This window comes from Pseudochaenichthys georgianus, chromosome 1 (genome assembly GCF_902827115.2).
Source record: "Pseudochaenichthys georgianus chromosome 1, fPseGeo1.2, whole genome shotgun sequence".
Taxonomy (NCBI): Eukaryota; Metazoa; Chordata; class Actinopteri; order Perciformes; family Channichthyidae; genus Pseudochaenichthys; species Pseudochaenichthys georgianus.
In genome coordinates, this window is record NC_047503.1 from 33749526 (window position 1) to 33879816 (window position 130291).

At 41.1% G+C, this 130291-nt stretch overlaps 9 protein-coding genes and 1 pseudogene across 10 annotated transcripts; 6 read left to right on the forward strand and 4 right to left on the reverse strand.

Moving 5' to 3' along the window:
* Positions 1-14180: 14180 nt before the first annotated feature.
* hapstr1b (HUWE1 associated protein modifying stress responses b) lies at positions 14181-17082 on the reverse strand. Its single transcript, XM_034084578.2, has 4 exons — positions 16630-17082; positions 15100-15180; positions 14693-14968; positions 14181-14566 (listed from the first exon to the last, which is right to left on the reverse strand). Exons 1-4 carry the CDS (start codon positions 16826-16828, stop codon positions 14328-14330), a joined length of 795 nt encoding a protein of 264 aa, XP_033940469.1. The 5' UTR covers positions 16829-17082; the 3' UTR covers positions 14181-14327.
* A 1181-nt stretch (positions 17083-18263) lies between these two features.
* Positions 18264-26381, forward strand: abcg2b (ATP-binding cassette, sub-family G (WHITE), member 2b). The gene is made up of 15 exons (XM_034084563.1): positions 18264-18415; positions 19039-19098; positions 19194-19311; positions 19408-19563; positions 19947-20104; positions 20674-20825; positions 21099-21191; positions 22252-22403; positions 22883-23034; positions 23451-23540; positions 24114-24238; positions 25118-25272; positions 25383-25472; positions 25607-25659; positions 26234-26381. The coding sequence occupies exons 1-15, from the start codon at positions 18264-18266 to the stop codon at positions 26379-26381; spliced, it is 1854 nt and encodes a 617-aa protein (XP_033940454.1).
* Positions 26382-29564: 3183 nt separating this feature from the next.
* LOC117455257 (cell death-inducing p53-target protein 1-like) lies at positions 29565-31075 on the reverse strand. Its single transcript, XM_034094690.2, has 4 exons — positions 30907-31075; positions 30695-30823; positions 29984-30158; positions 29565-29883 (listed from the first exon to the last, which is right to left on the reverse strand). The coding sequence occupies exons 1-4, from the start codon at positions 30965-30967 to the stop codon at positions 29766-29768; spliced, it is 483 nt and encodes a 160-aa protein (XP_033950581.1). The 5' UTR covers positions 30968-31075; the 3' UTR covers positions 29565-29765.
* Positions 31076-32347: 1272 nt separating this feature from the next.
* Positions 32348-40752, forward strand: arpc1a (actin related protein 2/3 complex, subunit 1A). The gene is made up of 11 exons (XM_034084592.2): positions 32348-32653; positions 33276-33369; positions 34014-34118; positions 34309-34531; positions 35145-35252; positions 35403-35506; positions 35614-35722; positions 38253-38328; positions 38417-38610; positions 39786-39876; positions 39966-40752. Exons 2-11 carry the CDS (start codon positions 33306-33308, stop codon positions 40002-40004), a joined length of 1113 nt encoding a protein of 370 aa, XP_033940483.1. The 5' UTR covers positions 32348-32653; positions 33276-33305; the 3' UTR covers positions 40005-40752.
* Positions 40753-41757: 1005 nt separating this feature from the next.
* arpc1b (actin related protein 2/3 complex, subunit 1B) lies at positions 41758-47348 on the forward strand. Its single transcript, XM_034084604.2, has 10 exons — positions 41758-41933; positions 42550-42684; positions 43487-43591; positions 44081-44303; positions 44397-44504; positions 44846-45082; positions 45188-45263; positions 46105-46304; positions 46708-46798; positions 46939-47348. Exons 2-10 carry the CDS (start codon positions 42621-42623, stop codon positions 46975-46977), a joined length of 1143 nt encoding a protein of 380 aa, XP_033940495.1. The 5' UTR covers positions 41758-41933; positions 42550-42620; the 3' UTR covers positions 46978-47348.
* A 1099-nt stretch (positions 47349-48447) lies between these two features.
* On the forward strand, positions 48448-59440 carry LOC117454674 (monocyte to macrophage differentiation factor 2-like). Its single transcript, XM_034093799.2, has 7 exons — positions 48448-48933; positions 52527-52608; positions 53019-53179; positions 53625-53699; positions 53784-53885; positions 55557-55626; positions 55719-59440. The coding sequence occupies exons 1-7, from the start codon at positions 48920-48922 to the stop codon at positions 55920-55922; spliced, it is 708 nt and encodes a 235-aa protein (XP_033949690.1). The 5' UTR covers positions 48448-48919; the 3' UTR covers positions 55923-59440.
* Positions 59441-60715: 1275 nt separating this feature from the next.
* Positions 60716-86747, forward strand: radil (Ras association and DIL domains). The gene is given in 23 exon segments (XM_034084615.2): positions 60716-60797; positions 63171-63267; positions 63458-63476; positions 63617-63731; positions 64630-65134; positions 68029-68136; positions 68615-68730; positions 68820-68990; positions 69330-70083; positions 70471-70601; positions 72004-72041; positions 72686-72837; positions 73004-73116; positions 73482-73598; positions 74926-75049; positions 77323-77495; positions 77843-77993; positions 79685-79911; positions 80727-80942; positions 80944-81085; positions 82535-82674; positions 83136-83275; positions 83515-86747. Coding segments are annotated over 21 exon segments (3744 nt in total). The 5' UTR covers positions 60716-60797; positions 63171-63267; positions 63458-63465; the 3' UTR covers positions 83615-86747.
* On the reverse strand, positions 81012-102099 carry foxk1 (forkhead box K1). 2 transcript variants are annotated; one of them, XM_034084638.2, is made up of 10 exons: positions 100986-102099; positions 96066-96281; positions 92795-92999; positions 92527-92673; positions 91810-92003; positions 91173-91345; positions 90844-91089; positions 89723-89896; positions 88198-88452; positions 81012-81090 (listed from the first exon to the last, which is right to left on the reverse strand). In XM_034084638.2, exons 1-9 carry the CDS (start codon positions 101426-101428, stop codon positions 88217-88219), a joined length of 2034 nt encoding a protein of 677 aa, XP_033940529.1. In that variant the 5' UTR covers positions 101429-102099; the 3' UTR covers positions 81012-81090; positions 88198-88216. The 2 variants fall into 2 exon arrangements, with proteins under 2 accessions (XP_033940529.1, XP_033940519.1); XM_034084628.2 differs by lacking the exon at positions 81012-81090 and having other exon boundaries at positions 86364-88452.
* Positions 102100-103507: 1408 nt separating this feature from the next.
* Positions 103508-118236, reverse strand: LOC117447762 (cytochrome P450 3A40-like). Its single transcript, XM_034084650.2, has 13 exons — positions 118081-118236; positions 117907-118000; positions 117128-117180; positions 116697-116796; positions 116496-116609; positions 116075-116163; positions 115819-115967; positions 115581-115708; positions 115417-115492; positions 115172-115332; positions 114149-114375; positions 113567-113729; positions 103508-103842 (listed from the first exon to the last, which is right to left on the reverse strand). Exons 1-13 carry the CDS (start codon positions 118143-118145, stop codon positions 103765-103767), a joined length of 1497 nt encoding a protein of 498 aa, XP_033940541.1. The 5' UTR covers positions 118146-118236; the 3' UTR covers positions 103508-103764.
* Positions 118237-126438: 8202 nt separating this feature from the next.
* The window catches only part of LOC117447769 (cytochrome P450 3A30-like), a 12977-nt pseudogene continuing 9124 nt past the window's right edge, over positions 126439-130291 (forward strand).

A 130291-nucleotide genomic window follows, 5' to 3' on the forward strand; every position in this document is an offset into this window, starting at 1 on the left:
CACAAACACACTCTCCTGCAGACTGGCTTTAACTTAAGCTGACAGTCAGAACCTGCACTTGTCACATGTGAAAGAAACGTTAGGTGGTTTCAATGTGAGAACACACCTATGTCTTTGAATTCTCTCATGAAAGACGATCTCAAAAAGAAGACGATAACCTAACACTAGAATATGAATCACTGTTCAGCACAGTGGTAACCCAAACAGACACTCATGGAGACACTTTGTATTAAAGTACATAGAGGCTATCTTGCGTTCGGATCACACTAGCTAGACACTAAAGCAAGACCACTTTCCCCACTTTGTATCCCCCAAATTGTGGTAAACTAGCAGCCATCTTCAAATCTGCCTTCATTTAAACTCGACTATACCCCTAGGAAAGTATTATTACTGCATCTTGTACTTTTTTTTAAAACTTCTGCAGTAACAAAATCTGTCCACAGAAATTAGGATACAGAAATGAACGGCTTCTGTAGTAGTTTCTAGGGCTGAACGATTAATCGATTTTAAATCGAAATCGCGATTTTAAATGATGCGATTATCAAATCGCAAAGCCTGCGATATTTTTTTTACATTTTTTTTTTTTATATATATAGAAATGTTATTCATTGGGATAAACCCCTTGAGATGCACCATCTCGTTTCCAAGGGGGTTTCGTTTGTTCTTCTTGTGTGTCAGTCATCCACACCAATCAGAAGTGCTGTGCTCCACATGTACCAGCCATTGTTAACTAATCAGAAGTGGCCCATGATAGAAGGTGGTAGACAGATTGATCCAATCACCTGCCAAGTATTTTTGAAAGTGCCTGCCCTTTCCAAATGGCTTCCAATGGAGCTTTAGATAGTTTGGTGAAACAAACCATCTGAGTCAGGTTAGTAATGCTCCATCACATCTTTCTATTACAGGGTGAATCTTAAACTGAAGCTTGACTTTAAAGCAACCCAACGGAAGTTTCATGTAAGTTTAGTTCTTTCACTCGTAGCTCGGGCTGCGGGGGTGCTAGAGACAGGAGCATGTTGATGCGACCTTCCTAGCCGGAGATATGGCCGCATTTTAAAAGAAACTTCCGTTGGGTCGCTTAAAAACGAATATCGCAAATCTAATCGCAATCGCAATATTTGTCAGAAAAATCGCAATTAGATTTTTTCCCAAAATTGTGTAGCCCTAGTAGTTTCCACGACAGAAGGTGTCACCCGGAGCACATTTGGATTTAATGACACACTTATACTGAGATCATGTTGTGTGTTTGCACATCTAGTGCCACAACAGTCATTGTGATTGTGAATCATTTTTGATTTCACACAAAAATATTTTATCGACCACATCTAAAATTCATGAACTCTTTTATTACCAGTAAAACTTACCTGATGCTGATGCAGTTAATGCACACAAAAATGTATCCCTTCTAAATACATTCATGGTCAATACACAACAAAAAGTTGTGGGGGAGAAATCTTACCAACGCAAATATATTTTTCTTAATCTTATTACATTCGCCCAGGGCTGCATTAAAGTTCCATGAGCCCTGGAGTTAGAATACTTCAACGCCCCTTCTCAACTCCCACACTCCCCCAAGCACCATGATGACTCAACTATTGCCCTGTCCATGCTGCACAAACATCAGCCGCACTGAATTAACATAAAGAATCACCAATCTCTCAGGACTGCAGTTTAATTTTATGACTTTTCCAGCACCAATGCAAGTCGTTCAATCATTATAAGCCAACAGTGAAGAATGTGTTTATAATGCATTAGTTGTGTAACCAAAGAACAGAGTCCTGCTCACTGTAGTACAAAGTCTCTCACTAGTGAAACTTTATACAAGCATTTTACGTTTGTCAGCAGGATTACAGAAAACTACTGGCTCAGTTTTCATGATCTCTAGATTAAGACACATGTAGTGCTTTAGTGTTTCCAGCAGCAGAACTGTGTTTTAAGAATAGACTCAAAAATAATCTAGAGTACCCATGATAATCAAAAAGAAGGAACACTCATATGTGTGTTTTTGGTTGTATTTTACATCAGTGTAGCTCATCAGCACAGAGAAGTAACAAGGCTTTCCCCTTTATAGTAAATTCTGTATTTTTGGTTGCACATAATTGATCAATTAATTTCAAAACAGTAATTAGTTGATTGCAGCCCTATTATTATTTCATTACCATAATTACATACATGTCCATCTTTGAAATGATCTTTAAATAACAGTGGATCAAGAGATGGAGAGGTGTTTGACAGAAGAAGACTGATGAGGAAACGCTGCAGTCTCAGAGGAGAATCGAGCGGCTGTAATTATGTACATATCCATATCAATCAGCACTTATATAAGACTTAAATAACTTGAGTCAAACTCCACAAAATGATTTATTAATGTCCTCACTTGGACTCTCACTTATTTGACACAACAGGTTAATTATTGTGTCAGTTACATATGATCTTAACTTAGATTTGTAGGTGCCGAAATGAAGTCAACACAGACGCCTTAATTAGCATGGACCCTCATGAGTTCATTCATAATGCATTGATTCATACAATAGTTCATGCTGAGTCTTGCACTTATAAATACATGAATTAGGTCACGTACACACACATTCAAGTTTAACATTATTTCACGGGTCATCTTCATCAGAGCGTGAGAGTCAGGGAGCAGCTGTCCTTTTCCAGGGAGGTCTGACTTTGAAAGGTGGACGGGCTTTTAAGTCGGCTATAAATAAAGAGATCATTACTAACACAATGTGATACTCACCTATGCATTATGAATTCATAATTCAAACAGCGGCAGAGCACAAAAAGCTTTGTTTCACCATTAAAGACGCACCCCGCTGAACAAAGATGGACTCCCACAAACAGCAGAGTTCACACATTGTTTAGAGCTGATTTTAAAGCATTTCAGTAAGTATGAACTAAAGAAGTCTGTTGTAGCTGAGTAGATAGCTGAGAGAATTGAGAACACGTCTTTATGTGGCTCCACCCATCCAATTTATCAGGGTCACACGACATAACCTGTTACCTTTATTTCCTCCTGGAGACTTCCCAAACTTCTAGTCAGTTAGACTGACTTTGTGAACACGGCTCTTTCTCTCCGAGGGTAAAACGTCTAAAGGCTCAGAGCAGTGACCCTGGCACCTCACTCTCTAATGTAGACCTTGGGGAAAACAGGGATAAGCTGTTTCTAAATCCACCAAACACATGTACACAGGATTATACAATTCCCTGTTCTTCTCTATTATCTGAGGATAAACTGTTGGTCCAATGCCCTGTGGTCAGTACAGATTCACATAGCTCCTCCTGAGTCTAAAGATCAACAGATGAGTGTGAGTCATCTTTACAGCAACACAGTGTAAGGCCTTCCCCTGGGAGGCTGAAGGGCAACATATACGAAGGAGTGTATTTGGGCGGTCTGAAATGGAAAGGTCTGCATCACCTAATTATTGTAACCCTCCGATATAATGCCACAATCTCACTGTGACAGTCACAGCTGCTTCTGCAGTGATTATCCAGGTGTGAAGATAGGAAGTGCTTCACAAACTCACGCTTCCTCCCTGGTCCCTGTTCACTGCACTAATATCCTCCTAAAAATACTTGGTTGGTAGTGATGGAGAAGAATACATCACATAATACATACATTCAGAAAAGGGAAATGTAATGTGCCCAATTTTGGAAAGTCAATGCACACTTTTCTTACAAATGTAGTTCATTTATTTGATTAAGGTCGCACAAGTATTGTACACACAGGGGAAAGTCTACTACTTGTACTAACATCTTGGTTGTCCATACACACCAATGAGTCTTGTTCTTGCGCTTGTTCTCCTATGTTTTTTGTTTGGACTTGACGTGGCGTATTACTGATTAAAAGGGAAAAAAAAGTGATGTTCAACCTAGCTTTGTCCATTGGGTGGGTGACTTGTAAGCTTTTCTTTTCCGTTGACAACATTGTTTCAGCCTTTAGCTGGGAATCCTTCATAGATGGATTCGGGTCTAATTTTAGAAGACGGGTCCACCATTCACGTCGTCCAGACCAAAGGCAATGTTTCTGAAATCCATTCAACATTGAGGAAATATACATTACATTACATGTTACTTGTTAGACGCTTTTATCCAAAGCGACTTACTCACTACTGTGGGCAGTCCCCACAGGAGCAATTTGGGGTGAAGTGTCTTGCCTAGGGACACAACGACATGCTGACTGCAGTGGGGTTTGAACCTATGCTTCCTTGATCCGAACACCAAGGCTCTATACTGCGCCACACGCCTCCATATAAAACAATTGTTCACATCTTTAGTCAAATAGTCCTATGGCCAAATCCATTTTTAAAGAATTATTGGTCAATGTAATCATTACTCCTCTCCATACCCATTTAAAAAGAGATTGAAACCTAATGTGACTCGAGACGAAGTGCACAGTCCTCTCTCTTTCCCTGCTGTTAGTCAGTAGATGGCATTTTTATTATTCAACTGATGGCTGCAAATTCGGATTATATGGACGCTGTAGAAGAGTTTAAATTAGTTTTGAGTGTGTGGCCAGATATAACACATTGCACCTTGAAGCACAACAGGATGTCAAAATAAATCTCATCCTCCCCCGCACCTTCCATTTACCAGGTGTAATTTTATGAGGAGACAAGGAGACTTGTCATCCTTAATATTTCATATAAATCATTTATCGCCCTCAATTAACTCTATAGAGTGTCCATGGCAATCTCACCTCTCCTCTAACGTATGAGAGAAAGAGAAACAGACAGACGGAGACTCGGCAGCCGCTGGTTCATACATTATGGCCGTTGACAGCATAGCAGTGAGTTCATAAGGGAGAGCGTTTCACTTTGTCATTCAGTTATCACAGTTGAGTAGAACTAGAAGATAACAGTGGATATCTTTCACAACTGATAAGCAAGCTGACACTTTCTAAATATAGCTACTTGCAGTTGATGTCAGTTGTTGTTAGCCCTAACACACTCCAACTTGGATACTAAGTTAGTAACTTTAGAAAAGATTGATTTCTGGGGGCTGGCTAATATATATACTATTTTACTATTTTAGCACTTCCTGTTCCAAAGTGCCAGTGTAAATCGTTTTGTTTTTTAATGGGTTTTCTTGTTAGATGGCTTGTGTTTTGGGGGAACACAAGATTGACAGATTCTATAGACACATAATGCATAGTATTTTATGAACAAACAAACAAAAAGTGTTGTTCTGTGGTCCTGTTGGTTTGCGCTGTAGCGTTAGCCGTTTACTTCTTGCTGTCGCATTTATGCATTCTATTCTATCTAAATGTGGTTTTTTTTTGGCCACCTGAGGGCAGGGGAAACTAGTTGTGAACAGTGACACATCAATACCTTTTACCTTCTTGTTAGCAGTTGCCTATTTAACTCTCCAGCAGTTTTGGAGCAACATTAATTTGGAGCTGGCCTGTGTTTTTGGCCACCTGAAGAATGTAAGTCTCTCTTTAAGCTTTATTTTAGTTCCTTAAGTCTCTCCCGAGGGAAATATCACGTTCACCAGCTTCGCTAACACTGGCTGTCTGATGCTTTGTGCTGGGCAGGTACTGTGGGTTTTAGAGCTGAAAATAGTTAAACATTGAGTTGAATCACACTATAAGGCTCCTTTAAGCAGAGGAAAGCTGCATTTTCAAGTGATACCTTTCTGTAGTATCATGCCTAAAAGCCTTTATTACATTGTTTTCACATTTGTTATGATGAGCCCTAGAGTTAACAGGCACCTCCCTTTCTCAGTTCTCTGTTGAGGTCAATATGTCATATTAAGTGCCAGCGAATAGTATATGCAGTGTATTAAGCACATGAATAGTACCCATTAACGGCATAGTGCTCTCGTCGCAGAAGAATATAATTGTAGGGCACAGCTTGAGCAGTTCCCAGTAGAATGAAATGAAAATTATGCCTTTTCTACTAACAAGCTTTCTTCCTGACCTCCACTGAGGAAATGGACTCATACCCTTTTGAATCTTCGAGCACTACCTTCCAAATTATATGTCTCTCGGGTTTAGGAGTTATCTCCCCACCTTCAGGCTGCAACCTTTCAAGATCAGTGTGTCGCTTTACCCGCTAAGCACAGGCAGGTCAATGATCTGCCTCCTCATCCTGAGTCACTTTCAGACACGCCAAGCTCCTCCTGCACAGACTGGACCTTTACAGATCACACCTTTCTGTTGAGTTTTCTTAATCTCCGTGGGCTTAAAAAGACCACATTTCACAGCTGGACAGCTTCACTCGGCTTTCACGTCCACCAGCAGATTCTTTGGTCTTTTTGGGCCACTTTGAAACAGCGGAAAGGGACAAATTGCAACACTAACATATCTAACATTTAAAATGACGGCAAACAGGTGAATAAAACACAGCCTAACAACTGTCACGTCTCGCCCTTCCCAGGATTTCCTTATTCAGCTGTGGCGGTTCAAAACTGCTTTAAAAACGTTTGAATTAGATTAAGTCGGACCAAGCATTGTACAAATTAGTTTATTGCGTACATACTGACATATTTAGCTTGTCGTGTTATTTCTAACATGGGTTTTCTTCATACAAATAAATCAAACCAAAAGGGGGCTTGAAGCACATCTATTCTTATCCTTTGTTGAAACTCAGAGCGATGGGTTTCAGCCATACATATTTGCCTCAGATGTTGTCTGTTGGGGACCAAAATTGGCAACTAGCAGCAGACATATTAGCATGGTTAGTGTAGTTAAAATATTTAATTGTTGTATGTTTGCTGGTTTATTACCTGGAGTGGTTATCACAGTGTAACTGGTTGTGAAACATACCGTGGTAGTTGGATTGTTCAGTAGACAGTCAAAGGAAGCTCCAGTGTCCGGTTTAGGCTACATCTAAAAAACGGCCACCTCACGTGTGCTCTTTAAACTTTCACTATGCTAGCTCTCGCCTTTGTCGGCTTTGCACTGGATGTTTCAAGTTTCTTTGACAGTGTTTTTTGACAGTGTTTCGGAGACTGTTTCCCTCAAGAAATGTGAAGTCATCCGTGTATCATGCAGTGATTGTTGGTTTTACATTTGTGATGTAAAACCAACAAGCTTGCTCGGGGTCAGTTTGAATGTCAGCTTTGAGGAAAACCCACATCTCCAAGTCAGTGTACTCAAGGGAAGAAATGTATTGGACATTAGCTAAGTAAAGTGGATCTTAATGTCAAATTCAATTTTTGTCCATTTTATTTGATTTGATTACAAGATTCAATTCTAAAGACAAGCACTCACCATCAGCTGCCTAATCTACAAATCCCCATGTTCTTGACCTTCAAGAGCTAAAGCACAACAAGGTGTTGGTTAAAACCAATCGCTTGAAAACAACTTTGTAGGTGTTGCAGGCTCCCCTTTTCACGTTAAAGGGGACCTATCCTGCAAAATGCACTTTTTTATGTCTTTTATACATAGGTATGTGTCCCCGGTGTGTCAGGGAACTCACGCAGCGTCAGAAAATAAAACCCTCTCTCTTTTCCTCCGTTCCCAAATCTCTATAAACGGGGCTACAACGGAGCTGATCCAGATTTGCGTCTGATATGACGTAATATCGGAAATGTGCATCAGAAACGTTGCTATCAGAAACAATGCCCGACTGTTTTGGACGTAATATGGTCGGTGTTTACATTAGCATCGCTAACACTCAGAGCTAACCTGTACTGGAGAGCATGTGTGTGAAGAAGCAGGAAGTAGAAAGGAACTCACCTTGTGGTATAACCGGCAAGAGAGAAAGCCTTTGAGCTCCAGACTGTTTCAGAGAGAATCCTTGATAATCCATGATATGGCGTTTCATCACGGCAGTATTTAGTTTAGACAGTAGCTGCCGGGTCCCGCATGAGCTCAGCCCCATCCTTTTTTATTTTTTATCAAACATTTATTTTTTTAAAGCTTCTACCCAAAATCAGCGCTTTTGAAACAGGAAGTTAAATAGAGGGATATGAGGCATGGCTAGAATGGGTGATCTGTTTGAGCAAAACACTTCATAGACATGTTTTTAATATATATCTGAGACCTATTGCCTAAAGATGATAGGTGCACTTTAATGTTGAGGAGAGTCCAGTCAGGGCATGAATGTGAGCGGTCAAACCACAGAGGTACAGTACAGGTCGGGAACTGTCAAAGGCTAATGGCACACAAAGTCACACCAGGTAAAGCCTGCTGAAAAATGTGAAATGTACCAAAACGAAATATCACTCCAAGCACAGAATATTTGAAAAATGGAGCGATGCTGAGGGGAGGGCAAGTGGGACTGTGAGTGTGTGTGAGGGCAAGTGTGTAGGTGTGTATGAGTGAGTGAACACATAGAGGAGCTGATCCTATCAGACTCTTGTCAGGTCCTGTTGGGTTTTCTATATAAACCTGTGAGCAGGGAGACATTTGCTACACTTTTTTTTAACTCCCTTCTTGTCTATATGTCTCTCGCTCACACACACACACACACACACACACACACACACACACACACACACACACACACACACACACACACACACACACACACACACACACACACACACTGTCAGTCTCTTCCTGTTTTCCTCTGTCTTCCAACATTTCCCCTTTTCTTACATCATTAGTCTTCCCATGTCTCTTCTTGCTCTTTCCCTGGAGCTCAGTGAGGATTTAGGCCTCCTCTCCTCCTAGGCTCACCTACATCCTTTCATCCTGTTCCCTCCTCCTCTCCTCCTCCTCCTCCTCCTCTCTTCCTCATTTTCTTCTCTCTTCTCTCCCTCCCTCCCTCCTTGCTTAACCTGCTTCCTGAGCCCAAAAAAATGAACCCACACACACAAGCAAACACACGCTGACACATTACACACTGCACATGCACACAGAATCAAGCCCCAACCGATCTGCAGCCAGCAGCACATCATCTAATCCTTATGCTTGGGGCGGAGGGGGACCTTGCAATCATTCCTGCTCTCTTTCTGCCCAACCTTTCATTTTATTTTTTCTTCTTCAATCATTTCCTCCATCCTTTAGTGCACCCCTCTGGTGTTGCTTTTTGAGGACGCACTTTCCTCTTTTTGAACCTTTCTTGTTTAGTCCAGTGGTTGTCACTCATGTCATGTGCCTCGAAGACACAGGCACACTGACATTCAAAGCACGAAAGCCAATTTCACTCATCGGCACACCTTCTGTTATAAAAAAGAAAAAGTGAAATAAGCTGGTGTAGTATTTGGTTGGGATGAAAACCTGAAGCCTGTTAGCTGAGTGTGACACAGTATGATGACTGAAAAGCCACTGGTGTTGATCTGCGCTGGACGCTGCTGCCGCCCTGTGGCCGCCCGCCTGAACCGCACCCCCTCCTCTGTAATGACTGTTTGATTTGTTTTAAAGGGTTTGCATCACGACCCTCCCTCACACACACACACACACACACACACACACACACACACACACACACACACACACACACACACACACACACACACACACACCACAACCACCACCTCTACACCCCCTCTTCATCCATCCAACCCCCCAACCACAACCCCTCCTCTTTAGGTTGGATAAATATTGCTGGAAGATATATAACGTGTTGCTATGGTGATCAGCTCATGGTTTTTTTTCATGGCATTTGTGGAAGACAGGGACATGCTGGAGCGCAGGGATCGTGTGTGTGTGTGTGTGTGTGTGTGTGTGTGTGTGTGTGTGTGTGTGTGTGTGTGTGTGTGTGTGTGTGTGTGTGTGTGTGTGTGTGCGTGCGTGCGTGCGTGCGTGCGTGCGTGCGTGCGTGCGTGCGTGTGTGTGTGTGTGAGAATATGGGGTCTCCTTTTGAAGAGGAGAAACATTCACAAAAACATAGCAGACCCAAAAATAGGAGACAATCTCTCAGACCTTGTGTTTTCACCGCACCGTAGCCTGTGTGCACGAAACTAAGAGCCCTGACTAGCAGCCGTCTCTGGGGGGTGTTTAACCTCTTCTCCTCCTCCCCCCCCCCCCCCCCCCCCTCTCCATCTCCCACCTCCACCCCTGCTCTCCGGCTGCTATCTCTCTGGGGACTCATACTCAGTCTGCCTGATTGGCTTCTGTTTATGTGCATGTGCTAATGTGTTTGTGTGTATGTGAGTGTATAAGCATGCTATCCTCCATCAATTAGCGCAAGCTGGTGCAGCAATTAACATTACCCATTGTTTTTAGGCTGTGTACGTCGTCGCACATCCACACATGCACACATGCACACGAGGGATAACTAGTGCTTCATTGATCGCAAGCTGTCTGCCATTGAAGGCTCCCTAATGATCAAGCCCACACAGACACACAATTGCTATGACGGAATGGACGTGTGTGTGTGTGTGTGTGTGTGTGTGTGTGTGTGTGTGTGTGTGTGTGTGTGTGTGTGTGTGTGTGTGTGTGTGTGTGTGTGTGTGTGTGTGTGTGTGTGTGTGCGTGCGTGCGTGCGTGCGTGCGTGCGTGCGTGCGTGCGTGCCAGTAATGGTTCACAAGACACACCATCAACTCTCTCTTTCAGACCAGACGGCATCCTAGAAGGCACCTATATGTGTGTGTTTAGGAGTGCGTGTGAGCTGATATACCAGTGCAGCCCAGATGGCCATCTTCGAGGGGTTTTCTGGAACATTCAGACACTTGTTGCTTCTTGTCATGTCTCTCTCTCTCTCTCTCTCTCTCTCTCTCTCTCTCTTCCTCACACACACACACAGACACACACACATACATGCACAGTGCTTCTTTTGAAGTGTGAAACAGCTTGCGGTCAGCTCTGCTCCTCTTCCATGGTTCCATCAAATAGCAGCCTTTGGAGCCTTCAGATACATGATGAAACAAAAACAACCATGCAGTGTTAGCAGAGGAAAGCAGGAACAGATATTCATGCTGGATGTGACGGAGAGGTGGTGCAGATATATGTCCTTCTCTGCTGTGATGGATTGGAAGATTGAGGAAATCAAAAAGTGGCGTTTACCCTAAAAGTTTCACCAAACATGCTGTTGACCTACAGTAGTAGCTTTCAAAACGGTGTCACCTCCTTTGTAACTGTATTTAGATGTGGAGGTTCTTTGAGCGATTCTGAGAAAAAAGAGAGCAGTGCATCCCACTGAGGTCAAACCAGAGATACACATGCAGCCTGCAAAGACTTCTGCTTGAAAAGGAAAACATAATTTGTGACTTTTTTTTTGGGACTGTACGAAAGCTAATTGAGGGCGAGTGGGGGTCACAAAACATGGAGGCTTTTATAATTGTTATTTTGGCTGAGGACTGCCTCCATTTTTTGCAGAGCAGGATACGGTGTTATTATTTCTTTTCACTATGCTCAGTTCATGTGCCAATTTCCTAATATAATTTCTTCTTTGCACATTGTTGGCTGAATTTCGGTTCCATTCAGATATTGAGGTTTTAAGTTGAGTTTAAAAATGTAAATGATTTGCCTCTTTTAGAAAAGAATAGTTTAAAGATACAGTAATATTATTTTTATATTGAAGAGCACATTGTAAGGGCCTAGAGAGACAATGTTCAGCCCCACTCCCAACTCCAATAATCGTTTTCAGTCCAACATAAATCAGAAAGTTGCTTTTCATCAAGGAACAAAACTTGATTACTGTTTCTGCCAAAGGCCTTGAAAAATAGTTTCTGGTTAAATGTGTTATTTTCATATGAAATGCATGTAATGACAGACAGCTGGTTGATTTGTTAAAAACATTTTTGAATGAGAGGATACATTTCGCAAATGTTCAAATGAGTCAGACCCATGACTGTTGCCATTGTGAATCTTCAAAATAAAATGCTAACATATTTTGCAGGAATTCTGTGAGTTTGGATGTGCATGCATTGTATACAATTTGAGATTTGGACTGTCTTATTAACACAGTGAAAACGGCATTGGGTTATCAAAAAAAAAATTATATATTGACATAACAATCCTGTTCCAAATCTGGTAAACTATTAAATAAAATGTGCTGTAAAAAACAGTGTGATACGATCTGTGTAGGTGGAAACTGCCTATTTGGACAGATAGGTGAGGAAAGTGAAAAATGAATTGCTTAGGCCTGGTGAAAAGAATGGTGGTGCTAACCCATACACAATAGCATGTCCCTCCTGGGCTCTGTTGAGTACTTTTTGACATGCTACTCACTAAACAGGAGTGAAAGCACAGAGGTCGTATGCTGATATCCATGTCGCTCAAGGTCTGTTATAATCATATTCATTCAAAGAGGTCTCTAATTAATCCACAGTGTGACAACAAAAGCACACTAATGCATTGAGTCACCTCAAATGACAACTCACTCTTTTATCATTTGCTATGTGTCTTAGCATCCTTTATCTGTTGCAACAGTTTCTATTTGTATTGCCTCCTAATTTGCTATAAAACATTTTTTGAGCAAAGTGTTGTAATGGAATTGAAATTATTATCTTGTTTGCATGTTCAATATTGTATTGTCAATTAATGTGGCTTTTCAGGTTCCAGTTAATTTGTCTAACATCACAAGCTTCTTTTCAAAAGGAAAAGAGAAGCAGAACAAAGTAGTCTGTCGCCCCCATGTGTTGGCAAAGCTGAACTGCACAATGATCTCAAAATGTTTTTGAAGATGTTGAAAGCCTGCTTCACAGAACTCTGCCATACAGCAATAACAAACTGATATACAGCCACTGTGCTCTCCTCCGGCACATCCTTTATTGTGCTGCCTTTGGCAATTGATAACGGAATAACTGAATATGAAGTGATTTCAAGGGAAGAAAGAAATGATTAAGGAACAGAGAATAAACAAGGCAAGGCAATAGATAATAGATGAACAGGTTATTATGTTATTCCATTTCATTGCACCTTTTTATCCTTTTCTTTAACCGATTAAAGATTATAGTGCACTGAAAAAACCTTATCTAGCAGATGGTGCTAAGAGTCAGAAAAACACTATTTAACAGTAAAAATCTCAAACATAGGCAAATGCTTGTATTTTCTTTAATGTCAGAATTGTTATTGTACATGGACAACCCAATGGATTTGCACTTCTTTTTACAATATGTACCACATATAACAGCACCTACATGTTATTTACACAGTACACAAGATTGTATCACAAAGCAGTTTGTGGAGTAAGCTAACCAAGTATCCCAAGCCTTTGCTGAACCATCACACCCAATAGTCCATGAATAAGCTAAATTAAAATAGCACAGCCATCGACCCAAACTAGTTCACAGGCCTCTGCCCCCTGTCGGTTTATAAGTTTAAAGCTGAAATCACGAGTGTGGACTCTCTTGAATACAAGAGACAAAATGACAAAGCACAAGTTTATGTTCCTACATGTTAACATAAAAAAGGTAAACTACAAGCTTTGAATCACTCTAAAGGCTCTTAATTTAAAATGCTTGAAGTGATTTGTATTTTGATGCTAAAATGGAAACAGCATATATTTGTAAACATGACAATACCTTTTAGCAACAGTGTGATTGAAAACTTGAAAATAAGAACGCAGGACATGGGTACTTGAGCAAACCTTTGTTAAAAATACACATTCCAAATGTGGGCTAACTCTTGACAGTAAGGAGTCACAATCATCTGTGTAAATAGGACTAACCTGCTTTGTGATAAAACCCTGGTAGGGGCTGCAAAGAGCAACTAAAAAGGGGAAAAGGGGTGAATTTACGCAAAACAGGATATTTCGGTCGAGTGGGTGCAGGATTTGCCAGAGCCCTGCATCCACAAGCACACATACTTGTCTCTCACTCTCTCACACACACTGTTGCACAACAACCAGAGATACTGTAGCAGCTTTCTCAAAGGCAAAGACAAGTACAACACAGTAAGTGGCAGTTCGGCTGTCAGATACGCAAACACACAAAGCAGCAGCAGAATGAGATACACACGCTGACAAGCATTTTGAAACCCCACAGCAAGGAGGTGGTTCAGCACCCCGAGGAGCCCGGGATTAAGTCCAGTCAAGTGTGGCCAGCACTCCACAGAGGAGGAGGAAGTATGCTTGAAGAACGAGGGGAATAGAACTACAAACAGCAGGCAATAGCCCGGTCCATCTGATTATAGGATACGAAGAACGAAGGAGCCCGGCCAAATAAACAATTTCTAAATGCAACATTCTGCAATTTAAGGATTTCAAGTGTGATGTGTGCTCGCTTCTCTATCAGATCTACTGTGGGCAACCAATCAAACAGTAAAGAAAACAGAAAACTTCTATGGAGAGGATGTGACACGAGGGGTGAAAGAAAAGGGAAAAAATGTGAGGATTGGTAATAGGTAAGGTTCTTTATTTGTAGCATTGCAACTTAGATGAAAAGGAAGAAGATTTCAAAGGTTGGCCAAGGCATCAGTCCTCATCAGCTGTCCAATCGGCCACCAAGGAGAGGACAGAGGAGGGATTAGTGGTGTAGGAAAAGTTCAGAGCATCCTGTTACGTTTATGAGTAGGTGAGTCTGTGATGACATCACTACAGGGGGCAGGGCCTCGTTTGCGATTGGCTGTGGAATCCAAATGGAGCGCCATCTCCTCAGCGATGAAGGTGTTAAGGTCCACGTCGTGAAGACCATTCCTACGACGACTGAGTGACTGGGCAGGGTGAGTTGGAGATCCAGGAGGACCGGAACGCACAGAAATGCTTGCCATGGCACCACTAAGGCCTAGAATTAAAGAAATAAAAAAAGGGAAGAAAATATTAATATCAACGAATTGCATGAACTTGAGTCTCATTCTAGTAACTTAAAACGTAGTAACTTAAAAGCTTTCTGCTGAACTTGTTGACCTACCATGCAATGCTATGGCCTCTCTGAAAGGCTGCAGGTCTGTCTCCACAGAACTGCCCGTCTCTGGGGGCGACGGTCTGCTTGAAGACACCATCGCAACTCTCGGCGGGGCGCGAGCTGTCCGTGGAGGTGGAACTTTGCCACACAGGAAGCTGATGAGGTCTTCACGTCTGATAGTTCTTCTGCGTTTCTTAACCCATGCAATCACATCCTTATTCCTGCGCTGGTGGCCCAAGTGGATGCCCAGGTCATAGCTCCGTTGGCGGGCCTCCATACTCTCTGATGACACAAAAGCACACATTTCTTTAGTAAATATGGAAATCACAAACAAAGTTCATCTGGATGCCACCCAAAGTGCAATAAATCAGAAAAAGAACCAGAAGTTGAGTAATAGTCAGCGAGATACTTGCCTTTATACAGGTTAGTGACAGCTGTGGCTGCATTCTGGAAGGGCACCCAGAGGGAGAGGCCTTGCTGCTGGCATACTCTATCTGTAAATTAAATTAAAAAGTTACAGTCAGATTGTCATAACTTTCCAGTGACATTAATATTGTCATTCTTGCTTCATTAGCCTGAACTCCCTTCTCAAGCTCAAATGTCTTCTTTAGAAACAGTCTATAGTGGGGTTTAATAATACAACTGTGCTGTGCATACTAAAAGAGGAAACCAACCAGCCATATTTGTAATTAAAAGTCTATCTAAAGGCTGCAAAACACCGCCAAATTCCTGTTATACATAGAAAACCATTATCAAGACGAGTATTGATACAGAAATAGGGTCGTTAAGAAAAGCTAGTCAAAAACCAAAAACAAGAGTTTAGGTCTGGGCAGTTCTCCACATGCATTATCTATGTCTATTGGGTTTACTCTACAAATGACTCACTGGTAATACTTTTAAAGAAATAGAGCTCTGTTGCAGTTTGAACATGCAGGGGTATATCACTTGTAAGCTGGGTGGGGGAACATTGGACAGACTTGACAAGCAAGTTGTCAAAAGCCTTGTCTGGAGAACCAGGTAATCTTGATTATGTTCATACTAACAACTTACAGATCAAATATAATTAACCATGATGTAACCATTTTATATATAGACGTTTATTTCCCGTTTATTTTTGAGCATATAGCAGAAGCTGATAGAAGCCGTAGTTCATTTACAAGGGTGTTTTGTTTATTAAACTCAGCAGCAGGTCAAAACGAGACGTAAAAAGAAAGTGTTTGCATAAATAATATCGCCATTTTGTTCTGGATATTTACAACAATGCACTCATCAGCAAAAGTCCATGGAAACGCGTGTTAGAATAAAATGTCGTTGTGCCTTCCCTTATCAAATCACACACCAACATTGCGACAATTAACCACCACTGCGTTTTTAGATCAACAAACGAATTGTTTTCACTCTGCAAACTCCTCCCTGGATATCGCCATTTTGACGAGCTAGGTAACTGTAAACGGGTGGACAAAAACATTTTAGTGTGACTGAGCCATGTTTTTTCCAAACCGGACGAATAAGTGTGCATAAAGACATTAAAAACACACTGCTGAGTGAGCAGGGGAGCCACTTAGCCCGAGTACTTATAAATGCGTTTATCCCCGGAGGACCTCTGACAGCTCGGGCCACAGAGCAGATGCAGCCCGTTGTCCCGCACACTGACCGGCTGTTAGCAGCTGTTAGCGTTAGCAGCGGGCTAGCTCCATCGACAGGCAACGTAGCTGAGTCAACATATCGGAAAGTGAATCGCACAACCGTCGAGATTAAAATACATTTGAAAGAACACACATTCTAGTTTCACCTCACACACCCATGGAAACTCCTTTTGTCGATAAACAACTAGTAACAGCTAACACTGTTAGCCTCGCTAGTGCCCTTTGTGTCTCTCACTGGTAGCAGGATTAGCTTGCATTAGCTCTGACAGTTAGCTTAACTGGAACTTCGGTACAGACCTTTGTAGAGCTGTGCTACCGCGGTAGCCGAGTTCTGGAAGAGGTGCCACAGTTTCTGTTGGCCTTGTTCCGTCTCCTCCTCGTTTGGATCATCCCTCCGCTCGGCCTCCGCTAGACACTGTCGTTCCCATTTGGAGAACCAGTGCTCCGGGCCGTGTTCTTGGATCTCCGCTTCTCCCTCCTCCTTCTTCTCCTCCATAGCTAGCGTCAGGCGTTAGCTAGTAGCTTATAAGCTAGCCTTCGTATGAAGTATACGATTGTTGGTTTCCGTAGATACTTAAATGTCTTTTTTTTCCTGTGTACTATAAGAGAAAAACGTGAACCGACCCTAACCATCTATAGAAAAAGAAAACAAATCTGCCGTTAAAGTCGCATTGTGAACGTCTTAAATTCTGCCCGTACGCCCAGTGTAAAACACACCAAACTAAGGAACACGATGACAACACCTAAGAATTTCTGGGGCAAACCACGCCTATTTTCAAACTGGGCTTAAAAACTATTGGTCCTAGGGATTTTTGTGGGCGGGTCTCTGTGCTGAACACGAAGCCTGATTGGACAACGGCAAAAAAAGAGAAAAGGTCAGAGAAAAACAAAGTTGATCCCACCCAGTAGCCTGCCGTACAGCATTCATTACAGAAGGGGGCAGCCTGGCCCTGGAAAAGTGGGCCATGACTAATGTGCTCAAAAGCATTTGGACACCCTATCCACACTATTGGCCAATGCTGAAGAATTGTAATCTTTTTATGTGTGTGCTTTTAGTATTGATAAAAAACGTATGTGTTCATGATTAATCACATGATTATTGTATAACTATATAAATTCCATACCCATTCATTTAAATCCAAAGGTAAGAAACGATGCTTTATTGCATTTAGCAATGAGTTTAAATTATACATTCATTTAATTCAATACTCTAAAACAAAAAAGAGACATACAGGGATCCCTCCTCTGCTGCTCTCCCTGAGGTTTCTCCCATGTTCCCCTTTAAACTGTGGGGTTTTTCCTTTTTTGGAAGTTTTTCCTTGTACGATGTGAGGGTCTAAGGACAGAGGGTGTCGTATTGTCATACTGATATTCTGTACAAACTGTGAAATCCACTGAGACAAATGTAACATTTGTGATATTGGGCTATATACATAAATATTGATTGATTGATTGATTGATTGATTGATTGATTGATTGATTGATTGATTGATTGATTGATTGATTGATTGATTGATAACATATGTTGCCCCTCACCCCTTTACAATAGCAAATATGAAAAAATGTAAAAAATGTATCTATTTTTAAAGTGGAAGAGTCATTTAATACAGAGATAAGCATCTCGTGTGGCGAAAAACGTAATAAAATTAGTAAAGTCTACAATGAGCTACTGGTCATATAATATTATAACTTTTCAATTACATGCAGATACGGCTAAGTCTTCAATGTCACGCCATCTTTTTTTGAGTCCATAGGCTAAGGATTGGGTCCAAAGATCAGATGAGGGTATAACAGAAACGCACTGATAGCACACTCTCACACCTGTCCCTCGGTCCCACTGCACAGGTCTCTCTGTCAGACTGTGCCGATTTGTCTTTCTCCATCTTTAAACCACAGTTTCTTCTTTTCTGGAAACACTGCTGTTTTTGAATATGTCTATGGAGAAGCAGGCTGTTGGGGATGTTGAGGAGTATTTTCAGGAACCAGGTCCAACTGTCACATTCAGCAACTTGCTCTACTGTGTTCAGGACAAGAGGTTGTGTTTTAAGAGAGGTCCTGAAAAATACATCCTCAACGATGTAAGGTAGGACATGTTACTCCACTGTACATTTGTACATATTCACACACAGAATATGTAACTGACTGCATTTAACTTCTGATCTCGTCATACCAGGGTCAACTTTTTGCTAATCTACATGCTTCCTATTCACTTTTTTTAAAACAGTTTTTATACTAATACCATATGCTGTAATTCTGAGTAAGTTATGATATCAAGCTTTGTTTAGTTTGTAGCTCATTTCATCTAACCTGTATATTTATTATTTTATAGGAACTTATCCCATCTGTGTATGTTTTATTATAGAAAGCTGAGACAATAAAACATTTGGAAGTCAAACATGTCCTGATATCAAATCCATAACCAGGGGGAGAAGTATTTCTTTTAATCAATGAGTTTAATAAATGAGTGGTGAAAGATAATCTGTTTCTTGATAATGATATGCTAATACTAAAGCTGAGAGGCACGTTTTATGTTACCTCTGATTTTGTGTGAGTACAACATTTTAGAGCTTAAATATGACTGTTGCAGTTTAAAGTTTGATATTTTGCTTTTAACTCTTCAATATATCATGGTATTTTGTTTTATTGTTTTAAAGTGTGCTCTATAAACAAAATAACTTGACTTGATTTTCTGATTGGTTCCTGTAGTGGCATCCTGAGACCTGGAATGAATGCCATTATGGGTGCCACCGGAAGTGGTAAAACATCGTAAGAAACATGTTTATGTACGTGCAAACACACAGGCACTGTCTCACAGAGATCTAAAACCCCAACAAATTAATACATTTTTATTTTTTCTTCAGACTTCTGGATGTAATCGCAGGAAGGAAGGACCCGGCTGGACTGAGGCAAGGACAAGTGTTGGTGGCTGGAAAAGCCGTCACATCTGACCTCAGGCTCAGTTCTGCCTATGTGGTCCAGGTATACAAATACAAACATACACACAAATGTTTTAACATTATTGTACTTCAGATTCCACTAAGTCATTTTTTTCCTAAATCCTCCATGTGCTTCCAGGATGATATCCTGATGGGCACTTTGTCTGTGAGGGAGAACCTTCTGTTCAGTGCCAACCTGCGCCTAAACCCTCGGCAGCACACCAGCGCTGATAAAAACAGCAGAGTAGATGCCATCATTCAAGACCTGGGCCTGACAGACTGTGCAGGTACAAAGGTACAGTGACACGCTATTAGCTTCACATCCCTCACTAAACAAAAGTGTTTGATAAAGTCCTGTCAGTCTTATTCAACCTTAAAAACTGTTATTTTACTAACCTCTTACTCAGCAGCACTTATTTAAAACGCTGGAGTACCTGCGCAAATATAGAAAGTATATCAGAGAGAATAGTGTTCAAATGATATATAAAGAGCACAAAATGTATCTAATTCCTATAAATTCTTTAAATCTGTAAAAATGTACCGACTTTTAAACATAGCAAAGGCTTATGCATTGACATTAAAATGTGCAAAACAACTTCCTCAGTAACATTAACAGGAGTATTTAGTATGTTTCCCCTTTGCTGGTCAGCTTTGCAGTTCAGTGTTTTCTGTGTGCAGATAGGAACAGAGTTTCTGCGTGGGGTATCTGGAGGTGAGAGGAAGAGGTGCAGCATCGGGATGGAGCTCATCACCTCGCCCTCTCTGCTGTTCCTGGATGAACCGACCACTGGACTGGATTCTAACACTGCAAACTGTATCATTAATCTACTGTACAGGTACAGCACAATTACTCATCAAGGTGAGACACTACAGACACAAATATTATTTATAATTTTTCCTGTTAAATTTTGCTTCCTTAACATTTCATCTTTTACACTAGTGGAAAGAAAAAATATATACCATTTATTTTACTGCACTTTGTCTTTTTGTATTGCTCCAGTGTCCTCTAGTGAGAATTGCTTTTCTCATTTGCACATTAAATGTGTAAAACGTAGTAAATATTTAATGAGATCATGCCACATTTTCATAATTAAACATAACAGAAAATGTGTTATATAAAAAACAGTTGTCCTGATGTACTTTGACATTTAATGGCAATAACTATTAGTAAAAACATTGTACCTTCTTCACCTTCCTTAATTCTTCTTTGTGCATTAAAATGGCCTACTACAAAGGAAGAAATGAAAACTAACACATACAATGCTGCTATTTATGGCAATGTCATACAGTGAGCAATATACTATTAGCTGTTGGCTTTATTACTGCTGTGTCTGCCCATCCGCTGCTTTCTTTGTGTTTTCTGTAACAATATGGACGTAAACACATTTCTCTTATACATGTACAGACTGTCAAGAAGAGGTAAGACTGTGATCTTCTCCATCCACCAGCCACGCTACTCCATCTTCAGAAAGTTTGACCATCTGACTCTGATGCATAAAGGCGAAGTGGTGTACGCAGGAGCATCAGACCAAGCACTGGATTACTTCACAAACCTTGGTCTGTGTGTGTTTGTGTATGAAAGGTGGAGGACCTTGACAATAAGTGTGTTGGAATGTAATTTAATAAATCCCTGTAAATAGAAGGAGAATATATCGCATTACCATATGAAGTCCTTTGCTTGACAGTGAGCTACCTCAATGCTTTTTTATTTAAATTGCTTCATACTCTATCAGGATATTGTTTGCTATTATAGAGGTCATTGTTAAAGTTTTGCACGTGTTTTGAATATGATATATTTACATTCGTTTTTTGCTTGTTGTTTTTTCACAGGCTTCCAAATTGAGTCCTTTGACAACCCTGCGGATTTCTTCATGGACATCACAAACGGAGAGGCAAAATCAACACTAGGAACCCTTACTACAGGTATAACTTCAAACACATTGCTTAGATACTGTATGGTATACACCAACAGAGGCTAACTAAGGCGCTCGAGACATTTTCTATAGCTTCAAGTCAAATTGGGCTGTAGGTTGTAATGCTAAAGTTTGAAATGACATTTAAATACTAGTTTACTCAGCAAAAATCCATCTAGGGTCAGGGTTAGGAGGCGATAAGCTTAGCTTATATACCTGGAAAGAGTAGCTGCTTTTATTTTTATCCTGATTGTCTAACAATTACGCAAAAATGATAATACTGACAGAAACTCACTGTGGCGATTACCTTTAGTGACAGCCGTAGAAATAAAACAACAAAATAACGGACTTTGGACTGTTTGTTGTGGTCATAATAGTGAAATCAGTACTGTGCACTGACCATAAAAATAGAATGAGTTAGTTAAATGGTAGCCACTCTGACCTTTCTGCTGTATTGATTTGACTTATTCTATTTACATGGCCTCAGCACTTTATATTTATAGCAAAAAAAAGGCGAACCAGGCCCTCCAAAACAAAAGAGCTAAAGACGAGAATTTACATATTAAAATAACTTTATTGTAGTGGCTGAATCATTGAAAAGCCAATGTGTTCTGACCGCTGTAGGTCTTTGTCATGGCTCTAAACACTAACTCAATCACACCCACCTATATAGTAGCAATAACCAATGGGAGTGAATCACATGACCCATATAATCTCATAACAGGGGAGAAAATACATAAATAATGAGAACAGGACCTTTAATGATAGGAGATTTTAAAGAGAATATATTTTCTTGTACATCATAAATGGATGAAAGGTATCCATAGGTTTAAACATAGAGTGTGAGAAAAACAGAAAGCCAATAACAACAATTATTTACAGAAACATATAAAGTCTATATCCTTATTGAGACCAGGATGACACTTTACTCCTTTACCCAGATGTTATCCAAGATACCAAAGTAATGACTGGAAATCACCAAACCCTGAGAGGAATATATAAAAAAGAAGGTTATAATGCTGCTATCCTTATCTATGGTGATGTATAATGATAACTACCTTTCTTTACAGCAGAGTGTAAAAACCCATTGGCAATCAAGTACCGCCAGTCCGAACTGTGCCAGAAAGTAGTTGAGGAGTTGAACCATGTGGACAAGAGCATTGCTGAAGGGGTCAAAGGTCACGACGAGCCCGCAGACTACGTTACGTCTTTCTGCTATCAGGTCAGCCAACTCTGCAAGTCAGAAATGTATTAAAACGATGGACAAAACGTGTTTAATACATTAAAAAGGACATACAACTATTATAAGAGGAAATTAAGATCACAGTTGTTATTTATTTTATAATAAACTGAAATTGAATTAAGCTTATGATGTATCGTCACAGTTTAATGACTGTGCCAGCCAGCTGTGTGCTTGTTTGCCCGCTGAATGAACCCTGTTGATAACTGTCATTATGCCCATAAAAATGTTACCGTGTGTGTCTCTCTGTGTGTGTGTGTGTGTGTGTGTGTGTGTGTGTGTGTGTGTGTGTGTGTGTGTGTGTGTGTGTGTGTGTGTGTGTGTGTGTGTGTGTGTGTGTGTGTGTGTGTGTGTGTGTGTGTGTGTGTGTGTGTGTGTGTGTGTGTGTGTGTGTGTGTGTGTGTGTGTGTGTGTGTGTGTGTGTGTGTGTGTGTGTGTGTGTGTGTTTGTTTGTGATACAGATGCGTGTGGTGTGTGGCAGGACAGTGCTGAACAGTCTGAGGAACCCCCAGACGTCTTACGCTCAGTTGGCTCTCAACATCTTCTTTGCGATTCTGGTGGGACTAATCTATTACCAAATTCCCTTAACACTGCCCGAGGCTATACAGAACAGGTACAGCACACACAACCTGCATTGTGTATCTGCTCTAAATGCACCTTTGCACACTTAAAGGTGTCACCTTTCCCCAGCCCACCTCAAGGCCAAACTACAACAGTACTACATAATGAAAATAGAAGATCACATGAAAAGATTTTTCTCAATAATGTCGATGGTTTTCATTTTACATTATTGCATGTAGACAGGAATATATGATAACATATAGTGTGTCCATATCAGAAATAAAACCATTGCTGTCATTAAAACTGAAAAGATGTCCAAAGTAAGTAAGTGCTCTGGTATGATAGGTCAATTCAATTTAAGATATAGTAAATGGGTCTTATTGATAAACCCAAGGTCAGGCTGATGTAGCTTATGTAACTATCCATCAGATGAAATGATAAACAGATCTCTTTCTCTCTGTGTGACAGGGGTGGAGCGTTCTTCTTCCTTATCATCAACATGGTGTTTGGGAATCTCTCTGCCGTTGAACTCTTTATCAATGAAAGGGCGATCTTCATGTGAGTGAAAGATAAGAGTTGTGTGTGCGTGTTGAAGTGCACATATGCCGAAGGTTCATAATCAATGATTGGATAGATCCATGTAGATAACATTTCTCTTTTTAATACTATTTAAAGGATTAGACTGGTGTAATTCTATATTTTTCTTATTGTTAATAAATCCTATGAAAAAAACTAAACCAACTATACGTTAGTATGTCTAAAAATGAATCGGCTAGCCTTTTCTGTCTGTGGCACTGAGCCCTGGGTCTTTAGAATCATTCTTTTACAGGCTATATCGTTTTGTTTGAAGTAAAGGGGACTAATTCAGCTATGGATTAATAAACCTTTGCTAACCCAGAAAGAAATTACTGCAGCAGGACGGTGTATGTGAGATTGAGTTCAAATTAAACTACAGTGTGTGTGTATTTGAGAAAATGATAGAATACAGTAACAACAGTGTGCCTAATTTATATGTTTTAAGTGTTATACTTTAATATAAAGTGTAGACATTACTTGTTTCTGTTAAGTCATAACAATCCCATGTTTCTAAATGCGATACAAAGTGTGTATCTTTTCTTGTAATTGTTTCAGTCACGAGAACTCCAGTGGCTATTACCGTACTTCTGTCTACTTCCTGTCCAAGATCTTCGCTGATCTCATCCCCAACCGCATCATCCCCATCTTAGTTTTTTCAGCCATCGCCTACTATATGATGGGTAATTCTCACACATACAAGCACATACACACCATGAATACACACACTGGCGGAGACTTTCCTAAAGCAGAGAAAAACCGGTGTTGTTTTATGTATGTCTTTGAGATTACTTTGTAACGTACGCGATCTGCCATCTTCAGGACTGTAGGGATCTCAAGAATTGTATACATAGCAAGTGAAAGCAGAAATATGTGTTTAAGGGAACGGTCTATATTTCTCTCTGCACAGACTTGGTTTATCCCCAAGGTGGTTCAAGTTTTAGAAATGAAATGAGGATGACAGGGAGTCGCCTGGTTCCAGTTGTATTCGTCATATAGTTTATGCTCTAGCTGTTGATATGTTTTTGTCTGAAACCTTTCATTTAACCCTTCTGCCATGTCAGGACCCACCGGGGGAAATCTGCTAAAAGCAATACTCAGGATGTTATTCAAATGTCTCCTGTCATACTATTTTCTGTCTTCTTCAGATCTCAGGTAATCATCACAACGTAATGAAATGTGAAAAGTGTTCCAAGAGCAAATCAGAAACAGCAGCTACAAAAAGCATAAATGAATCAGCATCCCATATATTGTTGAGTACTCACAGTACATTTGTAATTTGTGCCAACAGGGTTTAAATTCAAATTGTATTTGACCAACAGTAGGTGCCGAATATACAAAATGCTTTAGTTTGCATTGAAAATATTCTCCGTCAAATTCAAGCAGCTTTTTAGGATAAAGTTGAATATTCCCAATGTTTGATTTTAAAGTAATCCAAACGTATTCAGATTAGATTGCATTTTATAATCCAATGTGTTACAAATGCTTGAAAAATGCCATTTAATTTATATTCAGTAACTGACTACATTTAAAATGAATCTGAACTGCATTGTCTGCCCCAGGATTGAAGCCTTCCTTTGTGGCCTTCCTGTGTTTCGCGCTGACCATGTCTCTGGTCAGTCTGGCGGGAGTTGGTCTGGCCTTCCTCGTCTCAGCGAGCGTATCTTCCTTTGCCATGGCTAACATCCTCATTGCTCTACCCTTCGTCTTCATGATGGTGAGAAACACACAAAATGAGGTCATAATGTGTATTGCTGCATATATAAAGCAGAAATATGTTTTTAAGTATACTTTTCCCTCTTTTCCTTCGTCATCCACACATTTTAGGTCTTTGGTGGTTATCTTGTCAATCTCAACAGCATGCTGATCTGGCTCTCCTGGCTGAAATGGATCAGTATTTTCAGATATGGACTGAATGTAAGACATGAAAAATAGGCAGAGCAAGAGCAGAAGGGTGTGGTTGTGAGAGCAAGATCAGTGGGTTCAAATGTAATCTTGTCTTTTTTCTGTTGAGAGAAAGCTGTTCAGCCCAACCTCTTTGTCTCTCTCAGGCTGCATTCATCAACGAGATGTCAGGACAGTTTTTCTACAGCAACACCACCAAGTGAGTGCTGAGCAATGATGAACACTCCTTAAAAAACACAATAACCCTCACGCACGTGCCAACACACACACAAACCCACACTCCTGTGTTTCAAAGAATAGATTTCAAAATACTGCTGCTGGTTTATAAAGCACTGAATGGTTTAGGCCCAAAATACATTTCTGACCTCCTGCTAAATTAAGAACCATCCAGATCTCTCAGGTCTTCAGGGACTGGTCAGCTTTCTGTCCCCAGAGTCAGAACTAAACATGATAAAGCAGCGTTCAGTTATTATGCTCCAAATATCTGGAACAAACTCCCAGAAACCTGCAGGTCCGCTGCAACTCTGACTACTTTTAAATCCAGGCTGAAGACTTTTCTTTTTGTCGCTGCTTTTAATTTAACCATTCATATCTTAAACTGCACTGTAACTTTTACCCATGTATTTTTGCTTTTAATGTTTATTTTATTAGCTTTTCTTTTTTAATGCTTAATGTCTTTCATTATTACTTTGAATTGCCTTGTGTTGAAAAGTGCTATATAAATAAACTTGCCTTGCCTTGCCTTGACTAAGCCTGTCTTGTCTGTGCTGCAGGATCCCAGGGGAGGTGTTCCTGGAAATCCAGGGCCTTGACTACTCTGCGTGGGGCTTCTGGCAGAACCAGGTGGCTCTGCTGGGAATCGTCCTGGTCTGCATGGTCCTGGCCTACGTACAGCTGCGACGAATCAACCGCTGGAAATAATAATCGTCTGTTTATGTATCCCTCAAACACACACTTTCTCTTATTTATTTAACAAGCCTCAAATGAAATGCATAAGGGAAATTCATTTCGGGGGGGGAAAGAACATACTCGAATATTTAATATGAAATAACCTTTTTGATGGTATTATTTAAATTATTATTTAAAATATTTGTTGAAGATCATACATGGAATCTGTGTCTCTCACTCATGCTCGATTAGACAAACAAACTCACGTGTTGTAACATTTGTCACAGAGGAAGATAAGCTACCACTAAGCACACTCTAATTCCCTACAAAGCTACTTACAGTGAGTGAGACAACTTTGGGCACAACTTATTTTTAAGTTCTACAGTAAAAAATGGTAAGTCAAGTTTTATTTATGTCTTGCAGAGTAAGTGAAAGAACTCTATTTTATTTTTTGTCTAATACACCACATATGTTGTATTGTTCCAGTTAGAAAAATAAATATTGATATCTTATCAACATTAAATATGGACAAAAACATGGGATCCTTGCTGTAAATCTTGATCACAGTGCATGAAAAAATAGTTGCATTACAGAAGAGCATTCAAAAACCACATTTCCCTGGCATTAAGTTATATTACCACAGTATGTAGTAGCTCTTCATTAAAGCTACTATATATGTACATTAAGTGAAATATTCAAACCCAAGACTCCATGATTGTTCATGGCTGCATGATTGCATTTAAGGGGAAATATTTTAGATAGTCTGTGCATCATCGTCCTGTTTTTTCCATTAATTATTAGAGCATATATGGCATTTTTTAAACGTGCAGATCTCCACTAGATTTTAAAAAGCTCAGTTTCAGGTATTGATAATGTTGGCTGTACAACATGAGTTTGAACTCAACTATCCATCTTTAAAACAGTCAGTGTAGTTGTGTCTTCCCCAGTGTATTACATGTTGTCCTTTTAAAATAGAACCACATGTAACACTCATTGTAAACTCACAGGAAGCCAAATATGAATCAAGAATTATTTTGTATCTTACAAAATCACTTATGAGACATTTCAGTGCAGTGCATTGTGTGCCTTATGACAATGAGTAAAACAAGCTAAAATGTTCTTTGTCTTTATCAGGTTTTCAAACGTGTAGACCTAATTTTAATTCCTTAAGTTTTACTTCCAGGAAAAGAAAATGTTAAGAAAATGTCAATTGTCTCTACATTTCATATAAAACGTTAACACTGTCACAATGGTTTAATTTCTTTGCAGGGCTAGGCCCATATAATACAAAAACAGAGCACCAGGGGATACAGAACACAAGCTGTACAAAACAAGGGCAGAAACTGCAGTTCATTCTCATGTTGTAAGATGACACTAAGCAGCAGTTCTCATTCCACCTTTAAAAACTGTTCACCTTGCTTTTACTCTTATCCGATCTGTTTCCCACTGTCACAGGTGTGTTTTCCAACCCTTGCAGCCACTCTGTACATTTAAGCACCACACGCTCATCCACACAATGGTCCTCCTCTTCATACTCCACATCATCATACTTATGTTTCTCGTTTAGAAGAGAGATTTTCACAATTGAGCTTAAGTCTACCAGATGAGCGTCATTATAGTTTTTAGCACCGACTCTGCTATTGGAAGTGCTGTGTTTCTCTGATGCTGCTTGGTGCATTTTAGTGATGTTTTCCCTCCTGCACCTGGTATCAAATGTGCTTCCATAAACACCTCCTCCACTTCCGGCATTTCTGCACGCTGATTGTTGACGTCTGTCACTGTTCCTCCTATGCAGCAGCAGGACAGCGTCAGGTGTGAGAGTCAGTGTGAGGCCAACCTTCTCCTGATGCCTGGGCCTCGTCTTCACCTCTGGTTCACTCTTCAAAGAACTCTGGCTCACATGTTTGTGCTGCTGTTTCTTAAACAGGAACTCACCCGAGCTGGAAGCTGGGAAGCTGTCGGTTTGTGATGAAGGCAGCATTCTCTCCTTTCTCTTTGCATGCAGCTCGGCCACCGACACTGCTTTAGCGATTGGCAGGTGACTCCTGGGTTGACTCTTCTTCCCCAGCTGCTTGAGGTTCAAAGCCATTCGCTCCTTTACTGAGCCGTCTTTGTCTTCTCTTGCAACTTTGGTCAAAGTAGTTCCTTTTTGGATCTTTGTGAAAGTAGTTGAAGTGTTGCTGATAAGTCTCTCCTTCACAGACAGTCCTGACAAAGAGCCGGAAATCGATACAGGTGGTATGAAGGGCATTTTGGCTACACACAGGACCAAATAGGAGAGGAGTTCAGTTTTACGGTTGAAGTGCTGAAACAAAAAAAGGGAGGACACTAAGGAGGAAACTAATTGATTGAAGGAGGGGAGAAACTGATGCATCCTCTGCCATGCAGGGGTCAGCTGTGAGTGTGTTACTGCTGGGTCCCAGGAGACATCCTGACAGTGTCTTATACCCAAGCAGCAGGAGGGCGTGGCGAAAGGCATGTTTGACCTCAGGCGAGTAGAATTAAGGTGTCGTTGCTTCTCACATGCTCATTAACCTGAGGCTCAAAGATCTAAAATAAACCCACACTTCTAATCCTCTTGGGTCATGTCAATAAGGGCACGTTCACTACTCACAGTGCAAGTACACAAGCAGGCTTAATCCAATCAATGTGGATGTATTGATGACAAGAGTGAAAGTTAGGTGAACATCTATGCAATGTAGCTGCGATGAAAAATCTGTGGAAACAAGGTCTAAATGGAGCATGAAAGTTCATTCATGTCCTTGGTTATAGTAATTGGCTCCTTACTTTCTGTAACAATGTACATTTCCTCTGAGACGGATAAAGGTATTCTGATTGCGTAAGAAAAAAAGAACTCAAGGTAAACTTTCTAGCTTTTCTCACAGCGTTAAACAAGCAGTTCATCAGCAGATTAAAAAAAAAAACTTCTTATTTTGTCAAATGTGGAATTGAATTTAAAGGCATCATTTATATACACAACCTACGATTGGATTGCTCAGCATTTTCCTCTTATGGCTGCACTTTAAAAAAGGACACTTGTAAATGTCTATAACTATGTATCCTGTAAATATAATGTATAATGTCCTTTATTGTTTTATGTTTCATGTGGAACCTATATGCTGCAGGTCTCCCTTGAAAAAGAGATCTATGATCTCAATGGGACCAATCTGGATAAATAAAGGTTTGAAATGAAATGAAATGACAAGAAACATGGAAAACGATTGACAGAAAATATTTATTTAATATGATTTTGTTACAAAAGGTAAAATATAAAGATGTCTAAATTATACATGACAGAAAGCAATGTATTCTTCTTACAATTTACACATTAATATATTCATTTTAGGTTATACTGACAGATAAAAAAAAACACATCAGCAATCAGTTTAACTTCTTAGTAGTCAATCGTGTGTGTTTTCATTCACAGCAGGACCTCCTGTGTACATGGAGGACCCTGTAACAGAGAGGGCAAGTGTGATAGGCATCCTTGAAATGGTTCACGAAAAAAGGAATCAGACAGCATCCAAGCACCAAGCTGTAAGACAGAAATCACACATCAGTCTTTGCATTTTCAATGTGTGAATGATGCTGGGTAATTAGATAACCAGATTAAGGTATTTGATCGAGTCCCTTACAAGCATAATACAAACACCAGACACATGAGCCACGCATGCCTCCCGACTTTGAAGATGACTTGCGTGGTGACCCGCGTCTGACAGGAAGTACATGTCGTCAGACCCGGAGAGCAACACAGCTCCGTCTCATAGCTCACAAACTTCAGCTTGGGTGTAAATATAGGAGCAGGGGAAGCTGGAGAGAAGACATGTGGGGAGGAAAAAGAAAGCTTATTTTCAAATGTAACATTAGGATATTACCTTAACTTCAAATTATAGTTTAAGTCCTCAACATTCTCTGATCAATGCTGTAGGAGGTTTAACTACCATAGTGTCATCCAAAAGCAGAAATGTCTTAACTTCAATTATTTCTGAATGACAAATTGTTGCATTTCCTCCCATTCCATGCATGGACAAATTAGTAAACAGAAATACTGGACACAGGACCAAGGTCCCAAAGTGTCAGTCCTCCATGGCTTTCACCTCCAAAATGTAACTCAAAGAGACTTGTATCAACTAGGAAGATATGCAAAATTACCCTAAAGATATATATAAAAAAAACTATAAACTACTACAAATACATGCAGAACAGCTGCAAAGTAACACAAAGTTTTACAACGATTATGACAAGGAGAAAAACAGCCATGAAATGAAATGTGAACGAGACACAAAATGACATTTAGGCCTGCTCTACATATTCAAAATGGAGGCAGATGTTAGGTGAGCATGTACCAGTAAGAGATGGGTATGTTTCAGTGGAGCAGCCAATTCCAGGAGAGAAAGAGAAGCAAGGAGGTGGTGGAGGGCTGAAAGGCGAGTTAATATGGTAAATCCTCGGAGCTCGTACCGTTTGACTTTCATCTGGAAGAACAATTTACAAACTTTATTTAACTGTGTACTGTTAAAACCTATGATTTCTGGCTCTGTAAGTGAGAGTTTTTTACCTGGTAAGAAGTACGGCGGAGGAGTTGGAAACGGCTCATCTGCTTTTGATAATGACTCCATTTAAAAATATATGCTAAACATGTGTGAACAAGAATCTGATGTGTTTTCAGTCAGCTGCAGTTCATCTGAATGTGTACCAGGTGCAAATAAGAGGTGCTGATTGAGATCTCCTCTGATTGGTTGATGAACCTATTACCCAAAAGGCAATAGCAAAATGACCTTTAAAATGAGGCAAATGTGATTTTTTTTGTTTGACAGAAGAGCCAATTTGTGTAAGGTTTAATGCAGAATGAATGGAGATTGATTGACTGTAATTTGGAAGCATCTTAATTTATTTCACTCCATTGGTTGAACAATTGGATTAAAAGGTTTAGATGTATACTGTTGCTAAATAAATGAATGATAGGTGTGTTTGAAGTACATTGAACAAGACCTGTATAACATTATTTATGTAAATAAAATCCTTACCACTCCCAGCTTGTTTATTAGTGGGAGACTTTGGTCAGTGCAATGGTAACTATAAAGTACAAATACAGGCATCACTTAAATTATGAGCTATGTTATGTGGTATATAATAAAAGCGTTAATCAAATGTTTCCAGGTTTTTTTTACCACCATGGCATACTTGGTGAAAACACTGGTCATAATAAACTCTCAGAAATAGTATATTGACAGAATAATGATAATATTCTTTGCATGAAATTAAAAAAAAGTACAGACCAATGTCGTCTTTGAATATGTGGTGAGCCATGAAAGCCTCAGCACATAATGAATGGGTGAAGAACATGCCAAATAAGTCTTCTTTAGAAACCATACTTCAAAAATGTGCTTATTGGCCCCCCTGTAAATTGAAATGTGAATTCAGTGTGGTGCGATTGGGAAGTGGCCTGGAGTGGGTTTAAAGTGGAGAAGCTAAGGAAACAAATAGCTCAAGCAGCTGAAATTCTCATCACTCACCTCCACCCATGTGAACGAACCAATACACACCTACATTGTTACCAATGTAGGCTACATATGGTCATGTATATTCCCAAACTTTTTTGCTTTGTCCTCCTTGTTCGTAGCTGTTCATGTCCATTTATGTGTAAGTAGGCTACAGTACATTAAGAACAATCTGTCAGACCTCCTTGGTTGTGCATAAATGCTGATGAAATGCTGATGAAAATGAAAGTAGATTTCAACAAAGGGACCTTGTCCATGACAGGTACTCAAGATCAGGTAACCTTAACCATCTCAAGGCCCTTGTGATCATGGTATTGTTTATGGCGCTTTCAGGACCCATGGGAATTAATCATGTATCTCAGTTTATAAATCCTGACACTGTGGTCATTCATAGCTGAGTTTTAATGGGGGATTAGTCAACACGATGCACTAGATGGTGGTGTTTTCTAACCGGTTTGGCCACTTTGGGTGTTTCTATTTGAACCACTAGAGGAGCTCTTACGCGTTCGTCAGAGATTGTGTGGGGACGTCGATGTGAACGAGCCGAGGTTTTTCCACTTGAATGTAACAGCTAGCGTGATGAGGCTAAGCTAGCTGTCAGCCAGGCATCCACGGGTTTTGCTGCCGAGTTAGCTTCCGGATGCTCCCGGTCGTATCCTACTGGCCGTCTTGACATTCCCTCAACATTGCTGGACGAATTCGTGTCGACTGACCAGAGTCCGCGAATTCAGGTCCATCCCCGATCTAACCTTTCCCCGCTTGCGTCACTTAGCTTGCCGGCTAACCGAGAACCGGACTGACGAGGTGAGTTAGCAAGCGGGCTAGCGGAATGTACGGCTAACAGTGTAGCAGCTATCATTGGCAGTAAAGGCATCTCCTCCGAGGAAAAACCGGGGTCTGACATAGTAAAGAGGGGCCGTCTGGGCACAGTGTGGATAGTAACACGTCTATATATTTCTCAAAATGACCAATATGGCTGAAAGGCCTGTTTAACACCGGTGAACTGTAAGCTAGCAATGTTGATTAACTAGTTATGTGTTGCTGTTAACGATTTCTAATAAGACAATTGTAAAACGATATTAACTTGGCTAGTCAACCCAATTCCACTAAAGTGTTTCACTGTGGTGAACGCAAGCTGTCCAACTTTAGCTTAGTAATATTATTTTGGCTAACATTGGCTAGTTCAAGCAGCCTTTTAATGTTTGCCTTTTATCAGTGGGTTTAGCTAACGTCAGTGCTCCCAGGCTAACAATCTAATTAACGTTGCAATAAAGTGAACGGATTTTGAAATGTATTGCATCTTTTTTTTATACGCTGTCATGTGTGGAGCTGTAAAGCCGGTAGAGGCAAAGTTCAGTTCAGCTGTTTTCTCTGGGTGTGTTTTGTCGCTCGTCGCTAAACTAAGTTTTGCTGTGTGACTTCGCAGAGCTCCACTTAAGGACCACACCCAGACAAGATGTCCCTTCATCAGTTTCTGTTGGAACCCATCACCTGCCACGCGTGGAACAGCGACAGGACACGTAAGGCTGAAACCTTTCCTGATCTGAGTGTATCACTACCAAGCTCTGTACGAGAAGATGTACTGTTCGTTACTTTAGTCTATTCTCTTCTATAGCTACTTAGGTCAAAGCCAGTGCATTTGAATATTAACATCAAGTAGATCCCTGCATAAATGTTTCTTTAAAAGCGGACACTATTGATGATTCACTTTAATGTTGCCCTCTGATATTAATATTAAGCTGCTGGTTACTTAAAATGATATCAGTTGTGTGATGGACATATTGGATGCAAATATTTTAGATTCTTTAATCTTGGGATTTTCTTTGGAGATATATCACATTTTACTAACAATTTCTCCATTGTTTATTCTTTGTGATCAGTTGTGTTATAGTTTTATTTTAAACCATTAGTTGAATTATATCCTTCATTTGGATTGATTGATTGATTTGTATATTAAAAACAAATGATTATACCTATCAAATATTTATTTGCCAACAGGAGTGCAACTTCGGTCACATTTATTTCAAACTTTTGTTTTTTGGATTTATAAACTCTTACAACATGTATTCCAGCTAGCTATGGCAGATACCAGAAACTTGTCCAACTTGTTTGTTATCTGTGCGTTCATCCTAGTAACCTGCTGGTTTTATCTTTAACTCTGTAGAAATTGCCATCAGTCCAAACAACCATGAAGTCCATATCTACAAGAAGAGTGGTAACCAGTGGGTTAAGACCCATGAACTGAAGGAGCATAATGGACACATAACAGGTATTTAAAGAGGCTGCATAATACTTATTTGTATCTATGACTAACCCACAAACATGCAAAACAAGTGTGTCTGGTAATGTCATCGAAACAGGTTGCAAACATGTCTCATTCTGTATAATAGCTCTGGTGCTGTCATTATACACTATTAGTCAGCGAGGCATTACATAATCTCTCTCTTTTTGTGTTGTAGGAATTGACTGGGCTCCCAAAAGTGACCGTATAGTGACATGTGGAGCAGACCGTAATGCCTATGTGTGGTCGCAGAAGGAGGGCGTATGGAAGCCCACCCTGGTCATCCTCAGGATCAACCGAGCTGCCACCTTCGTCAAGTGGTCTCCGCTGGAGAACAAGTTTGCCGTTGGAAGTGGTGCGCGACTCATCTCTGTCTGCTACTTCGAGTCTGAGAACGACTGGTGAGAATATTGGTCCAATTATTACAATTAGCTGAAATGTATCTGTTTTTAAAATTGGATAAATCATGGAGGCAAGGTTTTAGTCAAATGTTTATTTCCAATTGTTTTGCTGATGTGTTAATGGGATTATAAATGTGTTTCTTTTATACTGTTGGTGTGTTGTCCCTTTTTCTCATTTCAGTATTGCATAAGACGGTGTTACTTTGACATTCATTTCTGGCCTTTTGTGAAAAAGTCTCCAAACTCATTCACCATTAATGTGTTCCTTTGGGACACGGCAGCGGCCCGAGGCAGATGGTGCACTAAATGTGTCACCTGGATTGTCATTTTTGGCTTTGAGTCCGTCTGTTCTGTGTTGCTTTGCTCATTGATTCAGTTTTTCTGAATTGTATAAGTGACCCCATCTGTCACGACCAATGAATGTCTGGTCTTTTAATTGTCAGCAGACAAGATAACAAAGGTTTTAGTTTAACTGAACTACACCCACAACTTGTATCTGTTTCCCTTTTTAATATCAGATTAAATGATCATTGCATTTTAACATGAATATACGTTACAAGTTCTGACGTTTTTCACAAAAAACATAAAATCTGTGCTTTTTCACATCATTTAGGTGGGTGAGCAAGCACATCAAGAAGCCAGTCCGCTCCACCATCCTCAGCCTGGACTGGCATCCCAACAACATCCTGCTGGCGGCTGGATCCTGTGACTTTAAATGCAGGTAAGGGCTGTTGACATTGAAAATTGTCAAATGAAATGAGATGGAGGATTATATGACAGAAAACCTGGCCAGGCTCTTCCTTTGCTCCTTTTGATTCCTGTCTTTGTGCTTCTCTCCTCCTCCCCCCCCCCCTCCCTCTCCGGCCTCCAGGGTGTTCTCAGCCTACATTAAGGAGGTTGAGGAGAAACCAGGCCCCACACCCTGGGGCAGCAAGATGCCATTTGGGGCTGTGCTAGCAGAGTTCGGAGGAGCAGGTCTGTATCTTTGTCTTCAGATGTGTTGATAAAAAATCTCTTTCATATGAGTTGCAGTAACCTGAACTAAACCAGATCTGCCCTTTTCTCCACTTTGTGCCTGTTAGGTGGAGGGGGTTGGGTCCACTCAGTCTCTTTCTCAGCCTCTGGTAACCGACTGGCCTGGGTCAGCCATGACAGCACTGTCACTGTGGTGGACAGCTCTAAGACTGCCAGGTATTTTCATTTCTACCCAAATAGCATTCTTGTTTATGATTGTAACCAGCAGGTTTCTCAGATTAAACATGCCCTGTGGAGTAAACAAACAAATGTGATGTTTACATTCGCTGTTACCCACCAAAACGCCTCTAGGCCAAACAAATCTGTTTTCTCAATTTCCTGTCTCAAAATATATTTGCAAAGTTAGGATAGACATGAGGGAAGACTGTGAAGTTTAAGCTACTAATGCTTTAAGGTTTTAGAATTGACCTAGTATCTTTTTGTTTTTACTGAAAATGAAAAAGATGATACAATTATAATGTCCAAAAAGTTACTAACTCCTTTCATTAAACTCATCAGTTTTGAATCTAAATATTATTTAAAAAAACCATTAACTAGTTATTTATTTGACGACATGTTGGTGTCTTCTCTTTTTTCGTCACACCACCATTTGTAATGGGATCATCTACTCACATTGCCAACAGGGCGAGAAAGATAAACAACCAAATTGCAGGTGTTATGAATTGAGATGAACAGGCTCAGTCTAGACCAGGGCTCTCCAACACGTCGATCGCGAGCTACCGGTAGCTCGCGGGCAGCTTTTCAGTAGCTCGCCGCTCGATTATCGATTATAGCGTTGTAAGGTTGCTTCTTGATTTTTCGGCCGCGGCTGGACAATAACGTTTTTTTATTTTATAATTTTTTCTGTCACACGAATATCAAATTGATCCGTGACAGTGATCAAGGAACATACGTGACATCGGCACAGCGACACCACACACGGACCAGTCTGCTTTATCCAGCAACACCAGTCCAGAACCAACAGCAGAATGACCCGCTCTGAATCAGGCCGTGTCGCTGGGGCTCAGAGACACACAGGGAGGGATTTGTGTTTTTTGAAAAACACTCGTTATCATCATGTCAGGTTTTTGGTGGATTTAATCAAGTCTTGGATTGCAGAGTATGAATGTCCTCTTGCTATTTTCAGTTGATACATATTTGTGTAAAGTTTGTGAAGGCAGGAGGAAAGCTTCCGCGATCACCGTCTCCTCTCCGTTCCTCCAAACCCCGCCCCCTCCCTGAAAATAATGAGTGACAGGCTGATACTGACCCGATAGAAACTTTATTATTCACTTAATCACTGATTGAGATGATGAAGCTAACTTAATCTCATACATTCATGGGATTAATGTAACAGTAAGACAGAGAATAAGTGTGCACCCACATGCACTATTTTTGTTTTTATAATGCTGTTGTCTGCTGTGTTCAGACTCAAATCATGTGTGTGATGCCACATTCAGTGTCCTTTTTTTAACAGAAGACCGTTGCTAGAAGCTGAAGCTAGACTGCAGAAGCATTATTTGTTGTTTTTTGAGGATGGAACAATTTCACACACAGATATAGGGAGGCTAGACCTATACAATTGATTTATTATGGTTTATAATTTCATGTCAAGAAGAAGATGAAAAAGATGGCTGAACTGTTCAGTGTCAATCCTGTGGAGACGGAGATGGAGGTTATAAATCTCCAAAATCATGTTCAGCTTAAGTCTCAGCAAAACTCACAACATTTCTGGAGCCTTGTACGCCCAGAAAACTATAAGAACATTCACCAAGCAGCACTGAACACGTCTGCTTTATTTGGCTCTACAGACCTTTGTGAAGCAGCTTTTTCTGACATGAATGACATCTAAATACAGAACAAGACTGACTGATGAACATTTAAATGACTCTATTAGAGTGAATCTAAGTGGGTCCAGCATACACCTGTATGGTGGACTCCATGCAGCGCCATTCATCTCACTGACTGTAAAAAAGAGTGAATGCACTTATTTGACCATAAGTGCATAAGATGCTTGTCAGGTGGTGATTAAGGACATTTATGTGAATTTTCAGTGACTTACTTGTTATGTGGGCCATAATAATATGTGAGACATTTTCGTTTTCTTGGACCAAGATGTGAAGTTAAGATTTTTTATAAGCTTTAGGTATTGCAATTTCGTACGTGTACAAAAGTAGCTTAATTCAACTGATGAGTGCTATGTGAAGAAATGTAAGCGATGCGATGCAAGTAGCTCTTGGCCACTTTCATTTTTTCAAAGTAGCTCTCGGATGAAGAAAGGTTGGAGACCCCTGGTCTAGACAACCTGAAAACGCTACAGTGAACACAGCCCAGGTTTTTGAACACAAAACAGTCATTTCTGGGATAACACACCTCTTTTGAAGAAGTTTGTGCTCAGAGATATGTGTGTTGTTTACTGATTGAAACGACATTAAAGAATCTAACAAAAACACAGATATTAAAAAAATAAATAGATCAAATCAATGTTTTACAGGGGAATTAACATACAGGAATGAAGAAATATATTCATTAGAAAAATGCCTTTTTAAACAAGATGAATTAGCAAATAGAGTTTTTGTAAATTCCGTTTAATCCAGGCTAGCCGTTAGGAAGATTAAGCAAACTGTGCTTTATGTGATCAAAATGTTTAATCCCTGATACATTAAAACCAGTTGTTCTCAAGCTGATCATTCATTTGTGTGTTCAGTCCTTCACAGCTGAAGACGGAGTTGCTTCCTCTCCTCAGTGTCATGTTTGTTTCAGAGAACAGTCTAGTAGCTGCGGTAAGATTAAACGACACATTTCATATTTCCATGCACAAATAAACAGTCATCAAGGATAATGATTTGAAATGAATGTCTGCGTGTTCAGGGCCACGACTGTTGCCCCATGCTGTTCCGTTGCGAAGATGGTGGAGTGCTGACATTTGTGTCAAAGCTCGACCTCCCGAAGCAGAGCATCCAGAGGAACATCTCCGCCATGGAGCGCTTCAGGAACATGGACAAGAGAGCCACCACCGAGGACCGCAACACTGCGCTGGACACACTGCACCAGAACAGCATCACGTGAGTCACAGTCACCCGAGACGATGCAGGGCGTGGAATTTATCATGGGACAGAAAATATGGAGTCTCCACTGAGAGGAGTTTGTAAGACTTGTTTCCTTAATGAGTGTCAACTACACATAAGAATCACCTCTCTGTATAACGCAGTACAAGTCACCACGATTGAGGGTTTATTGAGGACTGCTGTATTGTATTACTTTTAGCTTAGTGTGTCAAATAAACCTGTTACTGATGTTATTTTAATACCTTAAATAGATGTGGTGTTATGTAACAAAGGTATTGGCTGGAGTAGATGCTATTGGAAGCTCAGTGGATCTCTATATACAATGTTTTAATATTATTCATTTTCACAGCCACCTATTAATGACTCTTAAAGGTGGGGTAGGTAATTCTCTTCAGAAACACTTTTTGTTATATTCCATGGAATGCTCTTAACATCCCGATGGCAATGAATATATGAAATGCTTTGACAATAAATACATTAAAAAATGTCTTCTGTGGAAGCCGTGGCGCTGTAAAAAGCACGACCAATCATTTTAGCCGGCCCGGCTAAAATAACTGGATGGCCTACCTGCCTGTCAGCCTTCCATCTGTGCACAAACGTATCTCTTACCCTCATTGGTCATGTGCGCGTGCGTGTGTGTTGGAGGAGGGGCTCTGTAAGGAAGTCTGAAGGAAGGGGCAGATTTTTTTCGGTTGTGTATTTTCAAATTCTAGCGCACTCGTGCTGGTTTCTCCATTCTTACCTACCCTACCTTTAAGTAATCGGTTGTTTAGGAGTTTGCAACTTACCTTCCTTAACTTAAGCAGATGACTATTTGCTCTAAAATTGTTGTAATGTGCAACCATAAGCTTTTACCCAATTGAAAAATAAAAACTGCTAAAAGCAGCATGTTGTAGTTTTATGGCTGATTTTAGCCATAGCGCCCAGTCTCATATCTTTATGAGAGGTCCATTGAGGATCCATTTAGGATCAGTACCGTTAAAGTTGTCAGGGCAGTATAATAAAATCCATCATCATTTGCTGTATGTTATCATTTCTATATTTCAGTTCAGTTTCTCATTTTTGTAAAGCACTTTAACTTGCCTTGTGTTGAAGGGTGCTATATAAATAAACATTCCTTGCCTTTACTCCCATTAAACTGTCTTTTATGTATTTCCATGTCTGGTCCATAGCCAAGTGTCTATCTATGAAGGAGACAAAAAGGATTGTCGCAAGTTCTGCACCACAGGCATCGATGGAGCAATGACCATTTGGGACTTCAAGGTATAAACACACAAATCGCCTCGACACAGATCATTACTCTGAGATCTCCTGGCTCTAACTTCCTTGTGGGTTTTTGTTTTCCTCCTCAGAGTCTAGAAGCATCTATCCAGGGTCTCCGCATCATGTGAAGAAGCCTTGTAAATGAATGAAGAAAATGCAGCAGGCCTCACCCCCCCCCCCCCCCCCCGGCACAGCCAGTAACACAAATAACTGACCCCCTAATCGAGTGTCTGCTAAAGCACTGATCAGAACACAACACACTTTTTTGGGTGTGCCAACACTCTCACGCACACACACTTAAGTACACACGCATACACTACACACACACTGAGCTGACGTGTGACATCACTGTTGATTTTTTTGTTTGTTTGTTTTTAAATGAAGGTTAACCAAGTGTCAAAGTGGGAAGGTCCCCTGACACGTATTCAAACGTGAAGTGAAATGTGTGTTTTTATGTTCTCTAACCTCCTGTACCAAACGTTGACACTAAAAGGTGCGTTTTATCCAAAAGTCCGACTGCATTTCACCTCAGATCAACCTCAACGTGATCTCTGAACATCAATGTTTAGTAGAACGGAGGACGTGATGATTTGCTTCCTGGGGGAGAGTAAATATTCTCCAGCAGGTGAAGTCATTGTTTAGATTAGGACCCGGGTTATTGATGTTTTGAGGTCACGTTGCAGGTTGGCTGCAGAGAGATGTGCAGCGTCTGACGGTGGAGAGGGAAAGCAGCTGTCTAAACTCTGTGCGGAGTCACGGCCGAACAGCACTTGGCTCTGTGGCTACTTCACTAAAACCACACAAGATGGAGGATTTCTATGTAACTGATCGTGAGGTAGACATGAAATAAAGATGAAGTCAATTTACAGAACTCAACTCACTCGACTGTTCCTTTGTCTTTTCTCTCAGACTAGATGCCTTTAGGGATCTTCTATACTAGTTGGTTGTGTTCGTTCTTACATTTTACTCCATATTTGTTCTTGTTTGCTAGAAAACTATTTATTAACGACAACTTTGAATATCAGTTTTTATAATTGGTAACTTTGAGATTCAGATTTTCAACTAGGAGGTTTTAGTTCCTGAAACATTAGATAAAAAGCCATGTGTACCATGCACCTTTATTGACCTCATTGTGTTCTGTTTGTCATACATTTGGGTTGTTTTCCCCAGAGTTCCCATAGGAACTGATTATGAACTTGCAGGTCTCCCTTGAAAAAGAGATCTATGATCTCAATGGGACCAATCTGGTTAAATAAAGGTTTGAAATGAATGTGTCTATCTCTTTATACGGAATGGTCCACTGTGCTTATAGTACCCAAATAAAAAAAATAGGCATTGTAGAAAAACTTAAAAGTTTTGGGGGGTTTTGTTTATAAAGCATGAAAAGTTGAAGTTGGGAACTGCCATGATTAGGGAACTATGTTATAACTCAAAATGCATGAAGAAACAGGAGAAAATATATTCTCGTCAACCTTTTCTCCTGTCCTCTGTTTCCTCCCCCTGTCTGCAGTTTACTTGTCTTCCCTCCCCTTCTACTTGTTCCTCTTTCTTTATGCAGAAGTGACCAAAAAAATCCCTAAATCCCTCCCCCTTCTTTTTCGTGTCTTTCATGCTTTTTTCCCCTTTTCAGTTTCTACTTCCTCCTTTTTGTAGAACATTGTATTGTGTTCATGCCCCTCCCTGTCGTCCTAGTTTCACTGGAACTGAAACTCCTCTTTTCTCTTTCTGCATCAGTTAAAAATGAAAAGTTAGCTTACATTTTTGAACTGTTACACCCATGATCTTTTCTACCTCGATCATAAGCCTGCACAAACTTCCTGTATGTCTACTTCAGAGCTTCACTGTACCCTCCTCCACTTCCCCCTCTGACCTCTCCTCCCTCTTCTGCTCTGCTTCTCTCTTCCTGAGCTCACTCTGTCGTTGGCGTTCGCGTTGACTGGCCAGAGTCCGCGAGCTGAGCACCCTCATCTTTGTTTGATCCGCCCTCTGCCTCTCCCTTCTCTCTCTCTTTCCATCATAGCACCTATTCACCCATTAATCTCGCTCCAGATCTAAGGGTAAGTAGCCTAGAAACTATTTAACAGTTGACTGAGTATGTTTAGACATGTCAGACACACACACACACACACACACCCACACACACACACACACACACACACACACACACACACACACACACAACACACACACACACACACACACACACACACACACTCTGAGTCTAATGCATTTGAAAGGGAAAAGCTAAAAGTATGCAACAGGCACTCAACCCACCCCACACTCAATAAGGAAAATATAAATGTGGGTGTCATTGTGTAGAGGTTGTCTTTGATTAGGGCAAGTAAAGTTGTAACGGCTCTCATGGAGCTGTGTGTATTCATTTCCTGGGTTTGTTTGCTCGCTGTAAAGTGTTTGTTTTGGGGCTGTGTGTTACCCTTGACCTGCATCATTCCTATCATGCCTCTGAGAGTCTGGATTTCATTAACCCAACCTGAGTGAGATAAGTTAAGTGTTGTTATTTTACTTCTCAAAGCACCTTAAATAGTCTGAACCAACTTTGTCTGTATCTTGATGAGTATTTGTGTAGATGTCCCTAATTGTACAACCATGTGTGGGGTTTTCTCCTTACCACTTCTTTTTTTAACAAAAACGTTTTAACTTCTGTTTTTCTAGACTTGACTGTTATCTCCGAGCCACTGGTTCCTCAGACCCCTTTCTGGTTTGTTTCTAACATCTGATTGGCGATGGCGTACCACAGTTTCCTGCTGGAACCAATTAGCTGCCATGCCTGGAACAAAGATCGTACCCGTAAGTCTGCTCGCCGTCTCTGATTGGTCACTGGGGTTTTTATTTCAGTGAGTCTTCTCCTCTCTGAACTGCTCACAGCTTTAATCACAGACATCATGGAACATCTTGCTTCAACTACAGTCTGTGCCAAAGAACAAGAAGTGTAAGAGTCAAAGGGCTGTGATTGGCTCCCCGGTGGGAGAAGGTATTTCCTGTTTCCTGTAACAGTAACGGTGGTGCCTGCTGGCCTTTCTGAGAGGCGCTTGTGCTCTGTTAGCTGCAGGAAACTAATGCCTTATTTGGCTGTTTTGATCAGAGCTTTGGTTTCTGGGCAAAGCGGATGTTACAGACGAATGTGGTCGAGTCATATGCAGATGTAGTTTCACTCTACTTGTGAGCTGCACATTTAAGTTTGCTCAGCTTGCAGGCGGAACACTCGAAAAAGCCAAAAATGCACACTAAAGCACCCACACTGCTGCTCTTGGACAAACACTGCCTCTGACTCATCTGCTGACTAAAACATGTGCTGGGTTTGCTACATTATTGTGTGGGGAAGGTTACAGTTCTCACACATTGTCTATTTAAAGATACCATGTGCCTGTGTGCTGCCTTCAGGCAGATACATATTGTATCTCTCTAGTTTTCTCTTTTCTCATGCATCCTGTCAGCTGTTCGGTGTTCCACTCCACTGATCAGCCTCTCAAACTTCTCTCGTCAATCACTCTCTACTCACACTGATGAATTTCCCTTTACTGTGTAACACTGATTTGCAGAACTTTCTCTGTTGAAGTTCATTGTACTTAAATATATGTTTGTGCTATAGAAATCGCCTTGTGCCCTAACAACCACGAGGTCCACATCTACAAGAAGGATGGGACCCAGTGGAACAGGATCCATGAGCTGAAGGAGCACAATGGGCAGGTGACGGGTGAGACACAATCACAAATACATTTTCCACAAAGAGACGTTCAGATAAACACACCAAACTTTGTAAAATGATTTGATATATGAAAAGCTCAATAAATAAATAAATAACCTTTTCCATGCATAGTGGATTTCCTGTACACGTTTGTTTAAAATTCTAATATATAATTTGGAAAAACAGGGATGCTCAAAAACATTGGTACTTAGGATACAAGAAGCGAATACTGGCTTTTTGCTCCTTTAGCTTAAGCAATATCGCTTTCTTGAGTGAAAGGCGACCAAGTGCCCCAAGATGTATAATCATTGGACTGGATATGTTGTCAGGCCTTTAACCAAAAATGCCTACAGTAAGAGAGAGCAACCGTCTCGTACAACTTGAAACAGATTTAAAGCAAATAAGCATATTTCACACCATTTTGAACTAGTCCTTTAATTATAAATCATAAAACATGCACAGAGATAAGATGACGATAAAAACGTCTTTCTCCTGCAGGTATCGACTGGGCCACAGAGAGTAACCGTATAGTTACTTGCGGAGCAGACCGTAACGCCTACGTGTGGACCCTGAAAGAGGGCACATGGAAGCCCACCCTGGTCATCCTCAGGATCAACCGTGCTGCCCGCTGTGTGAAGTGGTCTCCAAAAGAGAACAAGTTTGCTGTAGGCAGCGGCTCACGCCTGATCTCCATCTGCTACTTCGAGCAGGAAAATGACTGGTGAGGTTTTACAGGATAGCTCATTGCCACTTAGTTGTATGGGAGGCTGCATTTAATTAATATGAACCACATGCTTGTTGTTGTTATTTATAGGTGGGTGTGTAAGCACATCAAGAAGCCTATCCGCTCCACCATCCTCAGCCTGGACTGGCATCCCAACAACGTCCTGCTGGCGGCTGGATGCTGCGACTTCAAATGCAGGTATCAGTGAATCAAATATCTGTCAATACACTTCTGAGGACATTTCAAAGACTACATACCTATATAACGAATAACTCTGGTTGAGCATATATTGATCTCTTATTTATATCATGATATGAGACTTGATATCGTTTAAGATTTTGGATATTGTTATTTAATAAGTGTAATAACTTCTTAGGCATTTAGCTTTTTTTCCCCCTATTGTTTTATTTTTAAGTCTACCTTTCCTGCTCATCCAACTCTTGATTGGAGGCGCAGGCATCCATAGTTTTGTCTTTTTGCCTCCCTTCCTCTTTCTTGAATCGTATGCACACCCTCACCCCTCTTGCCCTCGCCCACAGGGTGTTTTCAGCCTACATCAAAGAGGTGGAGGAGAAGCCCGGCCCCACTCCCTGGGGCAGCAAGATGCCGTTCGGAGAGATGTTGTTTGAGTCTAGCGAGTCTGGAGCAGCCGGTCAGACCGTGGCTGGAGCCGGAGGATGGGTGCACGGTGTGTGTTTCTCACACTCCGGCAACCGTCTGGCCTGGACCTCGCACGACTCCACTGTGTCTGTCGCTGAGGGAGGCAAGACCAGCACGTAAGAGAGGGCGGGGCTACATACCTCTGTGTCTGTCTTTATGAGTGTGTGTCTGTGTGTAATTCTATATTATTCTATTCTCTGACCTTTGTTATGCCTCCACAGGGTGAACAGCCTGAGGTCTGAGACTCTTCCTCTGCTGTGTGTCACCTTCATCACTGAGAACAGCATAGTAGCAGCTGTGAGTATACAGTCAATATCTAATATCTTCTGAAAAAATTCAAATGTTAATCAGTTTTTATTTTTATTTCACTCACATTTAGTTATTTGCCTGACTAACCTATTGTTGAACTGCACCATTTTAAAATATCCATTCAACAAGGGAAATAATGATTTACATTTACTAATACTTTTGGACTTTTTCAAATCATATCCATTGGCAAAGGTCCCTTTTTTTAGAAAATAGTACTTTGAAGCGAGACCACGTCGCTTCATAATGCCCAGTATTGTACTTATCTTTTTATATAAAATAATTGACATGGTTTATCTGTTACATGCTTAAATGTAGTGTTACCGTAACAACATTCTGTGAACAGAGCAGTGATGTCAGTTATACAGCAGCATTATCCAAATGATGATAACTAAGGCTAGCTATCCACCACAAGCTAATGGTCATTCATACCATGTCAAGTAAGTCAGTAGCAAGAGTACCTCTGAGTGTATTGAATTAGGCAAAAATAAAATCCACTTATTGTGATTGCAACGTTTTATTTGTAATAGAATGCATGTTATTTATTTTTCTTTCAAAAGCTACAAAGTGTTGTTTTAAAGTCAACTGTGTCTGAACAGTAGCGACCCCCACTGGTAGTATTACAAAAACACAATCTTACAGATGGGGACACAAATGTATGTGGTCAAAATAATAATAAAAAATGTTTACACTCATTCGCTTTGAGCTTTTTAACTATACCTCTGAAATGACAACCAAAATCACAAGCAATACATCTTGTGTTATACCGTATAGATATTGTATCAAAATAAAACCTCTTCCAGCTCCATCTTCATGTGTTTTTGTTTCCTAGGGCCACGACTGTTACCCGGTGCTGTTTGTCTACGACGAGGCCAAAGCTAGCTTGACTTTTGGTGGCAAACTGGACGTTCCTAAGCAGGCGGCCCAGAAGGGCATCAGTGCAAGGGAACGTTTCCAGAACCTGGACCGTCGGGCCTCGGAGACCCAGAGCACCGAAAAGGACCTGAACACCCTGCACAAGAACAGCATCAGGTGAGGGGGGAAACAAAATGCATGCTTTGACTCTGGAGGGCAGATCAGTCTTCAAAGCTGTTTCAAATTATTTGTGTATTGTGTATAATGAGTCACGGGTAAATAAGATCTGATTATGAGATCTGTGAAGCACAAATAGACATGACTTATGAATGCATTTCACTTCACGGCAAATTATGGCATGATTTTCATCTCATTAACAGTAGGTCAGGGTTAATATAGAATTCTTAATTTGGGAACCCACTCACACATCACTTTTAATTTTCATGCCTGTGTAATAAAATAACAAAATAACATATTTGTCTTTCCACAAGGAGATGTTAAATTATTTGACAGTATGACTCCCTTTTTTATATAAATACACAACACATTATTTCATGACTTGTCTTAAACTATGTTTTAGCCAAATCTCTGTGCTGGAAGGAGGAAGAAACAAGTGCGCCAAGTTCTGCACCACCGGCATGGATGGGGGAATGGGCATCTGGGATGTGAAGGTAACACACACATATATTTTAAAGATCACACATTAATACATTGATGTGGTCAAATGTGTATGTGTGCTTGGTATACCGTTGACATCTTTTCGCAGACAATATAATAATACATGGCTATTGTTTTTGAATATTTTTTTCAGTCGCTGGAGTCTGCAATGAAGGACTTAAAGATAGTCTGAATGAAGTATACGTCACTCCGCCCAAAGTGTATTAGCTTCTGGAGATATGAAGAAAAACTGCTGCCTTATACACAAAGCTTCTTAGCCTTAATTAATCAGGTATTTTTTAATATACAATTGAAACGATCAGACTTGTGTCAAACAGTGTTTGTTATCCCTCTGAAGCTCTTTGCTGAGCTTGTTGAACTCAACATTGTAAGCAGAGGGACTGACCACAGGTCTGCAAGCAGTACTTAATGAGTTAGATTAGTACGATCAGAGAGAGCTCCTCTGAGCTGAATGCTTTAAGCAGGAATTTTATATTAATCACGATGAATATGTGTTAAAGCTTATGCTGGTCATAACATGCATTAAATAAATGATTGCTGTTACAGTGCTCAACAATGCTTGGTTTATTACAGGTGTGTAATAGCTTATAAGCTATTTGGAAATGTGGAGGTTTTAACAACATGAAGAAGTTGAAGTGGACATTCTTCATTATGCAGCAGAGAACAATCTCAAGATTGATTTCTTGCTGCAAAAATTTACATAATTATGGGAGGTTTCAACATCTGCAGTTCGAACAGAGAAAACGCTGCTGATGAGGACGATGTGATTCAGAACTGTTAAAATCTCAGAACAATACAGGATTTAGTAAAAAACTTTAAATCACTTGTATGGGATTGTAAATAGAGCATAACTTCCTAGTAAAAGTCTACATTTGTCAAATACTACTCTACATCTCCAGCTAGTTCTGTTAAAAAAAGGTCTTGTGCAGATGACATCACTATTACATCATTAGGGGTTATGTTTATTTATGTAGCCGAGGGCGTTTTATATGACAGACACACTGTGCTTTAAAAATAAAAAGGCAAACATCATTAGGCAAAGATCATACATGAAAAAAACATACATTATAAGAACATTTAAGATGAGAAGCTATTGCATAAATAAAAAAATACTGTGTAAAATGAGAAGGCATTATCCCTTTTATTATTAAAAAAATAATAATGACAAATAATAACAGTTTAAAATTAGTTACTGTGTCAAACATTTGATTTAAGAATCGCTATAGTTTCCTTAATTGTTGTATTATTATTATATTAACATGTTTAAAGTGTTTTGTTTATGGGTAAAACCTTTTATTTAAGAATCGGTATTATTTCCTTAATTATTATTATTAATATTATTTTTAATAATGTTATTGTTCTTTTTATAAGCATTTTTATTATTATTATTGTTGTTGTAGCGGACTTTAAGGACCTCATGAGCCCTTTCTCTGGTGTTTTACCATCTAAAACTATGGAAACATACAATGTTAATAGTACGTTTTCCAGTTTTTCGTATTTTAATATATAAATTGTTGGTGTCTTATTTTCTCACAATGTATCACCAACTCCGTGCCTGCATCGCCACCTAGCGGCGGCACCATGAATTGAGAGAGCACGGACAAATGGGCAAGCATTTCCTCAGCCCCATGAATCAGTCCGTCAGAAAATGATGTGGCAACCCTCAGTGATGAAAAACCTCCTCACCGAGTCGTGATGAGGTGAACCGGCGGCTGGGGGAGACAGAGAGAGAGCGAGAGACAGAGCGAGAAACACCGAGACACACACACACACACACACACACACAGAGAGAGAGGGAGAGACCACCAACATCTACGCCACCATCGTGCAGGGAAAGCGGCTGTCCCCCTTTAGACACCATCCATCCCCGACACCCACACTTCCGGGAGCCTCTTGAGGCAGCTGGGTCGGGATGCATCCGTCCTCTCGGTGCTGCTGCTTGAGATGAGGACAAGACGACGACGTGTTCCCCGGTGAAACGGCGTTACATCACGTTACATTAGCTTCACGTTACAATCCGAGCACAAGTTATCACACCGCGGCGGATGTTCGGGGTCCAGGCTTTAGCCATATACTGTCTGTCTGCTGTCAACTGTTGCTGATTTCCACTGTAAATGAATCTTATCAGGTAGGTGAGACCTCTTCATCCCGCGGATAGTAGAACATATCAGTAGGAACCGCAGTTGCATTTAAAATAGGCTATGTATCATGATGATGATGATGATGATGATGATGATGATGATGATGGAAGGGTTTGAGAACGATCAGTTAAAACAAATAACATTTACATTTCAACATAGCCTAAATTATATCTGATGGTGTAATAATCGTGTAGCTCAGGGTTTATTATCCTGACGAGCCTCATGGTTAACACACACACACACACACACACACACACACACACACACACACACACACACACACACACACACACACACACACACACACACACACACACACACACCTGCCACTTCCCTCATTCTCCTCATCTTGTGGTCTCTTCTGTGTTTTCCTCTTTCTAATTGCACTCTTATTGAAACACACAACATCCCCTTTTATACTTGGACTTACACTTGAAAGCTCTTGGTCCAGGATATCATGTGTGTTTCTTTAGGAAGAGGTCAAACAGAGTATAGAGGATGATAGGATGCGCATTTCAATTATTTTCATTACCTATTCATGTGCTGATTGCTTGCTCAATTGATTACTTTGTAATATGTGACAAAATAGCACAGAATGTGCATCAGAGGCGCCCAGAGCTCAGGGTGACATCTTTAATTGTCTTGTTTTTCCACCCAGCAGTCCAAACCCCAAATATATTACATTTAAACTGATTTAAATCAGCAATCGGAGAGGTTGGAATATGCATACAGGTGAAACTATTCTTCAGTAATAACAAAGTGTAACAGACCACCCTGATAAGACATTTTAAACTCAAGGGCTTTTGTTCATGTGAAAAACCCCCTTAGGTCATGCTTTAAATCACACATGGAAAACTGCTGTATACAAAGTCTGGGGTCAGTCTGCTGTCATGTATAGACTGAGGCTGTACGGAAATGATCATGATTGATTATATATTTAGCTAAGTTGTCCTGCACAAGTACACAACTTCTATATGTTAACTTCTTTAAGATAACTAGTTTTGACTTTGGGCCTCTGTTATGTTTATGTTAATACAAACCTTCATACTAGAGCTTAATAATAAATTGATGACTCAATAGACAGATGACTTATCCGCAAAGATTATGAAAATTCATAATCATTAAAGCGGTTTAATCAAGAAAAAAGGCAACTACTCTGGTTATTATTATTGTTTTCAAATGTGAACCTCTACAGTTTGTGGTTGTTTTCCACCACTTGAAAATGGCTCAAACGTGTGATAGCCCCCTTTCTGTATTCATTTGGGCCTTTCTGTACTTAACAATGAATTAAATGATTCACAGATTAATCAGTAATGGAAACAATCATATTTACAAATCTCATCTCCAAAGTCCTATATTTATATCACTTTAAGCACACATTGTTAACATTCCTTTTAACACTGTACATATACTTTAAGACAAGTAGCTTGACCATAAAACAGGCTGCAAGATTAATTCATGTTCACCATTAACTGGAAGGAGGTTTCGGTCTTCACGGTTCAGTGAGACAATAAGAGCCTTCCTTCTGTCCGTCCTGCTGTCCAATGAGAAGAGATATCATGACGTCTGTCCACTTAGTGTGTCTCTCTGCCTGGCCTCTGGCCGGATAATTATCAGCCAGCTTGATAAAGTCATTAATGAGCCGGCCTGGCACTGGCACACACGCACGCACACACCAAAGCGCTGGATGCAGGGCTAAGAAGCCTTATATTGTGGGCAAGACAGCATTTCTTTCTGGCCTGGGTCAGTTACTTATGTCAGTAACTCTGAATGAGTGTTGCTCTAAAATAATCTACCTGCGGGACAGGAGCACTTTGTAGAGGAAATAAAAAGAGAAGGGATGTTTGTTCCTATCATTATCATCACATGTGAGGTGCATTTTCTGTTGATACACCCACAGAAGGATCAGGAGTGTTATATATGAGGTTTTAAAAAAAGGTTGGAAACAGTTAACATGTAGGAGGAGAACATCATGTTCTACCGTTTCACGATGTTGCACAACAACACAGAGATATAAAGTGGACACATTTAAAGGGTGATATCATTTCACTCAGACTGAATCGTTTGTGAAATTCTGTGTGGAGAATTTTAACTTACTCCCTGAGGAGACAGCACATAAATGCACATCTTAATGGCAGTATTACAATTGCACTACATGAGGATGCTGATAGGTGTTTAAGCTTCTTCCTTTGGCTGAAACCTCACTGAAAGAATCAATTGATTGTCCTGTGCTTAAATATTCAAACATAAATATATTTTTTTTATTTGAGTGGTATTCCCTTAGGTGGCTGCCGTTTCTCATTTTGAGTCCCAGTAATCTGAAAGTGTGTGTGTGTTGGAAAGAGACACAGACATCGCTAAATCTAGGTCTCTTATGAAATATGGCTCTGCAAGATGCAGCATAAAAATAGGGAGGGGCTGTGGTGTGTGTGTGTGTGGGTGGGTGTGTGTGTGTGTGTGTGTGTGTGTGTGTGTGTGTGTGTGTGTGTGTGTGTGTGTGTGTGTGTGTGTGTGTGTGTGTGTGTGTGTGTGTGTGTGTGTGTGTGTGTGTGTGGTGTGGTGTGTGTGTGTGTGTGTGTGTGTGTGTGTGTGTGTGTGTGTGTGTGTGTGTGTGTGTGTGTGTGTGTGTGTGTGTGTGTGTGTGTGTGTGTTTATGGACATCTTTGTCCATTTGCCTTCCTGCATGTTAATTGAATCATCGTGGAACAATAGAGGAGACATGGTCGTGCAGAAGGAGAGGGAGATGGCAAAGAAAGAGGAAAGAAACAAGGAGTTGTCTAGAGTGGGAGAGAGGGAAACAAGACAATCCCTGCTCTGAGGTTTCCATGACAACAGTGACATCACTGATGGGATGCTACCTCCTGAGCTGTTTATTTGGGTGTTTGTTCAAAGCGACGTGTGTGTGTGTGTGTGTGTGTGTGTGTGTGTGTGTGTGTGTGTGTGTGTGTGTGTGTGTGTGTGTGTGTGTGTGTGTGTGTGTGTGTGTGTGTGTGTGTGTGTGTGTGTGTGTGTGTGTGTGTGTGTGTGTGTGTGTGTGTGTGTGTGTGTGTGTGTGTGTGTGTGTGTGTGTGTGAGTGTGAAAGTCTGTACATGTGAATTGTTTATGAAAGTGATCATCAAGCCAAACCCTCTGTCGGTTCAGTCGGTCCGTGGTTACCCCATCTGTTGCCAGGCAACAGCAGTCATGGCAACAAGTTGAAGCATGATCTAGCGTTGCTAAGCAAAGGGACAGGATGGGGTGAAGTTTTGTGAGCACCACTGACTGATACAAATGGATGCAAATATTAATGATTTTACACGTGGTTTTAGGACATCATGAAGAGACATTATAATCCTTGTGATACTATGAAACACACACATTTTGAACCCTGATTTTATTTATAGTTATATATATTTCATCACACAGTAACAGTAATATGAAAACGATCATATTATTGTTTGCAAAAAGAAAAATATATATCATTTACATATAGTTATACTTTTTGTTTTGTTCATTTAAAAAATGCATATTTTTCTGCTCTGCTAGTATTAAGAGAATGTCACACTCTTACTTAAATCTGTTCATTTTTGATGATTTCAGGTTTATGAACAACCGTGTTCCTCCCAACAAGAGATATCAGCCCACAGATTATGAGCATGCTGCCAACTGTGCCACGCATGCGGTGAATGCAACACACACACACACACACACACACACACACACACACACACACACACACACACACACACACACACACACACTACACACACACACACACACACACACACGTACACACACACACACACACACACACACACACACACACACACACACACACACACACACACACACACACACACACACACACACACACACCCACCAAGTGATCGTTAACCCTCACACAGATAAAATGATACACTCAGAGGAAACAGGAGAAAAATCCGGCACAGTTACATAACAGACAGATGAGAGGCTCCTCCAGATTCTGTTTAAACTACACCTACATCAGGCACTAGTTTTCAGTTCATCCTGCATGTTTATCTGTATATATATCGGTTTCTCGTGTTTAATTGATGTTATGCATTTATTTAGTTATGGATAATCCCCAGCCTGCTGGGCAGCTCACTGTTGCACTTCCAGTCGGAGGACCAATGGGAGCGGCTATCGGCCTGGGTCTATGGGGCGGGGCTCAGCTCCCTCTTCATCATCTCCACCCTGTTCCACACTGTGGCCTGGAAGAAGAGCCATCTACGGTACGCACACACATACAAACACTTGCACACATTTCAACACAATACATGGACCTGATCGTAACATTTTAGATGATATTTATGGTTAAAGGCTACAACAGACATTGCACTCTTTAACCGTTGAGACATACTAGCAACATGTGTATATCCCCACACTGCATATTTGTTTTTGAGATCTAAAACTTGCTGATGCTACACGTATGAACAGTGTGGTGGCTGTGGCTCAGTGGGTAGTGTGCTGGACTTCGAGTCAGGGGATAGCAAGTTGGAGTCCCACTGCAGTCAGCATGTCGTTGTGTCCCTGGGCAAGACACTTCACCCCAAATTGCTCCTGTGGGGACTGTCCACAGTATTGAATGTATGTAAGTCGCTTTGGATAAAAGCGTCTAACAAATGACATGTAATGTGTCACTCAGTTGTCATGACGCTGTGTGGTCTGTTCCCTCAGGTCTGTGGAGCACTGTTTCCACATGTGTGACAGGATGGTGATCTATTTCTTCATTGCTGCCTCCTACGCCCCTTGGTAAACTATCTAACCTGCTATTTGGATATATATGTATTTGTATTCTGTATTTGTAGTTATGTGTTCCTGCTCATTGTCCAACAGGTTGAACCTGCGGGAGCTGGGTCCCTGGGGGTGTCACATGCGCTGGCTGGTCTGGGTCATGGCCTCTTTTGGAACCACCTATGTCTTCTTCTTTCATGAGAGGTCAGTTCATACATTAATTATGTTGGGCAGTCTTTCTTTATATTACTGTAATCAAAACGTAGTCCCATGAAACAAATGAATATCACCTCAAAGGTCCACTCATAGCTTTCCTGAGTGTACAACTGCATCCCATGATCTTCATCAGCAATTAGAGCTGGCTAAGGCTAAAGTCATACTTTTCTACACCAAATGTTTTGTTTGTAGATGGTTAAGCTGTGTGTAAATTAAGCATCAATTCATCTTTGTCTTTAATGAGATATCAAATTGTTTTTCTGAGGTACTCTACTCTATCGAGGTTTTTTGAACATTTAATGAAATGCATTACAATTTATACATATAATGTCAAACTAAAAAGTCTCTAAAACTCTTTAAAAACTCAAATCCCAAAGTCTTGTGGTTCCTCTTTGTTCCTCTATAACAGTGGTTCTCAAATGGGGTACGCGGACCCCTAGGGGTACGTTGGAGTACTGCAGGGGGTACGTGAGATTTATTTTATGTTAATGTGAAAATAATTTAAAAAAGTTTGAGCAGTGTGGGTTTTATATTTACAGAGTTACACATATTTCAAAACGCGAAGTGTAATAACTGCAGTGGCCTTCCTGTCATTGAGAATAGCAAAGTTCCTCAGTGAAGCACAAGCCCATGTTTCTCACTAAATTGTAAGTAGAATTTATTAAAAAGATCAGTTCAATGTAGCATTTAAGTGTTTCTCAGTTACAATGTTGTTGTTTTAATAAATCAGACACTGATGGTACAGCGCCGTACTGTACCTCTTTATATAGGCATTTCTTCCCTAACAAATTGTGTTTGCGCTGATCAGGGGATACTTGGCTGAATTTCTTTTTCAAAGGGGGTACGTTATTGAAAAAAGTTTGAGAATCACTGCTCTATAACATAAAATGCATCATGTTAATGTTCTACAGGGCAGCAATTGAGTCTATTATTCGTTATGGCATCACAACATGGTTTGGTAACTTGTCAGTTAAATCTAAATCACAACTCCAAAGCTTGATAAAAAGGGCTGGAAAAATAATTGGCATGCTTCCACCATCCTCTCTTCAGGAGATATTTGAGGAGATGGTGAGGAAGCAAGGCCGTAAAATCACATGCGACTCCAAACACATCCTGTATAGAGAGTTTGAGTTGCTGCCCTCGAGTATATCTATACTCCAGAAGGTATAGATTACCAAACTGTAAATTGAACAGGTATACGTTTTCCTTTGTTCCGCTGTCAATCAAGCTGCTGAACAGTCAGAAACAATTGTGATTATGCTGTGTTAGGAGTTGTTGGGAGGTGCAATGTTTACAGTGTAGTTTGTGCAATCGAGAAGGTTAAATAGGGGAAGTGCATTATGTGTAAATAGGTATGGACACAATAGGGATATGTGCAATTTGACGGACACTATGCATAGGTGCAATAGGGAAAGTGCAATATTGATTTGTGTATGAATACAATAGGGAAAAGTGCAATATTTGATTATGTATGAATGCAATAGGGAAAGTTCTGTACCTGTATGTTTCTTGTTTGTTTCTTTGCCATGTGATATGTAATCTCTGTTCTGTATCTATGACGGATTGTCCTGAATGTTTTATGTGTATTATCTCGATGCCCAAGACAAATGTCTCCTAAGGGAGACAATAAAGCTCTATCTTATCTTATCTATGTGTCAGGTATAAGATCACGGAGCTCATCTGCTATATGGTGATGGGAGTTTTTCCAGCCCTGGTCATCCTCTCAATGGTGAGCACACTCATTTGCTCTCACCTGGTGTCTTTGAGGTTTTGTCCTTTCTTAATGTCTTTAAACATACACAAAAATCTGCCTCTTTGCAGACGGAGCAGTCTGGTCTGTACGAGCTGCTGGCGGGCGGAGCCTGCTACTGTCTGGGGATGATCTTTTTTAAAAGTGATGGCATCGTCCCATTTGCTCATGCCATTTGGCACCTATTCGTAGCTATGGGAGCTTCCATACACTACTACGCCATCTGGAAGTACCTCTACGCCCAGCCGCCGAATCAGGTCCGGACCTCCAGATGACATCAGCGCTGACCTCACAGGAAGTAGCTCCTGTATTGGAGCAACTTTAAGAGGGTGATACATGCAGTGAACCAATTCAGTGGCTACCTCCTTTGAAAAACAAGTGGGCAAAACATTCTCACCAAAAAGACAGTCAAGCATCACAGGTTTAAACATTAAAGGTGCATTTAGGTTATCCTCATCAACTTGTAAATTAAAGAAACATGTTTAACACATTTCATTACATTACATTGCATTTAGCTGACGCTTTTATCCAAAGCGACTTACAATAAGTACATTCGACCAGGAAGACACAACCTTGAAGAAAACAGAATCATATAAGAACATCAGGTTTCATAGAGCCACACATTTCAAGTGCTACTCAACTGGCTATAGATAAGCCAGTCCTTTATTAGTATATAAGTGCTCTGTTAGCAGTTCTTTGTTAGTCATTCTATCGCTTGGGGTGGAGTCGAAAGAGATGAGTTTTCAGTCTGCGCCGGAAGGTGTGTAAGCTTTCTGCTGTCCTGATGTCAGTGGGGAGCTCATTCCACCATTTTGGAGCCAGGATAGCAAACACGTGGGTTTGCTATCCCTCGCAGCGAGGGTGCAGGACATTAGTTACACATGTAACATAAAAACAACAGAACAACATTAAGGATGACATACAACATAATGTACAGGGTACAGTTTACAAACTCTATTTACACCATGAAGTTGCACTCAGAAATGGCCAGAAATGTTATATAATTGACATAATAATTATTAGGTAAAATGGAGTGTGTGGCAGTATACTAGTGTAATGTTAAATGTAACCACATTACTTGAATTAATCTAGTTGTTAACTGCCTGCAATTATTAACATCACTGATGCGTTGATGAAGACATCTGAATGCACCACGAAGCAATTACCCAGCATACTGTAATTGATCATGGGAGTTGTTCATCAGGTTTTTTTGCCAAATGAAGGGTGCATTCTGAGGAGTCTTTGTATTGAGGCAGCCTTTCAGTCTGTTTTGAGAACTCTGCAGTTCAAAGGAGGCAGCCCGTGAACTGGGACAAAGCTTTTGTTTTTTTTAAAAACCAGTGTACGTTAAATATTAAGTTATTTTTGCAGCAACTTTGGTTTCATTCCAATGATCAGGGGTTGAATTACTATTCTATGTGGTGCATATTCAGATACAGATGCTGAATTGAGGACATTGTCTTATTTTTAAGAGGAGGACAATGTTTACAATGAGCTGACTCGACTATCATAATTAGTTTCTCGACATAATTTCAAGTATCATTAACAGGTTTTGGTTAAATTCACTTTAGGAGGTTGCAACATCAGTCATTTACTATTCCAATTCAGAACCCTAGATAGTAGTGTTACTGTTATATAGTTACTAGTTGTGCTATACACTGCAGTACATTTACTATATGGGTTAACAGCAGTTGCTTCAGTCAGTGATTTACCGTGATTTCTAAATCAACCATGACTGTGGAATTATCTTTTTTTAATGTTGAACATGCATTTATGGTTTTAGTCTTGGTGACTTAAATTGTGTTCTTCTACCTAAACTAAGTTCTACTCATTAGATTTTCAACCATAATAACTGAATTATAATGATTTACTGTTGTTCATTAGGGTTAGTGAGTGAAGATATCATCACTACAATTTATACAGCATATATGTATTAATGACGTACAGTGTATGTTGACTTCATTTATATTTTCTTATTTACTAAAAATATCAGTTGATTATATCCATCATATTGGACTTAATGAATGGGAATGGGACCAATTGATAGAGTTTGTCAAAGCTACACGGTTGAACCTCAGAAAGGAAAACCACTGTCTGACCACACTGCCAAAAGACTTACTGCCATACCCGATAGCACACTACTACCATAAACGTCTCACACTTGAAAGGAAACTGAAGCTATAGTATTGTTGAACAATCTGGCCCAATATTAAGGCATCTCAGGTGTGTGTCTGTGTGTGCTTGTGTGTGTGTGAGAGTGTATGAGTGCGTCTTTGTATGTATCCTATAATATCTGACTCCCATGAATCCAAAGCCTGTAATCGGCTGAGTCTATGTTTACACGTGAACGCATGTACCTTGAACACATCAAAAGTATATTTGACATATATATGTACTCTTAGTGTTAAGCTGTATGTGGTGGCACAACGTATATTAGGCGAGCTTGTAGAGTGTGATAAATGTGGCTAGAGGACCAAAAGGTCACACCGTCTAGTATTCATAGGTGTAAGAGATTTCTTTTTAACTTCTGCTCTTGTTCAACATATTTCTGCTGCTGTCCGTCTCCCAGGATTTGGATCATTTGGGCTTTAAAGCCTGTGAAGCCACATTCAAGGACCACTAAAGCTGCTCCGGTTGTTTGAGCGTTGTCTGCAGAAACGAAAATGATCAAATAGCTTTGAAGCTGCTTTCTTAAGTAATGGCAACACACCATACAGCTTTCTACCTAAGTAGGGCAGAAGTCACAAACGTTTTCTTGAAGCTTTACATAATATTTATAAAATAACCAAACAGGAGAAAAGCTCTAGCCAGATAGACTTTGACATACAACCACTACATAGATGTGTCTTTTAAGATTATAATATAAAACTAAAATAGAACATACATACACTCAAGCTGCACAACCGCTCTAGATTTGCTGTAAAATCTGCAACATCTGCATTTGATTTGCTACAAAATACACTGTGACAAACAATAATGTGTGCAGTAGATATAGAGGGAAAAAACGTTGCAATGTTCTTTCATCAATATAACCATAACATTTTACAGTTACAACTCACCAAACAGCATATACATGCATTATTATACTTTATGGTCTAAAAGGAGAATCGTCTGACAAAAACACAAATATCTCTGCAACACCTTTCCAACAAACACCTTGTTATTATCATTGGTTACTTTATCGTTTATTTAATCATTACGGTAATTTAATGTCTGAACAAATGTATCATCCCTGGGAATTTACGTTCTTCACACTGTGGATATCTCAGTTTGGAATGACACTCTTCAGATAATATTCTCACATTTAAAGTACTTTAAGTATTTGAACTATGTGTTTACGTTAGCCTATGAACAAACACCAAACGATTGAGTGTTTACAGTCTTGGAGTAATCGGGGGTAATGGAGCCTAACACAGCCAGTGTTTTGTGACGGTACAATTAAGTATTTAAGGATTTTACGTGTGTCTGTCTTGTCTTGGTTATGATATCTGTCTCATTCAGACATACAGTGCCCACCTGACTTTGTATAGAGTTTTCTAAACTCTCCATGAAGCCTTCATGGACCCTCTGCACATTGTTTATAGACGCTCTGTGATTGTGGAGCTGCTGACTCTGTTCTCAGTGCTGCTGGTCTTTTCTTTCTGGTCGTACAAGACTATACTAGCTCATATTCTTTCTCTTTAGATATCATATTGGTTTTTCTTCGTGTCTGTGGTGCTTTGTGAAGTGATACGCCTTTATGACGCCAACAATGCTTTTATCTTTTCTATTTCTCTTGTAATAAAAAAGCTTTTTCATGCAGTATATGCCTGGACTCATGAGTTGTATATATTTTATTTACTTACATATTTAAAAGACAACAACCAACAACTCAATACACACAGTAACTCAAAAAACATACTTACGGGCATGAAAGGATATGTTATTGTCTTTATACACTTTGATGTTTCAAATACTGTTATTGTGTAACCTTAAGGGAGAAGGAAAAGTATATAAACATGTCATATGCATAGCCATATACTGACAATGTTTATATTTGTCAGTTTTGATTGGAAAAGCCTGTTTTGTCTTCAGAAGCTGCTGAAGGTAAGACTTTAGCAGTTTGTTGTTAACTATCATAAAATTAAAGCAAATATACAATTAAATGAAGTATCTATTTAGACTGATCTTTGGATCGTTGTATGATATCTGAATGTTTTTGTTTTAACCCGTTTCAGCGTATTTTTAATACACCAAACTTTCAGGTGAGGTGAATGAGGCTGTATTCAAAAACATTTGGGATCACACATCTCAGATGTTAATGTTTTTTTATAAATATGAATAGTCACAATACATTGTTTGTTTGTAGCCTTTATTTAACCAGGTGAAAGCCCCTTGAGATCAAAAGATCTCTTTTTCAAGGGTGACCTGCAGGACATTAGTTACACATGTAACATAAAAACAACAGAACAACAATAAGGATGACATACAACATAATGTACAGGGTACAGTTTACAAACTCTATTTACAGTGACAGGTACCATGAGTATCAAACAGCATGTCACCGAGGCTGTTACATAGGCTACTGCACATAGGCCTTTAGCAAATAAATTGTATTTTAAAACAAACGTATATGACGTTTACTATCATTGCCCTTTTTGGTAAAGCAAATATGGTTAAATATATATTTAAAAAATAAAAAGGTATTTCGTAATTGTATTTAGTTCATGTTTAAGTATTTGGATCTCCATTGGTCCACATGCCTCCATGTTGTACCGCCGGTGTCCGCCAGGGGGCGCCGTCCCCGTGCACTCTTGTGCCAGAGCAGGTGCGCCGAGGTGAGGCGGCTCGGAGGACTCGGGTGTTTCCGGCTGGACTCGGCAGTGAACCGCTGTGGATGTGGGAATGCGGTTGCCGGAGGCAGCGGGCATTGCTGGACACTCGGCGGAGATGTGCGTACAGAAACTGGAGCCCTCCACGGTTGGCAGTCATCCAAGTTAACGGGCTGTTTTGGGGATGAGTGTGGCGGCCCCGGACGTCTCGGTGTCGCTCGCTGGGTTTTTTTCCCCCTCCTATTTTTCCGGGGATTTTCTATATTGTACAGGGAGGAGGAATGAGAGAGAAACCAAGAAGGATTCCCCAGCACTATGGAGCCACGCATTGCAGGCAGGGTGAGTACAAACGCAACAGACACCCGGGAGAGCCCTCAGGGGAGTGGGTTTGCCACTGCTGGGCTCTCACAACTTTTTCGGGGTCTATTTTATTTGAGGGCAGACCCCCCACAGCTTTTATCACCCTTATAGTTTAAAATCACCAATTGTATCGTCGTGGTTGAGTGTTCACGTGTCGAAACAGTGTTCCCGCTAATTGATTATTAATTGTGTTTGATTGGCTCGACTTCAAACATCACACACCTGCTGACCGGGAGAGGCCGGGGCTGCTCGCCTTTAGTGCCGCGCCTGACGACTCATCAGCGGATTAATTTCTGAGGATTTTCTCCTGCCTTTTGTTGCCACGGCGGTTGCTACTGACGACCACTGAGTCCAAAGTCGTAAACAGACGGACAGGCACCGAATAAAGGGCAGACCCGGTAGTAATCACACGTTCTGTAATCTGTACAATATTATCCAGCATGTTTTACTGGTGTCAAGTTTTTTTCCTAACGCAGCGTTTATATCTGACCTTCTAGCTGTCTAGACAAGGACAGACAGCAAATCAAAAAAAAGTGGTGGGGAAGTTGTAGTCTGTGTGACATGATAACCAAATGTAACACTACCTCCTGGGTCACAAAACACAACCTGCCAATGCAAAATGTAGGCCTCTGTCTCCTTGTGTGGACCAAAGGGGTTTGTTGGTCCCAGGATTGAGTTAACTGCGGCCAAGTAGCCAGATTACAGTGGATTAGCAGGCATTTAAAATAGTCACGTTATCCCACCAGTCAGCTACAACAACACCTTTTAGGCTGCCTGCCAATTATTTGCTGAAAGGAAATAATATAAAGTACAAGTTGCAATCAAAACAGACGTGTGTGAGGTGCTGCCACAGTGGCTTTAAAATGTGGAGGTGCTTGCTGATGTTACCTTCATGAAAAGACTTGATCGGTCAAAGGGGTTCATGCAGAGCCAAGAATGAAGCGTGACTCCAGCAGTGACATGGGCTGCAAACAGACCTGTTAAATGAGATAAATGCATGACCTGAATCCAGGCAGACATAGCAGTTCTTCATTTGTGCTTTATACAATCTGTAGCACCACATTTGAGATCACAAGATGGCTAGGAGAAGAATACAACAAAATGTGGTGCATGTGAAAGGGAAACAATGCTGCACAGTCAAGAACTGGAAACAAGCAATGAAATGATGTTGATTGAGTGGATAACCAGAAGATGTATTGGCAAAGATGGCAAACCTGTGTTCATTCCAGCTTTTCAATCAACAACTGAGACTTCTCTAAGAATTTGAAAATGTAGTGTTTTTCGATTTTTTTTTTTAGAGAAAACAAGAAATCTTAATAAGTAACATTTATAAGTAACATTTATTTAATAAAAAATAATAATAATAATACAAAAAATGTAAAGATATAGTAGTGAGTCATCAAAGATACATTGAAACTGTGGGTTAAACTAGTATATTCTGAAGGGAAAGGCTATGTATATCAGAAGGGTCGGATTGGGACACTTGGATTTACCGGGAAATTATGAGGAAGAGCTCGACGCTAGTGAATTGTCGACGTGGGGGGGGGGGGTCACTGTCATGGCCCAGAATCATACATTTCAGTCATACATTTGTTGGGCAGGCAATAATATGATTTGAAATGTTGACACTTGAATCTTTGAGCCACAGCGATATTATATGAATCCCTGAAGGATCCGTGCCTGGTTGCATAAAATCACTCAGCCTAAGGTTCTCCTTAATTTTTTGAAGGATGCTTCAAGAAAATATGAGTTGCATTAAATCTCCATAAGGATTTACTTTGGATGTTAAGGGGGGAAAAGCTTTTGATCTGAAAGTGTGCGCTCTTAGCTACTTTAGTATTCCCTTATGTGTTGCAAGAAGGTCCTTAGTTTGCGCTAGCATACAAGTCTCCTAGAAGTGAAATAATGTGTCAAGCATAATACAACGGCCGTCTTTATTGCGAATAAAGAGGAGGAGATATTGACGTGCATTTTTCCGGATAGGGAAAAAGGAAAACCCTCTGGACACGATGAGTGATGCACAACTCGATGAATTGACTATCAGTCTATCTTCAACATTTATCTTATTTTATACAAAACATATTATATATTTGTATTATAACTTATATAGCTCACACCGACAATAATGCTGTAAGCTTATGTTAAAGGAATGTATAAGCCTTAGTAAAAACACTCAACCCAAGATGCTTCACGCTCATAAATGAGACAAACTTAAGTTTTAAACTTGAGGTACTTTATGTGACAGGGCGTTGACAAACAACAACCTCAACGATCCTGATCTCAGCAGAAAGGCTTCAGTTCTGCTTTCAACTCATAAACTCACATTAACATCGTCTTTTATTTCTTCTCCAGTGTGAAAGGTGATGCAATGAAAAGCATCTGACCCACAACTGCAAACATTTACCGGGTGCTGCCGCACATTGGAGTGATCATAGATAACAGCATCAAGGTATCCACACACACACACACACACACACACACACACACACACACACACACACACACACACACACACACACACACACACACACACACACACACACACACACACACACACACAACTTGTTAATTATCATGGTCTGTTTTCAGTCAATATATTGTACATAATAGATTTAGGGGAGATTCTGTTTACCTTCCAGATCTACAAATGTTCAACAAGTAAGTGTAAGATGTAGCCGTGAGTCCATCATCAACTTTTATGCATGGACTTTTTGCAGATGAGTTTGTTTGTGTAAATATTTGACTCCTTCACGCTGGAGTCAAATATATCATTTGAAATGTATTTCATCGCTCCCCAGTTGTGGAGTTTGTGAAGCCAAAAGCGGCATCATGTTCTACGGTTCTTCCTCCGGGGCCAGTATGTCCCTGCCGTCCAAGAGCCGCCTGAAACGCCAGAGCAGGACCTTCACACAGGTACGCACAAACACACACATACACACAAACACACACACACTGGCATTTTAGTATTTCGCTCTCTCAATTTCAAGATAAAACAAATATTTTAGTGAAGTCTATCTACCTATAAGATGAAAGGGCCAGTTCAAATTCTCACTTGCCTTTGGTATACTTCCTAGTAGAAATATTTGGCTTTATTGGCTGAAGTTTTGCAATATTTGAGATGTATTATTAAGTATACCTGTGATACTGTTTCTGGAAAAGCACATTCAATTTGTATCTCCTAGCTAAGAGCATCAACGTTGATCAGTCAGTCAGTCAGTCAGTCCACAAACTCCGCAATGAAATATCTCACCACTTATTTGATCAAGTGCTACGCCAGCTACACACAGTTGATAATAATTACTTGATCCCTGCAAACCATCAAGTAAAACCCTGCAATTTTGTCCAATACTGGTGTTTATGATCAAATATCTGCAAAACATCCGTCTTGTACCACCTTTTACTCTCAGCGATGCCTTGTGTAAATAACAAATGTTAGCATGCTACAATCCAAACTTAGATGGCAAACATGGTAAATATTATTCCTGCAAATAATCTGCATGTTCAACAATCTCCCGTGAGCATGCTGATGTTCGGTTTTTGCTCATTTTGCTCATTTTGCTCACTTCTCCTCTGTGATTGAGTAGCTGCTAGTATGGCTGTAGACACTTTGTCTTTGTTAAACGTAATGTATGCTACCTCCCCAGTATTTCAAAACTAGATACCCTTAAACCTTGGCAAATGAAACCAAAACTGTGTGCATGACTGGTTACCACTGGAGGCCACTTGGTGAGATTGTAGAAAACACAGACTGTACACAGTCTGTGATGAAGTGGCCCGACAGTGCATTCAGCTTTGGTTGTCTGTTCCCCAGGTCCTGTACCGCACTCTGAGTTACAGAGACCGTGTCCCAGTAGAAACGGGAACAAACACTCGTGGGGACAGGCGCTCCACGACTGAACCCCCAGAGCGACCGACGGACGACCCGGCCGAACTCTCCACGCAGAGCTCGGCCCCGGGGGTGCTGAAGATCTTTGGAGATGAAATCTGTGCCGGTGCCAACTACAAGAGCGTCCTGGCCACGCCGCGCTCCAGTGCCCAGGAGCTGGTCAAAGAGGCACTCGACCGTTACTCTCTCAACAAGAACGCTGCCCACTCTTACGTCCTGTGCGACGTCATCGGGCGTTTGGAGGGGGAAGGTGGGATAGGAGAAGGGGGGTGGCGAACCGAATGCTTGCGTGCGATGGGGGACAACGAAAAGCCGCTGTTGCTCCAGGAGCTTTGGAAACCCAGAGAGGGACACGCTCGCAGATTTGAGCTGCGCAGGAGGGCAGAGGTGGAGGAATTCAACGCCAAAGAGAAGGACACCATCACTGCTGGTGAGGACACACACTAAGACAAACACACACATAAAGACAGACAGGTACAAACACACACATACACACACACAAACATAAACACGCAAAAAGCAGCTGGTCTAATTTCCTTTCTTTCTTGATATGTCAAATTCAGCAGAAAAGCACCGCTCATTAGTTCCACTGCTGTGTGTGTGTGTGTGTGTGTGTGTGTGTGTGTGTGTGTGTGTGTGTGTGTGTGTGTGTGTGTGTGTGTGTGTGTGTGTGTGTGTGTGTGTGTGTGTGTGTGTGTGTGTGTGTGTGTGTGTGTGTGTGTGTGTGTGTGTGTGTGTGTGTGTGTGTGTGTGTGTGTGTGTGTAATAAGAGCTTTTGTCATAATAATTGAAGTATTGATCTGCGAAGAACTTGTTTAATTTGGGTTTTTAATAGAAACACACACTTGCGTGGGTATTTGAGCACTTGAGGAAACACACACACACAAAAGTGAACACACACATAGCAGTGCAGTGGAAATGCACAGACAGCTGGTCGATTGATTGAGTGAAAGCTGAATCCTTTGCAACCCGAGGTCGATGGGTGTAGGCACCCCAGTGTTTTTTATGAATGACACATTTTGACTACAGACACAATATCAAGCAGCCCTGTGTAACTCCTGAACTGCTCAGGTGATATTTGATTTTCAGCGAGAGATTTCATTTATATGTAGATAGATTTAATTTGATAATGTGTACATTTGTAATTTTAAGAACTCGTAAAAACTACGGTTATGACTTCCCATCTGCAATGCAGCAATATGAATGGACTGTTTACCTGTGTATGTCTGTTGGTGTATAAACTTTGTGACCTTTACATAGATTGATTTACTGATGGAAGTTTCACACACACTCATCCCTGTTGAAGTCATTAATAAACACCCAGCTGGTTCAGAGAGGTAGAGGAAGTATGTTCAGCCTCACAGTCACACGTTGAAGCTACACTAACATTTCTCAGCATGCCACGGTTTACTGGTTGCTATGTCAACTTGTGTGGTTGCCAGAGAGCTAGTCAACAATCCTTTCTAATTTTTACGCTAGAACTGGGCAAATCTTCCATTATTATATAGGGTATTTCATACTTTGATAACCATATAAATCACAATATATAGCATGTTTTCTGCAACCTCCAGTGCTGAAATGAAGCCAATATGAAAGTGCCAGAAACAGCAGTTCATCAAAAGTCAACCTTCGGCTGGTCGGCTGGTTCCAAAGCGATTTCCAAAGGTCGCCATGTTGAAATGCCCATCTTTACAGCTGAAATAAAGATGTTTACTGCCTGGTTTCGATTGTTATGGGCTGGTCTCTATAGCTAGCTAATTTTCTATTAATGACAACCGTGTGAAGGTGAATTGTTATATAGCTCACTTGTCTGAAATGATATAACATATTAGAGCTGTGCGTAATGAAGGGCAGGCTGCTTTGATGCTTGTGAGACTTGACTCTGGATTGACTGCAATAAGCTGCAGCGGTGTTTGTATTGAAGGAACATGTTACTCAGTGTTGCACCATTTGGGAAACAATGGATCTCTTTGGCACAGAGGAGTAAGCTTTCAGGCTTTGGCAACTCATGCAATACTTGTTAATAGGATCAATTTGTTGTTGCAATAACACAAATATGGATATCAGCAGCTTTCTCCTTTGAAAGCATTCCTTACTGTGCTTCTTTTGGCTGGGTTTCATCATTTGTCAAACAACTGAAACTCACAGCAAAGAATGCCTTCTGGGTTAAAACTTGTTTATTAACTAAAACGTATTAATACCCATATTTTCATTTTCACACTAACCCTTTCTCCTTTGTGTTATAGTGATAAGAAAACTCACACACCCTGGAGTCTCTTTCGCTCTTTATTATGTTTCTCACTTGTTGTCTTCTTTCTCCCCTCGTGTCTGTGAGCGAGCATGCACATGTGGGAATTGTGTTTATTGTTAAACACGCTGTTTTAAACTGTGAGATCGCACTTTAAAGGTACTGTAGGATTTTCATTACGGACATATCACTGGCAAATAATTGTATTGTCAACCTTGAATCATGCGATCTACATTATAACTTCTTCTGGTTCAATTGTTCTAAAATAGCGTCTTTGGGTTCAGAAAAGCGCTATAGAAAATTAATATATTATTATTATTAAAATAAGACAAAACACCAAAATTGGCTCAAATGGAATTACTAAGCGGATTATGTACTATAGTTTCTAATGAATACATGTAGTTGTTGATTGACTTTGAGAACTATATCGTAATAATTTGACAGTGATATGGTTTGGCAAAAATCCTGTACCTCATACCTTTAACCGTAACTCTCCTAGGAATGGGACGATATATGATTGTAACGCAGATCACAATAAAACCCCTCAGGAGTGAGGTGAAAAAGCCATCATGGTAGAGAAGTTTAAAATGGAGCCTTATTTAAAAATACAGTAATTATCAAATCGGAACAGATTCTCAAAATGTTGCAGTTGAATTATCCTTTATTAATAAAGACCAGGGAACCCTACGGTTGTTTTATTTGAGATTGTTTGATTGCTTATTTTTTACTTAAAAGGATGTTTTTCCTATCAGCAATCAAAATGTCTGTTTGTTAACACATTTGAAATGATCTGATTCCAGTATGTTTTGGTGCCAAATTAAGCATAGGGTTTAAGCATATTATGATGATTGTCAGGATAATATCGTGAATCACAATTATTTAAGCCAGTTTAATCGTGATATAAAATCTTCATATCGTCCCATGCCTAGTTTCTCTTTACTAACTGCTGACTCACTGAAAGCACCACAGACTATGTTTTGCTCCGCAGTGCATGCATGTCTTGTGGTGTGCGGATGCTGTGTATATGGGGAGGGGGTGTTTTCTCAGCCTCCCTAACCCCTCCCACCCTGCTGTAGGGCCCAAAACCTCCCAGTTCCTGGCGGCTCTAATGGGTCGGTCTGGGCTGGGCAAACACAGGAGCTCCCCCCTGCGCTGTGGTCGAGTGGTACAGTCCAGCTCTAAAGGTGGGGACTGGCCTCAGGTAGGGTGGCTGTTAGTCATTGTTGCCGTGGAGACCACCTCTACCTGCGTTGTCACCAGCGCCACCCCCATTGCCCGTGATTCAACCAGTGTGTGAGTGTGTGTGTGTGCAGAGCCATTGCATGGCCTCAGATTAAGAACTCAGTTGACTTTCATCAGGTTTAATGTTGTGCTCCATCCAGCAACATTGACCTCATCTGACTGGTTTGTTTTACTCAGCTCACACATGACTGCTATGCACTTATGTACCTTATCCAGACTTCACCCATGAGTCCAACATACCTGCTGACATTGCACAGAACACCTTCTTCTTATGTTCTGCTCTGTACCTCTCTCTCCTCCTGTATCCTCAACCTCTATCTCCCTGCTCTCCCTTTTGCTCCTTCTTCTTATTCTCCACCTGTTCTCCCTCTTGCCCTTCTCCTTGTTCTTCTCTCACTCCTCCTCTCTGCCTCCTTGTAGATATAAATGCTCAGGCTCGTAAGCTCCAGAGGAACAGAGCGAAGGGGACGCTGACCCTGCCCCGATCCAGCAACTCATCCTTCTGCCGCAGCCTCAGCGAGACCAGCCTCAACCAGGTGGGTCTCCCTCTAAAGCCCTGTCAGGATATTCATTATTATTCATGGTTCTGTTGCCAACCTGTGTGATTCTCTTCCTGCCTCTGCAGCTGGGACTGGGAGATGAGCCCAAGCGTTACTACTCCACCCTGCCAGGACCCTTAAGGGGTCGAGATGCAGCCTCCAGTGGCCGTAGGAAAGAGGATGGAGGTCAGGGAGGAGTGAAGCACTCGCTTTACCAGTCCCCCCACCTCCTGCTGCTACAGGGGTACAATCAGCAGGTGAGGAGAGAGAAGAAGTGCATGTGTTATCTTAGAGACTTGTGTTTATGAGTTATGATCAGTGGTGTAAGGTAGCTACATTCAAGTAGTGAACTTAAGTCCATATTGAAGCTACTTGTTCTTAACTTATATATTCTTGTCACTTTTTATACATCTGCTGCACTACATTCTAGCGGGAAATATCATATATTTAAAACTTAATTTATTTTACAAAGGAAATGATGAGCCGAATAATCAATTAGTCGATTGAAAGTAACTATTTTGATTGATCAGTCATGTTTTATAATATAACTCCTTTTGGCTTTGATTATGTGATATGTATTGTGCTTTGTGTTGCAGGACTGTTTGGTGTACCTGCTGAACAGAGAGCAGCACACGGTGGGTCAGGAGACTCCGTCAGCTCGCCCCAACATCTGCCTCTTCTCCCCTGACATCCTGCCGCTCCACTGCCGCCTGCGCCGAGTCGCCGCACCCCGCCGCCACGCCAACAGCAAGGTGGAGGATCCGGGGGAGAGTCAGCGGTCCTGTGTTGCCGTGGAGCCGGTGCTCCACGCCACAGTCCTGGTGAACTTTTCCCGCTGCGAGCGCTCCACCACGCTGCGGCACGGTGACCTTCTTTCCTTTGGAGCGCATTACATCTTCCTGTACAAGGACCCCACGGGCGCTAAGCCTCTGCCTGCCCAAACCTTGGCACGCCTCCGTTCCCTCGGGCAGCTTTACGACACCGGGTTGGAAGAGGGGGAGGGCGGCGCTCAGACTTGCAAGATGTGTGGATCTGTGCTGAAGGACCGAGCAGCGCAGGTGTCAAGTGTTCCCGCAGTCAGACGCAGCTTCAAACCTCACCTGGTGAAGCCCCGCAGTGCAGGGCCGGCAGCGGGAGGACCGGCAGCGGGAGGACCGGCAGCGGGAGGACCCCTTGGTTTGTCAGGAGGAGGAGGAGGAGGAGGAGGAGGAGGAGGAGGAGGAGGAGGAGGAGGAGGAGGAGGAGGAGGAGGAGGAGGAGGAGGACAGAAAAGAAGGCTACAACTGGAGTTTAACCCGGCTCATGAAGACCAGCTAATGAACAGGATTCTGTCTCTCATAGAACCTGGAGGTCGGTGCTTTGATTTACTCTTTAATAAGAGAATATAGGATGTCAGTTTGATAGAACAACAACAGCAGGAAGGCTTAATGAGGTTGTCAAATAAAATGCATGCAATCACACAGGTACAGGTCATTACATCGAGATTTTGGTCGACTTCGTATTAATATTTAAAGGAAATAGAGAAACATGATTTAAGGGCCTTAAAGGAACAGATTCAGTGTCATTGTTGCTCCAGATGGTGTTCAACTGTCAGCTGGTTTCCAATGGCTGTTTCTGAGGAAGAAAGTCGTTCAAGTGTTTATTGTTTCTTCTGTGAACTGCATGATTTAGGAACGTACCCCTGGGGGTAAATTAAGCTTAAAATGTGGCAAACTGACCCTTTCAACTCCCTCACAGGAGATGACCACAAGCTGACTCCTGCCTACCTGCTGTGTCTCTGCATACAACACTCTGCCTCCACTTTCCCCCCCGGGAGTTTTGGGAAACTGCTGCTTAAGATAGTCCGACGAATCCAGACCATCGCATGGGTTAGTCTCTACTGCCTGTCTGCCTGTCTGTATGCCTGCCTGTCTGCCTGCCTGTATGCCTGCCTGTCTGCCTGCCTGTCTGCCTGTCTGTATGCCTGCCTGTCTGCCTGCCTGTCTGCCTGTCTGCCTGCCTGTCTGTCTGCCTGTCTGTCTGTCTGCCTGTCTGTCTGTCTGTCTGCCTGTCTGTCTGCCTGTCTGTCTGCCTGTCTGCCTGTCTGTCTGCCTGTCTGTCTGTCTGCCTGTCTGTCTGTCTGCCTGTCTGTCTGCCTGTCTGTCTGCCTGTCTGTCCGTCCGTCCGTCCGTCCGTCCGTCTGTCCGTCTGCCTGTCTGCCTGTCCGTCTGTCTGTCTGTCTGTCTGCCTGCCTGCCTGTCTGTCTGCCTGTCTGTCTGTCTGTCTGTCTGTCGTCTGTCTGTCTGCCTGTCTGTCTGTCTGTCTGTCTGTCTGTCGTCTGTCTGTCTGTCTGCCTGCCTGCCTGTCTGCCTGTCTGTCTGTCTGTCTGCCTGCCTGTCTGTCTGTCTGTCTGCCTGTCTGTCTGTCTGTCTGTCTGTCTGTCTGTCTGTCTGCCTGTCTGCCTGTCTGTCTGTCTGCCTGTCTGCCTGTCTGTCTGCCTGTCTGTCTGTCTGTCTGTCTGTCGTCTGTCTGTCTGTCTGCCTGCCTGCCTGTCTGCCTGTCTGTCTGTCTGTCTGTCTGTCTGTCTGTCTGTCTGCCTGTCTGTCTGTCTGCCTGTCTCTGTGTTGCTTTGGTCTCTGCCTAAGATGACCTCATGTGGAAAGGAACGTGTCATCCTTGTCAGGTCTGGTGAATAGTTAAACAGGGTTGCATATCACTTGTTTTGTACTCTATTACAAACGGAAACACAATATGTTGGTCAGTTTTGGGGTTTGAGCTAAATATCAGGGTCTCCAAAGGAAAGTGCTTAGCAGAGGTAATATGAAACCCACATTGTGCATAATGCATTACATTCATTTTAGTCAGGAGTTAATGGCCTAAATAATAGCAACACAATAATAGAAACACAATGTAAATAGGGTTTTATTTTAATAAGAATCTATAAACTTGTAGACTAGGCTCCGATAAACCACTGCAAGAAACCCATTATGTGGAACATCCTACCAGATTTTCTTCAAAGGGTTTATATATTTAATACAAGCATGAAAAAGAAAAGGGGATGGGGTTGTTGTAAACGCAGTACGTTCTTATTCAGTCCAGTGGAGCATAGAGTAATTACCAACATGCGTCAGTGTGACTGTATTAGGTTTTGTGAAAATTATAGTGGTATTTCTTTCTGCAGCTTAGGGATAGCTTCAAGTGTGGCTCTCCTACGCACATCTTAAAAGTTTAATGAGCACTTAATTGCTTTGTGTGTGTGTGTCTGTGTGTCTGTGTGTGTGTGTCTTACAGGAGAAGACAAAGGAGCTGGCTCAGAAGCAAGCTCAGCAGTAAGTATCGCTTTCCAACCGAAAGCTGTGCTGTTTTTGAGTATGTATGTATGTATGTATGTATGTATGTATGTATGTATGTATGTATGTATGTATGTATGTCAGTGTGTCAGTAAGTATACTGTAAGTGACTTTTTTTTAAAGGATAGTTCTAAATGGCTAGACATTTATATTTTAGCTGTAACGACGCGCAGTTTCATGTACTGCTGTGAATGGGGGCACCAGAAACATATTTTAGCCCCTTAATAAATCAATGTCAGTTTAATTGTGTGCTATATATAGAATAATATCACCGCTTTACCTTGCCATAGGGGAAATACAACTGCTATCTATGCACTCTTCACAGCCACCAGAGTTCTTTGACAAAAACATTAATCAATGTTGAAGAACCCGGATTTGCTGGTCTCGTTTGATTCTGTTATTGTTAGACTGTGGTGAATCGAGGTGAATCAGAACATCGAGAATTGGAGAGAGTTCAGGTATTATACAGAACCGAACCAAATACTATAAAACCTAAACTACTCTAACCTTAACTACTAAACTAAACGGACTATGGTGCCTCGTAAAAACCCTTGTAAATAACCCCTAAAATATTGAACTATCCCTTTAACCCTTCATTTGTGCGTGTGTGTGTGTCTAAGTAGTCAGGACCCGGCCTCGCTGTGCCTGCTCAGTATCTCAGACCTGATCCCAGACCTGCAGACCATCTTCTTCTGGATGTCCAACTCCATCGAAATCCTGTACTTCATACAGCAAAGAGCCCCAGCGTACACACACACCATTGAGACACTGCAAGGTAAACACACACACACACACACACACACACACACACACACACACACACACACACACACACTTGGCTGTAGAGTCATTACTCACAGTGACATACAGTAGACTCTGATGCTGCTCCATCTCTGCCTCCATCTCTTAAGTGAGCCTCTTTCTCTGTCATCTGTGCATAGGGTCAAAAGAGTCGTTGCTGTCGGCGACCATATCAGCCAATGAGGAGGCAATGACAATCTTGGAAGAAGTGATCATGTACACTTTCCAGCAATGTGTCTACTATATCACCAAGGTAATCTGTCACCGCGGCAACGGAGCCATCTTCTTAATGAGCAAGACATCATTTTAAAGTAGAAGAGCAGATTGAGTTGTTGCACACACAAATTAAATGACTAGCGAAGGTCAGAATATGAATGAGTTAGAGGTTATTTTGCAATTTCAGATTACTTTCATCATAAAGTGTGTGTGTGTGTGTGTGTGTGTGTGTGTGTGTGTGTGTGTGTGTGTGTGTGTGTGTGTGTGTGTGTGTGTGTGTGTGTGTGTGTGTGTGTGTGTGTGTGTGTGTGTGTGTGTGTGTGTGTGTGTGTGTGTGTGTGTGTGTGTGTGTGTGTGTGTGTGTGTGTGTGTGTGTGTGTGTGTGTGTGTGCGTGTGTGTAGGCTCTTTATGTAGTGTTACCAGGTTTGTTGGACTGTAATCCGTTTCCAGTGGACAGCTCTGAGCCCTGCTGGAAAGGAGGTGTAGGGTTTCCTGAGCCTGTGCGCAGGGTCCTTCAGGTGAGCATGTGTATTTCTTTTGTTTAGCAGTACAGTAAGGGTTTACATGCAATGTTGTCTTGCTTTGTGCAATTACCATTAATCTAAAAATAGATTAGCCCCCTGTAGATCAGTGGACGATTGTAAAACTATTGGCATGAATATGTATTGTATACTCTTCACAAGACAAACAATAATGCTCCAGAGGCAAAAATACATTTTCGAGCAGATTGGGACTTTAATGTAATGAATTAAAACTAGCAATAAAATAAATGATGACGATTATTGTGAAATGGAGAAACAAAATTGAAACGGTTTTCCTGAATTTTGCCAAGAAAATAAATAGATAGCATAGACTTTAAATATAGAATAGACTCCAACATTTAAATCAGTCTAAGAACTTCATATTTTGACTTAATCCTGTGGAAGATGTTTTAATTGAATATGGAGACACATCGTGTTAAAAAAATGCTTACAAAATATGTATCTGCACGAAACCTCATAATAATACAACGATTTTGTGACAGACAGAAGTACAAGGTAATTCAATTTAGATTTTTCGTAAATTACGTTATAAGCGTAACAGCATATCATATAAGATGATTGTTTCCAAACTGGGTTTAGATATGGAAATATCAGCAGCATGTGTGTAAAATATCCTGTCAAACACACCGATGCACCTGAGGGGAGGTCTCTGCTAAGAATGAGACGCACTGCTCCGGCTGGCTGATGACACCTTTCTTTATTTTGCTTCACGCAGCAAGACATATAGTCCCATATGAGCTGTCAAGGTCAAATAAACACAACTCTGACTTCCTTATCCTCTTCTTTTTCCTAACCTTTTTTGACCTTGAGTTATGTTGTACAAATATTTGTGGGATCTTTCTAAAATGTCATTAACCCTTTAAACCTTATTGACCTGCCAGGGGGTCCATGTATGTAACGTTTCGGTGGAGAAGATACTGAGTATATCAGGTGGGAACTTGGGGGTTGGGTATTAAATTGTACACTGGAATATCTCTATATGTAATGGAATCGTGCAGCTGTAACTCTTGTCCTCTGCGGTAATGGAACTGCAGATACAAAAGCAACAATAGACATTTGTAAATCTCTTAACACAGCAACAGTATGTCTGTGCTCACCTGTGTGTGTGTGTGTGTGTGTGTGTGTGTGTGTGTGTGTGTGTGTGTGTGTGTGTGTGTGTGTGTGTGTGTGTGTGTGTGTGTGTGTGTGTGTGTGTGTGTGTGTGTGTGTGTGTGTGTGTGTGTGTGTGTGTGTGTGTGTGTGTGTGTGTGTGTGTGTGTGTGTGTGTGTGTGTGTGTGTGTGTGTGTGTGTGTGTGTGTGCAGGTGTTTCAGAACGGCCAGGAGCTTCTGCAGAGCTACCAGGTCCACCCGGAGATCCAGGCTCAGATGTTCGCTTACCTCTTCTTCTTCTCCAACGTGTCGCTGTTTAACCAGCTAATGGACAAAGGTAGTGCAAAAAGCATGCCCACGCACACTCCATTAGACCCCCCTCAGGATTTGTACAGTTGTAAGTGTGTGTGCAAGAGAGAGAGAAAGAGAGAGAGAGTGTGTCCCTGTGTCCTTGTCAGCATTTTGACAGAGACTAACCTAGATGTGTCCTCTATGCCCTTCTCCTATCTGCATTCTGTTTCTCCCCCCTTCACCTCCTCCTCCTCCTTGCCTTCCATCCTTCCATCTGGCCATCGGGGGGTGAGAGGTGGGGGTGGATGGAGGAGAGAGAGAGGACTAGAGGAAGGAGGGGGAAAGAGGGGAAAAGGTCAGCATGAAGGGTAAATGGCTGGAAGTTGTTGTGCTAATAGTCTATTACTTTGTCTAAAAACAGAAATTGTAATTTACTGCCGGCTATTTCCATGCGTTTGACCACCCATCACTCCCAACCTCTCCACATCCTCCCTCTGTGTCTTTAGCCTGCACACACACCCTCACGCTCCTGCCATATGTCTCCATTAGCCGGGGGAGACAGGAGAGATCACATGTCTGGCAGAGGGAGAAATACCTTTATATTCATGCGGAGGCTCCTCTCTCCCCCTCCTCCTCCCCGTCTCCACCTTCCTCTCTCCGTCTGTCTGGCTCTCTCTTCCTCTCCCTCGCTCTCCTCTTTGTCGCTCATTGATATTTCTGCACTGGTGGTGTCCATGGTAACAGGGAAGTGAGTTTGTGGCAGGTAACGCTGACGCCTGCACTGAGCGCTCTCTGCAACACTCACTCTGTCAGCCTGATATTACGGAAGAGATGTGATACGGTGCAGGCGCTCTGTGTTCCCCTGCTTGTGTGTGTGTTGTCACACCTTTTGTTGGAGAGTGTAAAAGACTCAGACGTGTCTGTAAACCAGCTGCTAGGAAGCATTATGACACATTTGATAAGAGGTTAAGTGATGTCTCGTCTTTAGTGATGCCTCACGCGTAGATTACTGTATCTGTAGACGTAAGCCTATTACGGAGGGGAGTGTGTGCATATGTGTGTGTGTGTGCACCTAAAACATATGGCATAATATTTGAAGGGTTAGAGTATGTGTGTGTGCTGTCTGCACATTATACTGTCAGTTGATTGGATGCATGAAGCTTCCTGTCATGTCTAACTTGTGGTGGCATTGTTTGTCTGAAGATAATCAGGTTTACTCATTCTGTCACCAGAAGGCTCCTCCATTTATCTCTGAGAAATGAAACTGTTGATGTTGTGCTACGAACACCTTCCAGTATCTTGTGAAAACATTTTTGGAAACAGCGGCTTCTTCTGTTAATTTCAGCATAAAAATATGTGTTCACATTCAATCATTTTAAGAAAACAGTCTCGTCAGGATTAATGTGACTATTAAAAGGATCTGTATTTCCATTTTAAACATGTTTATCACATCTATGTTAACTTTTGTCCCTTACTTATAATCATTTCATTAAGTCAGAGGTGCAACGATTGGTAGATTCAATCTTTTTAGGATCACAAAAATGGAAAGATAACATTAAATTATATGAGAACCTATATAATATTTTCACGCCAACAAAAACATTTAAACTAAATATAAGTATGTGCTAAGATGGCTCTTATATTTATTTTGTATAGAGTCTCAACAGGTTAATTTGTCATCTGGGGTGTCGTTAACGTTAGTCCAGTTGTTTGTCATTGTTTGAGGTCTAATCTCACATTGGGGGGTATTTCAGAAAGATTAAACAGTCATTATAGCTGCATTGCGGTAATGGAAGGACAGATTGACAAATGCCAGATTTCAATGTATCGCCTGCTTAACCATCAACAAAACTTCCTCTCAGTTCTTTGAAGTGATGCAGAGAAACAACGGATTACAGAGTGAGGGATGTCATCTGAGCCCCGCTGCAGCGCTGCATTTGTATTCTGCAAGGAGCAGGCTGCTCTGCGTGGGCCATCGTGTCCCTGCCTTCAAAATCAAATTACTAACACAAATGTATTTCTGTATTGTCGCACAACACATTCACTGTCTCTGTGTTAGTCTGCCTTCCCTTAGACACGCACACACCCAGAATAGAAAGTGTGCTGCAGTGTCTCAGAGGAACATGTCCAAACACTCACTACTGTGTGTGTGTGTGTGTGTGTGTGTGTGTGTGTGTGTGTGTGTGTGTGTGTGTGTGTGTGTGTGTGTGTGTGTGTGTGTGTGTGTGTGTGTGTGTGTGTGTGTGTGTGTGTGTGTGTGTGTGTGTGTGTGTGTGTGTGTGTGTGTGTGTGTGTGTGTGTGTGTGTGTGTGTGTGCAGGTCCATCTCGGGGTTGGTTCCAGCGGTCGAAGGTGCTGCAGATTCAGGCGTGTTTGCGGATGGTCATGGAGTGGGCGAGCAGGTCTGGTCTGGGACACCTGGCCGACAAATTCTTCACCAAACTCAACAGTGCTGTGTCCATACTGGCCACGCCCCCACAACAGCTCACACAGGTATCACACACACACACATAGTCGGCTGAAATCTTGTACAGCATTGCTAGCCAGCACTAATAAGGTGTCAAAACGTATATACAAAGAGAGCTTACCGTATTAAAATGTGTTTAATGGAGGCTATCAGTATTACAGCTGCTCAATCCTGATTGACTGTAATCAAGTTGACTGTTTTAAATACATTCGACAGAACTGCTGTTCATAAAGCAAGTAGCTCTGATCAGCTATTGATTAATGACGTACTTTGAAGGGTGCAGCCAGGATCCGTCCACACTGCTCTTCACCTCCCAGGCTGGAAAGCACTGACCTCCCAGGACTTCTGATTCATTTCTCTTCCCCGTGTGCAGTTAAGTTGGCGAGCTCTGTCCAGTGAGCACCCGGCTCTGAAGCCAGTACAGCTGCACAGGATCCTCACCCAGTACCAGCTCACAGCAGAGATAGGCCCTGTCCCATCATGGCAGCCCAGCAGCGAGGACGAGGCGTATATATACAGAACAGGTACATTTTATTTGAGTGGCCAACTATCAACTTTAAATGAGTGCTCAGCTCATAGAAAACGTTGCTGCTTATAACATCATGCGCTTTCTAAACGCACACCCAGCCACAGTAGAGTTTGGGGAGCTCTAATGCCTGTGCATGCACACGCTGATGCAGCACCCTGTGAAAACACTACTGGACGTTCTGACTGCAGTCCAGTGAAGAATAGTAAAGTAAAATACTGTTTTGCTTTCTGTTGTCATCTTGTTTTGATGCAAAGACTCATTCACCAGCAGCACAATAGAAGTGAAAGCAGCGCTGTTTTAAAAAACAATCCAAATTGTTAAAAAATAGATGTTGTCTTTTAACCCAATGATTCATTGTGATCTCAGTATTGCCATCACTTTCTGGCCATACGCTGCCCTACCAGTCAATGAAAGAGTGCTGGCACATAATGCCCTCGTGTTATGAGAGGGGAACGTTTAGCCTCTGCAGTATATACTGGTCTAACACTCCTTAAAATCATTGTTGAATGAATGTTACATTAATATTTAAGGTGTCCCCTCCACTCTGAAACGTGTTTTGCTTTTAATAACTTCACTGTGATGTCTGACCTTCACCGTGCAGAATGATGTACGTGCAGAGTTTATTACCAAAGGGCTGTTTTAACACTCATCTGCCAAAAGGGGGGAAGTTTGAACTACTGTATATACATCAGTCTGTCTTTTTTAATGCATCATCTTTTATTAAGTAGAAGTCATCTGAATCTGCAAGGGAACTTTAATTGTTGTTCTCACTTAAATGTAATGTCATGTAGGCGTGTGGCGCAGTGGGTAGAGCCTTGGTGTTGGGGTCAGAGGGTCACAGGTTCAAACCCCACTGCAGTCAGCATGTCGTTGTGTCCCCGGGCGAGACACTTCACCCCAAATCGCTCCTGTGGGGATTGCCCACAGTATTGAGTATGGAAGTCGCTTTGGATAAAAGCGTCTAATAAGTAACATGTAATGTAACTACTCAGGTAAACTAAACATATCTCAAAATTATACTAAAGATAATGCACTTTTAAAAGTCTAAACATGATCATAACCAGAACATTTGTTTTTGTTTTGAATGCAGACGAGGACATAATAATAATAATAATAATCCTTATATTTATTATAGCGCTTTATCAATGACTCTCAAAGCGCTTTACAAATACAGATCATACATGTAATGGTCATCTACTGTGGACGATACCCACAGGAGCAAATTCGGGTGAAGTGTCTTGCCCAAGGACACAACGGCCTGACGCAGTGGGGCGGGAGCAGGTTTCGAACTGTAGTTCCCCAACGCCCCCTTGATCTGACGATCAAACGCACAGACCACTGCGCCACCCGTCCCTATATGTTTTATATCTCACATTTATTGTATCTAGCAGCTGTGGTTAGCATTAAATTGCTATCCAGTAGGAGTTCTAAATGTGACAAATGCAAAACAGGAAGAGTGACAGGCTGATAGGGAGCTGTTCTCTCTGTGTGTGTGTGTGTGTGTGTGTGTGTGTGTGTGTGTGTGTGTGTGTGTGTGTGTGTGTGTGTGTGTGTGTGTGTGTGTGTGTGTGTGTGTGTGTGTGTGTGTGTGTGTGTGTGTGTGTGTGTGTGTGTGTGTGTGTGTGTGTGTGTGTGTGTGTGTGTGTGTGTGTGTGCATGCGCTAACGTCAGTCTGTGTGTGTTTAGTGGACCTCCTGGAGAGCTTTGAGAACCACCCTCCCATAGTGCTGCCCAGCGGCGGCTTCAGAGTGGACCTGGAGAGCGAGTGTGTGGAGGACAGCATCTACAGACAGCTGCTCTACATCCGCCACTACCTGTGGGGGCTGCGCACCAAGACGCAAACACACACCAACACTCCCAGTGTGCACACACACTCCAACGGGACCAACACAGCCGACTGGCCCGACGTACAGGTCAGGAAACACACTGTGCACTCTGTCAGGTGCGCACACCTCGCAGTAATCCAGGCCATGTGCCTCGGCAGCTGTGGTTTATGAGGAGTTCCTCCTTAATCCCATGAATGAAAGACAAAAACCCTCTACTCTAGCCAACACACACACACACACACACACACACACACACACACACACACACACACACACACACACACACACACACACACACACACACACACTCACAGAAACCTAGACATGGTTAAATCATGGTTAATCTGATTAGTCTTCAGGCTGTCTAATTAGTGGGAACGGCTGACTAGACCTTAATCCCTAGTGTTGCTGCACCCTCGTATGTACACATTTTCATGCATATACACCAATAAATAGCCTATATGTGTCTTTAAAATGATTATTTTTTATTCTTTACTCATTGTTTAATTGGACTGTTTTGTCCTGCAACATTTAGCGTATTGTATTGATGTTGTTCTTGTACATGTATGTAGTTTACTTCATCTACATTACTTACACATTGGTCTTGCAAGATAATCTTGCACCTTTTTATTCTACTCGGTTTCTTCTTGCACTATTATATTGTTAGTTTAAGAGTTTTTTATGTCTAATATATATGTTTATGTTGCATTGTTGGAGTAGCCTGGGACTGAAGTTTTTCATTGCCATAACTACACTGTAGCGACTGTGCACATGACAATAAGCCCTTAGAATCTCAAACAAACAAAACAAATGATCAAAGATAATAGGAATATTTATTTTCAAATCATTTCATCCTCTCCTCATACTGTCCTCTAAAGTCTTTCTGTCCGATCCCGGCACAGAGGGAGTTGCTGCCTCCGGCCCACAGCAGTCCCCGCTCCGCGGGTCCTGGGGAGGAGGTGACGGGGGAGCCGGGAGAGGATAGGGCACGGGAGAGACCTCCAGGCCAGTCACACACACACAGCCTCAGGAGGAACGGCACCATCCACCACGCCCGGACAGCAAATCCAGACCCGTCCTGCCTCTTGACCCCCACCAACACCCCGCTGTACCCCGACGAAGGGGGGGGGGGGAGGAGGAGGAGGAGGAGGAGGAGGGGGAGGGAAGTTCATAGGCCCCATCGCCCAGACTAACGGCTGCAGCAGCAGAACTGTGGCCGAGTGTAAAAAGACCAACGGGCTCATCAGCAATGGACTGGAGGGTAGGCTGAATATCATACAGGAGGTGGACAAAATAACAAGAACACATGAGCATGATAAAGGAATCCAGAACAGAAACACTACAGTTCAACTTGTCATAAAAATCTTTACAAAAATCTAATACATATTTTTAATTAAGACAGAACATTGTGAGCTTCAACAAAAATATGATTTACTAACTCACATATTGTGTTTTTGTTATTTTTTCCATTGCACATCTGCTGTTCAAGTGTTAAGCCTTGCAGTTCTTTACACATAACATTAGCGATTCATTCATCCAAGTTTTTACGATTCAGAAACCTCAGGGTTTCTGCAGATAAGTAGTGCTAATATCCCGTGTCTGATTATCTCACTGCATAGTTAGAGTAAATATGATTGGAGGTACCGTGATGCTTGAGATCCTGCATCAATGTAATTCAAACGTATTTTTTAACTGCATTAATCAAACTCAAGGTTGTTGCGCCAACATCACATCCACTAAATGATATTGTAAAAGTGTTTTGGATCGGTACCTCTCTACACTTTATATTAATAAACAATATAGTATATACACTGCATTATAAACAATGTTGCATATTATAATGAAAATACATTTGCTAGTATCACATTCAAATTCCCCCTGGAATTGACCAATATGAAAAAGACACTTTACATTGGACATTAACTTTTGCATCTCAGTCTCCTCTTCTGTGCTTCTCCACTCACTTATATTTAAAGACAATAGATCAGACACTGTAGACATATTGAAAACACCTACACAAAATGAGTGCAATTCTTAATTTATTCAAAGCAGCAATTATCAAAAATAATTTAAATGAATGGAGTCAATGAAAACATTAATGTTTAAGAGGTCCCTGGTCGCCACAAAAAAATAATCAACAAAGAGTTTTAGCCTCTGTTAGCTCATACATTTGATTTAACAACACTTTTACTGTCAACTGCTCTCATTTCCAGCTGCAGCAAGAAGTTGTCTTCTGAAAAAACGTTCTAATAAACTCACGAGCTTCACATTGGAGAAAATCTCATTTAGCCACGAGCTAGTAAAACAGTTGGAAGCCAGAGCCAGAATGAGAGCTAAAATTGGCTTACTCTGTTGGTTGCTTTGGAGTTATTCTGCCCCCTAGTGGTCACAAATCGATGAATGCAGCTTAAAATGTACACTACTTTTTGTGCGCTTCTGTAGTTTATACACTGGAGCTTTTAGATCAGCAGGATATTTCCTGTGCATGTTACAGTGTAGTGAGTGTGACATCTGCAGGCTTCTGTCAGAAGCACGTGTGTGTGTGTGTCAGATCAGCTCTGTAGCATGTAGCATGTGTCTCAGTATCTGTGTGTGTGTGTTCTGCACAGTAACACCTTTCATGTTTGTCCGACCCCATAGCAAGACCCTGTGTGTCTGTGTGTTTGTGTGTGTGTGTTTTTGTGCATTTGGGTGTCCGTGTCCTCTGCAGGGTGTATTAGTGGGTGTGAGTTTCCTTTCCCTGTATCATCCCCTGGCGCCCCTCCCCTTCCTGATGACTTGTGTGTGGTGTTTGTAGTGGAACTGGACAAAGGACCCTACGGACTCGGCATGGGACTCATAGACGGCCTGGTGAGTACAAAGACGTTCAGAAACAGATTTCACTTTTTATCTTGCCTGTCAGTCCAGGTTTCAGTGGTGTATTTTTCTGTTAAAAAAAGTTTTAAAAAAAGACCCAGTTGAGTAGTTCTTGAAAAAGGTTAAAAACAGTAATGCTATAAGAACGGTCTTAGTATAGGATGTCATCAAAATGTTTTTTTCATGTTCATGTTATTATTGATTATCAATGGTGATATTATTTGATATCATTATAACTTGAATATGATATTTCCTTAGACTCTAGATTTAGACTCTGGAAGCCGTCTGCAGTTAATTTCGTTACAAGTGTCTCGTAAAAGTTAAAACGCAAACCTTTCTGATATTAAAAAGAAGGACATGTATCTTCATTGGCCGCAGTATAAATGAGTTTCTCTACCAGCTACATAATGGACACTCTCACTCTGTTCAAACTACAACTCTTGTCCCCCCCGCAGCACACTCCTCTCAACGCTCCAGGCATCTACATCCGAACTCTGATTCCCGACGGCCCGGCGGCGTCTGACGGCAGGCTGAGGATCGGAGACCGCATCCTGGCTGTGAACGGGACCAGCTTGATAGGAGCCGACTACCAGAGGTACACTGGAGCTGTCTGTGACCACCACAATGGGCTGGAGGAGACTAACGATACTGCTGGGTGATATTGAGTTTGGTGACAGAGGGAGCAATCTCTCCACAATGCTAACCGTACCCATGGCTGTTGGCCTTTCAAGCCGATTGATTACTGTGATTGATGCATTGATTGATGTGAGCCCAGACAGTCTCTGCTGAGCTCTGAGTAACCGGACTCTTTGTCTCTCTTCACTTCCTCCTCAGTGCCGTGGATCTGATTCGCCTGGGAGGAGGTCGCCTACGCTTCCTGGTGGCCAAGTCCGACCCCGACGTCTCGGAGAAGATCAGCGCCTCCTCCTGCTGACTATCTCCGAGCAACCGCTGCACAACACCGCAGGGAGAGGTAGGATAGCGAGACGACGCGGGATACAGATGTGTGCACTCGAACAGCACACACACACACACACACACACACACACACACACACACACACACACACACACACACACACACACACACACACACACACACACACACACACACACACACGGGTGTGAAAACTAGCGACAGCACAAAGCACAAAGCCAAGCAATCAAACTGGAGATTAACACTCCACAGCTGCCAGACCCGCTGCCCTCACGCTGACTCCAACTAGGTTTGTGTGACAGACAGAATCCGTAACCCACGGCGACATCAAAGGGATATGCTGCGAGGAAAAGTTGCCTAATTAATCAGCGTTGGAGGAAATCGAGGTCTAGCCAGCCAGTACGCAGCCTGATGTGGTTTAAAGCACAGCAAATTTAAAACGTTTTAATTTCCCTTTGGCTGGTGCTCGCAGCATGTGAACACATTGGGACTTTTTCCACATGAATTTTAGAATAATTGTACTAGACTTTCAGTAGCATGGTGAAATAGCTGCCCATCTCTCAGAAACAAGGAACTGTGTGGACACGAACTGACTGTACTTCTTAAAGCACTTGCAGACAAACATGAAGACGAGGTTCTCTTCGATGGATGTTTTACACAACGCTTTTAGAGTGGAATGTTTTCTAATCCTGTTTGTTAGCAACTCCCAAAGCCCTGTCTGCTCAACAGACTCTATGAATGTTGACTTTCGCACCAGAGAGTGGCTGTAAAAGGAGGAAGAAGTAAAGTCAAGACACAGCCCAGCTCTCCTATTTCACATTCAACCTCATCATGGACTTCATCCCGCCACCGGACAACGGAGGAGTTCCCGATGCTCCACGTGCACAGGGGATGTGCAGCTGCTGGGGGACATTGTTATTTATTAATGACTGGATCATCAAGACCACAAACTTTACTCCAGGTTCTGATGCACAATCGTCGTGTGTGTAAGCTACACTTGTGTTGTCAATATATGCGATATTTATCTGAGGTGTAAATAGTCCTTTGTAAATATGTAACACCTGGTCACATATTGTGTGGACATTCAAAAGAGAAACTACATTTTGGGGATTTCTCAATAACCTTCTTTGACTCTGAAAAAATACTGATGGAAAAAAGGAATGTCATTTTCTAAAATGGCAGAAATATAGTTGTGGATTTATTTTAAACATTTAAAGAATTCAAGAACTATTAACAAGAATCGACTTCTGAACTTCTTATTCCAGAAGGGTCATTAGCTGCACTTTGATTCAGCAGTTACTCAAATTACAGAAAAGCATGTCTTACTGGTGGTATCTAGCAAAAGTCCCTTTTGAGGTTTGAGATATTTCAGATTAAGAATTTCCTTCTAACCCTTCCTGGTTGTTCACAGAATTGTCCAATTTCGCCTAAACATTAAACAGCAGCTGTCTTTCCAGAGATAGCATATTTTCAGTTTCTCTGGATGATATACTAACCCAGGGTTCGAGTTATAATCTGAGTTTTATCGGGGTCTTTAAAACTAACGTTAGGGGTGGAGATAAATATATCAATGACAGTCGGGTAATAACGTTAATAACGGGTGATATTTATATACCTTTGAGGTGAAGTGAAGGCATATTGTCATTCGAGAGAATACGATGCGTAGCTCTTTTGGAAAACATGATAATAATACTCATTACATTGAAAAATGCATTATTTGTGATTAGCAATGTATTAGCGACCCCCACAGATGTAAGATTCCCCTGCTTTCATAAGAGCTCAGACCCCTCCTTACGGGAGCTCACCTCCCATTGGCTCCCACATAACTCGAACTATATGTCACCATAAAAGGATTATTTATTAAATATAAAGTTGTCCCAATTTACTGTGATGTCTGTGGATTATCCAGTTATAGGGATATTTTTCTGGAAGTATAGGTTGCAGACAATTCTATAGTTTAATAATTAGATCTTAAAATATAGGCAACCAAAACATCCTCGTGTAATTTGGCTGAATGGACCCTTTTAAAAAGAAGACCAGCAACAACAAGACCAAGTCACCTTCAAAAGAAAAAGCAATACAAATCCCTGATTCAAATGTCAGGTGACCAAGGAAAAATAAGCCACGCTAGTCAGTTCTGTTCGGACTTTTGTTCTGCCCTCAGCTCTGTGGATCACAACATCAGTAGCAGTGACCTTCTGTAAAAAATAAAACCGCTGCATCTGTGCAGATCCAGATGTTTATTGGCTCTCTTACTAAAAGAAGCCCAGACTTAGACAGTTTTCATTATTGATGAATCTGCCAATCATTCTTCCAATTAATATATTAAAATACCTAGCTCATTTTTTACTGGCCAAAACCCAATAGAGAAAGTTAAACTAGCTACTATTTTCAATGAGAAATTACCAAAATGTATTTATTTATGATTTACATTTGTTGAAATGTCAGTCCCAACGCTGATTCTTCCCCCCCCCCCATCAGGTTTGTTCAACTTGGCTTTAATCTGTTTATGTTCATTTATTTGCAGTAACATTTTACATTTGTGTGGATTTTAAGGATTTAAGACATTGATTTCATGCATGTATATTATTCTCTGTTCATTATTTATACTGTTGAAACATGATGGTACTTAAGAATAAAGATTGTTAATACTTGTTCATGTTTCTGCGTAGAAACCCACCTAATGTCCCAACAACAGAGCGACAGAGTCTGCAGACCCCGGTCACATGAAAGAAGGCAATGTAATATTTAAGTCAATGAGGAATTTTAATTTGTGCTACACATTTTAACAAATCACAAAAACAGGAACATTTTAAAATACATATACTTCTCTATTTCCAGAATGTTTACGTATTGATGACAGCTGTTTTTAAAAATAGCAAAATATTTTTTCTTTTTTCCAAAAATCAGAAAAAATACCTTCTAAATAGCTTCGTCATTTAGCAGATAGAGCAGCATACAATCATTACGCATCTTTTTTTGTTTGTTTTCTAATAATGTGCAACAACAATCACTGAAATCTTGCGCACATTGCGCCTGATTGCCAGCTAAAAATGAGGCCTGTGCGAGGAGGTTGGGGAAAGCTAAAGGCAGTGAGAGATTAGAGGGGGGGGGGGGGGGGGGGGGGGGGGGGGGGGGAGAGAGAGAAAGTGCTGAAGAGTATAAAGCTGAGGCAGTGTCTGTGACAAGGACTGCCAACAGTGTGATGAGCCTTTAGAGACTGCTCACTGAGGAGAGGGACAGAGGTAGATTGGGAGAAAGGTTCATGCTTTACAGGAAACTGAAAGCAAAAGAGTAGGGAGCCAAGAGTAGAACATATGTCAAAAGTACCATACAGGAAGAAAGATGCAGTTGAAATGTGTGGTCATGTGTTGGTCCCGCCCTTCCCCTGATAAGTCTACGGATGCTGACATTACTGTCACCACTGTAGTGTTGCCGATCATTGTACTGTTAAAGAAGCGCTTTGTTTACAAACTAAAAAAAGGTAAAGCTGTCTAAAGGTTCAAATAAAATGACAAAGTAGAAATATTTAAGGCTTTAAGGATTATTACAATAATGCTTTTCTGTGCTAAGACAAACAAAAGTGTACGCACAGGCTGTTCCATTTCTCCTTTTACCACTACTGAAACGAAAGAAAAAAAAATTAAAACAACAATCAGTTTGTCTACATTAGGTTAGCTCCACTTCAATCAACTCCAAATAGATGCCTCTTGTTTCGCCCGTCTGCTGTCCAATCACACGGATCCTGTCGAGTCTGCTTCACACTGATAAACCGATCTGAGCTGAAGTGAAGCAAAAACTGCTGAGTCCTGTTTTTTCATTCCTGGATCTCCTCATATCTTCCAAAACAATACCCAATTTCTTTTTTTTGTATGCTTTCCAGAGAAAAGCAAGAAGGATAGACAATTTCACATTCTGGTCTCAGTCTTTATGTTAACATCTTTCTTTTCTTTACTCAGAGAAAATATTTTTTTCAGTAGGGATTGCTTTATGAAAAGTACAGTCATATTTTTAACAGTCTCCCAAGCCCCATCCAATGGTCTGGGTACACACGTTAAGTCCTCTCCATATTTCTGTCCATGGTTTGTGTGACACTACAAAATATATAAACTCTGATCGTCACAGTTTCTTCTGTAAATGCCAGCCATTTCAAATCTCTGAACAGACTTGCCCTGGTTTCTAAATCAGGCAGTGACTGATCAGAAGTGCCGGAGAGTTCTTTGGCCTGAGAGAGAAACTGATGAGAGATATGATCCAACATTCACGTAGTAAAGTAGTGCTCAAATGATTTAATATGCATAATGCTCTCCTAAGCTTAATATCTGTGTTTTCAGTGAATGAAGGATTACATTCAAAAGACTGTAAAGCTGAAAAAGTCCTGAAAGATTTACTTGCTTTTTACATTCAGAATGTATTGAAAGTGTTTTTATCTATTTTTGACCAAAATATATTTTCCTTACAATTTATTCCCTTCTGTTGAGAGAGGCTGCCTGTACATTTATTGGCCGTGTCAGCTGCAGTCATATCAAATGAGTATAAAAGAAGCAGATAGGGGCCGTGAGGAGGCGGTCCATCGGGTACCTGTAAGAGACCCTGGGCTTTACTTCCTGGGGTCATGGTTTTGTGTTGTCATGGCAACGATGACAGGCTGCTGCTGAGCCGGCGTGACTTGATGCTGAGCAGATTCAAGGCCGCCCCCGTCCTCCATCTTCGGCCGCTTGGACTGCGGCTCCCCGGGGTGCTCGGATAACGACTCTGCACCCGGCTGTCGGCTCAGCAGCACCGGGGGGGAGCTGGAGGCCTGGGCAGCCAGGATCTGCAGAGGACTGCTCAGGCCTGGGGGGGGGGAGAGAAGAGGGAAGAGAGAGTCAGGTGGGGTCAGTATCTGGAAAACGTGATATTACACAGGTAACCTTGTTTTAAGCTGTTTTTTATGTTTTGTTATCACGCTGCAACACATCCTCTGTTCTCATTGTCGGGGCTGAGACCCTTAAACAAAGCTTGATACTCTAAGTATGGAAAATAAAACCTAGGCACGGAAAAAGCTTTTTGTCATGTAAGATTTGTTTCCAGTGAGATATCACTGTGATTCTTGTTGTTGTGCTTTCTCTCTCTGTTTCTTATCCTATATCTAATAGAACTGCTCGGGTCTTGATAGATTGAGTGGGGAAGTTCATGAGATCTTTCTAGAGGGTTATCAAGAATAACTTTTATCCAATTACCTTTTCCCTCTCCGTCTGTGTCTGTGTATTCTCTTGTTCTGATTAACCCAGCCAAATCTTTTTTCTTGTTGTGTATCTATATCTACGCCGGGATCCGGAGTCGAGGCTGATCCTCTTGCTGTAGTCCTGTGTCTTGGATCCTCTATCCCGAGTTCTGGATTAAGTCGTGGACTTCGGGTCGTGGCTGAACCTGTCTCTGCGGTCCTGCCTTGCGTCTCGTCATGCTGCTTCCCTGATGGCTTAACAGGATTGTAGCTGACATCCTCGTGGATTCATCTTCTTATTACAGACACATGCATTTCCTAACATTCGGTCTATATGCTGTAACATGTATTATCTCTTCGATTTACACACAGCATCTATTGCACGTCTGTCCGTCCTGGGAGAGGGATCCCTCCTCTGTTGCTCTCCCTGAGGTTTCTCCCATGTTCCCCTTAAACTGTGGGTTTTCTCTGGAAGTTTTTCCTTGTACAATGTGAGGGTCTAAGGACAGAGGGTCTAAGGATAGAGGGTGTCGTTTTTCTCATACTGATATTCTGAACAATCTGTGCTGTTGTATTTGCTGTAAAGTGTCTCTACTGTAGGCTATTTTTATTATATGTACAGCACTTTGGCTCAACCAAATATCGTTTATAAATGTGCTATATAAATAAAACTTGATTTGATTCTACAGTGACGTTAGTGTCCTCCTCCAAGAACAAGTTGATTCTTATAATGTTCTGAACGTATTCTTTAAATAATATGAAAAAGCAATCATTTAGAAGAGTCGTGGTTTGCCCAGTACAATGCCCACATCTGTATCTTGATGGCTTGAATCCATCTTTTTGAGCAGAAACATTGACATGCATCACCATGACTGTGCAGTGATTGCAGGAGAGTCTCACCAGATGCATTAGCAAAGCTGGTTACTGTGGCAACAGCAGCAGCGGTGTGTTTGCCATTCTGAGTAATAGGACGAACAGGAAGTTGATGTAAACCGAGGGCCAGGTTCCTGCCGTCCCCGCCCTGCACCGCACTGTCCACAGTCTGGATCACCCGCTCCCTGGTCAGCTGGGCGTCTGAGGGACACAGTGCACACATGTCAAAGCCAAAGCAACTCAATGTTTATGAAAGTGCATCAAATTATATTATATAGAAAAACTGCCACAAAAAAAAGTGTCCCTTCCTAAAACACAGCATATATCTACCATTCATCCAAATGAACTATTTTGGACATTTGATCAAAGAGTGTAGTTCTTAAATGATCTTATAGACTAAGTATTTACTCTTCTCTACATTCAAACACAAGATGCAATATAATAAGGTCAAATTCATCTGCAAACATATAACTCTGGACTTTGAGAAGCAAGCTTGGATCACAATTAGTAAACTGATAAACATCTAAACAGTTACATTTAAATGTCCTTTTATAGTTCAATCAATGTATTTCACAAAGGCAGAAAAAGTCAACATGTTGGTGTATCCAAACATCTTACACAATCCAAAACAATAGCCTGGGAGCTAAATGCAAACAGATCTTTGTATATCTTCAAATACCACAGAGATGTACAACAATTATGGAGCATGACAAAAGCTTTGAAAATGTAGACCTGGAGATGAGCAGAACTACTCCGTAGGGCTGCTCGATTATGGCAGAAATCATAATCTCAATTATTTGGGTCAATAATTGATATCACGATTATTAAAAACGATTATCCATTTACTTTGAAAACATCCATTTATTGGAGAAAAAAAAAATGTGAACAGTATGTTTTTAACAGTTGATTACCCTGAACTTTAAGTATAATTCAACTGAAAAACCAATTTTAAAAAAATGTATTTAGAAAAAGGAATAATAAAAAGATATTCGTTTTATTTCAATTACGTTATTTTCGTAATCGTTGCAAGCCATAATCGTAATTGCGATTAAAATACGATTAATTGAGCAGCCCTACTACTCAGTCATTACCAGGTACTGATGGATCACATAAAGCAAACGGAGCATTTCTATAACAGATGGTTTTACCTCTGAGCTCACTGTGGCCCTCTGCTCCTCCAGCGCTGTATCCATTGGGGGGGTGGGAGGTTAGCGGGGTGCTGGTGACGACCCGCAGCATGGTGACGGAGGACTGGGAGGGGCTCTGCAGGAGGTGGAGGGGCTGAATGTGGCCCCCACCTGGAATGAAAGCGAGAGCTTTCCCCGGGCCTGAGGGCAGCATTGAGGTGTGGGTGGGGGCCGCCATGATGACGTGCTGCCCACTGACTGGAGACCCTGCGCAGAAACACAACAATTGTAATGTTTTTATAGTGTATATTAGAGCCTTCATGTGTGCGTGCCTTTTGTTGTGTGTTTACCTGGGGCACTTTGAGAGTACCTATACTCGGGTACAGAAGCCAGCTTGTGAGCGAGCTGTTCGTGGTGGTCGTGGGAGATGGGAGAGCCGTCCCTGCTCAGACACTCAGGAGTCTGCAGACCACTGGAGGGGGGGGACAGGAGCCCCTGATGGGTGGGGGACGCCGGAGCACTCCTGAGAGGAGAGGAAAGATGGAAAGAAAAACAGACCAGAAATATTAATACATCGAAACTTATAGTAGAATACAAGGCTCCTTCGATGCCAGTCACTTCTGCTGTATATATATCAACCTAGAAATAGACTTACTTTGTTCTATCCAATCAAATGACAGCAAAGAGCAGAAACAGAGAAGGTAGAAAGGGTTAACTGAGGTCAAATCGGAAGCAAACAAGCATGAGTCTGACAGAGTTCATTTCAATCAAGCGAGAAGTTAACTTGATAAAGAGGAGCCCACTAAACAATGCTGACAAGTGACTTCGTCCATCAGTCAAATGACACATTAAACTGCAATCTCAGGTTTATTAGGAGCCATGTTGACAGTAATGAGCGTTTAAAGTGGCTGTTGTTGAACAAAGGGTTACCCCCCCGCTGATAGAGCACACGCGCATGCAGATGAAGACCACAGTGGACCCACTCACCTAGAAGACAGAGGTCCAAATGGCGTCCTAAAGCAGGCCACTCCTCGTTGCCGTCTTTTCCTAAAGGCTTGCTCCACCAACTTGCTCTCAGAAGCAGAATCCACGCGCCAAAAGCTCCCTTTCCCCGGCTCGTCCTGAGAGCGGGCCACTTTCAGGAAGTATCGGTTGAGAGACAGGTTGTGTCTGATTGAGTTCTGGAGGGACAAAAGATCATTAATATCTCACTGGAGACAGAAATATCGATTTGAGGGGAAGTATCACAGAACTTATTATATAGCTAATGATCCTAAGCAGACTATTTATTTTCTTTCATTATACCATTTTTACAACAGATACCGTAGCTATGTAACCGTTAGTACGTTTTCTGATTTCATGATCCAATCATACACTTCTAAATGTAATCCAGGCTAACCTTCCCACACTGTGTGGTTGGCAGGGATGAAAGGTAACTAAGTACATTTCCTAAAGTGATGTGCTGTTATGCTACTTTATACTTCTACTCCCCTACATTTATTTAACACTCAGTAACTAGCTATTTTTTAACACATAATATTTGTATCTATGTGGTCACTACTCCTTATACACCCAGTATTTTAAATGCTATTATATGTTTTTGTTAAGGATAAAAACACATTCATATAATAATGTATAATAATATAACAAGTGATGAACTGATTGTTATGGCACACCATGAGAAGCTCCAGAGAGAGACCCTACCTGCCATCCCTTGTCTGCAGTGCGGTAGTAGGGGTAGTGTTTGGTGATGTGGGCGTAGATGCCACTGAGAGTCAGCTGTTTGTCCTGTGCTGAAGAGATGGCCTGGACGATCAGCTGTGCGTAGGAATAAGGTGGCTTGGACTCATCCTGGACACAGGAGACACAAACATTACCATCCAAACATCCTTTATTTACACAAGTAACTCTTTGAAAGCTACAAATGATTTTTCCCTGGAGGCAGTTCATTCTGATGTTACTGGGTCTTCACCTTGGGGCTGTCTCCACCAGCCGACTCCCCCCGCGGCTCCCCGCCGCCGCCCCCTCTCGGCTCAGCAATGTTTCGTCTTTGTTCAGAAACAGCCTTGGCAGCGTATTCAGCTGCTAACTGGAGGTCAGAGGTCACGTTGCGTCCATAGCGATGATACCCTGATGACCCTGCTCCTCGAGGACTAACCGGACAGGAATTAGGAACACTGGAGAAGAGAGGAGGGGTCTGGGTTAGTGGCTTCAAGTGATGAGGGTTTAAGGCTGCTTCTAAAAGGCAGGACAGATGCCAGTGTAATAATAACACTTAGGCCTGACAACATCATTTTGTTTGACGATATATAAATACAAAATGAGAAATCAGGAAGAGGATTCATTTGTATGGTCACTACAAATCTTCAAAGCATCAGCAGTTGCTCTTGGGACATTTTCACTGAGGTAGACCTTTCAACAAATACAAATATATTCATAAACATGCAATAAAAGAGATGAACCTAAGACAAATCTAACCAGTTATTAATCAAAATGAAACTACATTGTTCAATTCCAGCTGATGTGTATTATAACTGCCATCCAAGTCTCTAAATTGCATTAAAAAGTCCCTTTGACACACACAAGCAAACCCAAATCAGTGATAAAAAACTAGCTCGGATCACTTTTAAACCATTACCTAAACATACAGAATACTGCAGGCGAGGTTAATACACGACATGATGGAAAATAATAAATGGTGTCTGATTTACAGTATTCAGGCCAAATAATGAAACTCTAAAGCAAAGTGTGTGAACTTCTATAAACGGTTGAATTTCAACATTTTACAAAAATACTGAAGAAAATTGAATAAATTGATATTCATTCTTTCCAGGAAATTAAAATTGGTATTTTGAATACAATCCTTTCAGAGTGTTAGTGATAACGTTAATACAACAGCTCAATGTCTCATTCACACACACAAGAGCTACGTATGGAAAAATTATTACAGCTCAGAATCAGATCGCGCTAAACACAAAGCAATAATACAACCCATTACAATAAGCAAAGACAGTCAAACGTATGTGTTAATTATTAACTGGGTTTTATCTGGTGTTGTTGAGAGAACAGGACACAAAGAAAACAGAGGAACTTAAACAACACACACCGGGTTCTCAGAGAGTCGGTGTGCTTTGAACACACACACACACACACACACACACACACACACACACACACACCACACACACACACACACACACACACACACACACACACACACACACACACACACACACACACACACACACACACACACACACAACACACACACACACACACACACACACACACACACACACACACACACACACACACACACACACACACACACACACACACACACACACACACACACACACACACACACACACACACACACACACACACACACACACACACACACACACACACACACACACACACACACACACACACACACACACCTCTCTTTGGCTGGGGAAACTAGGCTGCAGGCTCTGTTTTGCAAGCGTCTCTGCACTGAAATATGAATGAAGACCAGACACCTCTAACGTTGCTCAGAGGCATCTTTAGTATTTAGTACTTCCATAACAGATACGTTTGCCTCCGTGGAGGAGGAAGTGTTTGTCTTGGCTTTCCTTTGACGCTGTTAAAACAACCATATCACTGCATCTGCACGTGTGCGTGGGCCAGCAGTACGAGTGTAAACGCTGGCAGGGCAGAAGAATGTTATTGTAAACAGTTCATTGATAAGTTGCCAAACAGGAAAGGTGACTCTTACGACACTGTGGAGAGACACGGTTAGCATTAAACTGGGAGCAGCACGTGCTTTTACACAAGACTCTTCTTTTGTTTGTACTGTGTGTGGATACTTTCAAGGAAGGTTGCGCAACTATCTGCCCGAAAAAGGCCACAGTGAAAGTGGTGAAGAGATGTGTGAGCAAGCGTCTTTACGTGTGTGTGTCCATGTGCGAGAGAACAGGAGCTGAGGGCTGAGAGGGGTGGGGGGGTCCTCTGAAAAGGAAACCACAAATGGACGGAAAAAACGGCCTACAGGCAAAACAATCTGCCTGTTAGCCAATCACGCGCCTCTAAGCTGCAGCCATTCCATATAAGGCAGGCACTCACAAGCTGACATTGGTGGGGAAGTGTGATGTAGAAAGCTACACAGACCACCAGAGGGCACACTCAGCAACACCGCCCTGTTCAACATGCTGTATACATTTATAGAGCTTTCAACATGTGCTGTCACAAATCTGTACAGTGCAGGTTTCCATACCAACAGAAATGCTGCAGCAGCTGATGTACACACATTCAACCAGAGAGAAGATTACCAGCGAAAATGAGCTGATGTAGAGTGTGGATCAATTATTGCAGGTTTTTGGGTTAACGGTAACACACAAGTAAAACAAAAGGAAACTAAGCCTCACTTGTTTGCAGATCCACACAGATAAACATGACTGAACACGATTATGGATGGGAGCCAAGACGAGGTGAGAAAGTAAAGTGCGCATAGACTCCGAAAGACCTCAAACACTCATTATGTAATGTATTATGCAACAGACAAAAGCATAACTGAGTTCAAGTGCTTTATGGTGAGTAGGTTTTCTGCGTATGTCCCTCCATGACAACCATTGTTAAAAACAAGCAATCTCCTACTTTAACGTAAACAAAAAAAACAAGCGCCTCAATAAAAGTGTTGAATCCTTCTCAAACACCCTGGTTCATTTGCATTTTGGACGCAACTAAGATTTATTTTCATTACTGCTTAATGTGCCAATTATTATGTGAATTCCTCATTTATGCTCTGTATAAAACAAGGAAAGAATATGCAAATTAGGAATGTCTAACTCTTAATGTAACATTAGGTAAGCTTTCTACCACGTCATAAAAACAGGCAAAACCTGAAATTGAAGACGCTTTGAAAAGGGAATGAGTATGAGGCAATTTAATATAAGTAGACTATTCAAATTATTTAAACTCACAATGGAGACTCATTCAAAACATTCTTTAAACATATATAGTTTACTTATTTATTCATTTTATTTGTATGTTTTTAATTCTGTAATAAATCTGAGTTGTAATTTTTGTCACATTGAATTCGTTGTATAGGTTATCCGTTCATGAACAGAACAGTAACAGTATGATAGGCATCGGGCTCAGGTGAAGCAGAAACATTATGGCTCTATCCAACTGTAATAACAACAGGAAGACCTTAAACACTGTTGGGGTGCATAGCAGTGTGTGTGTCTGTGGGTCCTCACCTGATAGTGCCTGTGGGCGAAGGCAGCGGAGAGCCAAATGCCCGGATGTGCTCTTCATGCTGCTGCATTGTGGGAATGCTGATTTTGAGGGGGGAAATGTGGGGCAGCAGCGGGCGAGGAGGAAGAGACAGCTGCTCCCGCTCTCTGTGCTCCTCGTGCTGCAGGAGTGACATGAACTGGATCTTGATGACGGTACTTGGAAAACGAAACACACACCTAGAGAGCAGGACAGAGAGTGAGAGGAGGCCGCAGAGCAGAAGAAAACAGAAGCATAGACAAGGTTAGTTTAGTCCTATTCAAAAGCGAAGCATTATAACATATTATTGTATTTGTTTGTGTTCTGGAGGCTCAAGGTTTTACTCAGTTCAAATATAAATGTTTAATTGTCCATGTTTGTTTGACTTTCTTTTATTGTTTTCTTTACAGGATATAATTACAGACAGTTCAACAATTCTTCCCTTTTAAAGAGAACAGGGCCTGAATGGGGACAGTCCACGTCATAATATAACAGTACCGTGTTTTTGCCTCCTTTTGTGTGTTAACAATGTTCCAGAGCCTCTGAGAAATGTATCTCCCATAACTTTCAGTCTGTATGCGAGTTCTCCATTATTAGAATCATTTTACAGACTTCTTGTATTAAGACTGACATTTATTGGCTTATTATAATTTCAATTCGAACATTTCCAAGTTTAAGAATAACCTAGAAATCGCAATGTTGGCATATGTTTGGAGTAGTGTTGCACGGTGTACCGATACTTGAAAGGTACCGCGATACCCTGCCGTTAAAAACGGTATGATTCCTCCGTTTCATTAGTATCGGTACTTTAAGAATGACGGGGAAAAGTACTCTGCTTCCACTCCCTGCACTGCAGCCGTGCCTGCAGTCCCGCTCCTCTCAAGCACGTTCTAAGTCCCTCCCCTCTCTCGTGCACGCGGCCACGCGCTAGCTGCCAGAACATGTGAGAAAACGAGAAGCATGGCTGCAAGTGGGAGTGCAACTGCCGCTGCGCCTCGGCTTGTTGACAAAAAAGACGCCAGAAGTCTGTGAACGGGCCGTTCAGGTGTTCAGAGCAGAGCTCCCTGTCGGAGCGGCAGAGCGTGATGTGCACTGAACAGCTTTTTTGTCGCAATATTATCGTTGAGCAAACTTAACTAGCAAACTAGCATCACTATCTGCTAACGTTAGCTTTAGCCTTCGTTTTCTATTAGTTTTTTTCATAGGCTATAAACGGAGGTGGTATAAGTATATATCTTGTACTTGAGTAAAAGTAGAAGTACCCAGGTCTTGTACTTGAGTTAAAGTAGAAGTACCAGAATGTAGGAAAAATCCTGCAATCAAAATGTTCCTCAAATAAAAGTACAAAAGTATTATCTTCAAAATATAGTTAAAGTAGCGACAGTAAAAGAAGAAGTACTCAGGTCTTGTACTAGAAGCACCAGAGTGTAGGAATACTCTGTTACAGTAAAAGTACTGCATTCAAAATGTTCCTCAAGTAAAAGTATTAAAGTAGCGACAGGAAAAGTAGTCATTGTGCAGATTGGTCCATTTCAGAATAATATGTATGATATGTTTTATAATGATTGATCATGAAAGTGTTCTCAAAGCTGGTGAAGGTGCAGCTAGTTTGAAGTACTTTGTATACTGCAGGGTAGCTGGTGGATTTACTCCAGGTGGAACTAAAGTCTGATTCAACACTTGATTAGATTTCACATCATTCATCCAGATCTGTGAAGTAACTAAAGGGATTAATACATGTAGTGGAGTAAAAGTACACCATGTACCTCAGAACTGTAGTGGATTAGAAGTACAAAGTAGCAAAAGAAACATTGAAATACTTAAATAAAGTACAAGTATCTAAAAATTGTACCCAAGTAGTACTTGAGTTTATGAATTTAGTTACTTTACACCAGTGGCTATAAAGATAGAAAGACTCAGCCTTGCACAGAGGCATGAAAATACATTTTCAAAATGCTCAACAGTGCTGCCAAAATTCTAAACTGACTGCTACACAATTAAAATAAAAGCTTTTATATATATTTATATTATATGTGACTCTTTGGCGTTTCTGTTATTATTAACACTGCTGCTTTAGTTGTTCTGACTGCTAAAATCCTGTTATTCCTAATTTTAAAGCCGATATTCCGTGGGGTCGGGGGGCTCGGATCCTTGTCACCTTTTTCATACCTGATGAGTTTGCATCCCTGATTATATTTAAGACTCTTTCCCTTTTTTTAAGAAAAGTATCGAAAAAGAATCGGAATCGCAATTCTTGACTTGGTATCGGTATCGAAACCAAAATGTTGGTATCGTGACAACACTAGTTTGGAGTAATATATAGCCGGTAAACACAAGTGAATTTAGGTATATCTTTTATTAAAGATATGGAATCTTATCATGAAGCAATACACCATAGGGGTGTGTTTTCTATATAAACAATATATTTTGTGGACAAGAAACTAGTGTGGTGTATTAACACAACACCCGCTAACCTGCATTTCCTCTTACTTAAGCAGGTCTGGACAACTGCCTCAAAGAAAGCAAGGATTTGTTCAGGCCGAACATAATTCAAGGCTAAACGAAACCCCCGAAAATAATAATGTGTACGAGGCATTCATCTATGTCTCACAATGAAACCTTAATGACTAAATGTTGATGTCTCCTAGCAGGTTTAGGCAGTAAGGGTGATCATTCAGTCTTTCTTTGTGACTGGAACCATTGTATCAAGCCAGATTAGATGAGTGTTTTCTTTGAAAAAGAAACTGAATCCTAACTAATTCTAGGGGCCCTGGGCTCAGACCTCCCTGTGGAGATGAACACATGAAAAAAGAAAACACACCCCCACAAAACCAGAAATGTGTTGTAAGCTGACAGTTAAACCAGTCTATGCATTTTATCTTTTCTCTATAATTTGCTTCTGAAAATTGCAGATGCCAATCCAATAGCGCACGTGCAGCGCTCTCACAGCTGTGCATGTATAGAGCAGGACATCCTCAACAACTGACTGTCCATGCGAGAATAACTGAAGGAGTTTCAGGGTTCCACAGCTGAGGTGCAAGAGACTGTGCACACAACAGCTTGTTCTTATTAACGTCCACGGTGCCAGCTGTATGTTGGAGTAGCAGAGAGAAAGCCCCCTGTTCAACTGACTCACATGACATGTTGAATAGTGTTAGTGTTGGAGAGCATGTGAGAGACTCTGAGATACAGTGGAAGAAGGTTCAATAGTTTACCCGGTAATGGGAACATGATTTTGCTTCCTGGCATTATTGCCGAGTACTGAATATCACCTAAAATATATGTTGCCAAATATTGTACTGTGTGAATGATTTAATGATGCAGGCCATTGAAGACTAAAGAAGCTAGAGAGTTTAGAAGAAATCGCTCAAAAACACAAACAGCTATTAAGAAAATCTGCTGCAGTTGGCCTGTAGGAAAACTATGTCTCATGAAAAATATTTTAGACATTAGAAAAAATGTAAAAACAATAATATTAATGTCCTGGAGCACCGGGAATAATCGGCAGTCAATAAGATATCAACTAACCCACACAGATTCAACTGAGCATTGTCATAACAACTAATTATTGTGATGTGATTTAAGGAGTGAGATAAAAAGGGTATATGTATTGTAAATGTTAAAGAATAACTAAAAGGATTACTTAAATAAATTGCCCTCTTTTGCATTTAATAAACGTCCGGACTAAGCTCAGCACCATTTTCCAGTTAGCGCTGTAATCCTGAGAGAGGCCCCAGAGCAACACATGCGAACATGGCTGTGTTGGATATGGCCTTGGTGTGTGAGTCTTGTGTTTACTCCATGTGCTCCTGCTATGAGGATGTCATTTCATGCTGCACTTCCTGTTCAATGCCAGACACGCCCCCAAACACTCGTGACAGCCAATCAGAGAGGATAAGAGTACACCCCCCCCCCCCCTCTCTCTCTCTCTGTGTGATCAACACACACACAAAGTCAAAGCTTACTGTTTTTAAGATTGCCACCTTATTAAATGAATCGGGCAGTACAAGCAAAAACGTTTAGCCTCGACAATGGTGCCACAACAGTAAAACGAAGACCATATTAATACACCAGATGGTTACTATTGATACAAACACACGCATTTCAAGTCACAATACAAAACGAACACCACTCTTCCAACAAGACTAATAACTGAGCTGTCAGGGTTTGTTTACATTATGTTAACACGACGGCAAGCAGCTTCACGAGTAGCATTATCGACCTGTATCTGTTTAGTACACTTTTAAGTTGACGACATGTTATAAAGCCAGTTTTATCACTACACGATTATTTTCAAAAAATCAAAAGTACCTTTTTGTATCTGCTTTGTATTTTTGTCGTTATGCCAAATGAAGCGAAGTTCGCTAACGGCTACAACGAGGTAAAAGTACACTAGAGGCCAGGGGTCCCTCAAAACATCCAGACAAAAGATTAACAGCGCTTAAGTGTTGACATATAGACTAATTGTGTTACAGCTTCACTGTCCAAACCAAGGTTACAGTGCACTTATTAAGCGAAGCCGATCAGACCAAATCAAACCGCTCTGATTATTAGGGGTGTCATGACAAACTGTGTATCCCCTTCAGAAATGTGCCCATCGTTTGAATATATAGATGGTTAACTTTTAAAGTTACAATATATCCACTTGAACTATTAAGGATTCATAGTTAGGTGTTTACATAGGTAACATACAATTAAAAAACGTAGTTTCAAAGTTGTATTCAACTGTTTAGCGCATATTAATAGGGGTAGACACACTTTAAAGGAGACACCAACTAATTCATGACACCGGCTGCGAAGTTGTTTTAGTTTTGTTTGTCAATGCGTGCTGAACATTAAAGTAAGTAATGCAACAGTCGTGTTGCCATAATTAGCCTGTCGGTAGCAGCTATGCTAACACTCACTCTCTGGGTAGCAGCAGCGGCGGAGCCCCTCTCCGCTGGAAAACCCCGTCAACGAACACGCCATTCTTGCCCAAGCACCGGAGGGAGAACCCGTTCGCCTCGTCACATGTGACCTGCAGGTGTCGCCGTGAAATGAAGCTCGAGTGACCCATGTTGATATCCACGGAGCCGTGAGACGAGTTCCGGCCTATGGTGACCGTCCTCTGGCGCATCAAGAACTCAAAGTCCCGGCCCTCCAGTCTGGCCAGGGCCTGGGGAACAGGACAAGCGAGGCGCCCGGGGAAAATCCCGGCATCGGCGCGGGCATCCATCAACGCAGGACCCGAGAGGGCAAGCGAGGGCTGGAGATAGTGCGAGGTCACCCCGACGCGCACGGGACTGCATGGTGCCGACTGTAGAGCCAGGAGAGCCCGAGCTCCGGTGTCTTCCCGGTAGTCTGCCATCTTCTTTCGGAGGATCAACACACTCACACGCACACACACACTTTACTACTCGCACACACAGAGTTGCAACGTGAGAGTTTTCGGCACTTGTTCGTGGCTCTTGGAACAACATGGAGTCCGGGACGATGCTAAACCAGGACCGGAGCATGGACCGGAGTCTCCACAGGAACGGGACTGGTGCTGCGTTCAGGGCCCCTCGTCACGCTTCCTTTCTCCAGAGGTGGCAGAAGTACCAGAGTGTAGAAATACTCTGTTACAAGTAAAAGTCTTGCATTCAAAATGGTACGAAAAAGCATTGTGTTATCTCCTTCAGGGATAAATAGTGACTTAACAGACATTTATATAAATGAGAACCTTTTGAGATTTTCACTTAAAAACAGATGATATTAGAAAATTAATCAACAAAATAGAGTGAGAAAAAATAGGAGATGGTGTTTATAAAATAGTGCTGTTAAAGTGCAGTAGGCTAAAAAGGTGACTCAAATGTGATTAATGGACAATACAACTGTAAATAAAATGTTCTCAGGTCAACACAGTATGTTTCAGTTTAAAAAAAGTCCATGTCAGGCCATTGTACCTTTTCAAAAATAATCAGAAGTCGTTGGGACGAATTAAATCTATGTATTTAAAAAAATTTTAAATCAATGTAACATCCTATGTTTCATGTGGAGTCTGTTCAGTATAATTGTAATACTTTTTCTTTCTCTTTGTTGATTCTGAATAAATAAATATAAATCATTGGTATTGATTCTCTTCCCTGAACACCACACGCGGGCACCTCAGCCGATAGGCTGCAGTTCATGACGTCACACAGGAAACTAGAGCTTCACTTCAATACCTCAAGATTTAACATCCACTCTGTAGCAGTATTACAAAATGCAGGTTTATTACTGTCTTTCACTCGAGTCTTTCCTGGTATGCGGATCTGTATACATTCAAATGGCTGCAAATTAGTCATTTAATTAAACTTAAATATATAAAATGTTAAATTGATGAATCACAAGTTACTGAAAGACGCAAACAAAGTATTCATATGGGATGACAGTTCATTATATTTTATTCCTGCAATTTGGGCTCTTCAAATGCTGCATTCATTGACAGGTTTGGTGTAATATCAACACAGATTTCAGCTGTTTTCAGAAGATAAGCGTCCCCCTAATCCCAGCCCAGGAACATGTGGTGTCTGCACTGGAGCTGGTTTGCTCGGCTGAATTTTTTTTTCTTCCTTTTTTTATCTCTACCCTCTGTTTATAAACATGGAAAGAACAAGATGGTTGAAAAACGTGGATAATGGATCTGTAGTAGCAGGAGCACATGGTCAATAAATGAACACAATATAAAATAGCATCCACACGAGTGCGCTGTTGTTTTTATTCCAGGCATTTCTTTTTATTGTTTTAGCTTGATATTTTACCAAGGAACCTATGAAGTTTATCATAATCTATAATAACACATGACGAAACGTTTGTTAATTTATTTTGGATAGTTAATCTGAATCTGTTCTTCAGAAACTTAAATTATGAAATAAATGTTGTGGAGTAAAAGAAGTATAATGTATCAGGAAATGTAGCTAAAATTGCACTTAACTACAGTACTTGAGTAAATCCACTGAGTAACTGTCAACCACTGGTTATGACAACATCATAGTGCACTTTATGCTTTTTATTACTGAAATATCTGATAAAACATTAACTCACTTCCTGGCTGATATCTGAACAAACTCTATTTACTTTTGTATTGTCCCATGTTTTACACAGGGTGAAAACAAAAACATGAACACCTGCCAAATGTAATGAAACCTGTGCAATCAGCCTGCAATACATTTCAGTAATCACCTCTGTTTTGTTATCAGAGAAGTGTTGATTTAGCTGTACTATTTAGAAATTAGACATGGTGCTGTTGTTTGGGATCAAAGTCTATCGTAAGTTGTCTTACCTACTGGAAAAATGACCCTCATATAAAACAATGAACCTCATATAAAACATATTTATTTTAAGTATCAACATGTACTGTCCTGCTTCTGTTGTTCAGACACATCTTTAGCCCCTGTACGTTGCATGCTGCTCTGATAGTGTAAATCACATTTAAAAATCAGAGTGCATATGAGAAAAAATCCATTTATTTTATCGTTAACACAGGCTTTACAAATTATCCATTTGTGAAACAATGTATTTTGACATTAAAGCTTTGACAGGAAAAAAAGAAGTAACTGATACAATTGCACACACAACTGTACTTTTACCTTGGTAAAATGTATGTAATTATTTACAATAGGTCGGTATGCATAAATGCTCAAATGATTAACCATTATATTCTTGTTTTTTTCAGTTTAAGGGTTAAGAACGTGCCTCCAGCGTCAGCTGAATTGGACGTTTTGGCATCAGCAGACCCTGGATGTCCATCTCCAAGGGTATCTGGCAGGAAATGATGCGCAAAGAGAAAGAGAAGTGTGAACAAAGTCAACAATGCACAACTAAACAAACATCCGGCAGCATTACATAACTTAATATAACAGGGGGGTATACTACGAAGCAGGATTTTCGCTTAGCCGGCTAAATTCAGGGAAAACTCCGGCTTTCCGGTCCTATGAAGCTGGTTCTCTTTTGAGCAGGCTAGATCTCCATGGTAACTTATGCTTAGCGGCTAACCTGGTCGGGACCAGGGGGGTATACTGCGAAGCTCTGACCAATCAGAGCTCAGTGTGCGGAGTTTAAAGCGATCAAGTCATATTACAGGAGAAAGGAAATACAGAAAAACTGCCGTCGCAGGAAAGACGGCCGGCAAAAATCACCGACTGTGTGAACGTGAACATTAATAGAATATCACCTCCCATCTTCAGAGCAATCTGACTATTATAACATTAGCGTTAAGAAAGCTTACTTAAATATCGGCCACAACATAAGTAACCGGATCAGAGTACATTAAGTACAGTCCGCGGCATATCACTTCATAATGTATCATATATCTCCTTATCTGAGTCAGCTGAGCCGTATCTGGCCGTGCAACACTCAGTGTCACATACTGTATGCAGAAGTATTATTTTAAGCAACACATAAATTGACGAAACACTCGAGACAAATGTAATTGAAGTCAGATCGTGTTTTAGACGGGGCAGTGATATCATAAACCTGTTAATGTACGCATTCAAACACTTTTTCTTTTGCCAGCTGTATTCACCTTGCAGGTGCAGCTCTGTGGCTTTGATCCTGGATAAAGTGTTTAAGTCATGGATATTTAATTTAACTTCTTCATATATATGTCTAATATTATAGTTGACTTTTCATTCAGGAAGTATGACGCTGCGCTGTCAGTACGCTTCTCCATGTTTGTGATTGGTCGAATGCTCCAAATACCACCCCTTTCATGTGAACGCGCACCTAACTAGATAGGACACTGCTGGCTTGAGCGATCCACTTGATAACCCGTGTCGTAGGACCGTTTAGCGAGAGCGCGTATGTTTTGGATTAGGCCAACCGGCTAACTCAAACATATCCAGGTTAGGTTGAACCAGCTTCGTAGTATAGGCCCCAGGTGGGCACCCGCCTGGCTCTTTCAGTTGTGTTGTTTGTTTACATTTTACAGTGACGTTGACGTCACTTCTTCTTTGGCACGTTAGAGCCCACTACTATTGCAATACTGCCCCGAGTGGCTGTTATTGTTAAATAATGTTTGTGTTCGTTCGGATGAATTTCTTTGAGCTATGACTTCTTTATCCTCTTCGTAATGCAGACTGAGCTCTGTGTAATTATTTATTATGTTTAAGTTTATTCATGGTAATGCTCTGGGATTTAGTGTCCAGGGCTGCTGGGCCTTCTTAAAGGTTGTTTTGTGTTTTTCTGTATTTTTCTTTTTGTGTTTGAATGTTTTGTATGTCTGTTTTACATTAATGGTTGAATCTAGCAATCTTTACAATCATGAATCGCATGTATGCGTAACAAGTGACAGGAACATTATTTGCTATTATTTCCAGACTGGATGAATGAAAGGGTATGAAAATCATTCATTTGAATATCGGGAGCTTATTGCCCAAAATTGATTTACTTCGGATATGGGTTGTTCTACATAAACCTAAAATCATCACACTCTCTGAAACTTGGCTTAATAGTAACATTTCCGATAGTGAACTACAAATCACAAATTATTTGCTTTACAGATCCGATAGATGCAGCAGGGGTGGAGGTGTGGCTATTTATGTCTCCTCTGACCTTGTGACTGAGCTAATTGCTACTTCTATAGAGCCTCTACATTTTGAATGTATTTTTCTTAAAAGTATTTTTCATGAAAATAAATGCTTAACTATTGGTAGCATCTATAGGCCACCTTCTTCACCTGCAGAGTCTTTTAACCATATAATTGACACTATCAACTCCATTTCCTGCGGAAATGAAATAATCTTGCTTGGTGATTTCAACAAAAATTGGTTGGATAAATCATCTGATAGAGAGAAAAAACTTTTCAGTAGTCTAAATGTTAAACAGCTAATTAATGAGCCAACTCGTATCACTCTTAGAACCCAATCTCTGCTTGACTGGATACTGGTGTCACACGCTGACAGAATCTTAAAAGCTGGTGTCATGTCTGATTGCTTCAGCGATCATTCAATTGTTTATTGCGTATGGAAAATAAAATTAATTAAACTACCTCCAAAACTAGTCAAAATCAGACAATATAAAAAATTGAATGTTGATTTATTTATTAATGATGTTGTTGCCCTTAATTGGGACAGATTTCAACTAATACCTTTTGTACAAGATGCTTGGGATTTTCTGCATAAAGAGCTCACTGATGTCATGAACAAACATGCACCTGTGAGAACGATGCATTGGTCAAAGGTCAACATCTCCCTTGGATCAATTCTGAACTCATCAGTCTCTTTAGGGAAAGGGATAAAGCATGGTCGATATATCGTCATTCAAGAACTATAGCCGATTGGGAAGTATACAGGCATCTCCGAAATCTGAGTAAAACCAAAACCCGAAATGCTAAATCGAACTACTATAAAGAGTCTCTCACATCGGACTTTAAGAATCCCAAGCAATTTTGGACTAAAATTAAATCCATTTTAAATAAATCAGGTAAACATTCTATTAATAAAATAAGAACTGCCGATACAATAATTCATAACCCATTATCCATTGCCCAAATATTTAATCAGCATTTCGCTAATGTATGTTCCACACTACTATCTGACGACTGGTATTTCTAATAGTAACTCATACTGCAACAGTTCTTTTTCTTTTAAGAAAATTCTACCACACGAAGTTCATAATGCTATCACAGAATTAAAAGTGGATGGCAGTGCAGGACTCGATGGTATAGAAAACAGGTTCATAAAACAGGCGTCCCATATTCTCATGACACTTGCTGATTTGTTCAACCCGTCTTTGTCCACCTGTGAGTTGCCGACTATTTGGAAATGTGCTCGCATCATTCCACTGCATAAAGGTGGTGATTTACTTGATAGAAATAATTATAGACCAATCTCTATAATCTGTTCTATTTCCAAAGTTCTGGAGAAAATAATTTATAATCAACTCTCACATTATCTCAATACTTATAATATTTTATCTCCGGTTCAATCTGGTTTCAGGCCTAATCACTCCACAACAACTGCCCAACTTAAATTTACGAATGACTTGTACTCTGCTTCAGATGATGGTGAACTCACAGGTGCCATTTTTATTGACTTGACAAAAGCCTTTGATTTCGTTGATCGATATCTGCTCTTGGATAAACTTCACGGCATTGGCCTTTCTAATAATACAGTGTTATGGTTTAACTCGTACCTTCACAGTAGAAAGCAATGTGTGGTTGTTAATGGAAACAGTCTGACCTGTTGATCCAACAAAAGGGTGTACCCCAAGGATCAACTCTGGGCCCACTTCTGTTCTCTATTTACATAAATGATTTATCTTCTTGTCTCATTAATTGTTGTACTCACCTTTATGCTGATGACACTGTCATATATACACCCAAATCAGATTTTTCACAAATTCAGATCTCTCTTCTATCAGATTTTAATATCTTACAGGACTGGCCATCACACAATAAACTACTGCTTAACAAAACAAAATCTTATACCATGGTCTTTGGTACCAGGCAGAAGCTCAAATCCAAACCTAATGTAGTAATAACATGTAAGGATGGCACTTCTCTGCATAAAGTTGATAGCTTTAAATATCTTGGTGTATGGCTAGACTCAGAACTTTCATTTAAACCACATAAAGCATGTAATACAAAAAGTCAATTACGGAATCGGTGTTTTACACCGCTCTCGCAATTGTTTTACGCTCAGTGTCCGGAAGAGAATTGCTTCTCAACTTATTCTTCCGATTATGGACTATTGTGATGTTGTCTACCAAAATGCACATAAATCAGATCTTGCTCCACTCAACATAGCCTACAATAGACTATGCAGATTTGTTCTTGGTTGTCCTTTTCGTACACATCACTGCACAATGTATAACCAACATAAATGGCCTTCTTTAAATGTAAGAAGACGCATGCATTGGCTTCAGCTGATATTTAAAATGCATTTATCTTAACTATCCCCCTTATTTAAAGCAGTATTTTGTACCCTACTCACCAAATCATCAAGTTAGACATTCTGTTCAGATTTATTTCTCTGTCCCCTCTGCAAAAAAATTGATTGGCAGAAGAGCGTTCATGTTCAAAGCCCCAACTGACTGGAATACTTTACCTGCTGCTATTAGATCTTTTGCATCATTGGGTATGTTTAAACATGCATTATCATCTCACTTTCAACTGGTCTGTACTTGTTATTAATGAAACTGATTTGCTCGACTGTATCTCAAATTGTAAAGATTGTATGCATTACTTGCATTTTACTTAATAGACTGTATGTGGTTTGTCTTGTGTGTCATGTTTTGCATTTTGTCTTTTTGTTTATGTATGTCTGTAAGTTGTTGCTATTGTCAGTACCCCCTTGAAAACGAGATGGTGCATCTCAAGGGGTTTATCCCAATCAATAAACATTTCTATATATATACAGAAGGTAGTAACCTCATTTAAGGAACTGGCAGCTTATTGAGTGCGTTATTTTAACATTACAGCAAAAACAGCAGTAACTCTCCCGGCCCAGTGATGAACAGTGTCACCTTTACCTTTGTACAGAGTGTCAGGTTAATGGCTTTTGATCTTTGGACAGACCTACATGCACAAAAATCATGATTGGCTGGCTATCCTAGGTGTCATATAACTCTTGTTTTCCAAATTAAACTAGCAGTATCTTGATCGTAAGGATATGGTACTGGATCAAACTGCACCATGAAATAGATTACGTATTCACCATCAGAGATGGGGTCGTTACTAAAAAAAATGGAATATATTACACTACTTCGTTACTCTCTACATAAAGTAACTCGTTACTTTACTCGCAGGGCCGGTGTCGGTACCATATGTGTTCGGGGGCCGTCTCTTACCAATGACGTCACGCATTGTACGCATTGTGATTGGCTGTACGGTAATTTACCCAGGGGTGCTTGGGGGCAAATCACATCTACAGATCATGACGAACCGAATTGAAGTATTCCTATACTCCTAGCGTGTGAAAATTGTTTGTGAAAAACATGTAAAAAAAAAACATGAAAACGGAGCAATGGCTGTACGGCAACTCAAGAGGACCATCATACACGGTCAAATTCCGAACATTTAAACACAGCCTACACTTCATTCTTTACTTTGTCCGTTATTATATGTAGAAGATATTACTTTTTTCTCTGTGATGTTGTTTCCATAGCAACAACTTCAAACAGGAAGTTAACCTAAATTACATTTAAGACACTGCAACGAAAAGTAACAAAAACAATGTAAAAGCCTTTTCCGTTTCACAGAACACAAATTGGGTTATTTACATAATTATGTTTACACTGTTGATTGTTATTTTTGGGGGACATACGACACATCAAATCACATCTACAGACGAAGCGAATGAAAGTACTCCCATACTCCTAGCATGTGAAAATGTTTGTGAATAATGTGTGCAAAATCTCAGAAAACGGAGCAGTGGCTGCGATGCTAGCTTTGCGGCTAGCGGTTAGCATTTTCAATGGAAATATACATCGAAACATCATGTTGCACAATCACAATGCGTGACGTCATTACGTCGTGACGTCACTGGTAAGAGACGGACCCCGAACACATATGAGAGGTTTCTCAATACTCAAATTTCCCCTCCTCGACTCCTCCGGTAGTGACCCGGAAATGAATTTCAGAGCGCCATGTTGAAGGACATCTCATTTCTCTAAATGCACTTCGAGGACCGAGGACCGAGGACCGAGCATCGAGCAGGCTCTCTGGAGTAGCTCTAACCGAGGAGACACTGATGCATCCTCCAGGAAAATATATCACAGAAAATATATCACAGAAAACAGAACAAGAATCGACAACTCGACCCTCTGCTCACTCCTTTCCATAAAATACAGGTCCAGCCCACACATATGCTCCATCAAGGATAGTGCTACAGGCCGCAAGGCAGTGCACTTACAACTACAATAAGCATGTTAATGTTAATCTAATACAGCTCCGGCGATCCACTAGCAGCACCCCCCCCCCCCCGGTTTTGAAATGCTCCCGATTTCTGAGGTCTCAAGGTTGGCAAGCATGATAACAGGCCTACATTACTTTTTGTATGCTGTAGTTTAGTAGATATCTACAAACAAAGAGTCGATATTTTTCTAAGACCATTTAGTGCTTCACATAATAAAATACGCAACGGCTGTAGCCTGATTATGCTTTAGGGGCAGTAGGTGTGTGTGTGGTACAGTGTGTAGCAGCGACGTGCAGTCAGGGGAGGCAGAGCCTCACCTGTCATACTCCAATGTAACGGAAAAACAACTAAAGAAAAACTAAATAGTAATAATAAAATGTCTCCACTGATCTGTGTTGTAAATGTGATTTATGTATGATTCCAATCGCTTCTTACAGTCAAAATCAGAAAATGTTCCGAGCTCCGCTACAACTACGGGTAGCGATGAGAAGTGAGGCAGGGATGAGCTCTGCCTCTCGTAAGCCCACAGTAACTGGCTGGAGCGCGGGCACTTATTTTGTGAGCGCGCTCAAGCCAGTTACGGCCCCTACACACGGCGGCGTGCGTTGCCGCTTCAACGCTTCTGCCCATTCACTTTGAATGGGGTGATGTCACGATTCGCCGAACTGCATTGTGGGAGCAAAGCGTAGCTTCTCTCGCGGTGCTCGCTGCAAAAGTAGAGCAATGTTCTACTTTTGCCGCCTCGACGGAGGCGTCAGCCAATCAAATCCCGCGTATGCAAATCTGACAGTACAAGCACTAGCCAATCAAACCGTGTGTATGTTGGGAGAGCCAGACCGCAGTTATTTCCCATATGTCAAAAAATGGAGAAGATTATCGTGGCGGTAGGGAATCACCCGGTACTCTATGACCAGTCCCTCTTTACATACAGGGATACAAACCGGAGGAGCCAGGCATGGGGGGAGGTGGCAGAGACAGTGGGTGAAACTGGTAGGTTTTCGCTTGTTTGCGGAGTTTATATCCAGTGTACTTCGTTTGAATGGACAGCTAGCAAGCATAGACAGTATATTTAGCCAGCATGGATGTAGCATGAATGCTTTGCTTTGTATGTCCGGGGTGGGACATTCATGTGATTGGTTGTTGCTCGTGTTGACTCCCCAAGCTCAAGACACGCCCACCGCCAACGCACGCCGCCGTGTGTAGGGGCCGTTACTGTGGGGTAAGGTGAGGCACAGATGAGCTCTGCCTCACCTCAGAATGCGTCACCCCACAGAAACTGTCTGGAAAGCGGGCCCTAAGCGCATGCCTGTTACCATCTCACTGTATGTCACCAATGTAATGTTTGTAGATCCCTTTATTACATTTATCCTCGCCATCCATAGTCTCTAAATAACTTATTTCACGTATATATGATATTTAAGCTCCCTGGTCTCATCATACAACGGCAATGAAAAAAGCACCAGGGGAGGCAGCCATAACCTCTGCCGCACTGAAGGGGTCACAAGTGAGCCCACAGGTTCTTGTTGCTACTGTTATTCTACGCAGAGACGGTAGACGACGTTCTTATTATACATCCATGCGGTAGACGCAAACAACAAACTAGACTTTTAAAACTACAGGAAGATAAGGAGGACTTTTACAAAAAAGTAATAGAGATTGTTGTCCAGAAGGAGAGCATGGACTTCATCTTCAAGTCAAGGTAAGACCCCAATTGTAATGGAAATGGGATCTTACTAAGAAAGAACAATCCAATATTTAGATTTTGGGTATTCTTTTGTTGAACGGTCTGTTTAAAATGAATCGAAGCATCAGACTAAAAAAGCTTTTGAAAATAACCGACTATTGAGAGACAGCAAGCGCATTTCGTGGCATCTGCAGGCAGTGGCAAGTACTTCCGGCATATGCCACAACTTACCGAGGCATCTGCCGCTGCTCAACGGGAGTTGCCACAAGATGCCAGAGTAAGAGAAGGTTTACTGTAGCTGCCACTCGCCTTACGTGGCAAATGCTGCTATTTAAACCCGTATTTATCATGTAAAATGTCGCTGTTTAGGCATGACTTTATCGAACTGATCTGTACACAGGACTGATGATCTGTACACATGGTTGGGTTGTAACGGAATACATGTAACGGCGTTACGTAAATCAGAATACAAAAATCAAGTAGCCTAACTGTATTCAGCTCGCGTTACATTTGAAAAACAACTAATCCGAACTAATGCCACGGAGTAGTGGCCACTGTGGCAGATGCCGGAAGTAAGTAAAATATTTCAAGTGCTACTCAACTGGCTTTAGGTAAGCCAGACCTTTATTAGTATACAAGTGCTTTGTTAATAGTTCTATTGCTCGAAGTGGAGTCGAAAGAGATGAGTTTTCAGTCTGCGCCGGAAGGAATATTTCAATTAAGGTCAAAATATAATATTTGTAAATCTGTCTCTGAAAGAGTCAGTGCTTCACCAGCCATGAACCTCACCGCACGTCACTGGTGTGTAGGTGTGTGTTGTACAGTGCGTAGATGCGGCGGACAGACGGGTCTCAGTTGGTTTGGTGTCCTATGCTTACTTTTAATACTTGTACAACTTTTGGCCCATAATTTCAATTCTCCATTTCAGCAACCAGAGAGAGAGGGGGGGATATATCCAGTCTCTGATTGTGTTACGTTATTATAAGAGTGCTCTCATACTTGTTTGATTCTGAAATTGTATATATTTATATAAATACATGTGCGATATGTCCGCATCTGTAGTCTGTTATTGTCTCATTATACCGCACTGTGAATGAATTAAAAGTAAATATATAAGTCATCATGAACACATCTGTCCATCAGACAGAGGGCTGCTGTGCCTCCTGTCATCATTAATGGACGTCTCTTTAAAATGACCGCTCAGAGGAGAGGAGTTCTAATTTCTCTAACCACCTGCTGCTTCCACTCCTCTCTCCTCGGTTCCCCTCCTCAGTCCTCCGCTCGCATCTGCTGTGGGCGGCACCAAGTCTCGAGGAAGGGGGAGGGGAGGGAACATTTGAGTATTGAGAAACCTCTATGGTACCCATGGATGTATAGATGGTACCCCGAACACATATGGTACCGACACCGGCCCGCCCCTCCCTACGGGCAAATCACGCAGACTGCTAAAGTTTCAAATGTTCTCTTTAGTTCAGTTTCCATTGTCGCATAAGAGATAAGACTGATCCAGATAGCTCCTGAATGTTTTCCTATCTGACCATGGCTGTCCTCTGTCTCCTGCCATCTGTATTTTGCGCAGTATCTCTACTCGCGTTACACCCAACTCTGTTCACCATAATCAAATCAAGTTTTATTTATATAGCACATTTAAAAGCAATTTTTGATCGAGCCAAAGTGCTGTAATACAAATACATTACTACAATCACAATAAACTGTAATATACTGTAGGCTATTTTATTATATGTACAGCACTTTGACTCGACCAAAAATCGTTTATAAATGTGCTATATAAATAAAAATTGATTTGATTTGAATAAAAGACAATAATTTACAACAGAAATATAAAAAAACAAAAACACAGGGAATAGTCAGGTGTCATACTCTGCTCTGACTAGAAATAAGCAATTACAAGCAGTGTTAAGATAAAAAAAATCTGTGGTCTCACCTCAGTCTCCTTACACACAGAGAAGCTGTACCTCTGCAGGATCTCCACCAATGCTAGTCTCATCATCACCAGAGCAAATCGCATCCCGATGCAGTTCCTGGGTCCTGCCCCGAAAGGCATGTATGTGTACGGATCAATATTCCCCTTGTTTTCCTTGCTGAACCTGGGGACACACAAACGTAAACATGTACACACACAAATGTAAACATGTCCACACACACAAATGTAAACATGTCCACACACACACACAAATGTAAACATGTCCACACACACAAATGTAAACATGTCCACACACACAAATGTAAACATGTCCACACACACACACACACACACACACACACACACGTAAACACGTACACGTACACACATGTAAACGCGCGTCTCCACACACACGCGCGTCTCCACACACACGCGCGTCTCCACACACACACACGTCTCCACACACACACACACACGTCTCCACACACACACACACACGTCTCCACACACACACACGTCTCCACACACGCACACGCAGAGCTTAGGTTATTTTTGTGGTTGTTTTGGTTAACCTTAGCATATAGATATATACAGTATATTAACCTCTCAGGTTTGAACTCCTCTGGCTCGGGCCACAGATCAGGGTCCCTGTGAAGGGTCCATGTGGGTACAATCACTACCATATCTTTGGGAATCACAAGGCCATTTATCTCCACAGTCGCCTTGGCCACACGCTCCAGACGTGGGGCAATTGGGTACAATCGGAGAGACTCGTTGATGACGCCGTCTAGATACTCCATCTCCATCAGAGCCTGGTACTCAACAGGACCCTTCAAACACAAAGACACACATATACATGAAAAGACCACGACTCAATTATATCAAGGACATTTTGGACCACAAGAACACTAGAGGGAAACGATAACGGTTAATAACTGAGGCTAAATAAGTAACACTGCTCTCCTTTATAAGGAATGGGAACCATATCCATAACCACCTATAGGTTTAGCTAGCTAGCTGGCTAATAACACTTTAATGATGCTCTGGTTACAGAAAAGTGACTTCCCCATAACAACCATTGCTATTTTATTTTGTATTAGTCAAATGAGAAGGAAAAAAGTTCAATATAGATCTGTTCCGTTCATTTATTTTCCTATAGGCAGCACTCTGGTAAATACAAGTACAGACTGCAGCTGGTCAGCTTACCTAAACCAAAAGGAGGAGACAAGTGGGAAACCGCTTACCTGACAAAAGGTTAAAAATCTGCCTAGAAACTCTTCTGATGGTTACTAATACTTTCGACCTTGTTTGATTAAATCAAACAGATCCAAAATAACAAGTTGCTATTTTACAGTGGCAAGCTGGATCCAGTTTCTAATCATATGCTTTAATAACACACCTGGAGAATTATCACTTAACTCAGCAGCTTTACTGGGTTTGTCCTCTTTTTGGTTATAGCATAGCCTACAGACACGTTTAGCTATATTCTTATAGATCCTTAAGAGTTGGTGGAAATGTTATCTTATCTAGCTGCCAAAAACCAATGAAACAGCTTTACATTAATTATATTGAGACCCACGTGCTATACTTCCAATATTGTCCTCCCCCCACCCACTTATACCACACCTTGTTAGGGAAAGTGGAGTCCACCTCCTCTTGCAGCCGTTTCATGATATGAGGGTTTATCGCTAGATTATAAGCCAAGAAACTGAGAGAGCTGCTGCTTGTTTCATAGCCAGCAAACAGGAAAATCATTGCTTGAGAGAGGATCTCATGATCGCTTAAACCTGGGGAGATAGCAAAGAGATATTATTAAGATTTGTTTTAAGTCGTGCTTTAATGTGTGTACTGTATGTGGCTGTGTGCGTCACCCTTGTTCTCTTCCACTTTACTGGAATCATGGGTTTTCTGGGAGTCAATCATCAGCTGAAGGAAATCCACTCGACTCTAAAAGAAGACAAAATAATAGCTTTGATTATATTTTTGATAACACTATACACATAATGTATATACACACATGCACAGACAGGCATACCTTTTGCTTGCTTTGCTCTCGACCAGTCTTGATCTTCTGCAGTGCAGCGTAAAAGAAATCAGTGACCGAAGCAGGGAAAAATGAAAACTTCAACTTCTCAAAAATAGGACCCATGAAGGGAAAAAAAGCTGTTCAAGGACAAAGGAAGGACACTGGTTGTATTTACTGTACATATTCGACAGGTGAAGGACACAATTATGAATAGCTGCATTTAATAGAAGCAACATTTATTATTTACCAACAATGAGGAAGACAGGGTAGAAAAAATCAAACTTCAACATCTTCTTGATGTTTGTGACAAAAGGGTCTGAGGGGTTGTTGAGTGAGTCAATGTCGACACTGAAGGCTGTGCTGGTCACTACATCCATACTGTAGGGTCCAAAGAACCTAAGGAGCAAACAAACCCATGACCTTATCCTTTCAGGCCTAAACAGACATGTATTGCAATAAACGTATACAGTATGTATTGAATTTGTTGTATTTAGTGTCCTTACTCCTTCATCTCTAAGGGCTCATCCTTGTCTGCCTTCTTCTTCATGCTGCTGAGCAGGTTAGCAGAGTGGTGCTTCATTATGCTAAACATCTGCGGTGCAGGGAAATATTGAACGTGTTTACTTAAAACTGAAAAGTAGAACACACATCACAATACACAAAGAGTTTCTGCTGTTTTGGTTTAAAAAGCAGTTGCAGAATAAGTCTGACTGGCCACAAGGTGATAAAAGGAAAATGAACATTTCAGTTACACATAACCATTTTCTTATTTTTCTCTTTGTTCTTTGTTTTGTCAAATGCAGAGTACTTTCTCCTCTTTAGGCCTTTAAGAAATCCCAGAGCAATCCAAGGAGCAACAACACTTTTTGGTTGAACTAATGATTAGGTAAGTTTAACATGCAATAAAGGGAGATGGGGCTGTACCTCCTTCAGTCTCCCTGAGGTGAAGGAGGGAGAGAGAACGCTGCGGATCCTCCTCCACTGATCGTCCTCAGCGATTGACACAGCATCGTAAAGCTCCCCGTTCAGACGGAAGTTCTGCAACAGAGTTATACGAAACATGCCACAGATAAGAAGAGTTCAAGTAACACAATGACTTATCAAATGTGTTTTAGTTTAGCTTACTCTGCGATTGGTGAAGAGAGAGTAACACTCCTTTATCAGAACAGTTTTGATCATGGCCGGATCTGTGATGCACAGCACGGGCTGACGGCCATCAAATATGCTAAATATGACAAGTGAACAGAATATGAATAGATACAAAAAACCTACCAGGTGAGATTTTGATAAAGTCAGAGGCAAAGCTTCTTTGTAAAACAGATATACAATAATACTACAAACAGAAAAAGCATATTTTATATTTTTATATAGACAAAGGACAACAATCAGATAATGCAGTAATGAAAAACCTGAAATGATTCATTACTTCTGCCTTTTCTCCAGGATGAGTGGGGGTACAATTACATTACATTCAAGATGTTAACATGACACCAAGAACTTAATTAGCACACAATACATAATACACAATACAGGCACTGTCCATCTGGCAGACTTACCCCCATGTTTTTCCATATTTCTTGAAGCAATTCTCGTCAAAGACAGTGAATCCCTGACAAAAAAAGATTATGAATTAAACACCTTCCTTCTGTCCACTTCAATGCATTGGAGATATCTGTAGCATGAATACAAATGTTTAAATATGGAAATCATTAACATAAGTAGTGTTAATCCTGAAGGATATATCAACAAAAACAAGAGTTGCAACACGGTGAATGTTAAAATGATCAATCATTAAATCATCCGTTTCAACAACTTCACTTCAGACTTCCCACAAAATAAAATATGTTTAAACACTGATGGATTACCGAATGTAAAATAAATGGGAAAAGGAGCACTTTCATAATCAGATTTTAATAACACAAGTAAAATACTTTATTTCCATCTTAGAAATTGAACACTGATACGTTTATAATAACAATTGCATTAGTGGTTTAACCTATGAGAAAATGGTGAAACCATTAAAAACTGAATGACACAATATGCATGATGTAATCAGAGATTTAAACTCCACACCCAAACTTCACCCATTACACACACATGCTAACCTTGTGGAGTTTTAAATGACTTTATCAGTATGCAAAGTGTAGATATCATCAAGGCATAACATACCAGTTTCACTCAGTATCATGTACTTTTACACATAAATGTAAGTAACTTTTACACATAATCACTTTGAATGATATTTGTAACGTGCTCTACCACACTATCCTGCTTAGCCTGTACACTCTGGTATGAATCGATTGAGTATTGATTTTGAAAAGTTATGTTGACCAACCTTTTTATATCCCAACATGGTCCCAAAAAAAGGGATTGGTGTTGGACCAGGGACGCCCATTTTCTTAAATGTAGTAAATGGCCAGCAGACATACCTGGAAAACAAAATAACAGAAGAGTTAAATAAACACACACACAGCATACATACTTCGGACGAATATTTTCAAACACTCACACAACGGTCAGTGTGATGAAAGCCACCAGGAGGGTCCATGTCTCAGTGGAAAAATAAAAAACCATCTCTGCGTGTTTTTTCTTTTTTGTCAATGGCAGCACAAGCTCCACTAAAGCCCAAAATCACGGACCAAAGGCTTTTATGTCGTGCTGCACAATCAGGTTATTCCGGTTGCGTGACCAAGGGGGCGTGTGTGAGAGCTGAACCAATTACAGACACGCACTGTTATGTGAATCATTAACAGAAAGAAACTAAACACCGTTATTAAATAACAGGTATTATTATCTCTGTCGTCTGTGACGCAGCCATTTTAGGGCTCTAATAATTGTATTGCTTGTGTTACAGAAGCAATACAACCAAACCATTAAAGACACGGGAAATTGTCTTTAACAACCCAGCCATTAAAGACATGATTTCCTTTATGTACTTGTTAAAGAGCCTGTTGCTGTTTATTTATAGCTTTGAATTCTTTAAAACCAATATTATCTTCTTAAACTTGTATGGTAGTCAGGAGCATCACTTTCTAATGTTTATTGATATATTTAGAGGGAGGGGATCTAAAGTAATGGTTTAAAATCAGATTAGATTAGTTTCTACCATTTTCTTAAATTCATGGTAGTTTCAGTAATCCCATGGTAATTGAGGACACAAGTTATCTAAATGACTAATGTCATCTTTATGGCTTTCAGAAAGGACAGGAGACCGACAGGTGACTATCAAAGGACTAGCAGCAGCAGCATGATGATGATGATGATGTTAAATGTGTTGTTTTAGGAACATCCATTGCAAATACATGGAATTCAATAAACATTGAATAGCATATCATGCCGTTTTTGTCTGTGCCTTTTCCTCCGTGTTGTCCTGGTTGCTGTGCTGCCTCCTAGTCGCCACCATGGTTTGCTGTGCTGCCTGGGGATGCTCAAATCGCTCCGAGAAAGGAGTACGAATGTACGGCTTCCCCACTGACACAGAGCGGAGGAAAAAATGGCTGGCTCAAGTCAGCAGGAGCAATTTCACGACCAACAGCAACAAAATATGTGAGGTAATTATATACAAACACTGCATTTGCACTTTTTCACAAAACAAAAACCACACCATTGGGAACGCTTAATGTTTTGTTTAATACAAAAAAACGGAAAGGCTTGAAAAACACAGAGTTGAGACTCAGGGTGCAGGGTGAGGGTCTCAGTGCAGGTATTCAGGCTCCATTGAATCCCCCTCTGGTTCTTGTGCTGAAAGAGGGAGTAACAGACAGGAGAAAGGGTTATACACACCTATATAGCACTGTCACCTATTGGATGTGAAATTGCCTTGGGGAGATAAGGTGTGGTCTTTGTTCCCAATTGAAGTTATGCAACTTTATTATTTGTGAGTTTAACAAAGTATGACAAATGGCATCAGTAACAGATGTGATATGAATTTCTATAAAGTTGTCTCACATTCTTGGTCATATTTTATATACAGTATGTAATGAGTATAACATGTCCAGTAAGTATAAAGTGTTTCCTAATACTGTGTATTCAACCACTATGGAATATGTATGTGGGCAGACAAGATTCAGACACAGTTGTTCTGTGTGTGAAGTAACCTCAAGTCACTCCGCATGGAACTTTTTGATGCAGACCAGTTTGTCAAGACAAAAAAGGGCAAGACTAGGCTGAGAGCAGAGGCTATACCCACCATCTTCGTGCATCGCCCTGTGGTCAAAAAGAGAAGGGCCCCTGCACCACGATTCACCCCGGGACCTGTATCTACAAAGCCCATAGCTCATGATCACAGCTATAGTGTGAAAGGTGACACAGGTATAATAAGTATGAACTCTTAGTAACAAAAGTAATATTTGTTATTTTTAAGTGGTATAATATTTAAAATGTTCGAAAATGTACAGTGTCATGTCTTCTACTTACATTAGTCTCAAAGATTGAGGGAAGAAGGGATGAGGAGACTGAGAGAAAGGAAAGTGAGGGTGAAGAAAGAGAGGACATGGCTAGTGAGGAGAGACAGGGAGGGCGGACACCACCCACTCAGCCAGCAGCCAGTCAGCATACGAGGGAACCAGCAGCCAGTCAGCATACGAGGGAACCAGCAGCCAGTCAGCATACAAGGGAACCAGCAGCCAGTCAGCATACGAGGGAACCAGCAGCCAGTCAGCATACAAGGGAACCAGCAGCCAGTCAGCATACGAGGGAACCAGCAGCCAGTCAGCATACGAGGGAACCAGCAGCCAGTCAAACAGATCTATTAGAACAATTAAAGAGAAAATTAAAGAGCCAAGAAGGAATCACCAAAAAAGCAAAGGCTGCACTAAGAAAAATCAGGAAGGAAAATGCAGCTCTCAAGAAAACAATGAAAATTAGGGACAAGAAATATAAGAAAACGTTTTCAAAAGACCAACTGAAGGCATTAGGCAGACTCACAACAAAGGGGATGAAATGGAGCAATGAGACAATTAAGAAGGCTTTAAAAATTCGCTTTGCGAGCAGACCAACGGGTTACAAAACTCTGCAGGAATTGAAGATTCCCCTTCCAGGAATAAGGACACTGCAAAGAAGGATGCAATGTGTTAAGTTTGAGCCTGGTGTGTTGACAGAGGTCTTTGATTTCCTAAAATTGAAGACAGATAGATTGACAGACCTTGAAAGGGAGTGTGTGTTGACCTTGGATGAAATGGCAATCACACCAAGTGTGGAGTTAGACATGATTACAGGCAAACTGTACAGTGATGTGACTTTACCAGGTCACACAGGGGTGGCAACACATGCTTGTGTGTTTATGTTGGCTGGAAACACAACACGGTAGAAGCAAGTAGTGGCATATCATTACACTGGCAATTCTACCAATGGAGCAGAGTACAGGCCAATCATTATTGATATAATACAGAGGGCAGCATCCATAGGGCTACATGTGCTTGATGTCACCACCGACATGGGTAGCCCTAACCGAGCCATGTGGAAATCCTTTGGGGTGGACCAAAATAAAACCGGTGCCACATCCAGCAAAACCAGACAGGCAGCTCTATTTCATGCCCGATGTCCCACATCTGGTAAAACATTTAAAAAGTGCCCTTGTCCGTGGGCAGGTCTTCATAATTCCTGAGGATGTTGTTAATAGAGAGAACCTCCCCTCTAACGAGGTTTCTGTGGTCCCCATTAAGGACTTATTGACCTTTCAGGAAGGGATGGCCTTAAAAATAGCTCCCCATCTTTCAGCTGCAGCCATCGAGCCAAGTCACTTTAAAAGCCGCGTTCACACCGCAGGACTTTCCCTGGTACTTTAGTTCTTTAGTTCCGTTAGTACCAATAATGTCGCGTTCACACCGCCGGGACTACTCAGTGCCGGGAACTCTTTTGGTACTTTTTAGTCCCTGCTAGAGAGGTGGTACGAACCTGGTGACAAAAGAGTGCCAATTTCTATTCTATTTCTATTGGCTGGGCGAATTGCAAACCACGCCCAGTTAGACTCTGAATTTGTTTTGTTAGGCAGCCATTTTTTTCCTCGCTATAAAACCACATCCACACCTGAGCGAATAGTTTTTTTGTACTTTAAAGCAGTTATGACCACACGTACTACAACACCGGAGCGGTGGAATGATGAGGAAGTGTCGGCGCTTCTGGCAATTTACGAAGAAGACGAAGTGACGTCAGCGTAATCGTGCCTCAGGGAAAGTAATGCGGTGTGAATGCGATTGGCACTAGCCCCCTGGCGGATTTAGTGCCGTGGTACTTTAGTGGTACTTTAGAACAGGTGTTGTGTCACATTATGCCTCCCCGTCATGAAATGCCCCCCTTGTCACGGGAACGCGCATTTCTAAATGATACGTTTACACCTCTAAATGACACGTTTACACCATAGGTTTACACCTTAAAAAGATGTTTAAAACGAAAAGTAAACGTTCAGGGTTTTTATTAATGGTAATATTCAGACTGTGAGTTGTTTAGTGGTAGCTCATAGTCTGATTCTTATGGTTTAACTTTCGCTCCGTATTTGAGATGTCGAAATTCATTCGTCACTTCCTTTTCAGTTTTTGTTTTTTTTAATCTTTTTTTTATCATTATTGTTACGTCCTGTCTGTATAAACGTGCTTTAAAATGTATTGTTTAATTTTACATAGTTGTCATCTAATAATCAAAATATGTTTACAAATGTTACATAGTCTTTGTCAGCATATTATTATATACGCTATGCGTACAAAATAAAAGTGTGACATTCCTGAAACTTGCTCCATGTATTGGTGCCAGTCCTAGAACCATACCCTGAAAAATGCTTGACGGTGGGATTCATAGAAACCTCTTTTTTTGGGGGGGGCATTTTATGACAGGCCTGGCCATCACGATATGCCCCCCCTTGCTATCTTACAAAATAAAAGTGTGACATTCCTGAAACTTGCTCCATTTATTGGTGCCAGTCCTAGAACCATACCCTGAAAAATGCTTGACGGTGGGATTCATAGAAATATCTTTTGGGGTGGGGGCATTTTATGACAGGCCAAACAATAGTTTTATTGGTTGCAATGACAGTGGGTTAATGATCGTCCCTTCAGGGCATTATGTGCATCCAGGGCACGAGTACGGTTGATCCACTGGAGGCCTTTGTACACATTGGTGCTGGTACCACCGCTGACAGAATGTCACACTTTTATTTTGTAAGATAGCAAGGGGGGGCATATTGTGATGGCCAGGCCTGTCATAAAATGCCCCCCCCCCCAAAAAAAGAGGTTTCTATGAATCCCACCCTCAAGCATTTTTCAGGGTATGGTTCTAGGACTGGCACCAATAAATGGAGCAAGTTTCAGGAATGTCACACTTTTATTTTTGGAAGATAGCAAGGGGGGGCATATCGTGATGGCCAGGCCTGTCATAAAATGCCCCCCCCCCCCCAAAAAAAGAGGTTTCTATGAATCCCACCCTCAAACATTTTTCAGGGTATGGTTCTAGGACTGGTACCAATAAATGGAGCAAGTTTCATGAATGTCACACTTTTATTTTGTACGCATAGCGTATATAATAATATGCTGACAAAGACTATGTAACATATGTAAACATCTCTTGATTATTAGATGACAACTATGTAAAATTAAACAATACATTTTAAAGCACGTTTATACAGACAGGACGTAACAATAATGATAAAAAAAAGATTAAAAAAAACAAAAACTGAAAAGGAAGTGACGAATGCATTTCGACATCTCAAATACGGAGCGAAAGTTAAACCATAAGAATCAGACTATGAGCTACCACTAAACAACTCACAGTCTGAATATTACCATTAATAAAAACCCTGAACGTTTACTTTTCGTTTTAAACATCTTTTTAAGGTGTAAACCTATGGTGTAAACGTGTCATTTAGCCGCTTTCACACCGCAAGTCCTGCGGTGTGAAAGCGGCTATAAGATGAAGGTTGGTCTTGCTCTAAATGTGTTCAGTAAGGCTACAAGTGCTGGGCTGAAATACATGGTGCAGCAAGAAAACCGCCCTCCGTCATACCTGACGACAGCGTGGTTCCTGGAGCAGGTTGATCGTTGGTTTGATCTGATGTCATCTCGCCATCCAATTACAGCCCTGAGCAGGCTCAAGATGGAGGAGTACCAAAAGGCCATCACCTTCCTCCAGAACGTCGTCCATCTGTTTCGTGGGATAAAGATAGGTCAAAAGGGAGGTTGGAAGCCTGTTCAAACAGGGGTGATAATGGCAACAACATCCATTTTGGCCATACAAGAGGAGATGCTTACACAAGGACACAGGTTTGTGTTAACGTCAAGGTTCACACAAGACTGCCTTGAAAATACATTCAGCTGTGTGAGGTCTAAAAATCCTGTCCCAACTCCAGTGGAATTCCATCATGCACTGAGAATCATATCTGTGTGGCAGTTCCTCACCACCATCAGCTCTGGGAGCTACCAGGAAGACCACAGTAGCTTTTTGGCAGACTTCCTGGACACAGGGGAGCCAAAAATCACTCCATCAGTCAGAGTGGAACAGCTGATGGCGGGGAACAGAGTAGCAGCACCTGACCTCACAAAAACTGAGAAATGTATTCTCTTCCATCTTGCAGGCTACATCGTCCACAAAATCATCAAGTTTGCCAGCATCTGTGAAAAATGCAAAATTGCAACAGAGCACCATGATGAGAGTCCTTCTGGTGACAATAGCTTGTTAGTGGACTTGAAAGACTTCAAGGCAGGTGCTCTTTGTCGTCCCTCCCAAGAAGCCTTTGACTTCATTCACCAAATTGAGGAACTATTTAGGACCAAGACTGGTTCCTCCCTCATGCAGCTCCCCAACGCAGTGGGTGTCTTGGAGAAAGAAGCTCAGGCCCTCTCCAGCAGGCTTCCGTCATGCTGTGGAGTACAACAAAAACTCGTAAAAAGATTCATACGGCTGAGGCTGAGAATTGAGGCCAAACAAATCAGAAATGACAGAAAATAAATAAAGTTAAAAGATGGCCATTTTGGAAGCAAGAGCCAATGCAAAAAGGTGAAAAGGAACAACAGCAGCCAAGCTACCACATCCAGCAACCCCCAAACAGATCCACAGCTGCAATCATTTCCATTAGCCGTTGCAATGGAAATATTTGGACTAAACATTGCTCTTCCACCTGCCAGCACCCAGCTAACATCACTGCCCTCCACCTGCCAGCACCCAGCCAGAGGAGCAAACAACAAACAAAACAAGCAAGGTGTCCCGTCATGTACCTGGAAGTTTGGTTTGGCAAAATGGAGTGCTGAGAGGGCTGCAGCACCCCCATCTGTTGGCGGAGAGTTGTAACTGCAACGCCAAAAAGTTCACTAAACAAATCAATGCAAAAGTTTTATTTTTAGTTACTATTTTTGAGTTAGCATTTTAGTGTAAGCAGTCTATAAAAAGCTTCACTATATAAGAGAAAATGATAATGCAGTGTGCTTCTTCTGTTGCTCTGCTATAGAAAAGAAGCTTGTCAGTGCAGACAAGATCAGGGGTGCGAGTTTTGTGAAAGCAGGGTTTAACAACTGGCGAAAGGCAGGGGAAACATTTAGGGAGCATGAGAAGTCCCATCAACACACAGGCCGTCCACAAACTGGCAGCATTAAAACGAACACCGATGAATGCACTGCTCTCACAAGCTGTTGCTAAAGACCAAATGACATTTAATATGACGTTATTATACAGGACCGCCCAGTGGCATCGCCTGGCTAAAGCCCCAAATGTTTTTCTCTGTAGCCCCGGACAATTCTCCCTCAATATAATACATTAACCGTGCTTTACCAGAACCTCATCATGAGAGGACGGCAGGAATGTAATTTCCCGTGTTCAGTGAATGCAACAGAGGCAAGACACCAGACCAACCAGGGAGTTGAATGGAAATAAACATCTGTCTTATTGGCTGACAGGTACCTATCCTGTGAGCTGTGACAATGTTTAAACTGTCAGTCGGACTCAGAGTTTTTGAAGATGGACATAAGAACATTTTTTCTTAAAAAAGACGACAGAGATATTAAATAAACACTTTGTCATACAATCGAAATGTAATGTTTTTTAGCGTTACCTGGTGATTTCAAAGAAAGCTCTCTGGAAAATGTTGACTTATCGTTCGACATGAAGCTAGAAGCTACCTTACAGTACACAGTTGATCCTGAGTCCTGTCAGTTAAAGTGTTTCATAGTTAGCTTAGCTAAGCATCAACCTAGCACTGAAATATATGGATGTTATGTGACAGTATTTCTGAGAAAAAGTCAGCTGAAATGGTGGCATAGTTGCCACTGCTTTACGTGTCGACAGCAGTAAATGTGGCTGTTTGGCCACTGACGTTGCCATAACAACACCTGAATTTAAATGTGCAACCTCTTTTTGTGACAGATTTTTGCATGAGATTATAATTCTTCTGAATGATATCCCTATTGACAGCTAGTTTCTATGTGAACACTATGAGATGGACAGCCAGAGAGAATAAATGAAAAACAGTTACTTAGAAATACTATATGATAGTAAAACAAGAATACAGTTTAAAAGGGGAGTGATTTGTAAAATATAAGAAAAAGTAAATCTGCTTACAGTACTGTTTCATATGGATGTTGAGAGATGTATCCATAGATCTCTTAATTTTGCTCTCAGAGTGCACCAGATTGATGCTTTTAACTTCAATATTTAAACAAAAATCTCCCCCCCCCCCCCATCCTCCCACCGCACGCCCAACTCTGAATGACTTCCCACGTCCCTATGTGTGGGTGACACTTGGGCACCTTCGCTGCTCATGAGAGGAAACAGCTTAAACATCTTATGCAACACGGTGAAGAGAAGCCACGTCTTCGAACATGTAGTCAGTCAGAGTTCAGTCCAAAATTGAGTCAGAACTCAGTTCAACTTGGCAGAGGAAGCGAGAGCCATGGGCTATCTTCCTTTCTTCTCTTTAGAAACATGGATTCTACTGATCACATGCTTCTGCTTGTTTTTTGTGTATGGATCAGAGGTTTATTTTAACTAAGGAAGATTATTCTTACTACCGGTGACATAAATCACCTTTAGAAACACACCAAATCACCAAAGTTAAGATTAAAGTCTTTGACTGACACGATGTGACCTTAAATACTTTTATTTTTTATTGTGTTTCTGTTCTGTACAGGTATGGCAAGTGGACTCATGGCATATTTGAGAAATTGGGGATCCCAGGTCCAAAGCCGTACACGTACTGGGGAACAGTTGGCAGGTACCACTCTGTATGTAAATATTTAATACAGTTTTATTATCTAAATAAAATTTGCTTGATTTTGTCTTTCAACGGACAATGATATTTTTTGTGATTAGGGATGAACATACAGTACATTCTCTGTTACCAGGTTTACTATGAGGATGACATCGAGTGTGCTAATAAGTATGGAAAAATATGGGGGTGAGTCCATAAAGCCTTTTTTTTTTGTTAATTGCTTTTCAGTTTTAAAGTCCAATGCAAATAACATTGCTGTTGGGTTCAAAAAGGAAAAATTGACAGATTGACAGAGGATTAAAAAACAAACAAAAAACATAAATGATATGACATGCATATTAAAAAAGGATGTCGGTGGGGGTGTGAAGTTGCTTAAGAATTCAATATGATAATATGACACAATTCATTGATAGGGCCCACAATTAACGGTATGTTAGCAAAGTAGATTTAAAGTCTCAGAAATCCAGGAAAGGATTTTTTGTCAAATGTGTGGGCAGAGCCATGAAAAAGGAACCTGAGTTTCATTAGCTTGTTAAATGCGGTAACTCTCGACCATAACATTGAATTACAGGGCTGTGGGTTTGTCCTGCATCCTAATAACATAAAACAAAGGTTGAGATTGTGTGATAAGCTCCTCATAGGGAACTACTATCTAACAGAGACACAACATATAGCAATACAAGTTATTATTACCTGCCCAAAACACAATAGATTTCCTGTAGAAATGTAAGTTAAGAAAGAGCCAGTAAAGCAGAAGTGTATAAAACTGAACTAAGCCTAACACCAAGCTACTCATAATGATGTATTGTTATGTCACAACGTTTGACTGGTTTTGACTCTTGAACTTCACCCGTGGTTGCTTGTATCAGCTGTAATCTTACTAATGGCAGCAGATATTGTCCTGCTATAGCAACAAGAGTTTAACAATGAATGCCCAACATTTAAATGTGTTTGTTTAAATGTCTAGATCATACGAGTTCAGGAAGCCCGTGCTGGCAGTGATGGACCCCGACATGGTGAAAGCCATCATCGTGAAGGAGTGCTTCACCTACTTTACCAACCGCAGGGTGAGGATATACATAACACTATATAGAAAATATAAAGGATTGCTGTAAATAAGACACTGGAGAGTGACACAATATACTTTGATCATCAATTTTAGCAGACTAAAGCTGTCTTCAAATTGAAGTTGTTTGATTTTGAAATCAGTGAGGACATGAGGATTGGCAGGGGGGGGGGTGAATGTCAACTTACCACTTTACAAAAAAAGCAATTCTAATGGCTTTAATTGTGTTGTTCGACTACAGTGCAAAGTTCAAAGTATATTATATGAACAAGATAACTGAGGGTAAATCAAACGAGTCCATCTCCTTGAGCACCTCTTTATTGGGGAACAGATTTCTTGCTTTTACAAAAAAATTATAGATATATCTCTGGGGTGTCCTCAGAAAATAAAAAAGATTGTTGTGGTGTGTTTCTAACAAACTTCAGAACTTTCGTCTGAATGGGGACCTTTATGACGCTATCTCTATTGTTGAGGACGACGAATGGAGACGGATTCGTCACATCCTCACTCCCTCTTTCACCTCTGGCCGTATAAAAGAAGTACGATTTTTGGATCTTCACAAGTTGTAAAAGTCATATTTTGAATAATTAAAGATGGAGGACGACTCTATAGTACCAATTCGTCTCCACAGTACACTAACTTCACTCTCATTTTTACACTTTTTCCTTGGTCTCAGATGTTTAGCCTCATGAAACATCATTCCAGCAAACTCACAACCAGCCTGCAGCCCAAGGCGTGCAATAATTAAGTCATAACAGTAAAAGAGTGAGTAATGCGGGGAAATGTGAAATGGTTAAATGTGACAAGATGGTTACATGATAACCAAAGTGGCTGTATATTGTTGAGCTTAGGTGTTGTGTCCCTCTTTTTCCAGTCTTCGTGCTAAGCTAAGTTAACAGCTGACAGGAGCTTAATTATTATCAAGTACATTATTTTCTATGTGGCAACTGGTTTCAACCAATAATCAATGATATCATTATGTGTGTGTCCAGCTTCTTTGGAGCCTACAGTATGGATGTGATGGCCAGCTGTGCATTCAGTGTGGATGTGGACTCAATAAACAACCCCTCACACCCCCTCATCAAACACGCCTCGAAGCTCTTTAAATTCAACCCACTTCTTTTCATCTTCCAAGGTGTAGGAGCCACATATGAAGCCATTTCTGTGTTTGTTAAGATACATGTTTTTTGAGTCACTATAGGTGGTGGGCGTGTCATTGCATTGGGGTGGTGACGTTTGTGCTTATATCCGGTTGCTTTTACCTGTGCAGCGGGCAATAGATGGGGGAGTGAGCTAGAGAAGGACAATTTTTGTTGACCGCACGCACGCACGCACGCACTCACGCACGCACGCAGGCACATACAAGGATATACGTACGTAATATGGAATATTGGATTTTTGGAAAACAAATAAAAGGTCAAACGCATACTGTGTTGGAAAGACTGAGTTTTTGCGCGTCCACAGTGTTTTTTCTCTTGTTTAGTCCCTCGCGGCACTTGGTTTAAGATTACTGCCGCAATATTAAGTCAACAAAAAAGCTTGTACCACAGCGTGGATCTACGGAAAACGAAGATATATACGGAGATTCCTAGGATCGATCTGGACGCTGTGGAATTAAAAGGAAACATTGTGTGCTGTGTTCGCCGCTGTATTGGAGAGCGGATTAAGGAAACTTCAGTTTACTGCCGGTGTTGCAGTATAACGTGAGTCATGACAACTGGCGATATTCTATTATTTTCGTCATAGGAATCCGGGGCGTGTACATTGAGGACCCATTGTTGACTTACCATGTCGATCGCCTCGTTTGTCGTTTACGTTCATCTTTTGCTATATCTGCCTTCCTAAGATCACTTTGATGGACATTCAGTACTCGTATGTGAGGTTGTGGGTGAGAGGTGGATATCGTGACGCTTACAGGGAGGTATCGAACATTACAAAGTAGGTGACTGTGTGGATGCCTGTTCAAAATATTGCAAACTTGAATAAATCATTTAAATTATATATTTGTGTCCGACTTTCATTTGTACATCGTTCTTAATGTGATGTATAGTAGCTCTGATAGCTGTCCATACCTTCAGACAGCCTAAAAGTAAAACACAAGTCGTTTATTCACAGCCCGAACGCTCATCGAGATGACTGGATCACTCATGACAGGTTGTGATCAGCTCCGATTAAATTGTGATATCAATGCTGTAGCTATTCTCCAGGGAGCACGTTTTTTTTATGAAATACCTGTATCCCTCTCATCACAACAAGACTACACTGTGCAGGAAAAACAATTATATACATGAAAATAACCTTGATGCATGGGAATGAAACACACAAACTATCTTCCGTGGCTCTACTGATATGTCACAGTAACGGTCAACCACAGAAACGTAAGTCCAGCGGGGCACACGTTGAATACATATAATACAGTAGTTATATTATGCCTTTAAGCCTATACGTTTAACCCATAAGAACCGGACC

Bases quoted from the DNA above. Each gene is read 5' to 3' on its own strand.
- arpc1a (XM_034084592.2), top strand. From the start codon at position 33,306: ATGTCCCTTCATCAGTTTCTGTTGGAACCCATCACCTGCCACGCGTGG. The intron at 35,253-35,402 runs GTAAGGGCTGTT...TCCGGCCTCCAG, and splicing joins TCCTGTGACTTTAAATGCAG to GGTGTTCTCAGCCTACATTA. The intron at 35,507-35,613 runs GTCTGTATCTTT...TGTGCCTGTTAG, and splicing joins AGCAGAGTTCGGAGGAGCAG to GTGGAGGGGGTTGGGTCCAC.
- LOC117454674 (XM_034093799.2), top strand. The intron at 52,609-53,018 runs GTGAATGCAACA...GCATTTATTTAG, and splicing joins CCAACTGTGCCACGCATGCG to TTATGGATAATCCCCAGCCT. The intron at 53,180-53,624 runs GTACGCACACAC...CTGTTCCCTCAG, and splicing joins TGGAAGAAGAGCCATCTACG to GTCTGTGGAGCACTGTTTCC.
- LOC117455257 (XM_034094690.2), bottom strand. From the start codon at position 30,967: ATGGAGTCATTATCAAAAGCAGATGAGCCGTTTCCAACTCCTCCGCCG. The intron at 30,824-30,906 runs GTAAAAAACTCT...TTGTTCTTCCAG, and splicing joins TCCGCCGTACTTCTTACCAG to ATGAAAGTCAAACGGTACGA. The intron at 29,884-29,983 runs GTAAGGGACTCG...TCTGTCTTACAG, and splicing joins CTGGTGTTTGTATTATGCTT to CTTGGTGCTTGGATGCTGTC.
- abcg2b (XM_034084563.1), top strand. From the start codon at position 18,264: ATGTCTATGGAGAAGCAGGCTGTTGGGGATGTTGAGGAGTATTTTCAG. The intron at 19,564-19,946 runs GTACAGTGACAC...TTCTGTGTGCAG, and splicing joins CAGACTGTGCAGGTACAAAG to ATAGGAACAGAGTTTCTGCG. The intron at 21,192-22,251 runs GTATAACTTCAA...CTTTCTTTACAG, and splicing joins ACTAGGAACCCTTACTACAG to CAGAGTGTAAAAACCCATTG.
- LOC117447762 (XM_034084650.2), bottom strand. From the start codon at position 118,145: ATGGTTTTTTATTTTTCCACTGAGACATGGACCCTCCTGGTGGCTTTC. The intron at 117,181-117,906 runs GTTGGTCAACAT...TTTTTTTGTCAG, and splicing joins CCATGTTGGGATATAAAAAG to GGATTCACTGTCTTTGACGA. The intron at 116,164-116,495 runs GTACAGCCCCAT...CCTGCACCGCAG, and splicing joins CCTCAGGGAGACTGAAGGAG to ATGTTTAGCATAATGAAGCA.
- arpc1b (XM_034084604.2), top strand. From the start codon at position 42,621: ATGGCGTACCACAGTTTCCTGCTGGAACCAATTAGCTGCCATGCCTGG. The intron at 43,592-44,080 runs GTGAGACACAAT...TTTCTCCTGCAG, and splicing joins GCACAATGGGCAGGTGACGG to GTATCGACTGGGCCACAGAG. The intron at 44,505-44,845 runs GTATCAGTGAAT...CCTCGCCCACAG, and splicing joins TGCTGCGACTTCAAATGCAG to GGTGTTTTCAGCCTACATCA.
- hapstr1b (XM_034084578.2), bottom strand. From the start codon at position 16,828: ATGGAGGAGAAGAAGGAGGAGGGAGAAGCGGAGATCCAAGAACACGGC. The intron at 14,969-15,099 runs GCAAGTATCTCG...TTGTGTCATCAG, and splicing joins TGTCACTAACCTGTATAAAG to AGAGTATGGAGGCCCGCCAA. The intron at 14,567-14,692 runs GTAGGTCAACAA...CTTTAATTCTAG, and splicing joins AGAGGCCATAGCATTGCATG to GCCTTAGTGGTGCCATGGCA.
- foxk1 (XM_034084638.2), bottom strand. From the start codon at position 101,428: ATGGCAGACTACCGGGAAGACACCGGAGCTCGGGCTCTCCTGGCTCTA. The intron at 93,000-96,065 runs GTGAGGACCCAC...TCTCTTCTCCAG, and splicing joins TCGCCCACAGGCACTATCAG to TGTTCCTAATTCCTGTCCGG. The intron at 91,346-91,809 runs GTGAGTGGGTCC...CTCTCCTCTCAG, and splicing joins TTTGGACCTCTGTCTTCTAG to GAGTGCTCCGGCGTCCCCCA.